Source organism: Bombina bombina, chromosome 4, assembly GCF_027579735.1.
Source record: "Bombina bombina isolate aBomBom1 chromosome 4, aBomBom1.pri, whole genome shotgun sequence".
Classification (NCBI taxonomy): domain Eukaryota; kingdom Metazoa; phylum Chordata; class Amphibia; order Anura; family Bombinatoridae; genus Bombina; species Bombina bombina.
This window is the reverse complement of record NC_069502.1, coordinates 634,222,448-634,366,626: the sequence shown is the minus strand read 5'-3', so window position 1 is coordinate 634,366,626 and position 144,179 is coordinate 634,222,448. Positions and strand designations below refer to the sequence as shown.

The 144,179-nt window shown below is 37.7% G+C and overlaps 1 protein-coding gene across 1 annotated transcript; it reads right to left on the bottom strand.

Moving 5' to 3' along the window:
• Nucleotides 1–67,740: 67,740 nt before the first annotated feature.
• Nucleotides 67,741–70,960, bottom strand: CITED2 (Cbp/p300 interacting transactivator with Glu/Asp rich carboxy-terminal domain 2). The gene is made up of 2 exons (XM_053710658.1): nt 70,695–70,960; nt 67,741–69,243 (listed from the first exon to the last, which is right to left on the bottom strand). Exon 2 carries the CDS (start codon nt 69,234–69,236, stop codon nt 68,544–68,546), a length of 693 nt encoding a protein of 230 aa, XP_053566633.1. The 5' UTR covers nt 69,237–69,243; nt 70,695–70,960; the 3' UTR covers nt 67,741–68,543.
• Between the last annotated feature and the right edge of the window lie 73,219 nt (nt 70,961–144,179).

Below are 144,179 nucleotides of genomic sequence, written 5' to 3'. Positions count from 1 at the left end.
TAGCATTTGTAGCATGCCCCATAGAAGTCTATAGGGAGAGGAACGCTAAAAAATATCCTTATTAGAAGCCACTGAAGAATTCTCCTCAGGGGCGGAACTATCATTGGTGCAGCAATGGCAGAATTTGTACAATCCTAATGCAGGGGAGCCTTTTATTAGTGTAGTTTGCAAGTTCATCATATCTGGCTATCTATCTATCCATCTGTCTGTCTGTCTATCCTCAACGTCATTATACAGAACAGTATATACTATTACTATTGCTTACCACTGAGTTACCATTAGCACCATTTTGCACCAGGGGAGCCCTCTGTTAAGTAGGTCTGCTTCTGATTCTTCTGGTTCTTGACACATATAGATGCTTAGAAAAGGACAGTTATATTTGGCAAATCTCAAGATCTTGTTATCAAGTACTTTTTTATTTGGGGAGCAAGATGTGCATTGCATTACAGACTTAAAAGGTTTCATATGTAGTAAGTTTCATTAACATTTTCTACTTCTAGCAGGATCATTTGCCATCAAAAATTTTGATTAAACTAACTTAATTTATTTTGGTGCTGCATTGGAACATAGGCTGTGCACATGGGCACCTGCAGAAATTATATATATATATATATATATATATATATATATATATATATATATATATATATATATATATATATATATATATTAGATCAGTGGTTGAAAATTATCACAAAATGCTATTTTTCCCAGGAAATGTTTACTAGTACACTATTTGCTAACCTTAAATACACATTTATACATTGGTATTTTTTTTTTGGGTGTAATAAAATGAAGGTCTTTATCCAGACTCCTTATAAATGAAAATAAAAGGAGTGTATAGTTGTATTAATTAATTTATTTTGTGTTTTGCTTATTAGATTTGTTGCATTTTGCAGTTATAAAAAATAATAACAAAATCAAAATTAAACAAAAAAGAGCTAACATAAGTTAACATATAAAGCCTAAAAATGCTAACAGTACATTATCTAAGATATGCAAAATGTACATTCTCTGTTTGTGCTATTGACAAAACTTTTAACAAACTATTCCAGTACGTGTGAGTAGGAAGACTCTGTACAAAAAGTGTGCCATTAAAGGGACCGTCTTATCGAAATTATTATTGTTTAAAAATATATATAATCGCTTTATTACCCATTCCCCAATTTTGCATAACCGACACTGTTATATTAATACACATATTACCTCTGTGATTACCTTGTATCTAAGCCTCTGCCCCTTTATTTCAGTTATTTTGACAGACTTGCATTTGTAGCCAATCAGTGCTGACTCATAAATAACTCCACCAGGAGTGCGCACAATGTTATCTATATGGCGCACATGAACTAGCACTGTCTAGCTGTAAAAAAAAGTTGAAATGCACTGAGATAAGATGTGGCATTCAAGGGCTTTTAAATTAGCATATGAGCCTGCCAAGAGAACAAAGCAAAAGTAAATTGGAAAGTTGCTTAAAATTGCATGCCCAATTTGAATCATGAAAGTTTAATTTTGACTAGACTGTCCTTTTAATGAGATATCTTATGCATTGCTGTAGTGGGAGTGAAATTATAAAAGGTAATGGGAGCGGAATTATACATATATGACTTGGAAGTAATCGTGAATAGTTTAAGATCCTGAGCACAGTGCACACCCACACTACCATTTGTGTAGCGGGTCTAACCATACAAATAAATATATAACCCTGTGTAAAGGGTCAGACTCCCAGCTGCCTTCCCCAGTGTCTGGGACACATACACACAAAGCATGGAGGAGGGGTGTGACCCCTTGAAAAACTTTCTGCCTTCCAGGAAGCTCACTCCCCACCACAATACTAAGGGGCAGGGTCGGCTCCAAGGGGGGGGGGGCATTGGGGGGCAATGCCCACCCAAATGGAATGCAGTGCGGTGCCCCCTCAAAAAATATTGATATGATCATACGCTTTAAAAATAATAAATAAAATAATACATTGTTATGTAAAGCTACATGCTGCGGGCAGAGTTAGCTGCCAAACTGTGAGGTCGCATCACGCATTTTCAAGGAGCTCCGTGTCTTAACCTCTTATTTGGAATTGGAAGTTAATTAGAGACTTTTTGGACTTGTCTTTAACCCTATTCATTTTACCTAACTATCGTGAGTTACTCATTTTTTTAAACAATAGACCACGATAAGAATATGATTGTATCATATAAATATGTCTATTAATAATGGCTACCGGCTTCTATCGACGCCTCCAAAGTTCACTGTGATCTCAAGCCCAGCCTAAGATCACAGTGCACTTTTAAGGCGTCGATAGAAGCCGGTAGCCATTTATAGACTTATATTTATATGATACAATCATATTCTTATAGGTTCACAGTACATAGGTTATATTAAGTAGCCTGATATCCGTTAGTTATTGCAAAACAGATATAGCTAAATCTAATTATTATTATTCTTTATTTATAAAGCGCCAACAGATTCCAACAGCAGTTAGTAGGTTATTACAGTAGTCAAGTCTGGAGATTACCAGGGAGTGGATTAGCTGTTTAGTAGTTTCAGCATTAAGAAACGGACGAATTTTGGAGATATTGCGTAGGTGGTTGCGACAGGAGGAAGAGAGCAATTGGATGTGGGGTATGAAGGACAGATTGAAGTCAAGTGTAACACCTAGGCAGCGGAATTGGGGTGATGGGGAGATAGTGGTGTCACCAACAGTGATTGAAAAGTTAGGAACCGGGGTAGAATTAGAGGGGGGGGGGATTAGAAGGAGCTCAGTCTTGGACATATTGATTTTTAGGTGGTGAGAGGCCATCCAAGAAGAAATGCCAGATAAGCAGACACTGATGTGAGAAAGGACAGAAGGAGAGAGTGAAGGGGGTGGATAGGTAGATCTAATCTACAAATTTACCAGTACCTGAAAACCTAGTATCCTCACTGCTATTGCAAACAAAGGGGTTAATTGCATTGGGAGGGGGGGTGCATGGATGTTTAGGGGATATGATTGAGAATGAGTTTAAGGGTTTTGGATCATGGTGATTAAGGGGTGAATTGTTTTTAAGGAGCTATTGCACTGGGGGTCTCAGGTTTAATGGCTCTGTTTTAGTGCACTGCATAGGCTTTAGACTTCATTCTTTTACCTAGTGATTTAGCACATATTCTCCAAATGTTAATAGTGGGGGATAAGCCAGCCAGAAGCTACACTTTCCTGCAGAATATGTAAGTCTGCTCTTATTTTGACTCTCATACATGCTTTGTAAATGTCCCCCCACTCCCCATTTTATTCGTTCTGCAGCCGACCCTGCTGAGGGGGAAGTAGTGAGCTATAAATTTCAGCATGCTATATAACTCCCAGAATACTGTGCTTCATGCTCTAAAATGGAGCAACATTCAGAGGGATTAAAAGAAACAAATGGACATTCAAATGTCTTTTTTCCCCTGCAATTTGCACTCCAGGTTGAGAGGAAAAACCAGAGGGGTGGAGGGGGGCAACTATCTCCCCTTGACCCCCTTGTGGACACCCATGGCTGTGCACCAAATCTAGACTGGGAGTGCAGTCCATTTCCAACATTTTGCATCCACAACTAGTTTGTGCAGCCACTGGTATAGTTTACAAGCAGTGTTGGAGATCTGAAAGAAAAGCTAAAATTAGGACTCAAATACTGAAGGTGCTGTGAATGAGCTTTTAAAGGGTTACTAAACCCAAATAAATGTATTTCATTAGTCAGAGCATGCAATTTAAAGCAACTTTCTAATTGACTCCTATTATAATTTTTTCTTCGTTCTCTTGCTATCTTTATTTGAAAAAACAGGAATCTAAGCAAAGGAGTTGGCAAATTTTTGCTTCAGCACCCTTAATAGCGCTTGCTTATTGGTGGCTACATTTAGCCACAAATCAGCAAGCGCAACCCAGGTGCTGAACCAAAAATGGGTGGGCTCCTAAGTTTACATTCTTGCTTTTCAAATAAAGATAGCAGAGTGTTGGGGGAGGTGCGCTGTGATGACAGCATGTAGCGCAACACAGCGGGAGCCCAAGCAGAAGCACGGACATGCTAGCGGTGGAGAGGAAACCGCGTTCAGTGCCGAGTTTGGGGTTTGGTGCGTCCTTGGAAAGTTTCTCTGCCAGGAGTGCTAGGAGGGGAGGTAGCTCAAATTGTGGGTTACACCTGGCCTGGCACTTCCACTGCAGGATACTGCAAGGGTACGGCTGCGATAAGCTACTACCCACAGTGACACAAGAAGGGTCTAGGGGCCCGGGATCTATTGGGCTACCGACTAACCCTGAGGTCTGTTCCGGGTGCAGAAGGTGTGAGGGGTGCACTTTGGAAGCCACAAAGCTGCCTTCACAGAGGAGGCCTTCGTCCCCCTGAAAGAAAGAAAGGAGCAAGGAGAGAGGCCCAGAAAGATTGTGGGTGAACAGAGTGGAGCAAAGGGAGGAGAAAGGGAGGAACAAGGGAAGGTAGGAACTTATTTCACTGACTGCTGCTGTTTATGTTCCTTTGTCTGTCCCTCATATGCAAGAGGGGTGCTGAACCAGAGAGTATAGGAGCTCAGTTTACTTTTTTCTTGGCTCTTGGTTTTCTTTTTTCTCTCCCCCTTTTTTTTTTTCTCCCTACCTTCCCTAAAAATCCTTTGCTTAAGAAGCTGAATATGACAAAGATTGGACTTTCTCAGGGACTGGTACAAGTTTTCCTTTTCCTCTCCTCTTTATTCTACAAAGCCCTCTTCTTTCAAAGAGATTTGGTGGCAAGGTGCATTCGATGTGAAAGAGACCTGTGAGATGACATCCTGCTGAGTGTTGATTATAACTGGGAGCTAGCAGGTCAGAGCCTGATTTAAGTCAGCAGATATATGGAGAAGTATATTAATCAGGGGAAGATGTCACCAAAAATGAAACAAACAGATAAAAAAGGTAATAAGACTGCCAATATAATTAACTCCCCGAATAAATCACTAAGGGAAGAGAAGATCTCTGATACTTCTTATGCGGGGGAAATTGCAACACTGGTTTTGGCCCTGATAGGGCCCAAATTGGAAGAGATTCATACCAGATTGAACACAATACTGGAGGAGTTAAAAAATCAGGCAGAGAGAATAAAAGAAATGGAACAACGGATTTCAAATTGTGAAGACACTCAGATTAAAGTACAACTTCAGATGGAGGCCTTATTGAAACAAACTTTATCTCTGTCTAACAAAATTGATGAGATGGAAAATAGATCCAGGCGGAGCAATCTACGCCTGATTGGCATCCCTGAATCACTAAGAACCCAGGACTTAAAAAAGTTTGTGGAATGGACTATTCCTGAGTTATTGGGCTTAAATCCAGAGCAGAATATCTTCACAATTGAAAGAGTGCACAGAATGGGAAGAGAGAGAGACCAATCAACAACAACTGATAGGAGACCAAGGCCAGTCATGGCGAAATTCTTGAACTTTCAAGGAAAAGTGAGATCCTGAGAGACTATAGGAAACAACAGAACCTATATCATCAAGGAGCAAAGATCCTGCTCTTCCAGGACTTTTCCTCTGAAGTTTCGCTGAAAAGGAAACAATTCTCACCTATCTGCTCCCGCCTAGTGGCAGAAAAGAGGTTTTTCTCCCTGCTGTATCCAGCCAGAATCAGGATAAAATCAGGCTTGGACTTCTTCTTTTTTGACTCCCCAGAAGCAGCCCTTTCATTCTTGGAGAATGAATCAAAGAAGGGGATGGTTTAATGAGAGTCTTCTTTACATTACATTGCTTTTGTAATTGTTTTTGTGCGTCTAACATGCTATTTAACAAAGATTTTTTTGTTTTTCTATCTAGCTTTTGCTCTTTTTTTCCCGGACGGAAAAGATTCTTTTTTCTTTTTCTTAAATATTTCTTCTCTCTGAGTTTGCTCAGGAGACCTTTTTTTTTTTTTTTATAAAAACTTTTTTTTATTTTTTTTACTTATCTATTTTTTCTTTTTTTTTTTTCTGAGTTTGTTTCAAGATATTTTGTTATCATTGGGTTACAAATAAATGCTTATAGAGCAATATAAAGAAATTATAGTTATGTATCAAGTAATATATGAGGTTGAACACATGTGGTTTATATATTTTTGTTTTGATGCTTGCAAAATGGTGTGTATCACTGTAATATTAGGACGAATAAGGAACAAGGCTACTCCTTTAAGTAGAGAAAGATTGTGTATATGCCTAAAGGGTTCCTATTTCTTTTTATAGACACTTTTAGTATCCGTATGGATAGAAAGAAAATATAGCTATGGGTAAAATAAGGTATGATGATTTTGATCACAAGAGGTTAAAGCACAATTTATCTTTAGTATTTTTTTTTTTTTTCAATGAAAAATAACATACAATTTTTGATCACAAAAGGCAATACACTTTTTGCCCCTTTTTTTTTTATATACACTTGGAATATGTTTTGTGTAGCTGAGTTAGTGAGATAGAAATGTCTTGCATAAGATTAAGAAGTTTATAAAGAAAATATAGTTATGTATCAAGTAATATATGATGTTGAACACATGTGGTTTATATATTTTTGGTTTGATGTTTGCGAAATGTTGTGTATCACTGTAATATTAGGACGAATGAGGAACAAGGCTACTCCTCTAAGTAGAGAAAGATTGTGCATATGCCTAAGAGTTCTTATTTCTTTTTATAGACACTATTAGTATCTGTATGGATAGAAAGAAAATATAGCTATGGGTAAAATAAGGTATGATTTTGATCACAAGAGGTTAAAACACAATTTATTTACTTTTTTTTTTCCTCCTCTTTCCCTCTCTTTCCTCTCCTCTCCCTCCCCCTCTCCTATCCTCCTCTCCGATGATTCCCTCATATGAGTTAGATGGTTAAAATACTGACCTGGAACATAGGGGGGATACACTCCCCTATAAAGAGGAAAGCAATCTTGAACTTACTAGGGAAAAAAGACTTTGATATAGTGTGTCTACAGGAAACCCACCTATCAGATAAAGAGCATAGAAAGATCAGAGCTCGCTGGCTGGGAGAATCTTTCTTTTCATCATATACGAAAGCGTCTAGAGGAGTGATGGTTCTTTTCCACACAAGGTTGGAATATAAAATTCTGAGTACTTCTAGAGATAGTGAGGGAAGATATTTGATCATTAGGTTTTCTATTGAGGGGGAAGAATACTTGTTGGTTAACATCTATGGTCCTAACGTCTCTAATGAAAAATTTTGGAACTTATTAGTGAAGAAGATGTTTAGATTTCCTAAAGCCAAGATAGTATTGGTTGGGGATTTTAATGTTACACCAAACTCATACTTGGATAGAAGGAAAGTGGGGGTTCGGAGTGGGGAGATCAAATTTAAATCTGCTCAATTGAATTTCGAGAAGAAAATATTTAATCTACTTCATAACTCACTAAAATTAGTTGATATATGGAGATTGTTAAATCCAAATAGTCTTGAATATACGTGTTGCTCTAAAACTCACAAAGGTTAGATCTTTTTCTGATTTCAGATGTATTAGTTTCTAAAGTTGAGAAATGTAGCATTGGAGATTTTAGTTTATCAGATCACGCTCCGGTTACTCTATCTATCGCAGAAAAAAGGAAGTTCTCATTTAATTCTTTTTTCTTTCCAGCTTACCTGCGAAATTCCATCAGCTTTAAAGATTTTTTAATTAAAGCGTGGGAAGACTATAGCTCGTTTAACAGCCATTGCAGAGGGGATGTCCAGCTCTTTTGGGAAGCTGCTAAAGCCTATCTGAAAGCGGAAATCTCTAATTATGTGGCAAAGTTAAAGAAAGAGAACATGAGGAAAGATCTAGATCTCTCAGATAAAGTAAGGGAGGCATATATCTTGTTTAGGGAAAGACCCTGTAAACTGAATACAGACAATTACTTCCAGGCAAAGAAAGAAAGAGAGACGTTCCTCCTGGGAGAGGCACATGTACTCTCCTATAAGAATAGTGCTAGATTTGCTAAATATGGAAATAAAGTTGGCAAATATATGGCCTCTCTGTTTAAAAGACAGTCTAGGAGGAAATCAATAGCAGCAATAAGAGAGAAGGACCAAGTATATACAGATCAAGGTCAAATATTGCAATTATTTTAGAGGTTTTATACCAACTTATATACATCGCAATGTCCGGACTCAGAGGACATTAAAAGTTTTTTGGAAGAGATCAATTTTCCAAAAATTACAGTAGAGGATAGTGAGGGTCTGAACCAACCAATAACAGAGAGGGAAATACAAAGAACCATTAATTCAATGGCTAGAGGAAAAGCTCCTGGCCCAGACTGCCTACCGGTCGAATTCTATCAAATCTTGCGAACAGAGATAGGCCCGGTACTGACCGATCTTTATAATACATACTATGGAACAGATAAACAAATTTTGGAGAATTTTAAGAGGGCTAATATAATCTTAATTCCAAAGATCAATAAAGATCCATTGGATATGACTTCATATAGACCCATTTCGCTTCTCGGCCTCGATTACAAGATACTGATGAAGCTTCTGGCAGAAAGATTAAAACCTTTGTTACCAGCGATTGTGCACCAGGATCAGGCAGGCTTCATTACTGGTAGAGCGTCTGAACTGAATGTAAGGAAAATTCTACAGGTCGTCACGCGGTATGGGGGAGATTGCACTGCCCTGCCGGAGGCCTTCCTGCTATCCTTGGATGCAGAGAAGGCCTTCGACAGGGTGGAGTGGCCCTTCTTGATCCAGGTACTAGAGAGATTTGGATTTAGGGGCCTTTTTAGGGATTTTGTCGTTAAGGTATATTCAGATATTAAGGCCTCTTTGTTGATTAATAACTCCATGTCAGACTCATTTATGCTAACTAGAGGCACCCGTCAGGGATGCCCGATGTCTCCGTTATTGTTTGATCTTATAATAGAACTTTTGGCTATTATATTAAGAAACATGTTGATCGGAATAAATATAGACCAGGTAAAATTTAAAACTGCTCTATTCGCAGATGACCTTCTGCTATTTGTTGCTGAGCCAAGAAAGCAGATTGGTGCAATTATTAATCTGCTCGAACAATACGGTAGAGCCTCAGGGTACAAAACAAATTTCTTGAAATCTAAAATCTTGTGGCTGAAGCACAATTCAGGGGAAGCACAACCTTTTCAGTTTATAGAAACTAACACATTGGAATATCTGGGGCTGAAGATCTCCGCTAATACAGCAGATTGGTATAAAGATAACTTTGTATCAGTACTGAAGGATAGCAGAGAAAAATTAAAATCATGGGTCTCACTCCCGGTTTCACTGACAGGCAAGATAGCTCTCTATAAGATGTTTATTGTCCCTAAGATTCTGTACACTTTGAGGATGTTTCCTCTTTTAATAAACAAGGCTGATCTACGTCTCTTTAATCAAGCTCTGGGAGTGTTTCTTTGGAGCGGGAGAAAGCCAAGACTGAAATTAGCCAAGTTATATCAATCTTATTTTAAAGGCGGGCTCGCTTTACCCGATCTAGAGAGATATAATCAGGCTGCCATCTTAAGATTCCCTATGGATTGGCTAACAAGATCTTTTGTATACTCGGATGAGATTCTCGAGAATCAAGTCTGTGCCCCGCTCTCCTTAAATTATATTTTGTTTGCTTCAAATAAAGAATTAGGAAAGAGATTACTGGAACACCCTCTGTATAGAGATATAATAATAGTCTGGAGAAGGTTAACTAAATCGGTTGGAATGAGGCAGAATATCTCAAAATGGTTGCCGATAACTGGCAATACACACTTCCCTCTAGGTAATATGGTGGACACTTTTAAAAAATGGTCACCAGGAAGACCACTTATAGTGAAGGACTTCTATGACTCTGAGTCAAATAAAGTTTACACATTCGATAGATTTCAAGAGATTTTCCCGGAAGCTCAGAAAAAACATATATTCTATTTTATTCAAGAAAAAAGCTATATTCTTAAACTAGTGAATTTGGATCCCCAGATGTGGGAACAACTCCCGTTGGTTTATCTGGTAAAGGTTAGGAAGGGATTATTATCCTTTATCTCTGGAAGAAACATCGGTTTTAGCAGATTTGACTTCCCAGTGGTCAACACTGGTTGATTCTCCTGATCTTGAGACAATACTCTTAAAGAGTTTGAAGACTGCACAGAGGTTGTTTTCCTCATCTTATTATAGGGAAATTCAATTTAGGGTGATACACAGAGATTATTTAACCCCCTCGGAGAGTGGCTAAGTGGAACAAAAATGTGTCTCATATCTATTCTAAATGCCACTTTCAAGACCCTGACTTGATTCATCTAGTCTGGGGATGCCCCAAGGTAAATCAATTTTGGATGAAGGTAGAATATTTTCTCTCTAATATAGTAAAGAAAAAGATTCAGCTAACACGAGACTCTATTCTTTTTTTAAGATCCCACGCCGCTTGGGATAAGTATGTTGACTTTATACTAGTAGCGTTAATAATTATTAGAACACTTCTCTTTAAATATTGGATTTCTTGTAAGACACCCACTATCTCAGAAGTGAGGAAAGCATTATTAGATTCATCAATTAAGGCAGCGTATGAATCAAAATTGGGGGGGGCCCTCAGGAGAAAAATTCTGTAGAAGGTGGAGGGTTTTCGTGGGCCTTCAGGGAAATGACTTCGTACAATATATAGAACAAATCATCAACACTAAACTAGATTAGGGGGGGGGGGGTTGGGGGACGCGGGGGGGGGGCGAGAGGAGAGAGGGAATATTTTTATTTTTCTCACTACTTTTTTTTTTTTTTGAGTTGTCCGGGAAAGGGTTTTGGCTATTTGGCTTTTCTCCCTTCTTATACATTTCTCTTTTATGTTGTAATCTCCATGTATGGAGAAATGTGTGTTATGTGTGTGTTGCTTGTATTTTTCTCTTTTTTTTTTTTTGTACAATAAAAATTTAAATAAAAAAAAAAAAAAAAAAGATAGCAAGAGAATGAAGAAATAATTAGAAAGTTGCTTAAAATCGCATGCTGTATCATGAAAGAAAAAATTGGGTTTAGTAACCCTTTTAAGCTTGTCTCTTGGTCAAGGGCTGTAATGAAATCCTAAAATGCTTATTACTTTTTGCTCATGAGAGAGTGCAAGCCAGTATCCTTTGCAGTGTGTGCTTACATACAGAATATAGATCTTGCCATCTAAATGTTTATGTTCTGCAATACACTTTTTTTAAAACAATGAAAAATTTCTTTCAAAATACTCACATATAAATATTTCAAAAACTACTTAGCCAATTCACTTACAGCTAGATTACGAGTTTTGCGGTATGAGTGACAAAACCAGCGTTAAGGCTCTTTTTCACTACCGCTGGTATTACGAGTCTCGCAGGTTTAGCTGCACCGCACACTTTTTTGGCCGTAACGCAACGTAACTACCGCAGCTTCCAAAAGTCCTTTTTCAATGGGACTTCCTTTGCACCGGTATTACGAGTTTGCCTGGGAAGCCAAAAAGTGAGCGGTACAGCCAATATAGTCAGGATCCATACCGTAAACTGAAAGTCAGTAGTTATGGGTTTTATGTTACAACACCGTAACATAAAACTCATAGCTAAAGTGCTAAAAAGTACACTAACACCCATAAACTACCTATTAACCCCTAAACCGGGGCCCTCCCGCATTGCAAACACTAAAATAAAATTATTAACCCCTAATCTGTCACTCCCGACATCGCCGCCACTATAATAAACATATTAACCCCTAAATCGCCGCACTCCCGGATCGTAAACACTAGTTAAATATTATTAACCCCTAATCTGCTGTCCCTAACATCGCCACAACCTACATTACTGTTATTAACCCCTAATCTGCTGTTCCTAACATAGCTGCCTCTATACTACAGTAATTAACCCCTAAACCTAACCCTAAGTCTAACCCTAACGCCCCTAAATTACTATCATTAACTAAATAATTCCTATTTAAAACTAAATACTTACCTGTAAAATAAAACCTAAGCTAGCTACAATATAACTAATAGTTACATTGTAGCTATCTTAGGTTTTATTTTTATTTCACAGGCAAGTTTGTATTTATTTTAACTAGGTAGATTAGTTAGTAAATAGTTATTAACTATTTACTAACTATCTAGTTAAAATAAATACAAATTTACCTGTAAAATAAAACCTAACCTGTCTTACACTAACAACTAACCTTACACTACAATTAAATAAATTACATTAATTAAATAAAATTAACTAAATTACGAAAACAAACACTAAATTACACAAAATAAAAAATAAATTATCAAATATTTAAACTAATTACACCTAATCTAATATACCTATCAAAATAAAAAAGCCCCTCCAAAATAAAAAAAACCCTAGCCTACAATAAACTACCAATGGTCCTTAAAAGGGCCTTTTGTGGGGCATTGCCCCAAAGAAATCAGCTCTTTTACTTGTAAAACAATAATACAAACAACCCCCCAACAGTAAAAACCCACCACCCACACAACCAACCCCCCAAATAAAATCCTATCTAAAAACACCTAAGCTCCCCATTGCCCTGAAAATGGCATTTGTATGGGCATTGCCCTTAAAAAGGCATTTAGTTCTAAGCTAAAAATAAAACCAACCCAATAAACCCTTAAAAAAAAACTAACACTAACCCCCGAAGATCCACTTACAGTTTTTGAAGACCCGACATCCATCCTCAACGAAGCGGCAGAAGTCCTCATCGAAGCCGGCAGAAGTCTTCATCCAAGCCGGCAGACGTCTTCATCCAAGCCGGCAGAAGTCTTCATCCAAGCCGACAGAAGTCTTCATCCAAGCCGGCAGAAGTCTTTATCCAGACGGCATCTTCTATCTTCATCCATCCAGCGTGGAGCGGCTCCATCTTCAAGACATCCGGAGCGGCTCCATCTTCAAGACATCCAGCGCGGAGCATCCTCTTCAATCGATGGCTCTTCCAGAATGAAGGTTCCTTTAAGGGAAGTCATCCAAGATGGCGTCCCTTGAATTCCGATTGGCTGATAGAATTCTATCAGCCAATCGGAATTAAAGGGTAAAAAATCCTATTGGCTGATGCAATCAGCCAATAGGATTGAGCTTCAATCCTATTGGCTGATCCAATCAGCCAATAGGATTGAGCTTGCATTCTATTGGCTGTTCCAATCAGCCAATAGAATGTGAGCTCAATGCTATTGGCTGTTTCAATCAGCCAATAGGATTTTTTACCCTTTAATTCCGATTGGCTGATAGAATTCTTTAGGGGTTTAGGGGTTTATAACTTTAGTATAGTGCCGGCGACGTTGTGGGTGGCAGATTAGGGGTTAATAAGTGTAGGTAGGTGGCGGTGACATTGGGGCGGCAGATTAGGGGTTAATAAGTATAATGTAGGTGTCGGTAATGTTGGAGGCAGCATATTAGGGGTGTTTAGACTCTGGGTTTATGTTAGGGTGTTAGGTTTAAACATAACTTTTGTTCCCCCATAGGATTCAATGGGGCTGCGTTACAGAGCTTTACTCTCCTTTATTGCAGTTGTTAGGCTTTTTTTTTAGCCGGCTTTCCGGATTGATGTCTATGGGGAAATCGTGCACGGGCACGTAAAACCAGCTCAAAGCAGAGCTGGTATTGGAGTGCAGTATGGAGCTCAATTTTGCTCTACGCTCACATATTTCCTGCTAACGCCGAGTTTATGAAAATCTGTAATAGCAGCGCTGTAGGGAGGTGAGCGGTGGAAATAACTTGCAAGTCAGCACAGAGCCGCTCATAACGCAAAACTCGTAATCTAACCTTTAGTTTTCTAGTTTCTTAGTAACTGCAAAACATCTAGGCAACGTTCATGAAATTTTGATATTCCAATCAAAATAAAACAACAATTAAAAACAGAAAAAGCTGATAATTTACTGGTATGGCGATGCTGGTTTTTACGTGGTTTTGGTATCACTTATATGGCGCTGCATATAAATGCGGCACATATATTTCCACCATTGCCCGCAATTTTTACTTCCATAAGCTAACAAATCACAAATCGGTATCACATATTCAGTGCAAGGACCTACGCGGCAAAAATGGAGAAATTCTACTCCATTTTCACCTCGCCAAACATAGTAGTATATGAGCACCGTAACTGTATGAAAATATTAACACCTCATGCATGCGCAATATCTACCTTTCAACCGCCAACCCCCACTGCAATAACTAATAACGTATATTAACCCCTAATCCACTATTGACCCATATCGCAATAAACCTAATAAATGTATTAACCCCTAATCCGCCATTCACCCACATCACAATCTACCTAATAAAACTATTAACCCCTAATCCGCCATTAACCCATATTGCAATAAACCTAATAAATGTATTAACCCCTAATCCGCCATTCACCCACATAACAATCTACCTAATAAAACTATTAACCCCTAATCCGTCATTCTCCCACATCGCAATAAGCCTAATAAATGTATTAACCCCTAATCCGCCATTCACCCAAATAGCAATCTAACTAATAAAACGTTTAACCCCTAATCCGCCATTTACCCACATCGCAATAAACCTAATTAATCTATTAACCCCTAAACCCCCAAACCCCCACATCGCAATAAACCTAATTTAATTACTAAGCAACCTAACACCCCCTAAATTAACTCCAAATTACATAAAATAATAAAATACTAAATTACAATTAAAATAAAAAATTCTAACAGTACTTATTATTTGGGGTTTAGAGTAAGGATTTTTTATTTTTTTATTTTGTAGATTAGGGATTTAATGGGCACTTGTAAAAGATCTGAATGCCCTTTTAAGGACAATGCCTATACAAATGCCCCTTTAGGGGCATTGGGTAGTGTTAGGTTTGGTGGGTGGGAGGTTTTACTGTTAGAGGGGGTTTAATTTAGGGCAATGCCCTACAAAAGGCCCCTTTAAAGGCTATTGATAGTTTAGTTTAGATTAGGTGGTGTTTTTATTTTGAGGGGGCTTTTTTATTTTCATGTAATTTTAGATTAATTTAAATTTAGTTTTTTTATTTTTAAAGTAGATTTTTTATTTTAATTGTAACTTAGTATTTTTTAATTTAGGTAATTGGGGTTAATTTAGGGGGTGTTAGGTTAGGGGGATTAATAATTTAAATAGGTTAATTGCATTGTGGGGGTTTGGCGGTTTAGGGGTTAATAGATTTATTAGGTTAATTGCGATGTAGGTTAATAGCGGTTTAGGGGTTAATAGATTTATTAGGTTAATTGTGGTGTGGGTTAATGGTGGTTTAGGGGTTAATACATTTATTAGGTAGTTTGCGATGTGGGTGAATGGCGGATTAGGGCTTAATACATATATTAGGTAGATCACAATGTGGGTGAATGGCGGATTAGAGGTTAATAGTTTAATTATGCATATTGCGTTGTGGGGGTTGTTGGTTTAGGGGTTAATACTTTTATTATTAGTTGCGATGTGGGTGGATTGTGGAAATAGGGGTTTTTACGTGTCTGGTTTATTTTTGGGAGGCGTGTTAGACTTTTACGGGAGATTTAACTTTTAAATTTTTCATAGGCGCCGGCAGATTACTTACTGGTGACTCCAGAAATCTGTATTTACGCACATTTCTGGACATTGTTTGGTTATCTGACTTATGGCACTTTATGAACTGTCAGCGGGGTTTATGTGATTCCCCGATGTGTGAGGGGAAATCAGGGGCGACGCGGGTTTAAGCAGTTACACTGAAGCCTGCGCCGCATATGTAATCTCGCCCTAGTTTGGGTCATACAATCTGTATAAAAAGCACAATGCAGGTAACGAGTATTACCTTCATGACCATTTAGATTTTTTCTGTACACAATTACAAATATTCTAATATTCTATTTATGTGATCCCCTTTTTTTCTAGTTATTCCCAATCCAAACACATACACTAAATTTCAGAAAAACATTTCTTAAGGATAGTGACCACTTCATTGTTTATTTTTATGTGCTGGGTCTTAAGGATACAGCTGGTCTAATGAACACTTGTTACAGTTTGTAATGTATTCAGCACACAATTGATTTCATCAACCTGGCCTATGAGATCTTGTGGAAATAAGATTCTCTGATAAATACATATGGTAAAAGTCCATCTAAATGAGTAAAAAAACTAACATGCTGATAGATACCTGGTCACTTAAAAGTCTTATCTCCATGTCTTTTCAAATATATATCTGTGAGATAAGCAGAGAGGATACAGCCATTTAAGGTAGGGACACATTTGTTGTACTGTTATCCAATGTCTTACTTCTTATGTTTTGTTAATTGCCATGTGATGCTCAATCCTTATCAATACTTGCTATTATTCTAAAATGTATAGCTATCTTATGCCACAGTTTTAACCCACTATAAATGTTATTGTCTGTTTACTTAACATCTCACCCTGACCAGACCAGAATCTAACTTTCAAATTGGCCTTTCCAATTGTCTTTGATTAGCAATCAACTAAATTTAGTGGACTCAGCTGACTGCCCTGCCTGCATATATTTCACACTAGTTTGGGCTGTGCATTGCTATAACAAAATATGTTCACATTTTCAAAGTGACCATTTTTATAAGCGAAGCATTAACAATAGAATTATACAAGAATTCAACAAGGATAGGGCAAGGGGGAAGACACAAGGCAAGTACTTTTGTAATATTATGTTTCATATACCTTTTTGTTTTCTTATGTAATTGCTACTGTATTTCTGTGTCTTATGTGCTTAACTGGTTCCCACTTTTGTAAAAATGCTCAATATATTCATATTCATTTTTGCTACCTCTTGTCTCTATAACAATCTACATTATTCAATTACTCCCTCTCCACCTGCACTGTTCATTAGCCCATCTCTCTTAAACTCACCTTATTTATGTACTCATGAACTTTACCTATTCCTAAACACTCTCTCTCCCCCTGCAGCTCGTCTCAAAAGCAGTCTCACTACTGCAAATCCGTATCTCATCTCATGTCACTCTCCCTCTTGCTTTTACTTACTGCTGGTGACATCTCCCCTAATCCTGGTCCCCAACCACTGCCTAGCCGTGCACATCCATGTGTACCGTCCCATAGACTCAGAAAACAAAACTCTGCAAACCTTACTCACATTCCTCTTGCATCAAAAGCCACTACCCCTTTCACTTGTGCACTCTGGAACTCTCGCTCTGTTTGCAACAAGCTCACTTCTATACATGACCTCTTCATCTCCTGCTCCCTCAACCTTCTGGCCCTAACAGAAACCTGGCTCTCTCCCCTAGACACAGCATCCACTGCTGCTCTGTCACATGGGGGTCTCCACTTCAGCCACACTCCTAGGTCTGGTAATAGATAAGGAGGTGGTGTAGGTACTTTACTTTCCTCTCGTTGCACCTTTCAACAAATAGATCCCATCTCTTCCCTCACATTTCCCTCATTCGAAACCCACATGATTTGCTTATTCTCTCCTCTCTCTGTACGTGTTGCAGTCATATACCGACCCCCTGGCTCCTCAACTCAATTTCTAGATAACTTGGCTGCCTGGCTACCTTATTTCCTTTCCTCAGACACCCCTGCCCTCATTCTTGGTGACTTCAACATCCCTCTTTACAATCCCACTGCCTCATCTGCAAAACAACTTCTGCAACTCACTTCGTCTTTCGGTCTGTCACAATGGACTGATTCTCCCACTCACAAAGATGGTCACTCTCTTGACCTGATCTTTAGCTATCGATGCACTCTCTCAAATTTCACAAACTCCCCCTTTCCTCTTTCTGACCACCATCTCCTTACTTGCAACATATCATCCCTCCCTACAACTCTCCCTCCTTCTACTCCTCACACCAAACTTCACAGAAGCATTATGTCTTTAGATCAGCAACAGCTTGTAATTCCCTCAAACCACTATTCTCATCCTTCTCCTTCTTTTCCTGCCCTCAACAATCTATCTGCCACTATAATTCCACCCTTATATCTGTCCTTGACAATATCGCCCCTCTTACCATAGCTCGGAAATCACACACTCATCCTCAGCCCTGGCATACTCCTCTGACACGGTACCTACACACATGTTCCCGTACTGCTGAACGGCACTGGAGAAAATCTCGGAGTTCAGCTGATTTTCTTCATTACAAATTTATCTTGAACTATTACTATTCTGTCCTTAATCTCCATAAGCAACACTACTTCTCTACTCTTATCTCTAATCTTTCTTCAAACCCAAAACATCTGTTCTCCACTTTCAATACTCTCCTCCACCCTCCCCCACCTCCTAATACAACTTCTCTGTCAGTTCAAGACTTTGCCAGCCACTTCAATAATAAAATTGACTCCATCAGAAATGAAATCAGCTATCAACATAATTCCATTCTCCACCCCCCTCAAATGCTCTCACTCAACCACAACCCACATAACCTTAAACTTAGCTCATTCTCCCCTGTTACTGAGGAATAAGTTTCGGCACTTATACTGCGCTCTCACCTCACTACCTGTCCCCTTGACCCTATCCCCTCACAGCTACTCCCCTCCCTCTTTGCTATCCTTGCCCCTATACTAACACACATTTTCAACCTCTCCCTTAGCACCGGTATATTTCCCTCATCGCTGAAACATGCACTGGTCACACCTATCCTCAAAAAACCTTCTCTTGATCCTACCTCCCCATCTAACTACCGCCCTATTTCCCTCCTCCCTCTTGTCTTTAAGCTTCTCGAAAAACTAGTATATGCACGCCTATCCCATTTCCTTATGTTAAACTCCCTTCTTAACCCACTGCAATCTGTATTTAGTCCCCATCACTCCACAGAGACAGCTATTGTTAAGATTACCAATGACCTACTTACAGCAAAATCAAAAGGCCACTTCTCTCTGCTTATTCTCCTTCATCTGTCCGCAGCTTTTGACACTGTTGACCACCCTCTTTGGCTCCAAACCCTCCAATCCTTCGGCATCTGTGACACAGCCCTTTCATGGCTCTCTTCCTACCTGTAAACCGTACCTTTAATGTAGCCTTCTCTGGGGTCTCCTCTGCCCCGTCACCACTTCCTGTTGGAGTACCACAAGGCTCTGTCCTCGGTCCCCTTCTATTCCCAATCTACACGTCATCAGTCACTAGGTTCCCTAATAAAGTCCCACGGTTTCCAATATCATTTGTATGCCGACGACACCCAAATCTATTTCTCTGAACCAGATCTATCTCCTTCCTTGCTAACCCGTGTCACTAACTGTCTTTCTCACATCTCTTCCTGGATGTCCTCTCACTACCTCAAGCTAAATCTCTCCAAAACTGAGCTCCTCATCTTCCCCCTTCTTCCAAAATCTCCACCCCCAATCTCTCTATAACTGTCAACAACTCCATCATTACCCCTACCCCGCATGCCCAATGTCTCGGGGTCACATTTGACTCAGATCTTTATTTCACTCCTCACATTCAGTCCTTGGCTAAAGCCTGCCGTTCCACCTTAAAAATATCTCTAAAATTAGACACTTCCTTACACAAGACACAACTAAGATTTGAATCCACTCTCTCATTCTTTCCCGCCTCGATTACTGCAACTATGTCCTCTCTGGTCTCCCCACCTGCCGCCTAGCTCCTTTACAATCCATAATGAATGCCTCTGCCAGACTAATCTTCCTTACATGTTGCTCCTCATCTGCTGCACCTCTCTGCCAATCCCTTCACTGGCTTCCTCTTGCCTCTAGGATCAAATACAAAATTCTCACTCTGACATACAAAGCCCTCAACTGCACTGCTCCCCCTATATCTCAGACCTTGTCTCCAAATACTCTCCCTCCCGTCCCCTTTGCTCTGCTCATGACCTACTCTCCTCCTCTCTGGTTACCTCATCGCACTCCTGTTTACAGGACTTCTACATACTGGATCCCATCTTGTGGAGCTCTCTGCCTTGCCCCACAAGACTCTCCCCTAGTTTTGAAAGCTTCAAGCGCTCCCTAAAGACTCTACTGTTCAGGGATGCATACAACCTATGCTAACCTTACTTTATACCAGTTCCACTCCTCCATTGCTATCCCCTGAACCCCCTTAGCATGTAAGCCTAAGAGTCCAGCTGTTTGTAGATCACCTTCTTAAGAGCTGACTACAACAGTGCAACTCTTGGCAGGGCCCTCTACCCATTTGATCCCTATAATTGTTTTGTTGTACTCCCCCTTTGTTAATAGTGCTGTGGAATCTGTTGGCGCTCTACAAATAACCAATAATAATAGGGACACCCTTCTATCTTATTGTACCTCTAAGAAACTTGTACAAGAGGAACAAGAGAAAACCATGGAGCTGAGTCTCAGTCATATGTTGGGTACTGAAGTACAAACTGAGTGTATAGTGATCTGTCTGATCATGAGCTTTTTCCTATTCCCTAAAAAGATTTGCCTGAACATGATGAAAATATCAAAGCTTAGGAGGCAGTGTGGGAATCTGTCTAATGCTTTTTCTTCCTTTATTGATCCTCCAATCAAGTTCCGTTTCTTGTACCTATGAATCTCAAATGAGAAAAACACATTTTCTGTGGATAAGCATTCATTATTTCTAGGATACAGTGCTCAGACTAAACTATTTCTAGCATCAATCTTAGCATTGATTCCAAGGTTATATTTTCACGATTCTACTATTGATTAGATCTACAAGTTAATATATTGGCTGCAGTCAATAATGCCATACATACTGTCTCTAGACTAAATCTAGTCCTTCAACAATACTGGGGTATTATGGAGGTTTTTTTTATTTCAAATAAAACATAAACTTCTGTCACACTGAGATTATGACAGCAGTATAGAAATATAGTGAAGAATATCTCCTCTTAAAAACATATATATCATACCTGAGACTAACTATGGAAGAGTATATTAAAAAACCTGGTCAAAGTGTTCATTCATTCATTCTCATCTCTTTATCAGCAGGTCTTATCTCTTTATTCATTGGCTATAGTGAAAAAAAATGTTTTCCAAATAGGCAAGTCAGTTTCAATCAATTCAACCTTTAGTCTACAATATATTAAGAATTATGGAGACAAACTGATGAAAGACTGATCAATTACAAGTATCTAGTTATGACCTTTGGGATATCCTGCTTTCATCAGCTATGCTATCTATTATATGCTTAACCAATTGGTCATGAATGATATATTTTTTACTGTATTAAAAACAGATATGGAACATTGACAGTGTTAGAACGTGCTGCAATGATTATTTGAAAAATGCTCATTGTCATTCCTCAAATAGATCATGTCTGGAGAAGGTTTGCAGATAGATTCAGGAAACTAAAGGTTAACTTTAAATGGAAGCATCCTACAGATTAAAAATTAAAATATCTGCAATTATATAAAAGTCATGGCCACAAAAAAATTGTATTAACCAAGAAAGGTCAAAGTCTTAGGAAGTGGCCTAAGAAAGTATTGTGGGCCTTTTAGAATATTAAGACTGACTTCCCTTCAAATATTATCCTTTGACTTTGACTGATCTGGCTCAAAAAAGGGACAGTCTAGTCAAAATTAAACTTTCATGATTCAGATAGGGCATGTAATTTTAAACAACTTTCCAATTGACTTTTATCATTACATTTGCTTTATTCCCTTGGTGGTATTTTTTAAAAGCTAAGCCTAGCTAGGCTCAAACTGATTTCTAAACCGTTAAAACCCGCCTCTTAGCTCAGAGCATTTTGAAAGTTTTTCACAGTTAGACAGTACTAGTTCATATGTGCCATATAGATAACATTGTGCTCACTCCTGTGGAGTTATTTAGGAGTCTGCACTGATAGGCTAAACTGCATGTCTGTCAAAAGCACTGAGATAAGGAGGCAGTCTGCAGAGGCTTAGATACAAGGTAATCACAGATGTAAAACATATATTAATATAACTTTGTTGGTTATGCAAAACTGGGGAATGAGTGATAAAGGGATTATCTATCTTTTAAAACAATAACAATTCTGGTGTAGACTGTCCCTTTAAGTTTATTGTTGATGTAGATTTGTTAGATAATGGCATTGGCTAAGTGCTATCACACTGAAAGATGCACCACGTTATGTTTTGCAAGTAGTTCTCACAATGGAAGAATTGTGTCATCTGCTTGAATGCAATGCACTGTTGAATGAATATATATATATATATATATATATATATATAAAAACACATAGAAACACCCAGCACTCACCAGCTAGCTCACAGCTAAGATAAAATCACACATCCTGTGACTCAGTAACATCCAGCCCTGGGTGCTAAATAGCACTCCAAAAAAGCTGTGATGTCACCAGAGCCACAGGCAGTTAACCCCAGTCCGGAATGGGTGCAAGAAACAAGGGAGATTACAAATAAAAAGTAATACAACACATAGAAACACCCAGCACTCACCAGCTAGCTCACAGCTAAGATAAAATCACAACTGGAAAGGTTAGTCACCGCATCTGGCCAAATGGGAAAGTTCAGGCACCACGTCAAGGTCCTTTCCATTGCCTGAGTCCCTAACACAGGCACACCATCATGCGAGCTCACAAAGCCAAACAAGCTGAGAACAAAGAAGGGGTGCACAGGTGGCTGTAATCACACATAGAAAATACAAAACATGGAAGGGAACTGCACTCCAAGACCGGATCAGGTACACATCCTGTGACTCAGTAACATCCAGCCCTGGGTGCTAAATAGCACTCCAAAAAAGCTGTGATGTCACCAGAGCCACAGGCAGTTAACCCCAGTCCGGAATGGGTGCAAGAAACAAGGGAGATTACAAATAAAAAGTAATACAACACATAGAAACACCCAGCACTCACCAGCTAGCTCACACCTAAGATAAAATCACAACTGGAAAGGCTAGTCACCGCATCTGGCCAAATGGGAAAGCTCAGGGACCACGTCAAGGTCCTTTCCATTGCCTGAGTCCCTAACACAGGCACACCATCATGCGAGCTCACAAAGCCAAACAAACTGAGAACAAAGAAGGGGTGCACAGGTGGCTGTAATCACCCATAGAAAATACAAAACATGGAAGGGAACTGCACTCCAAGACCGGATCAGGTACATATCCTGTGACTCAGTAACATCCAGCCCTGGGTGCTAAATAGCACTCCAAAAAAGCTGTGATGTCACCAGAGCCACAGGCAGTTAACCCCAGTCCGGAATGGGTGCAAGAAACAAGGGAGATTACAAATAAAAAGTAATACAACACATAGAAACACCCAGCACTCACCAGCTAGCTCACAGCTAAGATAAAATCACAACTGGAAAGGTTAGTCACCGCATCTGGCCAAATGGGAAAGCTCAGGCACCACGTCAAGGTCCTTTCCATTGCCTGAGTCCCTAACACAGGCACACCATCATGCGAGCTCACAAAGCCAAACAAACTGAGAACAAAGAAGGGGTGCACAGGTGGCTGTAATCACCCATTGAAAATACAAAACATGGAAGGGAACTGCACTCCAAGACCGGATCAGGTACACATCCTGTGACTCAGTAACATCCAGCCCTGGGTGCTAAATAGCACTAAAAAAAAAGCTGTGATGTCACCAGAGCCACAGGCAGTTAACCCCAGTCCGGAATGGGTGCAAGAAACAAGGGAGATTACAAATAAAAAGTAATACAACACATAGAAACACCCAGCTCTCACCAGCTAGCTCACACCTAAGATAAAATCACAACTGGAAAGGTTAGTCACCGCATCTGGCCAAATGGGAAAGCTCAGGCACCACGTCAAGGTCCTTTCCATTGCCTGAGTCCCTAACACAGGCACACCATCATGCGAGCTCACAAAGCCAAACAAACTGAGAACAAAGAAGGGGTGCACAGGTGGCTGTAATCACCCATAGAAAATACAAAACATGGAAGGGAACTGCACTCCAAGACCGGATCAGGTACACATCCTGTGACTCAGTAACATCCAGCCCTGGGTGCTAAATAGCACTCCAAAAAAGCTGTGATGTCACCAGAGCCACAGGCAGTTAACCCCAGTCCGGAATGGGTGCAAGAAACAAGGGAGATTACAAATAAAAAGTAATACAACACATAGAAACACCCAGCACTCACCAGCTAGCTCACAGCTAAGATAAAATCACAACTGGAAAGGTTAGTCACACAATATAGTCACACAATATTGTGTGCAATATTTTAAATATTTTTTAGCAGATGGTGTTATTATGCGTGCAACTGTACTTTGTAATGTATTTTTTATGTGTTTTGTGACCCTTTATTTGTTTCGCAAAACAGTTAACCAGAGCTCTGAGGATGCACTAACTGATGAGCGTTAACTTCAATTGTGCTCAAGCGATCATGTTTACTTTTAACATAAACCCCTTTCTGATGGCACTCAATTGTTAACGCTCCACTTGTAATCTGGCCCTCAGTATTTTATATAAGAATGATATCTGTGCTCAGTTCAAAATCCCTCATTAAGGTCCAAGTAGATTATTTTATCTTTTTGTGCCAGTAAATGGCTATTGTTTCACATTTCTATAGACTTTAGTGTAGAAATACCTACGACAGATGGAAAGTTGCTAGAACACCCACTGAAAGTGGGAAATAACAGACACTCCCCACTCCCCGGTCCTTTGCATATGAAAAGACCCTTTACACAAACTGGAGCAAGCTGGAGTAGGTATATGTCGGTATTCTCCTAAAACTTTGGGGCTTGGTTAGGAGTCTGAAAATAAGAGCAATATTATTTAAAAATAAGCAAAACTATACATATTTTTTTTTTTTTTTTTTTAAAAACCCTTTATGGGAATGGATCATCTACAAAACATTTATGCAAAGAAAAACCAAGTGTATAATGTCCCTTTAATTGTATAACATACCAACAACCAGAGGACTTGCTAAAATATTTTTAAATTAATATTTATATCCATACCTTGCATTAACAAAGTATTTCAGACTTATTTTGTTTCCAAATTTCAGAGGGCTTTACATTGCCTAGCATAACCCCACCTGCCACCACCATGGATGTTTCCACATTTTGTAGTGCTACAACCTGGAGTTAAAATGGATTTATATTAGGATTTGCACAAATTGATTTACTCAACAAAAGTTTGATGGTGCAAAATATTTTGTTTATAATACTAAAGTTATGTATTGAACCACCATTTTTTTAAGTCTCTGTTGCTACGAAACCTCAAAAAAAAACTTTCTAGGATGAGAGTAAACACTATTATTGTGCTTCGCAGATATTCCTCTTTTTACAAATTGAAGGTTTGTGGCAACCTTGTGTCGAGCAAGTCTATTGCTCCATTTTTCTAACATATATCTATACTATAATTGCGTTTGTAATGTCCGTTGCCGTCGGCAGTTGCGCATGCATCCTCAATGGAATGTTGGCAGCGCGAGGACAAAAGACAAAGCTGCATCCAGGTGAATTTGCATACCAGTGGATGAAGCGAAGGCAAACGGAGCATTACAAAAGCAACACATAATCGCCCACATTAAAGTATTTTTTTAAAAAAAACTAACCGCCCGCATCAAGTATTAAAAAATAACCGCCCGCATCAAGTATTAAAAAATAACCGCCCGCATCAAGTATTAAAAAAAAAACACCGCCCGCATCAAGTATTAAAAAAAAAAAACACCGCCCGCATGAAATATAACAAACAAAAAAATCTTACAAGAAGTATTATCTCCTAAACCGCAAGATCCCTACATCGTAATAAACCTATTTTCCCTCTTAACCCCTAAACCACAAAATCCCTACATCGCAATAAACCTATTTACCCTATTAACCCCTAAACTACAAAAACCCTACATCGCAATAAACCTATTTACCTTATTAACCCCTAAACCCTTACATTGCAATAAACCTATTTAACTTATTAACCCTTTAAACCGCGAAAACCCACAACGCAAATAACTATTCAAATAACTAAAGTACAGTACACTAACCTAACACCCCCTAACCTAACACCCCATGAAATAAACCTAAATTACCTAAACTAATACATTCTAAAGTTACAAAAAGTAAAAAAAACTAAGTTTACAAAAAATAAAAAAATCAAATTACCAATTTTAACAAAATTAAACCTAATCCCTATTAAAATAAAAAAGACCCCCCCCAAAATAATAACACCCCCATCTCTAATAATAAACTACCAGTAGTCCTTAAAAGGGCTTTTTGCAGGGCATTGTTCCAAGATAATCAGCTCTTTTACAAAAAATATACAAAGTCCCACCTAACATTAAACCCCCCACCCCCCAAAATAAAAGAACATAACACAAAAAAAACCTAAACTACCCATTGCCGTGAAAAGGTCATTTGTTTGGGCATTGCCCTTAAAACGGTATTTAGCTCTTTTTCTGCCCATTCCTAATCTAAGTAAAACAAATACTCCCAAAAAACCCTTAAAAAATCCTAAGTCTAACCCCAGGTTGGTACTCACGGTTCCTGAAGTCCAGCGGAGAAGGTCCTGTTCCAGGCGGTGAAGTCTTCTTCCAAGCCCAACCTCTTCTTCTTCCAGGAACATCCTGCGCAGAACGGAGCTGAAGACCGGCGACTCTGGAACTGAAGACCGGCGACCTCAGAGCCATGGAGCGTGGAGGATCCTCTTCGTACGATCTCCGTCGTATACTGAATAGTGAATTCAAGGTACGCGATTAAAGATGTGTCCCTTGAATTCCTATTGGCTGATTTAATTTTTCCAAATCAAATCAGCCAATAGGATGAAAGCTACTCAAATCCTATTGGCTGTTTAAATTAGCTAATAGGATGAGAGCAAGTGGAATTTTATTGGCTATTCAAATCAGCCAATAGAATTTCACTTGCTCAGATTGCTCTCATGCTATTGGCTAATTTAAATAGCCAATAGGATTTGAGTAGCTTTCATCCTATTGGCTGATTTGAATTGGAAGAATCAAATCAGCCAATAGGATTTCAAGGGACGTAATCTTTAATCGCGTACCTTGAATTTACTATTCAGTGTACGGCGGAGTCCGTACGAAGAGGATCCTCCACGCTCCATGGCTTCCCGGTCGCCGGTCTTCAGTTCCAAGGTCGCTGGTCTTCAGCTCCGCGGTCTTCAGCACCGCTCCGCGCAGGATGTTCCTGGAAGAAGAAGACGTTGCGCTTGGAAGAAGACATCACCGCCTGGAACAGGACCTTCTCCGCCAGACTTCAGGAACCGTGAGTACCAACCTGGGGTTAGATTTAGGATTTTTTAAGGGTTTTTTGGGGAGATTTGTTTTATTTAGATTAGGGATGGGCAGAAAAAGAGCTAAATGCCCCCTTTTAAGGGCAATGCCAAAACAAATGCCCTTTTCAGTGCAATGGGTAGTTTAGGTTTTTTTAGTGTTAGGTTCTTTTATTTTGGGGGTGGGGGGTTTAATGTTAGGTGGGACTTGGCAATGCCCTGGCAATTTATTATTAGAGTAGGGGGTGTTTTTATTTTTTTGGGGGGGTCTTTTTTATTTTAATAGGGATTAGGTTTAAATTTGTTAAATTTGGAAATTTTATTTTTTTTATTTTCTGTAATGTTAGCCATTTTTTATTTTTTGTAAACTTATTTTTTTTTTTTTTTTGTAACTTTAGAATGTATTAGTTTAGGTAATTTGGGTTTATTTGATGGGGTGTTAGGTTAGGGGTTGTTAGGTTAGGGGTTGTTAGGTTAGGGGGTATTAGGTTAGTGTACTGTACTTAGTTATTTAAATAGTTATTTGCATTGTGGGTTTTGGCGGTTTAAAGGGTTAATAAGTTAAATAGGTTTATTGCAATGTAGGGGTTTAAAAATGTTGTATATAAAGAAATATACTTAAAGTAGATGTAATTTAAAGAGAAGAATTTTTTTTATTTATTTAGGACAGTAGTTTGTTCAATTAGAGTGTGTCTATATCTGTAGTTTATTATATAGAAAATATTTTTGATATATTTAAGATAGTAGTCCATTAAAATTATAGTATTGCTACACCTGTAGCTTAAATATTTATATAAAAGAAGAGTTACAAAATACGTTGTTTCTTCATCTGTAGTTTAAAAAATAATTAGACTGCCCTCTTGGCAGGCTTATCGATTAGTACACATATAAACACATAAATACACATGTATATACATATATATACACCTATATATACACACCACTAGCAAAAACATTATGACTCACTGAAGGCTAAGATAATGGTTGGCATTTTTAGCAATAAAGTATTTTTTAATTAAAGGGACATTAAACCCAATTATTTTTTTTCTTCATGATTTAGAAAGAGCATGCAATTTTAAACAACTTTCTAATTTACTTCTATTATCTAATTTGCTTCATTCTCTTGATATCCTTAGCTGTAAAGCATATCTAGATAGGCTCATAAGCTGCTGATTGGTGGCTGCACATAGATGCCTTGTGTGATTGGCTCACCCATGTGCACTGCTATTTCTTAAACAAAAGATATCTAAAGAATGAAGCAAATTAGATAATTAAGAAGTAAATTGGAATGTTTAAAATTGTATTCTCTATTAGAATAATGAAAGAAAAAATTTGGGTTTAATGTCCCTTTAAGGTATGTACATAGATTGTTTTAGACATAATGCTATTGTACACTTAATAGTCTACAGTATAGTGTATACATAACTTTTAAATGCACTGGGGAAAAAAAAACTAATTTTGCTATATTCGCTTTATTGTGGTGGTGGTCTGGAACCAAACCCTTAGGGCTAGATTTATTAACACTGAGGCGTACAGGGGCACGTATACGCGCCCCTGTACGCCTCAGCTCACCTGTGGCGGGGCGAAATTACCCACAGGTATTCACCATTACACACGAGCGCAATATTGCGCTCGTGTGCCATCCCGCCCCCTGCCCGCGCACAGCCAATCACGCGCGGGCAAGAGCTGTCAATCTCCTCGTTCGGACTCGACAGAGGAGATTGAATTTCGCCACAATAGAGGTGGTGAAGATCATAGGGAAGCAGCGGTCTGGTGACCGCTGCTTGATAAATCACGGCGAGCAAGTTCTTGTGAGAACTTGCAGCCGTAGAGGCTTGATAAATTGAGCCCTTAATATCTCTGAGGTATGCCTGTATATGCCTAAAATGTTGTTATTGAGCATTGTAAAAAAAAAATCCTCTGCACTTGAAAAGTGAGCAATTACATTGCAAAAATGCCTTAAATGCAGTATGCATTGCAAGCTCAAATGAGAGAAGAGTCAGGGCAGAATGTCCATTGAGTGTGTAGAATATAGAGTGTATGATTGTAATCCTGCTGTTAAGTATAAATGTGAAAACGGATCTTGTTGTCAAACTGGCTAACTACTGCTGAGATCATCTTCAATGAGTATGAATATGCTCAGTAACTCCTAGGTGGCTGTCTTTAGACTTCCAGCAGGTTTGGATACTGAGGATGAATCATCAGTTAGGAAGTCTGGTGAGTAAAACATACTGTATACAAAGTACACAAGACTAAAATAATGTGTGTACATATATTATAGCTATAATTTATGTTCATATAAGGTCTGAATGCTAAAAAATGATAACTTGGCTGAAATATAGCAACAAAATTGTAGGCTAGTTCCATATTTATGTATTAATGGTTGGTTTTTATTTCTATTTTTTTTTCATTATTATTATTATTGTTTTTGTAAAATGGATAGTCATATTTTAATAAATCTATAGAAAAGCAAACATTTTATTTTAATGATATACAGCATGTTTGGAAGAGCATTCTATGTTTTGGTTTGGAAAAGTATTATTACTTTTAAAGATATTAAAGGAACAGGAAACCCCCAAATTTTATTTAATGATTTGGATAGAACATACAATTTTAAACAACTTAGCAAATTACTTCTATTATCAAATTTGCTTCATTATCTTGTTATCCTTTGTTGAAGGAACAGCATTGCACTACTGGCAGCTAGCTGAACACACGTAGTTAGCCAATCACAAGAGACAATTGTGTGCAGGAACCAATCAGCAGTTAGCTCCCACTGGTGTAGGATATGTGAGTATTCATTTTCAACAAGAGAACAAAGCACATTTAAAAATAGAAGTGAATGTAAAAGTCTCTTAAAATTACATGCTCTATCTGAATCATGCAAGTTTCATTTTGACTTTCCTATCCCTTTAAAGGGACATACAACAGGTTGAGATCTGTGCATATCCTAAAAGGGCTAATTAATTAAAAATAGTTTCCATAAAAAATGGTTTAAAAATTGCTGGCAAGTATTTTAAAATAATTTTCAAAAATAAACTAAATGAATTACATAGCTAAGCTGCATGGAACAGCTAACTCCACCCCTCTTATCAGTGTTTAGACACAGGCATTGTAGTTCACAGCTTCTAGGCCTGCTCCAGCAGATAATCCCTATGCACTTTTGTATTCTACCAAAGCAACAATAGATACAGCCATAAAAGGAATTATGTGGGGGAGTTAGAGCTTTACAATTTAGAAACTAAAAAGAAAGGGTTAATGGCGAGGCACTGCAGTATAAATTGGCAGGTAAAGTAATTAAAGTACATATTATATTTTGTCTCTATCCCAACTTGTTTTATTTCCCTTTAAGCTTTAAAATGTTAAAATGTTGTTTAAAAACAAAAATGCAGTATTATTTTTCTGTTTCTGATTTTCATTACTGGGTCATATGTCTATAATAATTTGCAGATAACATCACCATTAACAACCCAGAATTTCATAATCTCACATTATCTCACTAAACTATTTAATGCATGGGCTATATACAAATACATTTCTACTCAAGATAATTTATACAGATATTTTGTTTCTTAAAGGGACAGTAAACACCTTGAGTTTTTTTTATATAAAATGTTTATGTGTAATGAAAAAACTGGAATCTATTTTCATTATTTATTTTAACCACTTTTCATGTAATTTAGCAATGCAAATTAAGCAATCTTTCATTATCAGTACTTGGAATGCATCCTGTTGACTTATCAAGGCTAACTCTGTTACATATTTGTCTCTGATTGGTTTTAACAGATAACAACTGCAAAACCATTCACTTTATACTAACTTTATCTCGGCAGCGTTGTTGTCTGCAGACGAAAGCCAAGATTTGCTTCCCCAACTAAGGCAAATGGTGGGTGGAACTTGGCTGTTGAAAAATAACTGCAGTAAAAAGGATGTTAATTTGTTTTAAAAACATTGATTGGCTGGCATGTTATTGTATAGCAACACAACAGAAATGTCTTGTTATTAAAGGGACACTGAACCCAAATTTTGTCTTTCATGATTCAGATAGAGCATGCAAGTTTAAGCAACGTTCTAATTTACTCCTATTACCATTTTTTCTTTGTTCTCTTGCTATCTTTATTTGAAAATCATGAATGTAAATCTTAGCAGCGAGCCCATTTTAGGTTCAGCACCATGGATAGCGCTTGCTTATTGGATGCTGACATTTACCCACCAATAAGCAAGCATAACCCAGGTTCTCAACCAAACATGGGTCACAATGCATCACATTCCTGCTTTTTAAATAAATAAAATCAAACAAACGACAGCACCACCTTGATATGCAGCAATCTTCTTTATTCCTTATATAGGAGCAGGTACAGTACAGCAAATCAAGGTGGTGCTGTTGTTTGTTTGATTTTTGTATTACCCAAAGGTTTTAGCAGTGACCTATGTACGTACACACCTGTTTGCCTATTGTGCTGAATTGAATTGAACATTGCTTTTTTTTATTTTATTTTTTTAAATGAGCTTTATTCAAATATAAACAATCTTATATACTTGGCTCTGGTTACATTATGAGCCTTTAAAACATCCATAGAAAATCGTTATACAAATAATGCAATTGTGTACATGGGATTTGATATTCCAAGTCTTGGTCAAGTCACAGCTCTTTGGTACATTGTGAGGTTGCCCTCAGCCAGTTCCAGTGATATTTGTGCTAGCCACTTTTGGGCTATGAAAGTTCTGAATGTTCAAGTGGATGGCTGGTACAAATGTATAGGCTATGATAGAGTCACAATGTCCATCAGGTGTCTTTAATCTGCTGCAACAAAATATCAAACAAAACTATAATAGCTCTAAAAGGGAAGGAGGGGAAGGAAGGGTTAGAAGGGGAAGGAGAGAAAAGGGATGGTGTAAGGCATGGCCTTTGGTGATGATATGTTATCAGTGGTCTGCTTGAGCTGTTTATGTGTCTTGTGGGTTTCATTACGTCTTGTGTCGTATGTGTGTCTACGCGTGTCCAGTACTGTCCGAAAGTGCCTTAGTACAGGTCAGTCCCCTTTATGTGCATTCCATCGCATTGTCATATATTCATGTATCTCTAGTTTGCCCATTTTGAGAAAGTGATATCTCTCTAAAAGAAGCAGGTTGTCTACCTTTTGTTTCCATGTTATGATGCTTGGTACCTCCGTGGTTTTCCACTTTTGGGGTATAAGTGTTTTTGCACTGTTGAGCATGATAAACAACAAAGTTTGTTTTATGTCGTCTTTGAAGTTTGGTATATTATAGAAAAGCAACAGTCCCGGGTCTCTGGTCAAGTGTGTGTCAAGCGTTTTGTTAATATGTGTGATTACTTCTCCCCAAATGAAATTTGCTTTTTAAATAAAGATAGCAAGAGAACAAAGAAAAATTGATAATAGGAGTAAATTAGAAAGTTGCTTAAAATTGCATGCTCTATCTTAATCATTAAAGAAAAAATGTGCGTTTAGTGTCCCTTTAAAATGTGTACTGTCCCTTTAACACACTTCACCTGCATTTAATGGATAAATACTTCTCTACAGGATCTCATTATTAAATTGAGCATTGCTAGGGAATTTACTAACTAGCTAAATAGCAGTGGGGATTAAAGGGATATTAAACAGTATGAGATTATAATATAAAATGTTTAATTATGTGTAGTTAAAAAAATTCTTTGGAATATACTTTCATTATTTATTTTGTCCCTTTTTCCTGTTATTTAACTCTGAAAATTGTTGGTTTTCTACATCCCACTGAATCTCCATAAAGTTAAGGGGTGCCGCCATGTTTGCACTTAAAGGGATAGGAAAGTCAAAATGATATTTGCAAGAATCAGATAGAGCATGTCATTTAAAGACACTTTTAAAATCACTTCTATTTTTAAATGTGCTTTGTTCTTTTGGTATCCATTGTTGAAAAAGAATATGCACATATACACAAGTGGGAGCTAGCTGCTGATTGGTGCCTGCACACATTTGTCTCTTGTGATTGGCTAACTAGATGTGTTCATCTAGCTGCCAGTAGTGCAATGCTGTTCCTTCAGCAAATAATAACAAGAGAATGGAGCATATTTGATAATAAAAGTACATTTCAAAGGTGTTTAAAATTGTATGTTCTATCCAAATCATAAATGAAATTTTTGAGGTTTCCTATCCCTTTACCCATTATCTATCTTTCCTGCTGATGATAATTATGGACAGATATAAACATTTAATAAAAGAGACTGGCCAAACAATCCTGTGTGAAACATAGGATCACCTAAAAAGGTTCCCACACAGTCTTGTTTGCACAGAGACAAATAAAAAACTAGTTCAAACATTACTTTTCTATTTACTTTTACTTTTTTTATATAAACAAAGGTACTTTATATTATTATATTTTAAATATTTAAACTGATATAATACATTTACATATTATTCTAAGGCTAATCTATGCTTTAAAGGGACAGTAAACAGCAGATTTTTTGTTTTGTTTAAAAAGGTAGATAATCCCATTATTACCCATTCCCCAATTTTGCATAACCAACACAGTTAGAATAATATACTTTTTTACCTCTGTGATTACCTTGTATCTATGCCTCTGCAAACTGCCCCCTTATTTCAGTTCTTTTGACTGACTTGCATTTTTAGCCAATCAGTGCTGACTCCTAAGAGCTTCACGTGCTTGAGCTCAATGTTATCTATATGAAACACATGAACTAACGCCCACTAGTGGTGAAAAACTGTCAAAATGCTTTCAGATTAGAGGCAGTCTTCAAGGCCTAAGAAATTAGCATGTGAACCTCCTAGATTTAGCTTTCAACTAAGAATACCAAGAGAACAAAGCAAAATTGGTAATACAAGTAAATTGGGAAGTTGTTTAAAATTACATGCCCTATTAAAATCATGAAAGTTTTTTTTTTTTTTACTGTCCCTTTAAATACATCACTATGTCTAGTATGTATTTACTGTTTAACATCCCTTTAAGAATCTTGCTGCTGAACTAAACATTACATGCTCTATGTCCCTGCTTGACATTTTGTATATCAACGTTTAATTTTATCATGTATCAAAGCCCAGACATTGATGTGTTATATGTATAAAATAAGTTGCATCTCATTTTTGGGCATGATTTAAGCACACATCTCTGCTAAAGATAATTTGCATATAGCCTGAGTCTTAATACATCATTTACATTTAATAAATCAAGTCTCTTGTACATTTCTGCATGATGTCATTAATAAAGGAATTTGCTAAATGGTTAATAGGTGCAGGTGATGGAAAACTGTGATGCTGAACTAAAAATGACTGTACAAGTTGTAATGTTCTATATTTACAAAGAGATTCATTGCTCACTAATAACAACTGGAACCCGTTTAGCAATTTTACATTTACAATGACCACACAAACAAGCAGACAACGTGCAGTGGACTTTTTTGTGTAGAGTATTTACATGTAAACACTTTTTTTTGTGATGAATTGTACACTGTCTGTGTGATTTCATATGGAAATGTAAAATTGCTAAAGGGGTTATCAATGAAAAAGAAAACATTTTTAATTTGCATTATATCAAAGTCTTATAAGAAAAAAGTACTTAAAAAATCATATATATATACATTTACTTTAGAAATGGGCTGGTATCTAAGCATATGTCTGCTTTCAACAAAAGATACCAAGAGAACAAAGAAAAATTGATAACAGAAGTAAATTAGAACATTGTTTAAAATTGCATGCTCTATCTAAATCATGAAAGAAAAATGTTGGGTTTAAAGAATTCAAAAATAAAAAAAATCTGTAAATGACATGAGAATTGATTATAGCTTGAAGATATGAAAAAAAATTATATAAATAATTTAAATGCCTGACTTTTTGGTTCATTAATGTTCTAAGTATACAGCACCTTGTATGAGTTTCTCTTGCAACTTCTGCTTCCCCAGGATATTTTCTCCCCTACCTGGAAGTTCTGGCTTATCTTCGTAACCAGATGTATTCTTTGTTACTATAGACTAACAGCTGTCTGTTTAGTAGGAAGGAGTAAATAACTGGCTACTCAGTTGTAACAAATAAATAAGGAAATATAAAATAGGTCAGGGGTGAGCAGGTGTGTGGGCACATGTCACTCTGGGCCTATGGCAGCATAAAACAAATACAGCACTGACAAGAACGTTTTAAAGCAAACTGTTCTATTGCAATTCGGAGTGATTTGCTGTTTTTTTTTGGGTTGGCCAATGTAATCTAGGAGAAATCCATTGTCTATCCATGGCTTTATTGTGTGGTTGCTGAACAAATGCTTACTATTAAAGAGACATGTAGGGCAAAATTAAACTTTCATGGTTCAAATACAGTGTGCAATATTAAGAGACTTTTTAATTTACTTTGTTGACCTGGTATCCTTTATTTAAAAGCATACCTAGGTAGTCTCAAGAGCAGCAATTGGGAGCTAGCTGCTGATTGGTGGCTAGGCACGTATATCTCTTGTCATTGGCTCACTAGATGTGTTCAGCTAGAGTGCTGCCCTAACTTTAGGAAGGTATTGAAAGGGACAATAAAGTAAAAAAATAATTCAGATTCAAATAGAACATGCAATTTTAAATAACTTTGAAAATTTACTTGAAACTTTTTTTTACTATTATTTTGCATCGCTCTCTTGGTATCATTTGTTGAAAAGTAAAACTTGGTAGGCTGATAAGAGCTTTGCTGCATGCATGTGTCTTTAGCATTCTAATCAAGCAGTCTTCATAACTACAGGGAGTGCAGAATTATTAGGCAAGTTGTATTTTTGAGGATTAATTTTATTATTGAACAACAACCATGTTCTCAATGAACCCAATAAACTCAATAATATCAAAGCTGAATAGTTTTGGAAGTAGTTTTTAGTTTGTTTTTAGTTATAGCTATTTTAGGGGGATATCTGTGTGTGCAGGTGACTATTACTGTGCATAATTATTAGGCAACTTAACAAAAAACAAATATATACCCATTTCAATTATTTATTTTTACCAGTGAAACCAATATAACATCTCAACATTCACAAATATACATTTCTGACATTCAAAAACAAAACAAAAACAAATCAGTGACCAATATAGCCACCTTTCTTTGCAAGGACACTCAAAAGCCTGCCATCCATGGATTCTGTCAGTGTTTTGATCTGTTCACCATCAACATTGCGTGCAGCAGCAACCACAGCCTCCCAGACACTGTTCAGAGAGGTGTACTGTTTTCCCTCCTTGTAAATCTCACATTTGATGATGGACCACAGGTTCTCAATGGGGTTCAGATCAGGTGAACAAGGAGGCCATGTCATTAGATTTTCTTCTTTTATACCTTTTCTTGCCAGCCACGCTGTGGAGTACTTGGACGCGTGTGATGGAGCATTGTCCTGCATGAAAATCATGTTTTTCTTGAAGGATGCAGACTTCTTCCTGTACCACTGCTTGAAGAAGGTGTCTTCCAGAAACTGGCAGTAGGACTGGGAGTTGAGCTTGACTCCATCCTCAACCCGAAAATGCCCCACAAGCTCATCTTTGATGATACCAGCCCAAACCAGTACTCCCCCTCCACCTTGCTGACGTCTGAGTCGGACTGGAGCTCTCTGCCCTTTACCCATCCAGCCACGGGCCCATCCATCTGGCCCATCAAGACTCACTCTCATTTCATCAGTCCATAAAACCTTAGAAAAATCAGTCTTGAGATATTTCTTGGCCCAGTCTTGACGTTTCAGCTTGTGTGTCTTGTTCAGTGGTGGTCGTCTTTCAGCCTTTCTTACCTTGGCCATGTCTCTGAGTATTGCACACCTTGTGCTTTTGGGCACTCCAGTGATGTTGCAGCTCTGAAATATGGCCAAACTGGTGGCAAGTGGCATCTTGGCAGCTGCACGCTTGACTTTTCTCAGTTCATGGGCAGTTATTTTGCGCCTTGGTTTTTCCACACGCTTCTTGCGACCCTGTTGACTATTTTGAATGAAACGCTTGATTGTTCGATGATCACGCTTCAGAAGCTTTGCAATTTTAAGAGTGCTGCATCCCTCTGCAAGATATCTCACTATTTTTTACTTTTCTGAGCCTGTCAAGTCCTTCTTTTGACCCATTTTGCCAAAAAGAAAGGAAGTTGCCTAATAATTATGCACACCTGATATAGGGTGTTGATGTCATTAGACCACACCCCTTCTCATTACAGAGATGCACATCACCTAATATGCTTAATTGGTAGTAGGCTTTCGAGCCTATACAGCTTGGAGTAAGACAACATGCATAAAGAGGAGGATGTGGTCAAAATACTCATTTGCCTAATAATTCTGCACTCCCTGTATGTACAGCATTGTGATAAACATTGTTGTAAACACTGCTGACAGATGGCTAAAGATACATGCATGCTCCTGAGCTCATGTAGGATTAGTCTTTGACAAAGGATACCAAGAGAACTAAGCAAATATGATGGCAGAAGTAAAATGGAATTTGGTTTAAAATGTAATGCTTTATCAGAATAATTTTTACTCTACTGTCACTTTAACCCCTTGAAGGAGTTAACTAGTTCCCACTATTAGGACATTCCATGCGGTCCTAACTGCGCTGGGCTTTAGTGCCGTTAGGCCGGCAGCTTGATAAACGGTTTGCAGGCTGGAGGGGGTGCCTAGCACCATACCCACTCGCCCCTGAACTGATCCCATCAGTTAAATCACGCGATCGCATGAACGATTGTGCAGTTTTGATTTGTTTACATCGGAAATTTGTTCCAATGTAGACAAATTAGTCCCGGCGGGAAATGGTTAAACACACTTATATACCAGCAACTGCATAATAATAAAATGCTAAAACAAGTTATAGCATTTTCTATTTGCACCTTTATGTCCCTTTAATTAAAAACCCTTTCCTCCAAAAAAACTGCAAGTAGTACTAATAGGGATATCTTGTCAAACTTAAAGGATTACTTTCTGTTATAATTTTTAAGCTAAACAACTAACATATTAAAGTTAATAAACATTAATTAAAATCTACTGACCTATATTTTCTCCAAAACAAAGTTTCATAACTTTCTAAAAGTTATATATTTTATTCGCCGATGATGTCACGTTATCCTGCCCACTATTTTCAGCACTGCATGTTCAAAATACTTAAACCAATAACTTTGTGTTTAAAGCGCCATTTTGAAACCTAGGTATTGTAAACGGATTGGTACAGGGCAAAGGATACCCACGGAGTGGGTTTGGAAAACAATTAAATTTACAGACAAGATTTCTGATATACGGTAGAGATATGTTAGTGAAATGCTATTGATAAAAAGCGTATTTGGGGTAGTTAGTTAGTAACAGGCAGAGAAAATGTTAACTTACAGTGGCCCTTTAATTTGACAGGTACCATGCCCCTTTATATGCAAAATCACGCCCTTTTATATACAGCTCCCCACCCCTTTAAATGCAGATCCCCACCCACTCTTTTCCATATTTCACACCACCTTTTTGGCTTATTGCCTTCTTTTAAGAGCTTTTTAACATTTATTTTAATGTTACAATAATAAACAATAAAATTTTATTTTAGGGACTTCCGGTGGGCGGGCTCCGGGATAGGCAGCAAAGCAGTAGAGCTCTGCATCAACTTGCCTCCATTTGCCATATAATCTGCTTTTTTTCAAATTCTTTGGCGAGCAAATTACCCCTCACCTACCTAACTGCCTACCCGGAACCCCATGAGAAATTCCTTGGCAGGTCTCGCTGCCCGGAGCGGTGGGGTGACTAGAAGGTAACCTGCTACCGCACTTTCTCATAGGAGCGATCCCGGCTCCCCCACCGAAGACTCCCATCTTAACAAGAAGACCCTTGCACTAAGTGGCTTTACCTGATTACGCCCGCAGAGGCCATCCCGACCTACACCACTTGCTGCGGAGGACTTTCTGGGAGTGTGGCACTGCTGCGGAGTCCCGCGCCACTACCTTGGCTGACGCCATATTGGGCCCACGTGGCTCACCTTCTTCCAAAGCCGGAGCAGCGAGTTGCAGCCGGGAAGGCTGTATATTGCAGGGACAGGCTATTGCGACCCTCGACACCGGATACCCATGACCCCGGATACAAGCTCTTGATCAGTGGGGCCTAAAACTGCAGATTCCTCATCGCGGCCTGCCAGTGTATGCTTGAAGGAGCAGGGAGCCGGCCCGCTAACCTAAGAAAAGACCTTGGACGCCAGGAGAAATTGGTTCAGGGCTCCTTCCATCCAGCGCTGAAATCAGTGGCCGCACCAGGGAGACAAACCCACGCTTAAAGGACATTGTTGCGGCCCAGGGTAAGAGAACTGCATTTGCACTCCCATATAAACATACTCTGCTCTCCCATATAACTGACCACCGGCCTTAACTACATTCACAGCGCATACCACAAACAATAGCCTGGGCCTGCTTGTCACTGTCACGCCTCCCTTACAGCAAATGGACTTGATCTCTCTTGGCTACTCACAGAAATGACCACTTCAGTATCTGCTTAACCCTTTGTGGGGAACAAAAAGGGGAAAAACAAAAAAACCTTGTTGGCCACCACTGCTGACTCTATATCAGACCTTACCAGGCTATCTTACAACAGGCCCTGGTGGACCGGACAAACACAGATTTCATAGTTCCCCCCAACGCTTGTCCATATCACAGGGAAAGAGGAACGATCCTTGTGCCTCTCAAGACCCCTGGAGTGGGAAACCGCATCACAACACATCTGCACCCCTTGATGATTGGAGACACTATCCTTGAGCTACGGGGCCTAAACATTCCTGCTACTATTTTATTTGAAGCTGCCTTGTGCTGCATGGTGCATGCTTGCTGTTTATGTTTGCTTCTAATCTTCTCTTTTGCACTATGAAACAGTGTAGCCCCTAGCCTATACTGAGATCCCATTTCTCTGCAAGGAGGCCACAGGCTGGAGTAGCTGTGCAGGACTCTCACATCCCCACTTTTGGCAGGTCTTGACATTGTTTATTCTGTTGCACACCATTTTGTTTTCTGATGATTGATGTTCTTTGTACTGTAACTGTCTTACCATTTCTAGGTGTGTAGATATCTTTGTGCATTGCATTTGACATTTCATTCTGTTACAACAACGTAGTGCCTGCTTTCCAACACACCATACTCCCCCTTAAAGATCCCTGAGTTTATGGATAAATTTTTAACCAACAACCCAATGGCGAGTCGTAGCAAGGCCAATGACCGCCGCCATAGAGCTGCTAATGACCAACACTCACAGAGCCACAGTTCTGAAAACCCGATAGAGGGGGACCAGATTGAAACCCATCCCATTGTTAAACAAATTACCTTACTATTCATGCCTAAAATCGACAACCTGCAGAGGGGTGTAGACACCCTGGCGGGAGAGGTCAAACAGTTCTCCACTAGGCTAGGTGAGGCGGAGGGCAGGATATCAGATCTGGAAGACTCTAATCTCAATACATCGAGTAGAATAACACACTTAGAGAAACAAAACACATCTCTCCAGATGAAAATAGACGATCTAGAAAATAGATCGAGGCGCAATAATTTGCGTCTCCTTGGCCTCCCCGAATCTGTTAAACAACAGGAGCTAATTCACTTTATAGAAAACACCCTACCCGCACTACTGAACATACATCCCAAAGACCTTGCTGGAGGGGTGGAGAGAGCACACAGGGTTGGACCGGACAGACCGGGCCAGAACCTGGACCAACCCCGCTCCATAATGATTAAATTCTTGCATTTTCAAACCAAAGTGGCCATCTTGAGAGCCTACAGAAAAGTAGGCGAGCTGATGTTTGAGAACTCAAGACTACTTTTATTTCAAGACTTCTCTGCAGACCTCATGAAACGCCGCAGAGAATTCTCACCCCTTTGCTCACAACTTCATAAGGAGGGTAAGCAGGCCTTCCTTCTATACCCCGCTAGGCTCAAACTAATCACCCCTAGGGGCTCTAGATTCTTCGACACTCTGGCTGCTGCCCGGGATTTCTTAGATAACTACGAGCCCCCAGTGTACAGTCCCGCACGCAGCCCCCAGAGACAACTGAGAGGGGAGGAGGGCTGATTGGGGAAACCAGGTTTGTCTAACAAATGCTTAATTATATTCGATTGTACCAATCCTCAATTGCAAATATGGTTAATTGGATATGGTTAATGTCTCTATCTCAACTAATCGCACTACTACTTAGACCCCCCTTGAAAGGGGGACGAGAGTCTGGCCTGCTCCCAGACCAGGGGTTCATGATCAGGGCAGCCCTGGCGGATTGCCCCGGTTGTGACCCCACGAGATTTGGTTATAAAGGTTTTGAGTTTTTAGTTGGGGCAGTTCTTTTTTGGCTACTTCTTATTGTTGGCGCACAAGACGAAGGAAAAGATATCTGTCAAATCATGTTACTTTCAGCTGTTCTTATTATAAATACTGTATTAGATTTGGTTCTGATGACAAATTTGAATTTCATTACAGCGCCAAGTTTTGCAATGTTTGTTCAGTGGGGCCTGGCTGGATACCGGCAAGGAAAAGGGCTGAACCGGGAGCCTCTATCCCCGCCGCAAAGGTTTTTTTTTTTTTTTTTTTTTTTTTTCTTCTCTCCTTCTTCCCCTTCTCTCTATTCTTCTCTCTCTCCCCCTCCCTTTCGCCACCCACCCCCCCTCTTTTCACGACCCCGCAACCATTTGCCTCTTCCTCTTCCTGCCCACCCCCCCTGCATGTGCTTGCGTTACAACTTACTCCACACCACCCCTTAGTCATGAGCAGACCCATAGCATTCATATCCTCCCCAATAAATAAGATTTAACTTATATTCCTGGAATGTTGGGGGCATCCATTCCCCCATTAAGAGGAAATCGATTCTAACCCACCTACGGAAAAAAAGTGCAGAAATTGTATTCTTGCAGGAGACCCACCTCTCAGATTTAGAACATGGCAAACTACAGACGGGTTGGGTGGGGCGAGTTGAGTTTGTTTCCTATAAGTCAGCGAGTAGGGGATTGTCTATACTTTTCGGTAAACTACTGGAATATGAGATTTTAGATGTGCTAAAGGACCCAGAAAGTAGATACCTAGTAGTGCAGATTAGAATTCTAAACAACACCTACACCTTGTGTAACATCTATGCCCCGAATCAAAAAGACAAAAAATTTTGGGACTCCATTATTACCTTACTCACACCTTACCTGGATACTCACATCATCCTGGGTGGGGATTTCAACCTAGCCCCCAATCCCCATTGCGATAGACTAAGAGACCCTAATAGATGCGCACCGAAAAGCTTGCCTAAAGTGTCAGACAAATTAGAGAGATAAATCTTCGAGAATCTGGGAAACGCCCTGACATCTCTCTGACATCTGGCGTCAACTTAACCCCGATGGCAGGGATTATACCTGCGTCTCCAGGGCAACACCCTCTATGTCACGCATTGATCTATTTATGATCTCCAACTCGATGATTCCCCAGGTCATAGATACAAAGATAGGTGAAATTATCGTCTCTGATCACGCCCCCATAGCACTCTTTCTAGATACCACCCCCAGGGTACCCAACAGGCGTACCTTGCGCTTCCCAAAATATCTGGTAACTTCCCAAGAATTCCAGTCCTATCTGGTACACTGCTGGGATGATTATAAGGCAAACAACATCCAACATTCAAACACGCCGGAACTCTTCTGGCACACGGCTAAAGCTGTTCTCTCGGGCAACATCATTGCGTTCCTGGCCCGTAGAAAAAAGCAATGCATGGAGAAAATCTCAGGACGGAGAGATAAACTGGCGGAGGCTTACCGTGCATATTGCACTAACCCCTCTCAAACCACCTATCGCGCCTACACCGGCGTCAAACTGGAATGACTCACTCCTTGCGCACCAGGCCTCTCAGACACTTATGCGAACCCGGGGTAGATATTATCGATACGGAGACAAATCGGGGAAACTCTTGGCCACTTTAGTGAAACATAGTACCTCCTCCAAGCACATAGCGGCGATCAAGGCCGGGGGCAGAGTCCTAAGGGACCCAGAGGCCATTGCAGAAGCCTTTGCTTCCTACTACTCCTCTCTCTATGCAAGCGAACGCCCCTCGGGGAACGAGGTGAGGGATCGTTTTTGGGAGGAGATCAACCTCCCAAAGCTCTCGGAGGAACAAACAGATACACTGAATGCTCCCATAACAAAAGAGGAAGTAGAAAAAACTATTATGAGCCTGTCACTGGGTAAGGCACCTGGCCCTGACGGCTTGCCGATTGAACTCTACCGTCTACTCAAAACACAAGTGGCCCCCACTCTCGTGGACTTGTTCACAGCCTACTCTGAAGGGGAAAAAACCCCCTCTCCGGAATTCCTATCGGCCTCTATCACGTTAATCCATAAAACGGGAAAAGACTCTCTGCTTCCTGAGTCGTATAGGCCGATTTCTTTATTGAACTCGGACTACAAGATTCTCACCAAATTGTTCGCGGAGAGGCTGAAGTTTATTCTGCCCAATATCATTCATGAAGACCAGACGGGCTTCATGTACGCACGATCATCGACGGTTAATGTGCGAAGGGTCCTTCAGATTGTCCAACACTTCTGGACGGGTAACCGCGCGCATAAGGAAGACAGACCGGAGGCCTTTCTGCTGTCCCTGGACGCGGAAAAGGCCTTTGACCGTGTGGAATGGGACCATCTATTCCACACCATGGCTCAAGCCAACTTCACTGGTCCCTTCCTTACCCTTGTCAAAAATCTCTACCAGTCACCAAAGGCAAACGTGCTAGTGAATAATATATTCTCTCCCAGCCTTCTTCTACAAAGGGGTACTAGACAGGGGTGCCCTCTGTCGCCCCTCCTTTTCAACATGGCCCTGGAACCGTTGGCCATCAAACTCCGTCAAACCTTTCCGGGTATTGATGTCGCGGGTGCCCCACAGCACTTGGCTCTATATGCAGATGATATGCTCTTATTTGTACAGGACCCCCAAATACACCTACCTAATATTCTGCAAACCCTCTCCGAATTCGGCCTCTTCTCCGGCTATAAAGTCAACGTGCAGAAATCGGAGATCCTCTGGTTGAACCGCACTAGGGGCTCAAATATGCAATACCCCTTCTCGGTAGCCACACAAGATATCACATATCTGGGCATTAGGATCTCGGCCAACCCCAATAAATTATATGTTAATAATCTGGCCCCGGTCTGCGCGAAACTCAGGGCCCAGATGAACAGTTGGAGATCTCTCCCACTTTCGTTATCGGGAAGGGTGGCCCTACTTAAGATGGTGGTACTCCCTAGATTACTCTACCCGTTGCTCATGCTCCCCTTACTTGTGAGTAAATCTGATCTAAAACTCTTAAACGTAGCAGCGAGAGCCTTCATCTGGCAGGGGAAAAAGTCGAGGATCTCAAGAGATAAGCTTAGCCTACCCTTTAGCCATGGAGGTCTTGCGCTTCCAGATTTCCGGCTTTACAACTGGGCCGCACTGATCAGGTTGGTAATAGACTGGCAGGTCGGTTCGGGTCACTTTTGCCGTACAAACTTAGAACAGGCGGTGTTGGGTGATGTCTCATTAGCTTATCTCCCACATGTCTCGGACACTAAATCCCTAAGACTCCTGGGTCTCAACATGCTATACAAAGACCCCTTAAAAGCCTGGCTATTATCTCACAAATACCTGGGTAAAACCTGTCATGCCTCTCCCTACTTGCCAATTAGAAGAAACCCCGATTTCACGGCAGGCTCTGAGACCCTGCCTTTTCGTATATGGGAGACACGGGGGCTATCCTCCCTTAAACACCTGTTGGACCCCCTATCAAAAACAATTAAAACTTTCGGCACCCTGCAGAGAGATTATCTCATACCAAGGGCCCATTTTTATGCCTACTTACAGGTCCGACACTATATGGGGACACTGATCAGAGACGATACAGACTTTTGGGAGGGCTCTCCCTTCCGCCTCACTCAGACATTATACACCATGGGCAGGTTCTCGCTTTCGGAAATATATCAGACACTCCTACAACACCTTTTCACTTCTCACCAATCCTCGATACAGTTGGGCTGGATTAGAGAGGGTTTGAGAGAGGTCTCCTGGGAGGAGGTAAGGAACAGCCTGGACAAAACCAGGAAAGCTACTTTGTCAGCCTCATACAGAGAATCCCAAATACGTTTTCTCCACAGGGCCTACCTCACTCCAAGGACACTGGCAAAATGGGCTCCATCCTTCCCTAACACGTGCACTAAATGCAATTTAGCTATCCCCGGGCTCCTCCACTACATATGGGAATGCCCCCCAATCAGGCAATATTGGGGAAAGATACAATTCTGGCTCCGAAGGCAGCTGCAGATACAGATTGACTTACTCCCTGAAACTATAATTTTCCTGTTGTGGGATGAGAGGCTACGACAACAAAACTCAGTGTTATGCCTAATTATCTTAGTGGCCAGGAAACACATACTACAACATTGGATAGCAGACAGAGGCCCTTCCTTCAGGGGTTTCAAAAACCTGCTGAAATCACAAATTTTCATAGAACAGATGGACGTGAGATTTGACATCCAGAATAGATTGGGCCATTTCCTACGTAAATGGCGCAGACTTATACTCACTTTTGAACTAGAGGTCCAGAGGCTTATCCTTAGACCTTTTAGGGACTCGGTTGCCTTCCTGGAAGACACACTTAGAGGAGACTGGGACCACCTACTTAACTAAAAAACCTTTAAGAGATCTTGGACCAATCTCCATGCCTTACCTATACTCCCGCCCTTCTCTCCTTCCTCTACCATCACCACTACAATACTCCCCCTTCCTTCACCCCCCCCCTTTTTTTTTTTTTTTTTTTTTCCCAGCCAGGCCTCAGTACCCCAATGGCCTTGTTCCACAAGGTCCATGACAACCACCTCTAATAGAGGTTGTACTTTTTGTATTTGCTAGATAGTAATATATTGTTTAGTTAGGTTTGTAGTTATGTTTGTTATGCAGAAAAAGGAAAAACAAGTGGAGTTTGGACTAGGACTAATGCAACACTGCTCTGATCTCTACCTGATATAAATTGAGATCCAGTTTTCAACTGTTATTCTCCTTCAGTAGATAACATGCTAAAATTGAAATTGTTGCCCTAACTGAGATCTTTGTACTGTACAATCACTCTCTGTTGTAATGTATCAAATTCATGTTCTTCTGATTGTTATATGTGTGCATTTTGTCCTAACGAATAAAAATGATATTGTAAAAAAAAATTTTTTATTTTAAATTGTGTTGTGTTAATGTTTTATGTATTATATAAATGATAGGTGGCGCAGAAAACTTCTATTCCTAAATGTAACTAATAAAAATAAAAATAATGCCATATACGTAATCCAAATGGAGTGTATTCATATATCATATATCTAGGTATCCAGGTAGTATATATGGTGTTGCTTAGAACATTAAAAACACAAATGTGTATATAGGTGTTTATATCAAATCAATATTTATTGCTATACACTTGAGTAGATACCCATATGGTTCTTATATCAATGTAAATTAAAACAGATAAAATTTAAGTAGCATATTTAGATAATATAGAAAAACAATAAAAAACAGACACTGGTGTCTTACCTACACAGTACTAATGCTAAATATCTAAAAACTGATACAATTATATGGAGATACAAATAATTACTTTAGATACAATGTATCAATCTTATAGGTAATCAGGCTTTGTATATGAAGTAACCGCAAATTGTAATCCAATCTTATGGGCTGGTGGATATGTCTGATACCAGTCTTATAGTGGTGTTTGTCAATTGGGCTTAGGGAATATATGTTTGTAGCTGATTATCGCTATATTAGCGCGTCGATAAGTTCAAATAGTAGAAAAACATGTGCGACTTATGTGAATCTTCAGCCTATTTGGCCTAATAGTACCTTAAGCGGATAAGGAGTTATACCGCTCTTCTCGATGTCAGTTCACAATCGTTCAACAGTGCACTGTTGTCAGGATGTCCTCTTTTCCTGTTGTTTAACTGCTACTTTGTAAGATTCCAATGTGATTAAATTAAACACAGAATTTATTTTCTTTTTTTAAAACTATATATGAGTCAAGCAGCAAAAAAAAAAAAAAAAAGTTAAGTTTTATACAGAAAACAACAGTTGATAAAATTTACAAAGTCAACCACGTTGAAGGATTAAAAAGTGATTTAGGTCTTTTCTTTGGTGTCAGGTAATCTTGAGGTGTAGTTAGCCCCATGATAGGTGTTGATGGTGATGGTAAAATATCATGTTTCAGTAATGTCTCTGGTAAATGAGTAATACCCCTAATTTCCATTTTTAGATGTTCAGAATTATCCCTTTTTCTAGCATTACCAACAACCGACGATGGAATATTCAGTTCAGCCATAGCTTTCATAAAAGACTCCCAACCTTGCGGTGTTTTGCGCATCTTCACATTGTGACTTTGTGTAGCGCAAAGTACTAAGTCTAGTATGTTTGAACCAATAATTGTTTGGTTTTTGTAAACAAACTCCCCATTATCATTCCAACTAGTTATATGTTTGGATTGTGCCATTTTAGAAAGAAGTAATTCAGCATTTTTCTTAAACCGGTCATGCACATTGTTAACAACGTCATGAAATATTCTATCACCTTTTTCAATAGATACACCACTTGTGTTATTATCAGTGTGAATACGACCTCCTGGGGGTATTAAAAGTCTCTGTAGAATTTTGTTTAGCAAACAACAGATATTTTTGCAATGCAGCATTGTACTTTTTAATTTCTACATCTTCAGGTAAATTAGAATTATTTAAGATATCAGCAATTTCATCATCGAAGCGTGTTGTAACTGTGCGACGAATATCTGTATCACCCTGTTGAGTACGTTTCAAGCGGTCCACGTCCTGTTTTGGTACCAGGTACATTTTTTGAGTATGCTCCATTAACAGTTAGTTAAGAGACTTGTCAGTAAAGGTATAGCAAATCCTAAAAGTGGTGCTAAAAATCCACCAGATTGATTTACCAACATCTTTTTTTTTCTAATGGATATTGTCCTACTACTAAGACTTTTTATAATTTTGCTCCACTTTTTAAGACGTCCTTTCTGCTTTGCTGTCAAGGGCAGTCTAGCTTTTAGAATGTTGAGTGCTATTTCGCATATAGCAGATATTAAGACTGTAGAAGCACCACGTAAAATAGTCTCTCTGTGTTGTGAAGCACAACTTAAGTACTTAACATTTTTAAAGCTTCCCAATTGTGGAATAGCCTGCTAGACATGTTTACACAGTTAAGTATAATGATGGATAAACAAAAAAACTTTACTTTTAGTAAAATATATGCAACAGGTGTATCTGGTGGAAATAGGCATGTTCTTAACCTGAACTCATCAGGTGTGGTGGCTCTTAAATCTACTAACAAATAACCATAAGGGATACGTGTGGCATCTTCAAAAGCTTCTTAAAAGTCATTAGATTTTCCAGGGTACATCTGTCGTACTAAAGTAGTAATCTGTAACTTATCTCTTGGATTTTTAGTACCATATATTTTGTGTTTAAAGTGATAGTTCTGGTTCTTTTACCCTGACAAAAAACATTTTGTACAAGATACATGATACTCAGATTCCTGTGGTGTACATATTTTGTAAACGCCTTCTCAATTTCAGAGCTGCCACTGGCAGCTTCCATCAAATCATCAACAATTTTTAGATTAAAGGGACAGTCAACACTCGAGGTAACATTATGCGATATTGAAAAATAAAAAACGCTTGCAATTTCTGACCGAGGATTGGATTCTGATTGGCTGATCATTTGAAGAAGAAGGTAGCTACGTAACAGTGGGGGGAGTTAGGCTGCCATATTTACCTCGTATTAGAGAAGTTATCGATGGTGATTACTACAAGAAGCAAGTAGGCAAGGCAGAAGGGGTATGGTGCAGGCGGATCTTCGTTTTTATTTTTCAATATATAATAGATTTGGCATTTTGAAAATTATAAAAAAAATCTGTTTGAGAACTACATTAAACTACATCTCAGGGATAAACAGGAAGCTTCTGGCTACCCTGCATGGTGTACTGGTGATGACAAAAAGACACAGTACATCCAAGATTACAAAAAAAAAAAGAGGATGTAGAATTAAGACCAAATCATATAAAAGTAAACTCTACAAAAAGATACATTTCTAAATTGTTTCTAAATTCTCTGTGGGGTAAGTTTGGTTAAAGAAATAATTTACCCAACACATGCATTGTGATAGACCCTGATGAGCTTATCAGGTATGCTTTTTTACCATACTATGAGGTGTCTTCTTTGGATTTCATAGATGATGAAACAGCAATGCTTAGTTGGAAATATGCAAAAGAGAGGTACACAACCAGTAAAAATGTTAATATATTTATAGCTTGTTTTACTACAGCATATTCCAGACTTGAATTGTACAGAGTACTGGACAGTCTGCAAGAGAGGTGCCTCTATCATGACACAGGCTCTGTAATATTTGTGAGCAAGGACGGTGACTGGAATCCTTCTCTGGGTGATTATCTAGGGGAGTTAACTAGTAAACTACCGACCGGAGAACACATCACAGAGTTTGTTTCTGCAGGTCCCAAGACCTACGGGTACAAACTGAGCAATGGAACAACAAATCTTAAAGTAAAGGGCATAACCTTGAACACTGCTAACACAGATATAAGCAATTTTGAAAGCTTAAAAGACTTGGGGCTAGATTTATTAAAGCTGAGGCGGACAGGGGCGCGTATACGCACCCCTGTACGCCTCAGCTAGCCTGTGGCGGGACGAAATTACCCACAGGTATTCGTCATTGCACACAAGCGCAATTTTGTGCTCGCGTGCAATCCCGCCCCCTGCCCGTGCACAGCCAATCAAGCGCGGGCAGGAGCTGTCAATCTCCTTGGTCTGACTAGACCAAGGAGATTGAATTTCGCCACCTTAGAGGTGGCGAAGAGGTTAGGTAAGCGACGGTCTGGTGATCGCTGCTTGATAAATTATGGCGAGCAAGTTCTTGTGAGAACTTGCAGCCGTTGGGCTTTAAGCAACAGTGTATTACCAGAAACAAACACTACTGGCAGATTGAGACACGTCCATTAAGGAAAACACAAAAGTGTGTTTATACAAAAAGAAAGTTATCACACGATTTTACAACACTACCATTTGGCTACTAATATAGCACTAACAATGTAGACACCTTTGCAACACCCTTTTTCTTGTTTTTTAGCAGGTCCTACAAATTTTACAACATTCTGACACACTTCTGTCCCACAAACCTGATAATATTGTGTGGTTTTATGCATGCTGGCAAAAATTGTATGATGAATTATTATATACTTTCCCATATATTAAATTTATAGAAGGTCTTCCAAACACATTTGTCGATGATGATTTATTTCCACCTGATAAAATAAATCTAACAATTGTTGATGATTTGATGGAAGCTGCCAGTAGCAGCTCTGAAATTGAGAAGACAAATTACTACTTTAGCACGACAGATGTTCCCTGAAAAATCTAATAACTTTTTAGAAGCTTTTGAAGATGCCACACGTATCCCTTATGGTTATTTGTTAGAAGATTTAAGAGCCACCACACCTAATGAGTTCAGGTTAAGAACATGCCTATTTCCACCAGATACACCTGTTGAATATATTTTTAAAAAGTCACCCTATAAAAAGTAAAGTTTTTTTGGTTTATCCATCATTCAACTTAAAACATTAGGACTGTGTAAACATGTCTAGCAGGCTATTCCGCAATTGGGAAGCTTTAACATTGTTAAGTCGTGCTTCACCAACACAGAGAAAGACTATTTTACGTGGTGCTTCTACAGACTTAATATATGCTATATGTGAAATAGCACTCAACATTCTAAAAGGTAGATTGCCCTTGACAGCAAAGCAGAAAGGACGTCTTAAAAAGTGGAGCAAAATTATAAAAAGTCTTAGTAGTAGGACAATATCCATTAGCAAAAAAAAAGAAGTTGGTAAATCAATCTGGTGGATTTTTAGCACCGCTTTTAGGATTTGCTTTACCTCTACTGAAAAGTCTCTTAACTAACTGTTAATGGAGCATACTCAAAAAATGTACCTGGTACCAAAACAGGACGTGGACCGCTTGAAACGTACTCAACAGGGTGATACAGATATTCGTCGCATAGTTACAACACTCTTGGATGATGAAATTGCTGATATCTTAAATAATTCTAATTTACCTGAAGATGTAAAAATTAAAAAGTACAATGCTGCATTTCAAAAACATCTGTTGTTTGCTAAACAAAATTCTAGAGAGACTTTAAATGCCCCCAGGAGGTCCTATTCACACTGATAATAACACAAGTGGTGTATCTATTGAAAAAGGTGACAGAATATTTCATGACGTTGTTAACATTGTGCATGACTGGTTTAAGAAAAATGCTGAATTACTTCTTTCTAAAATGGCACAATCCAAACATATAACTAGTTGGAATGATAATGGGGAGTTTGTTTACAAAAACCAAACAATTATTGGTTCAAACATACTAGACTTAGTACTTTGCGCTACACAAAGTCACAATGTGACCATGCGCAAAACACCGCAAGGTTGGGAGTCTTTTCTGAAAGCTATGGCTGAACTGAATATTCCATCGTCAGTTGTTGGTAATGCTAGAAAAAGGGATAATTTTGAACATCTATAAATGGAAATTAGGGATTTTACTCATTTAACAGAGACATTACTGCAACATGATATTTTACCATCACCTTCAACACCTATCATGGGGCTAACTACACCTCAAGATTACCTGACTCCAAAGAAAAGACCTAAATCACTTTTTAATCCTTCAACGTGGTTGACTTTGTAAATTTGATCAACTGTTGTTTTCTGTATAAAACGTAACTTTTTTTTTTTGCTGCTTTATGACTCAAATAAAGTTTTAAAAAAAGAAAAAAAATTCTGCGTTTAATTTAATCGCATTGAATTCTTACAAAATAGCAGTTAAACAATACATAAAACATTAACACAACATAATTTAAAATAAAATTATATTGTTTATTATTATAACATTAAAATAAATGTTAAAAAGCTCTTAAAAGAAGGCAATAAGCCAAAAAGGGGGTGTGAAATATGGAAAAGAGTGGGCGTGGATCTGCATATAAAAAGTGTGGGGAGCTGCATATAAAGGGGCGTGGTACCTGTCAAATTAAGTTTGACAAGATATCCCTATTAGTACTACTACTGCAGTCAGATATAAAATTATTTATTATAAAATAAAACATTTTACTTAAACATTGGCTATGTATCTTGTTGTTGTTTTTTTTTGTAGACTTAGAAAACGTACTAAGTAATATACAAAATCATAAGAAAAGCCTTTTTTTTTCCACAAAATCATCATAGATGATGCAAAATCATCATAGAATGGCTTAGAAAAGAAAGCCAAAAACCACACTCCGATCAAATAAAAAAGGATTTATTTACTGAAATCGAATGGGTATGGAAATGAGAGCAACATTAGGAGAAGTGTTGAAGATACCGTGAATCTTCTGTCAACCAGCTGCATAGAGAAAACCCTCCAGTTTAGTAAATAACTACTCTGGTGAGCCAAAAAAATGACATCATCATAGCTTGTGACATCACTGCTCTGCATAACACAGGGAATTGCATCATGCTAATTACCCTGAAGTAGTGCATTGCTAAATGGGAACACACAGTTACTATTAAATATCAATGTTATTTATATTTAAGGTAAAGGTATAGTAAACATATTTAGTTTCTGTCCATGTAGAAAATACCCTTTAAGAAAAATAATTTAAGGATATTGGTTTTTAAATACATTTAATTTGTGCCTCACTGTAAAAAAAAAAAAAAACAGCACAAAGAAATAACATTCATTGTATTTACTAGTTTCTTTGTACAATACATTCAAGCTTCTTTACTTGTTATTAGATTTGCGATTCAAACAAAAAACACAGGTGACCTATGTCACTTTGTAAGCGTGATCTTCCAACTCCTTCTTACTATGTATTAAAATCCTACTGCTGTTATAGCTTTGGAATGTGCTTCAAAAGCTTTCCCACCATGATTTATTACAAACAATGAAATTGGTGAAGAAATGCTTGCTTAGTCAAACAGACACAAGGAAAAATAAATCTGTACTGAATGCTACATTTAACAATATTTGGCTGCTAGAAGTACAGTTTATACTAACAGCTGTGTAGGTTTTTGTCAACACTAATAGCATATTTGCAAGAAATGAACACTTTTTTTTTTTAACTTTAATTGATTTTCTCCTAATAAAACATCAGTTATTTAGCATTTGTTTTAACTGATGTATTACACATGCTTATTTTCCTTTTCAGTCATAGATCCTCTGATCATTTTATCCACTGCTATAATATAAATATTTATTGCAATGTTTTAACTATATCTTAAGCAATATGTTTTGTGCCCAGCCTTAAAGGGACACAAACCCCTTTTTTCTTTTTCTTTCATGATTCAGATAGAGCATGCAATTTTAAAGGGACAGAAAAGTCAAAATTAAACTTGAATTATTCAGATAGAGCATGCAATTTTAAGCAACTTTCCAATTTACTTCTGTTATCAAATTTTCTTCATTCTCTTGATATCTTTTATTGAAGAGTAAAACTCTACAAATATCTGATGATAATAATAGCTTGATAAATCGACCCCATAGTGTGATTCTGCTTTCAATATAATTCAGCACACTTACTTTGAGTTTCTACTCACATGATGCAGAGCTCTCATCAGCTCTGGTTATAGCTCTCTATTTAAAAACCATCCAGCCAAACTGGATACCAGATAAATTGTATTAAAATATGCACAGGTATATAAATCACTTAGGGAATTACAGAACAAACAGCTACTGAACACCTGCAATGTGCGAAAGTCTCTAGTGTATTACACATTTAATTCACACAGTGTCCAAGCTACTGTCATGTAGTGCAGACCCTTCCTTGTGATTCACCTGCTGACAACTCAGACGATCATTTCACTATTGGACTTCTTGATAAAGCAATAACAAATTGTGAAACAATAATCGGAGTTGTCAGCAGTTGAATCACAAGGAAGGGTCTGCACTACATGACATCAGCAACTTGGACACTGTGTGGATTAAAAGTGTATAGCTAGCTTTGAGTATGGCAATCTAGCCGAAATGCATAAGCTTATTTACCTGCAGCCTTTTTTAGATATCCTACCGTTTTAGCGTGTGGATTTTCCAATGTACTTTTAAATGTGCTTTTTAATAAATGGTAAGTTTTACTTAACCATCAATCTATGTCACTCTTACTTTGCACAGTTAAGCCTTCATTTTGCCAGCAATTGAGTGACTATCCCCCTTGCTGTTGTCAAGTATACTTTTTCTTCCCCTCAGATAAATTGTGGCCACTAATGTTAAAGGGACACTGAACCCACATTTTTTTCTTTCATGATTCAGATAGAGCATGACATTTTAAGAAACTTTCTAATTTATTCCTATTATCAATTTTTCTTCATTTTCTTGCTATCTTTATTTGAAAAGGCAGGAATGAAAGCTTTGGAGCAGGCCTATTTTTTGTTCAGTACCCTGGATAGGGCTTGCTGATTGGTGCCTGCATTCAGCCATCCAAACAGCAAGCGCAACCCAGGTTCTCAACCTAAAATGGACCGGCTCCCAAGCTTTTATTTTTGCCTTTTCAAATAAACATAGCAAGAGAACAAAGAAAAATTGATAAAAGAAGTAAATTAGAAAGCTGCTTAAAATTGTATGATCTATCCGAATCATGAAAGAATTTTTTTGGGGTATAGTATCCCTTTAAGAAAATTGCTTATGATCTGCAGTTTTTACAGCTGTTGTTATCCGGTATTGGACTACATGTTTATCGTATTAGACAGCACTAAGAGCAGTGAGTCTTACCGGAGGCATCCTGATTGGTCCTGACGTTTAAGACATACCTCCTGGAAGCCATTTCTTAGTGTGCTGGATTTGACTGCGGAACAGAGTTGTGGAGTTTTTGAAGAGCCCCGGTGATAGATGGTAATTATTATTATCGGTTATTTGTAGAGCGCCAACAGATTCCGCAGCGCTAACGGTTAGTGCATGGTAGATGGTGTGCCAATGGAGGTCGATACTGTGTTTTGGTAGATACCCAAGTTATCCGGTAACCTACCTATAACAGCCTAACACCCACTATGAAAGGCTGATACACTGTAACTCCACTTCTCACACGTCCATTAGTGGCTACACAAGGTTTTGTTTTTTTGCACCTAGAGATAATCAACTATATGTTTGCATATTACTTGGTATCTTTTAATTATTAACAAGAGTGACACATTTCTAATTTTCAGTCCCTACACCGGAACACTTTTTTACTTTTTGTAAATTTAAATCAAAACTAATACTGCAGTATTTGGTGTGTATTTCCAATTATTTCTAAAGGAGTGATAGGTACTTGCTTCTAAATGTAGATAAGTATTTCATGGTAATGTTCATTGGCTGATACTTTCTTCTAATGCTCAAGTTTTTCATCATCATCTATGAAACAACATTTTTGAGTACAATGGTTTTTATTCCAGCTATTGGTGTGCACAAACGTGCATTTCCTGTACATTTCAAAATCACTTTAAATATTTGAATGAAACTTTTTCATTTAAAAAAAAAAATATTGATATGCTGCTTTCACATGAACGAAAGAACATTTTGATATCACTCAATACTTTAATATTATTTAAATTATTAATTTGTCTGTGATGTGAATCTACCTTACAAAATAATATTCTTCTATACAGTATAACATAAATTTAACATAAATTATTTAATGAGGTTATTTTATGGGCCTAGTCTCTTCTAAAGCCCTGTTCTGAGATTGTTTCATGAAATAGGACTGATGTGATTGTCAGTTTACCTGAAGGTTTATGAAATTTGTTTAAGCAAATTCTCCCAGCAAAATCAGGACCGTAGGAAAATCTGATCTGACAGTGTTTAGTTAAAGGATGCCTTAATAGCGTGTGACTGATGAATCAGCCCCAGGGTACTTTGCAAAAAAAGGTATATGCAAATAATCTCCTTAAAAAAAAAAACTATGCACCCAACAATTGATGGCAATGTTTAGCTGAACAAGGGCTAGTCATTGACAAGATTCAACAGAGGAACATTCCAGGCTCAACCAGCTTTATCAAGTCAGTGTCAACAAAAGCAAATGCTTCTGTCTGCATTTCCTAACACTTGGGAAGAGGAGTTTAATTTACAAAGAAATTCACAGGCTACAATTGCAGCTTTCTGGGTTTACACAAATCATATTAGCTAAGAGCTAGGTTAACAATATGTCAATCAAAAACAAAATGTTACTGTTTTGTTCAGCAATAAACACGGAGAGTTTCTAACATAAAATGCTGCATATGTCATTTATAAGAAGTATATATAAACAAGTAGCAACCTGAGTTTTCTGCACATTTGCTAAAGAATTTTAACTGGTGGTGTTTGAGATGTGTCTATCACAACTATGCTCTGTTGATATTAAAATGGAAGTATGGTGGCTGGTTACCCTCCTTCACAATGCAAATGCAGTTTTAGCCTTAGGGGCAGGAAACTCACATCCTCTAGATTTGGAGAAATCTGGAATATATGCAGTTCTTAATACACTGTTACTAGACAAACCAGATATTTGCAGGGATCATATTGCCTTTGGGGGTTTTAAACATTTAGTTAAAGAGAACACTGCTTAACATATAAACTAGTTTATTTTGCTTATATTCCATCAAAAAGTGCCACAGAACTCTATATTTGGAGCTCATAGTGTGATATAAGTCTAATAGATTATTTGTTTGCAAAGTAGAAAACTTTGATTATATATGAATAGCAGATAATGACTTTAATCATTTAAATGGATATAATGATACAAAAATAAAATATTGTGATGTGTGAGAATTTTATTATTGCATAAATGCTAGTGAGAAACTGTGTTGAACTCCTACAAAGGAGATAAAGACATAGTTAAGTCCCCGCTGAACCAGCGCCGAGCCGGTAATAGAGATTGGTACACACACTGCACCTGATTGGCTCACTGGTTGTGCCCTGTTCAGAAGCAGAAATAAATGTTGCAGAAGGGGGGGTCAAACACATAGCTATATGCAAGCATGTCTGCAGTAATAAAACACTACTAAATAATCAGAACATATTCAATTATTATGTAATTTAACTGTCAATTAGACCTTTTTTTATTTACTACTATGGCATTAAAGGGACACTCAAGTCAAAATTAAACTTTCATTATTCAGATACAGCATGTAATTTTAAACAACTTTCCAATTTACTTCCATTAACAAAATGTGCAGTCTTTTTATATTTAAACTTTTTGAGTGACCAGCTCCTACTGAGCATGTGCAAGAATACACAGACTAAACGTGTATGCATTTGTGATTGGCTGATGGCTGAGTACTCATTTGAAGTTCAGACTAAGTGCTATTGCATTGTTTTTACCTTGCATTTGTTGATTACGCAAATCCACTGTGTTTACTGGTCCTTTAACGGGACACTAAACAGTAAATAAATGCTAGATGTAATGATTGATGTATTCATAGTAAAGCCGATCCTGAGAATATGAAGATGCATTTAAAAAAAAAAAAAATGTTAGCTGTTTAAATATCAAATGAATATGTTTTAGTTTCCCAAATGTACTTCATAAAAACCTTCTAATATGGTGATGCCCATTATCTAATCTATTCTGCAGAGGACACATGCAAACAAGGACTGTGTGAAATCTAGACATTCTAAAGAATTCCCTTTAACATTGGTGTATTCTGCAAAGTTAGGGATATACAGTTGGCAGTTGGCATCAGAATGCGGAAGAAGGTGGCCGCTTGCACCATTAGTCTCTTCAGTGCTGGATCTCTTTTTGTGAAAGTACAACACACTGAAATGTGTGCAATACCAGATCTTAGTGTGTTTCACTTTCACAAGAAGAAATATGGCTCATAAAAGACGAATGTTACGAGCGGCCGACATCTTCCGCATTCTGCAGTTAGCAAAACTGACAACTGTACGTCCCTACACAAAGCCATTATTTGCACGTGGTCTGTTCCTAATTTTCCTTAGCAGAAGAGATTAGATAAAAGAAACTTAGGTTTCAAAGCTATGACACCCATTACTTTATAGAAACTCGTGGAATTGAAAAGCCATAATTTTCCAAATTAAATAGTATGTTGCAATGTTTGTTTTTTACTACACATTATTAAACATTTTATATTACAATCTGAGTGTTTAATGTCCCTTTAAAAAACACATCTATAAATAGTGTGAATTTGCAACACATTTTTTTCAAAATGTCAGCTATTTAAAACTTTGATCTCACAGTTTAATATCACATTTTAACTACATTTTTTATTATTTAACTACCAAAAATCCACCACAATGTGTTTTAGTGTTTCCCTATTTTCAAACAGCAAGGGACTAACATCAATTTAAGCATCAATTGAATCTGCTACTGAGACAAAGAGATGGCCCATTACTTTAGAAAGCAGAACACTCCCAGAGGGCAAACACTGAAAATGACACACACCAAGTGACAAGGACCTTCAGCTCTACAAAGTAAACTTAATAATATCATCTCAAAACCTATCCATATTCCATTAATGGCTTCTAACATCCATTTCTGGCTCACAGAACTGTTATGGGGAAAATCTACTGTGCTTCATTTTTTAAAATCACATTGATTTCTTACGTAAGCCCAATTGATTTTTGTGTTTGTTTTTTGTCATCTCTTAGTTGTCAATGAAGGTTTTACATGGGCCTGCCGTTAGCTGGAGTGTGAGGGGGAGGGTGGCACGCAGGGTGTGTGGCACATTCTTTCCAGTTGCCTCTCAATCATATCATTATGTGGAGGCTCACAAATGAAACACATCATTGTTAACCTATATGTAGCCTCTTAAGGACCTTGTTTATGATGGCTAGAAAGAGCATCAGAATACCATCTGCTTGAGTTTGTCATATGCAAATTCCCTGTTTTGCTTAGTAAAACAAAATGCGGCAAAATCTTGCAATATTACTCTTAAAGGGACATTTAACTGATGCATCTAGGAGTGTGTGTGTGTGTGTGTGTGTGTGTGTGTATGTATGTATGTATATATATATATATATATACACACACACACACACACACATACATACACACGTTGTTATATAAAATATATATATTTTATATAATAATGTGTGCGTCTGTATGTGTGTGTGTGTATATATATATATATATATATATATATATATATATATATTGTGTGTGGTTTTTTATGCTTCTGAGGTGCATCACTCAACACCAATAAAGCAGCGGGAGTTTTGCATATCAACCAGTGAGCAATCAGTCCATATAATAATAATAACGTTATTCATAAACATGCACTTCCAGTTTAGACAGCATTAATATAAAATATATAGCCTGCAATATTAAACAACATTCCAATTTATGTCTATCATCTAATTTGCTTCGTATTCTTGGTATCATTTGCTGAAAAGCATACCTAGATATGCTCAGGAGCAGTAATGTACTACTGGGAGCTAGCTGCGGATTGGTGGCTACACATGCCACTTATTGTCTCACCCAATGTGTTCAGCTAGCTCCCAGTAATGCATTGTTACTTCTTCAACAAGGAAAACCATTGGGTTTCATTTCCCTTTAGTAATACAGATTTTCCCATTCCTATGCCCCATGTGAAATCAACCTAGATAGAAGTCAGTTTTGTGAATGAACATTATGGCATTACTTCTGTATAGGGAGATTAATAATAGATGTCCCCTACCCCATACAAATTACTGTATTATTACAATAACTACTGTATATCATTCAGCTACAAAACACCACTGAATTACCAATTTTGCATACCATTTACTGACACATCTGGCTGAGGCTATTTTTCTTTTGAATAATTTATTCCAAGATATTTATTTTTATTACAACTATAAAAATGTATTTTCTCAATTTTCTAACCCTAGCTTAAAAGGGACAGGAACCCCCAAAATATTCTCATGATACGGATAGAACTTACAATTTTAAACAACTTTCCAATGTATTTCTATTATCAAATTTGCTTATTTCTATTGTAATTATTTGCTGAAGAAACAGCATTGCACTACTGGCAGCTAGCTGAGCACATCTAGTTAGCCAATCACAAGAGACAAGTGTGTGCAGGCACCAATCAGCAGCTAGCTTCCAGTTAAGGATATGTGTGTATTCTTTCTCAACAAGGTATACCAAGAGAACGAAACACATTTGAAAATGGAAGTTAAAGGGATAGGAAAGTCAAAATTAAACTTGCATTATTCAAATAGAGGATGCAATTTTAAGACACTTTTACATTCACTTCTATTTTGAAATGTGCTTTGTTCTCTTGGTATCTGTTGTTGAAAAAGAATATGCACATATCCTACACTAGTGGGAGCTGCTGCTAATTGGTGCCTGCACACATTTGTCTTTTGTGATTGGTTAACTAGATGTGCTCAGCTAGCTGCCAGTAGTGCAGTGCTGTTCCTTCAGCAAAGGATAACAAGAGAATGAAGCACATTTCATAATATAAGTAAATGGGAAAGTTGTTTAAAATTGTATGTTCTATCTAAATAATTAAAGACAATATTGGGGTTTCCTATCCCTTTAATTTAAAAGCAACTTAAAACTACATGCCCTATCTGAATCTTGCAGGTTTAATTTTGACTTTCCTATCCCTTTAAGAGACATTAATCACTAAATACACTTTATAACTATAGTATAGGGGTTATCCTCCACCTTCTAGACATGGGTGCCATTGTGTTGAAATCAATCTTATTTCATTCCAGTGCTTACGTGCGTTTGCGTATGTGCAGGAAACCTTTTTATACCTGCAGAGAAGCCCAGATTACAGTAGGCTGCACCCATAATTAGAGGGAGATGAATTTTGTTTAGTTTCATGTCCTTTTAAATAGAAATGGAAGTCAAACTTTTAGTATTCAGAAAGAACATTCAATTTATAGTATGAAATGTAGCTCTTTTCTCTTTGTATCTTTTGTTGAAAAAAAAAACGTCTTTCTATAGATATTGAGGTAAGGAGTGTACATATGTCCTGAGCACTATATATTGACTTCCATGTCCATTAACAAATTGGCTTGTCAGCCGCAACATTCTTAGACCAAATATAATGGTAGGTAAGTTTCTGTAGACATCAGTATACATGTAAAAATGTGGGGCTTGGTCAGGAGTCTGAAAATCAGCACAACGTTATTTAAACATAAGCAAAAACTATAGATTGTAACAAAATCACCCCAGATGAGCTATATAAATGGATCTACAAAACATTTATGCAACGTAAAATCTGGTGTATAATGTCCCATTAAATACTAAAGTATTTTTCAAATCCGATTTAAACAAAGGAACATTTCTCCATCACATCCACCCATATTATAACCTTTCATTAGATTGTGGTGGTCATCAAGTTTTTTGTCTCAGCATTTTACAAAAATAGCCCAAATCCTTACAGAAACCATTTTTATTTCCCTTCATAATATAGATAGAGCATGAATTATAAACAACTTTTCCATGTAATGCTATTAACTAGTTTGCTTCATCCTAGGTAAGTTCTACTGGGAAATAGCAAATTGGTGTGCACACGTATATGCCTCTTGTCTTTGGCTCACCCAACATGTTCAATTAGTGTACATATATATACATACATATACATACATACCTAGCTAAAGAACGAGCTACCTTTTTGGAATTTATTCTTGTTAAATAAGAAATGGGAAACTACAAAAAAAAATATATCATTTACATATTGACTGATTCCACTTTTTTGTAAACCACCTGTTTTCTGAAAACCTGTCTTTACTATGAATTGTAAATTAATAGCGGTATTATATGCAGAGAATATGAAGTAAGGATCTATAGTGTATATCTGTTGTGATACAGAATGATTCCTGCTAGAAGGAACATCTGTTAAATAAAAAATAAACCTCAGTCAAGCATAGCACTACTGAAAAACAATTATGTATGGTTAAATTAGCACCTCTACAGCCAATGAAAGATAATGATTGACATTTTCTTTTATGGATATTAGCAAAAGGTTTGGAGGATATTTATTGACAAGATGGTATTTCAGTATCAATATTAACTATGGGAATTTAATGTCTAGCTTCCCCTCAATGGTTATATTTTTAGGATTATTTATCAATCTTTTATATAAAGCCACCAAAAGTCTAATAAATCCTAAGCATTTAAACTGTAAGCTCTCATTTATTTTTACTTTTTTGCTGCATGCTATCTTCCAGTTTGCGTGTATCGATAGATAGACACATACACACATCTCACACCATTCAGGAAAATATAACTAAAATGTTATCTGATTAGGTTTTCTAGTTCTCTATGACAGTGTTCTAATGCTCTAGATTTAAAGAGCAAAAAATAAATAAAAATTAACTTTTCTCCTGTTTTGTTATGGAGTTTGCACTATTTGCTTTAATCTTACGAACATTTCCTACCGTGCTTATTCAAGTGGATTTACCCCTCTAGTACTGCTGGGGTTAATCTTAAAAAAAATTTAAAAAAAAATTGAACAGGATCTGTATATTATTGCTAGGCATTATGGGTATTTGAAAGAGAAGAGAGTAATTGTTTTTGAAAGAACAATGGGATCATACAATAAATCCACAAAGTCTATTTCCTGCAAAGCTATGTGGTTTTGCAAACAGATATTTTTTTGGTATTCATCAGATTTACAGTTGTGCAATATAGATTTAAAAACAAAACACAAACAGATTGCACTGTTACCTGACCAACAAAAGCGTTGACATCTGCAATATATCAACATGGCTAGGATTACACATTTGCATGATAAAAGGTACTGTTAGGAGTGAAATAGGTGATACACACCCTAGTGATGTGACTGCAGTCGTGTGTGTCTGTGGGGGGGGGGCACATTTTCTTTACTTTGCATGAGAATATGAAGTCAGAGTAATTTAGAATATCATTGTTCACGTGTTCTAGGAAACACTGTTTATCAAACAGACAGATAAGCCTGAAACTCACCCATATAAGTTTATTTTAGCCTGATATTTTATACATAGGTAAAACAGGATAAGGTATTACTGACCTAACAATACTGCAAATGGAAAAAAACACAACCTTTTATAAAATATTCCTGGAATAAGTTTGTTGCATCTAAGAATTTTTTTTAAAAAATTTGACAGCTCATACCATAAAAAACCCACAACTTTCCAATTTACTTCTATTATCAAATTTGCTTCATTCTCATGATATTCTGTGTTGAAGAGCTACCTAGGTAGGCATCTGCAGCACTACATGGCAGGAAAGTGTGCTGCCGTCTAGTGCTTTTGCAAAACTGCTGCCATATAGTGGTCTAGAAATGGGCCAGCTCCTAAGCATACGTCTTAGATTTCAACAAAAGAAACCCAGGAGAACAAAGAAAATTGAATAGAGGTACATTTAATATATATATATAAAAATAAAAAGCATATGCTCTATATGAATGATGGAAGAAAAATGTTGGGTTGCATATCCCTAAAAAGAAAAAATCTAAAATGATGTGTATGTGGCATTTTATTATCCACTAATAAAGTCAGCCAATGAAAAAATAGTAGACTGGCAGCTTTTGGCCCAGTGGCAAGCATTGCAGTAGCACAGGTATATCAACCCACTGCTTCTAAAATGCTATTGTTGATTTAAAATGTGATCCCCCTCTACAGCATGCATATAGAACAGTCTACAGCTAAACCAACCAGGTCTGCTGGGAACACAGCAGCTCACTGCTAAAGTGCATAGTAAATTGGGCACTGAGCAGGACAAGCACAACTGTCAACAAGCAGGGCAGTTTAGCGATAGACCGCATGGTGTGCATATACAGTCAAACCCTACATACCCATATTTATATGGTTAGGAACGCATGCACATTTAAAGGCAATGGTTTCTGCTCTAGCTGCAATGCTATCACCGAGAGCAGCCTGGGGGGCAACTACCACTTGGCCCAGTCCACCCCTAAATAATAGCAGTCAATGAATCATTGATTATATGCATATCTAAGAGAAAATGTCATGATAGACAGTGTATTGTACTTAAGTGACAGTACACTGTAAAATTGTTTTTATATGAATGTATTTTCAATGACTTGTTATACCAGCTGCAGAGTATAGAATGTAGGTGAAATTGCATTTTCAGGTTTATTTGTATATATGAAGTAGCTGGTTTTGTGCTTTTAAACCACAGCCTATTACAATGGGTTGAGCTTCAGGTTATATCAGATCTCATTATGTTATCACTTTGTGTACACACACTTGCTTCTGTATCTTATTATATTTGTCTGGAAAGCTAAAGCTCAATACTTAGAGAGAACAATGGAAAATTATTTTATTGCTTAACTATCCTGCACCCACTAAATGTCATTTTTTGTTGCAGTGTTTACTTAGGGTATTCAATAGCTGAGACTCCAGTATAGGTTGGGAAACCACAAGATAAATCAGCTATTTCAAAGACCAAAATAAGGGTAAAGGAGCTAATTGTAAACAATTTAATACACTCCAGCAGGTAAAATAGATCATTGGGAACAATTTAAAATGGCAAAAAAAAAATTTGGGGTGAACTGTCCCTTTAATGTGCCAAAAAAAAAAAAAAAAAAAAAAAAAAAAAAAAAAAGGCAATATTAAAAACATGAATAATTCAGATAGAGCGTGAAATTTTAAAACAACTTTCCAATTAACTTCCATTAACAAAGTGTGTACAGACTGTCTTTACACTTTAGTTACCAGCTTCTAGTGGGCATGTGCAAGAATTCACAGAATATAAGTATATGGGTTTGTGATTGGCTGATGTATGATACAGGAGAGGAAATATTTATAACTTTGAAATGTATCAGACCCCCCGTAAAATATATATATATATATATTTTTTTTATTTTTTTTTGCACAAATCCAAAGAGGAGGGGTTTAATTTTGACTTCCATATCCTTTAGAGACGTGCTTGCCTCTGGTGCTTGTCTTGCTTTTCCCTTCCTCTCCTTTGGGGCAAAACTCTGTATATGCCAGTATTAAAAATATCAATTGTAGATTGTATGGTTTAGAGTTCTGAATAATTAAATATTTCTATAGGGTTAGGAAAATAACCATGAAATGCTACAAATTTACATTTTGCTGCATTGTAACGTTTTATGTAAAGTGGAGGATTCTAGTTATTTTAGAGAAGATTCAGTTTGTCATTCATTTTTACATCGTAAAGTTTCCAGTGTTTATTTTATCCCTTTACCTTCAGTTTATTTGCCCCTCCAAAGAAAAAGTTGAAGTGCATACTCTTGAATTCAGAAGCTTGAATGTTTAAATAATCACTGTGTGAACTGTGGTAGAGTAGTGGATCATTTAAATCTGATCTATTTTTAAACCGCAACATCAGAAAAGGTACAACAAAAGTCAATGGGTTAGACAAAGGGCATATTGTTAAATCAATTCAAATTGTGTTGACAAATGACAGTTCAAATGCTTTTTTTTTTTAATAAACAAATATTAATTTTGTTAGCAATTTAGGATTTATTGATGACACTTTATTGCTATCCCTTTAAATATAAACATATATTTGTTATAATCTCACAAACCACAAATTCTGATTCCACTAAATACCATCTGTATTCGCTTTATATGGGTTTAACTTGGACCATGGCACTGGGAGGCCCACCAGAAGCTGGGGAAAATATAGCTTTAACTTAGCAGATCTCATTGACAAATTTAGATTATCATTTAAAAAACAAAAAGGAGCACCCGCAGAAGAATACTATTTTTTCAATACTGTGAAGTTTCCACCTCTTGTCCAATAGCTGTGCGGCCCAGCTGGCATTATGCCAGATAGCTATCATGCTATTGGCTAAGATTACAAAAATTACAGACAAAGAAACATTCAGCATGAAATATTTTATACTTCATGACTGAAAGTCCTTTGTTGGGCTGGTAAATCCTATCGTTTTAAAATCGATAAGATTTACCATCACTTTAACAATTGTTAAAGTACAGCTCTTAACAAAACTAGCGTGCAACTGTTCACGTGTCTGGAGTGCTACATGGCAGCAAATGATTATGCCATCTAGAAGTCTTGCAAATGTATAACATTAGTTTTCTTTCAAAACTGCTGCCATATAGTGCTCTAGACAGTGTGCACATTTAGGATACCTGCTTTTCAACATAGAATACTAAGAGAACAAAGTACCTTTGATAATAGAAGCACATTAACAACTGCATGCCCTACCTGAATCATGAAAGAACTTGACTAACTATCCCTTTAACACAAATATTCTGTACACACTGAAACTGCAAATACTGCCCACTAGGCTATATGTTTGGTTGGGAACTTCAGATAAAATTTGTATAAGGTCAACAGGTCTGACAAACCTAACTGCAACCACACTTAGTTGATAAAATATTGCAAAACTCACATTTGAAGAAAAACACACGTACGTATGGTAACCCAGCATTCCAAAATGGCTATAAAAGCAAGCACAAATATGGAACCCTTAAGAGCAGTGGTCAGCAACCTTGGAGCCCCAGATGTTTTGGAACTACATTTCCCATGATGCTCAGGCAGCCTAAAGGAGTGTCTCAGCATCATGGAAATGTAGTTCCAAAACATCTGAGGGCACAAAGTTGCTGACCCCTGCTTTAGAGTGTTGGTGTGGTCAGCCAACTAGAGGACTTGAAACCAAAGTTACAGTTCCTGGTAGTTGTAATCATTTAAAACCAGTATTTAATGAAGAGGGAGGGGAGGAGGGGTGGTGAGAACCACACACCCCTTTGTACTCAGATTATGTAATGTCTCTTTATTTAACAAGGAAAAGTAAGTAGAAACCTTACATTCTCAATCATTAGAGCAAAAGGATATTGTAAAAATGCTGCTTCAGTTCAATGTGGATACAAGTTAAAAACAGACATACCCATACTATTGTGCAAGTTAATAATGTTGCACACTGTGCTACAGAACACAATTTAAAATGTATTTGTACTACAGTTTTGACAGATCAAACAGCACAACAACGTCATACTTTGATATTACAGCTGGAATTATAGTTAAGCAACTTTTTCCACCTCTATCAGTGTTCTCCCAGGACTTAATGGGCACACCACCTAGCTGATTTTACCGACTACCTGGCTAAAATGTAAACCAAAGTAAAACTAAAAAATTACTGATTACATTTCAATGCTTTGCACAAAATTATCATTAAATCAATTATGCTGCTGTTACCCGGCTAAAAAATTTCAGCAGAGAACACCATCATGTATATATTTTTTGATATACAGATACAAAGTGCATTCAAATTGACACCAGTTGTTGAGTTGCAATGAATCTCAACACTGGTACAGAGACAGTATACAACAATTTTCATATAACTGCATGTAATAGATATTGCTATAAAGTATGTATAGATAAAAATCTTTAACAAAAAGAAGTTTAAGGGGCTGGGAAAGCAGGAACAGCAAATACTCCTTTCCCCTCCCTCCTCCACTGCATATGAAAAAGACCCTTTACCAGGCATGGGGAACCTTGGCTTTCCTGATGTTTCAGAACTACATTACCCATGATGCTTAGGCACTCTGAAGTCCAGTTAAGCATTGTGGGAAATTTAGTTCTGAAACATCTGGAGGGCCAAGGTTCCCCATCACTGCTTTACACAGAGGGGCAAGCAGGAATTTTAATTTGTTTGTTAAAGTAATGGAAAGGCTGTATTAGAGTTGGGGGATCTCCTACTACAAACTTGGTCCTTGCTAAGGTTTAATCAATGCAACTGTAATGTCAGTACTGTACAGGCAGAAAAGATTAAGTAAAGCAATAAAATCATTCATGGTGGGTAAAATGCTGTAAAAGTTTTAAGAACTTGTTATTATGTTAACTGTTCCATCACACAATATAAAACTTAGACCAAACTGGAATAGTGCACTTTGCAGCTCTTTATTGACATTGGCAAATTAAAAGAGAATAAATTAACAAGTATTTTCTCAAAAAAAGGTTTTATACAAAAATACTGTCAAAATTTCCTAAAAAGCTTTCAACACAGTAGTATTCTCTCATGGACTAAATTAACTATATTAGCACAGTGTCAAACATAAAAAAAAAATATATATATATATATATATAATAAATTTGTGAAATGTTTTCCACTGATTACATTCCACCCATATTTTCTGTACATTAAAGGGTGAAATATGAAGAAAAAAAATTAAATAAAAACAGTAGGACATTTCCTGATCCAGCAAGGCTTCGCCCACATTTGATAAACTTCCAGTTTAGCATACACAGGAGAAAAAGAAAAAAAAAAAAAAAAAAAGAAAAAAATTATAACGACGCACAACAATGCATAGATTAAATGAAGCAACATGGCAGCATTAGTGCAGTAATAATTGCTTGTAAGGTCCATGCAATCAACAGTTTCTCGTTATGTTGATGCAGTCCAGCAAATCAAAAACCCATGAAATTTGACAGGTCAAAAAACACCTTAAAAACAGGAGATTTGAGACTGTTTGCTAAAAGGAGATATATATAGCTATATATAAAAAATATATATGCTGAAATAACCTACAACAGGAAGAAAAGTGGCTCAATTACCAAGGAGTTAGGATAATGAAGGGAGAGAAACAATTCTGTACAGATTAATAGTGGACTCTGGAAGCAAGATTCTTGTCCATAAAGGAATGTTTTAAGTCTTTTGTGGTCTCTTCCTCGAGGCAGGTTTAACAGCTTACTCTGTTTGGCTGCTGTTTGCATACAAAGTCTGTCATAAAATCAAACTCATTCTGTCCCAGCCAGAGCTCTGGTAGTTCTTTGATACGATCCAAACCCATTTCTATCACCAAGGACATTAGGACTTCCTCGTCTATGAAGTCAGTATCTATGACACTAGGAGGCAGCATCGCTGCAGGGACATGGCTGACTGAAGGAGACATGCCAGTGCTGTGCTTTGGATTGCAGTCTCTGAAATGCTGGTTTGTACCATTTATCTGATGATTTGCAGGATGCAAGTCCGGCATGTAGTGGTTATGTGGGTATGGATGATGTGTAAAATACTGATTGTTCAGCTTCTGTAACTGCATGCTAGCCGTCAACTGAGCTCCTTGGTTTGTTACAGGGGGTCCCATAAATTGTGAATTGGTAAATCGTGCAGCCTGTGTCATGCTGCTATTAGGATGCCCACCGTTTACATTTCCAGCCACCATAGTGTGTCGGATCCCATTGTTAGAGTTCATATTCCCTGCTCCATAGTGCATATGCTCTCCCATTAGATTGTTAAAATTGTGCGGTTGTTGCTGCTGATGGTGGTGAGGACCAGGAAACTGACCCATTCCCATACGATGAGCAGGGTGGTGAAGTCCATTTGTTCCATCTGGGAATCTGCCATGATTCATTGCCATCATGTGGTCTGCCATTACACACCTGAACAGAAAATAAAATGTTAAAAAAAGCGCCCACACAACCTTGTTGCAGTTTTACAGAGATAAAAAAAAATAATATAAACAGGTTACACTGAAGTGTGACATGGCTTTAATTATGGCAGCTGAAAATAACTAGTTGCATTGGTGCCAGTGCAGCAGCTTTATCTTACAGTGGGCATTACAGATAATTTCCCTATACAGGTCAGCTATAAAAATTAAAAGGTTCAATAGTCCTATTATAGCACTGCCAATAACTACTTTCTGCTCAGCTACATGCATGTGAATTCCCCTCAAGGTACTATATGCTCTACAATAAACAGTACATAGATCCTACCTACATCTTTCACTCACCAAAAACCTATTTCCTGCATTGTTTGAAGACAGTGCATTGATCTTGTTTATCTTTATACTGAGCTCTGATCTAATGCTTTGCAGATTATAAAGCAACTCGAATAATAGGCACACATTATATGTAACAGCAAACAGTACAATGCACAAGCCTAACCCTTTGCATTCCCCTTCAATTGGATTAAAAAGTTTTCCTATTACAAAATGAGTAACTATTGCAATACTAAATCATTATATAAATGCTTTTCAATGAAACAAATTCAGCACTGCCTTTCAACTTGTGTTAGCTTGAACACTTCACATTCTTTCCACGCCTTTAACATAAATAGGTTAGCTCAGAAAAAAAAAAACACAAGTCACAATTAAATGAACAAATAAAATAAAAAAAAATAAAACATGAGGAACCATAGCAAAACATCAATGTCATAGTTTATATAGCAATGAATGAGCAGGAAATAAAGCAGTCTGCTGTAACAATGAAAACAAAGCTAATATATGATTTGCAAGTCTTCTCCATATGTCATGAGCTGCAGATTGTATGTGTTTATTGAAGTATCTCTCATGCAACACTTTCAACAACCCATTACAGCAAGTATGTCAAATATGTCTGCCACTATTGAAGGGATCACAAACCCATTAACAAATGCAGTCAAAAGGGGGTGTTGATACAGACACCAATTACCCAGCACTATACTGCACATAAACTGCTTACTTTGATAACTTACTGATCCAACATAATGCAATCCCTTAAAGCTACTTTTCACAGAAGGATCAAGCAATGACAATATCTACCCAACTTTCCAGATCATAAATAAATAAAACAAATTAAAAAAAAAATACATTTTTTTTTTTTTTTTTAACAACTCTGCAAACTGTACTGCAACAAATTAATAATATATAAAAAAAATATCCGTCTCTTTACCCATAAAAGGAAATTGAACCAACTTTTAGAATAAGCTAAATGATTTATTCACAGCAGCCAGTGCCATCTGTCTTGTATCTCACAGCCTCCATTAAAGAAAAAAAAAATGTACAGAGAAATAAAAGACAATAAACAGAAGATAAGTAAAAAAAAAAATCATCACCATAAAAAAAATCCCTCACCCTTGCGATTGATCCCAAAACGCTGAGTGAAGAGGATCAGGGAGTAGATCCCAGCATATAGCTGATTTCCCCTTTGTACTCTTGCGGGTGACCCTGTAATGTGAGCTTGCTGCAGAGCTGTAGATTTCCTAACTCTTCAGCTAGAGGCATCGGTACTTGCCAACAATGAACTGTGTTTCTTCTTCCCAGCTTGTTAATATAGGATTGCAGAAGAAGGGAGGAGCAAATGAAAAAAAAAGCCTAGCAGGCAAACCAGAAGTAAAACCTGGATTAAGGATAAACACAGCCGGAGCTGGAAGGAATCCAGCAATCCTGATGCTGCTGCTTCTCTCTCCCTATGACACGTGTGTTTGATCATTTGCAGTGTCCTCAGAGAAACTGAGCTAGAAACTGCCACTAGGTGTCTTTATTTGCTTTTCATTGCTTTCTTAGTGGAAAAAAAACGTACACCACTATAAATTGATATTGCTATTAGGCAGTGGAGGATGAAAGACAAAGGTTTTATTTTGTCACAGTGGTAAAATCAATCTAATAAATGAAAGATTTAGATATGGTCCAAACTTTATATGCTGCTTGAGCAATTATGAAGTTTTAATCACTACACATAGATATATATTTAGATACATCATAAATGGTGGATACAGATAGATGATCATATAGATAATAGATATAAATGTTATCCAGTTTTTAACTTGCAACAATAGAATTACTGATATATGTTTGCCGAGCTTGACTGCAGCATTGTTACATGAACACATTGCAGATGAATGATCACCATATTAATAGCAGTCATGCTGAGATGGCTATTTCCCAATATGTTGACATGTGGATATCAGAAGGATTATGCTGATCAGAGCTAGTCATATGCTTTCAGCACACAACAGTGCAGGGGTCAGTTTATGTGAGTGTTTATTTAATTTAATAGCTGCATTTTTAAGCAAAGCTAGCGAAGGTTAAAACAGTTCCATTTTTTTTAAATGTAACATTCTAGGAATTGTTAATATTTAACTGCAGGGGGGGGGGGGGAATTAACTGTATGAATGCACTGTATGCGTAAAGTCTGTAGAAATAAGTGTTTACATAGTCCCTCATTTTGTGAACTAGAAATATGATATCATTGTTATAGTGGCATGTTGTTTCCTGTAATAATGACGGTTTGTTTTAATTGTTAAATGTTACAAGCTGCAGGTTTTGCCTACATTTAGCTCAGGTATATAGTGTACGATGCAGCAGTTAAATGTATATGAAGATACAGATATACACAAATGACTGCTTGTATATGTATGTTTTTTTATATATACATATACAGAGTTCTGCGGTTATGTGCTTTTTTTCTCAGCGTGTTTGCCTATTGCTAAGTTTAAGCTTGGCTTCTCTGCAGTGTTTCTGGCATGAGGCGTCTGTGCTCTGTAAACAAAATCAGAGTCACAAGTCACCAGGATCCACCTCTTACATACACATTTACTGCCCTTCATCCGGGAGGTGGGGGTTTGCAAACCTGCCCATCCTCCACAGCCCCAAACATTGCCTGACATATGGAGACTGATTTATGTCTGATGATCAAGTTGACTAACAGACTCTATATATAAGATACATAAACAGTATGCTGTTACAGTATGATATATATATATATATATATATATATATATATATATATATATATATATATATATATATGTATATATAAAATAAAAAATGCTACACTATTTTATTTATATATATATATATATATATATATATATATGCTACAATAAACATATATATATATATATACATACACACACACATATATATATATATACTTTTATAATAATTTCTTCACTGCAATTTCTGACATTTATCTTAAAATGGGTTATGAGATTCCTTATTTAATTAAGTCAGAGAACAGTTCTACTAAAACAGTTTTCACAAGACTGATAATGTTTCTTCATTAATGGGACATGATTTTTCTTTGCATAAATGTTTTGTAGATGATCCATTTATATAGCCATCTGGGTGCGTTTTTGTAAAAAATTATAGTTTTGCTTATTTTTTTTATAACATTGTGCTGATTTTAAGACTCCTAACCAAGCCCCACAGTGTCAGATGTATACATGCGTATATAGACTCCTATTGGCTCCTGTTTATGTTATCTGTCTTTTCATATGCCAGGGGGGGAGTCTGCTCTTCTTGTGTTCCCAGCCCCTTTCACTGGGTGTCCCAACCAATCCTCATCAACAGTGCTAAACTGAGAGCTTCTAAGTAAGTTTATAAAAGGTTTTATACTGAATTTTTAGATCAGCATCTGTGCATATTCTTCTTAATAGTTGTGTTTATTACATGCAGTTATATGATATTGGTGTATACTGTCCCTTTAAGAAAAAAAGTGCCTTTTTTCTCTCTCAAATTTTAATCCAAAATGATTGCAAGAACACAGTAATGAGCCGGTTCCAGCCATATCATTCCACTAGATCTTGGATTAGCACACTGTCCTAGGCCACACTTTGAACACATTAATTACCTGGCTTCAGAAACTATGACACTGCTGCGGTTGAAATTTGCACTCATAGGTTACTAAACTCATGTGCAGAAAACAAGTTATTCATCCCAGGTGTTTGATCGAGTTCAAAGGGCAGAGACTGCTATAGCATAACAGGCGAAATAGCCAAATAATGCCAAAGAAATTTCAGGCAGAGATACACATATACAGGCCCATTATAACCATATACAGAATTTATCATTTATATACCTTTATTTGAAACAAAACTTTATTTGAAATAACTTATGTGAAGCTGGTAACAATAATAACTAAACTTGGTTCCCAGATCCAAAGTTTTCTACCAGTGTCCAATACATGTTGGGACATGTTGGTCCCTATTCTTATATAATAAACACACCAGTTAATCAAGAAGAAATTAAGTAAATTTTAATTAATTCTGTACGTGAAAGTGGAATTTTAAATGAAACGTTTACAGTTCCACAAGTGTGAGAAATAGGAAGCCATGAAGGGACTGGGGTCCTTTAAAATAACATCACAGTGTCAATTAAAATGCTTAATTGTCTTAGAACATTTTTTTAAATACCATTAATCTTTTACTCTATGTTCAGCCTTTGTAAATGATTTAAAGCCACAGTTAGAGATACACTAACACAACACCTATATGCTGCTGCAGATAAGGGTGCAGTTGATGATGGGAGGAGCATACATACATATGCCAATTTCTAGAGTGAGTGTAAACTGGGGACGTGATTTTGACAATGTATTTAACATTTTCATGTATGGGATTTTCTTTAAAAACAAAATGCTCAAGCAAAATTGAGTGGTATATGGTCTGTTACTATAATGTAAAGCATAGCAAATAAATGCAGATGAAACTGAAAAAGTTTATCACTTTAAAAAAAAAAAAAAAAGCACTATCATTTTAAAATGTGCTCTGGCCCTGCCTGAAGAAGCTTTAGAATGTCTGACTTAATGAGGTGCAAGTATTTTATTTTTTTATGCAAATTACAACCTCATTCTTCTGGGACTCTGAATAACAAAAGGTTTCGTCAGACAAGCAAGGTTGCTAGATTTGATTTACCCTCCCTTTGTTATGACATAAGGAAATAATGCTCTGCAATGTGAAAAAGTTACTTGCAGATTCCTTTATTTTGGTTGAGTTGTAACAACTCAACCAAAATAAAGGAAACTGCAAGCTAGTAACCATACAAAGATAAATAAAGGAAACTGCAAGCTAGTAACCATACAAAGATAAATAAAGGAAACTGCAAGCTAGTAACCATACAAAGATAAATAAAGGAAACTGCAAGCTAGTAACCATACAAAGATAAATAAAGGAAACTGCAAGCTAGTAACCATACAAAGATAAATAAAGGAAACTGCAAGCTAGTAACCATACAAAGATAAATAAAGGAAACTGCAAGCTAGTAACCATACAAAGATAAATAAAGGAAACTGCAAGCTAGTAACCATACAAAGATAAATAAAGGAAACTGCAAGCTAGTAACCATACAAAGATAAATAAAGGAAACTGCAAGCTAGTAACCATACAAAGATAAATAAAGGAAACTGCAAGCTAGTAACCATACAAAGATAAATAAAGGAAACTGCAAGCTAGTAACCATACAAAGATAAATAAAGGAAACTGCAAGCTAGTAACCATACAAAGATAAATAAAGGAAACTGCAAGCTAGTAACCATACAAAGATAAATAAAGGAAACTGCAAGCTAGTAACCATACAAAGATAAATAAAGGAATCTGCAAGCTAGTAACCATACAAAGATAAATAAAGGAAACTGCAAGCTAGTAACCATACAAAGATAAATAAAGGAAACTGCAAGCTAGTAACCATACAAAGATAAATAAAGGAATCTGCAAGCTAGTAACCATACAACGATCAATAAAGGAACAGAAAACTTTCAGTATCTTTTTAAATTTACTAATTAAAAAGAAGACATTTGTAAAATCTTATACTCATTTAAAGGGACATGAAACCCCAAAATTTACTTTCATGATTCATATAAAGAATGCAATTTTAAACAACTTTCCAATTTACTGTTATCTTATTTGTTTTTGTTTTCTTGGTATCCTTTGTTTACAAGCATAACTGGATAGGTTCAGGAGTGGCAATGCAGGCTACTTATTGGTGGATACTCATCTATTCCTTTAGTTATTGGTGCACCCAATGAGGCCAAATTATCAAGTGTCTGTCAGACCTGATCCGACAGTGCGGATCAGGTCCAACAGATATCACTGAATGCGGAGAGCAATATGCTCTCCGTATTCAGCATTGCACCAGCAGCTCACAAGAGCAGCCGGACAGGGTTATGGAGCACCGGTCTTTAGACCACTGCTCCATAACTTGTGTTAATGGCGAGTCTGAAGACTCGCCAGAAACATAGGCCCTCAAGCTCCGTACGGAGCTTGATAAATGGACCTCTATGTGTTCAGCTAGCTCCCAGTAGTGCATTGCTGCTCCGTCAACAAAGGATGCCAAAAGAATAAAGCAAACATTTTTTCATTATGATTTTCTTGAATCTTAGTCTGTAATATACATTTTTCATAGTGCAATATATAATTAACAAAAAATGCAGAAACAGCCTGCCTGTAAAAGTACAAACAGTACTTTCATTCTATTGCTGCATTTGATGGTTTTACCCAGACTTTATTCTACATTATATTAATAAAAGTCAAGTTATTAAGAGGAACATTCAAATGTAAAAATAAAATGCTTTATTTTGATTAATAATTCTATTTTTAATCAAATTCCTGTATTTTTCTATATGTTTAGCTATTTCAAAAGGATTAAAGTTTTACTGCAAAACTGCTCCAGATGAGGTTCCAGCCAGTGATTGTAGCATATGCATGTATGTCTGCATCTCATTTGCTCACCAGCTATATCCACATCCAAAGAGCCATAGGAGCACACAATTTAAGCTTCTGTGGGGGTTACACAGGAGATAATGAAAGGAATTTGTGTAAAAATATTATGCAGAAACAACATTCTTACACTAGAATTTTACTTTCATACAGTTAAAGGGTCAGTCTACTGCAGACTTTTTTTTGTTTAAACAATAGATAATCCCTTTATTACCCTTACCCCAGTTTTGTATAACCAACACTGTTATATTAATATACTTTTTACCTCTGTGATTACATTGTATCTAAGCCTCTACAGACTGCCCACTTATTTCAGTTTTTTGACAGACTTGCATTTTAGCCAATCATAGACTCATAAATAACTCCACCGGAGTAAGCACAATGTTATCTAAATGACCCACATGGACTAGTGCTGTTTAGTTGTGACAAACTGTCAAAACTCAGAGGCGGTCTTCAAGACCTTAGAATTTAGCATATGAGCCTGCCTATGTTTAGCTTTCAACAAAGAATACCAAAAGAACAAAGACAATTTGATGATAAAAGTAAATTGGAAAGCTGTTTAAAATGACATGCCCTATCTGAATCATGAAATAAAGAAAAAAATTCAATTCAATTAAGATTCAAATTAATATAAGCAGACCACAAACTAATTTTTTATAAAAATAAATGTATGGTGTATTAGCAAAATCAGGTTTTCATGATATTATAAAATATATGCTATTATTAATGTTAGCTGCAGACTTACCTAACCGGCCTGGCTTCTCCATAGATGTTAGGTATAAATATTTAGGGAGGAGGTGCAGGAAATGTTTACATTTAGCATCACCTAATCCTTCTTACATTTATCACATATGAAGGAAGAGCACATTGTTCAGCTACCAGAATTTTATAGAAATCAAAGCCATCCAGAGTGTACTATAACTGTGTAGCTTTTAACACATATTTAACAAGGCGTACACTTAAAGGGACAGTATACACCAATTTTCATATAACTGCATGTAATAGACACTACTATAAATAATAATAATATGCACAGATACTGATAGAAAAATCTAGTATAAAACCTTTTAAAAACTTACTTAGAAGCTCCCAGCTTATAGCTCTGTTGAAAAGGTAGCGAGAACACCCACTGCAAGTGGGAATTAACAGCCCCCCCCTCCCCCTTCCTCTGCATATGAAAAGACTCTTTACACAAACAGGAGCAAGCTGGAGGAGGAATACATCAGTATTTTTCTAAAGCTTTGGGGCTTGGCTAGGAGTCTGAAAATAAAAGCAATGCTATTTACAAATAAGCAAAACTATACATTTTATAAAAACAAAAAGAAAACTGTATGGGCTATATAAATAGATCATCTACTAAACCTTTATGCAAAGAGAAAACAAATGTATAATGTCGCTTTGAATTCATGTAACAAAGCACTAACAACACAGCTGATGATTCAAACTTTAGTAAATACGGTTTTGGAATCATAATATCATCATTATAGCCATATTTGAAATGATGTTACCAGGAATTATGTTTACAGATGTTTAACTAATCTGTCTTGAAATCCACAAGACAACAAAGCAAATTATATACAAATTTCTTGACCTGCTTCTGGCAGGAAGCATATTGTTTACTTTAGTTGTCAAGGTGTGGAACCACTTTTATTTGATTGAAAGGAGGTAAAACTACTCATTTAAATGCATTTGGGAAGCAAATTAGAGTTTCTGGATTTCTTGCTTTTAAAAATATTATATCATGGACAGAATAAGACCCCCCCCAGAACACAATGGGGGTATACATTTGGCTAGATCATATTGCAGTAATAAACTTAACAGCTGGTAGTGACAACCTAAACTAGGAAGATGTTTCTTGGAATGTGATCTAACCCACTGTCTTTTAGGAAAATTCTAAAAGAGATAACATAGAAGGAATTTTTAGAATAATATTTTAGGGCACAGATGACAGAGAATTAGCAATTTAACTGTCTGTGGGAAGCATGGTTAGACAGCTAGAATTAAACAATCAAAACAAACTTTATTTTATAATTCCCCACTGTAAAAATATCTCATCTTTTCTAATGGAAATTGTGTGTGTTTAGGTTTTCCACCTTACTCCTTCCCCACAGTCATTAATATTTCATTACCATATATTTTATCCACACAATTGAATAATAAATTAAATACTCTAGACAGAGTTTCCCAAAAAAAGTCATTCTGAGACTCTGAAAGTACTCACATGTCTGAAAAAACCCAAAGCAGCACTTTGTTAAAGTCTCATCTGGAATGAAAACTCAATTTCCAGGGCCAAAAATTTAAACACACAAAAACATGCAAAATAAGCCCTCTATTTAACACATTGTATGTATGTGTGTATGTATATATACAGTTGGTAATGTGCAAAATTGAGTTCTTGCTGAAACTGAAATAGGTGCTGTGCCTACCTTCATTTTACACACACACACACACACACACACACACACACACACACACACACACATATACATATATACTGTATATATGTATATATATATATACGTATTGGCAACTTTATTAGGTACAGCCCTGCTGTGCACACAAGTGGTTCTTTCCACTACGCTACACATAACATGGCCACAGTTTTGTTATAAATACAGCAGAACAACCTTCCTACTATCAGGTAAGCATACAAACTTCAGCGAGAATGGTCTAATAGAGTTTGAACGTGGCATGATAGTAGGTGCAAGGCGTGCTGGACAAAGCGTATTTGAAATGGCAGTACTCCTGAACTTTTCACATACCACAGTTTCAAGGGTGTATTGAGAATGGTGCAATGAACAAAAAACATCCAATCAGCAGCAGTCCTGTGGAAGAAAAACACTTGTTGATGAGAGAGATCAGAGAAGGATGGCTAGACTTCTGCATGCAAACAGAAAGGCCACAATATTGCGAATCACATCAGAATTCAACCTTGGTGTAGACAAAAACATACTGCAACGCACCACTTGGCGCACCTTGTTGTGGATAGGCTACAAAATCCAGCAGCCACGTCGGGGGACTGTTGTTATCAGAGAAGAACAAGAGAGCACACCTTCTGTGAGCACAATAACAACATCACTGGACCATCAAAGACTAGAAAAAGGTTGCTTGGTTTGATGAGTCAACGTTCCTAGTGCGTTATGTTGATGGCATTTCTGAATTTGGTAAAAACAGCATGAATCCATGAACCTGTCATGTCTGATGAAAACTGTGCAAGGTGGTGGTGGGGGGTGTTATGGTGTGGGGAATGTTTTCCTGGCACACGTTGGGTTGATTGATACCCCTAGATTCACGTACGTAAACATTGTTGCTGACCAAGTGCATCCATTCATGCTGACAGTTTATCCCCAGGTTACTTCCAGCAGGAAAATATGCCGGTGCACAAAGCCCGCATCACTATGGGATGGTTCCTGGGACTTGACAATTACTTTTCTTTGCTGCAGTGGTCCACTAAGTCCCCAGATCTCAATCCTATTGAACATCTTTGGGGTGAGCTGAAAAGGGCTATTCGCTGCAGGCCTACACCTTTGTGTGCATGGTACACAATAACCTCATAACATTTTCAGCATCTTGTTGAATCCATGCCTAGACAAATTCAGGCTGTTTTGAAAGCTAAAGGAGGCTCAAAACGCTACTAGGTAGCTGTACCTAATAAAGTGGCCGCACAATGTATGTGTGTGTGTGCCTGTCTGTTTGTGTATTCAAATCTTTGCATTTTTTAATAAATCAAAGCGCAATTTGTGAATACCCAGTCAGTTCAATTTATAAATGAATTTACTGACAAAATAGATTACTATAAGAGCACATTAGCTTTGTATAATCTCCTGTGTAATGTGACAAAAACGCAATTGAATGTGGTTATATTATGAACAAATATTTATAGGCCTTAATATTTTTGAGAATTTACAAGCTTACCTATGTTCCTACTAAACTGTATAATAAAATTCTAACATTATCGTTGCCCCATAGCCTGATCTGTATTCATTTTTTTCCTGCAAAATAATGAAAATTAACTTCTCCTTTTGGGCAGTCTCTTCTTAAAAATCTAATTAATTCACAAATTAAATCACAGCTATAGAGAAGAATTACTACAGGTTATTTAATAAATTGATAAACTTATAATAAAACCTTGGACTGCTTGGAATTTTTGTCAAGCATGTTCTATAAACAGTATGCTATGTCAAGGGTATAATACAACATTTTTGACATTCCAAGTGACCAACTAATTGTGTCAATTTCTAATACATATTTTGCCTATATTATCAGTCTGCAAAGCATATATGTAACAAGGAGTATGCTGGCCTCTTTATTGAAATACAGTATATTTTTTAATAGATGCATTCTATTTTTATTTGTGGAAAACATGATAAAATGGACTGTATGATTTGTAATATTTGTTTTGATGACAGAAACACAATTAGCCTCATCAATTCTGCTGATATGTCTATTTATTTGCCCCCTGCCCCCAACTCAATATACATTCTGAAGAATCACTAAATGATACAGCAGAGTAGGCCAAGAATGCCGTTTCGGGTACCTCCCCCTTCATTACCTCTAACATGGGGGATGCCTTGGGCCAATCACAGCCTCATCTGACAAAACTAAGAGATTAACAGAAGGGAAGAGATCTCTAGCATAATAGCGACAGGTTTGAAAGAATGTGAAAAAACTCATAGTAACAGTGGGGGCCCTTTCCAATTACTCATTTGTCCAGCACTAGTGATGCTAAAACCACATTGCAGTGCTGTATTTTCCACTAGAACAACAATAGCATTTATGTCTGCTCAATTACTTAAACCAGTCAGTTTAAAATACAAACCAGTCAACTTTGAAAAACAGTATCATAGTGTGCTCTATTTTGCATATTTAATGACACAACAAAGTGCTGTCACACAAAGAGATCTATTGCAGTAGACAAATCTCTTACACCCTGTTATGTAATACAGATGATGTCTTAGCAGAACATTCTAAGTATTTAACAATACATTTATTATGATTTTACAAATTTCATCCCATAGATATATATATATATATATATATTAGAAAAACATAATACAACATTAAAATATGAAGAATGCCTCTGCTGCTTGACTATTCTATTGTATACATTCTGCACATGCCTATGTATAGACTGGCTGCTATGGGACACCCAGTACTTGGGTCTTGATGCTACTGCACCTGCTGCATTAATGGCAGTTCCGCCCCTGCCATACTGTAATTCTGAAGAGGACAACTAAAATATTGTGTATTTTACGTTGTGACTTGACAGCTCTGCAACAACTTTTTTTTTATCCTCTAATGACTTTTGTGCAAACTATCATTGCTTGTATTCTAGTTTCCCCTGTACATCTTTATAATGCAGGCTATAGGATACCAGTTCCTATGTATTTTAAAGAATTATAAAACTGTTGTATGCCTTTTAACAATTATTGCAGTAATGAATGAATGCAGCTAATATTTGTTCATGCATCTATTTTTCTTGTTTAAGGGTCGGAGGTTAGAAGACTGCTAAATTGAAGATACTGTGTTAGCTGCTGACCTTTCTCTGTATCTAACAGTCAGTAGACAATCGGTTGCCATGGATCACAACATACACTTATAATGTAGCTAAAAGAATGTTTTAGGGGATTTGCAATTATACTAAGCTAATTATAGTGATGTTCTATGTCATAACATCCATTTCTGAAATTGCCATTTTATCTAACAGTGGTTCCTGGTCTTTGTTGCATCTAGAAAACAACAGTGAAGCACAGTTCACTGATATCTGCTTCTTCTGTCTTGGTACTGAACGCAATAATTGAACAAGCGATAATGCCACACTTGCTCAACAATATAATGATGTACATCTTTTCTGACATCGATTGAAGATGACCTTCTAATAAATTGTATTGTAGTAGAAAATACGCTGTCATAATTCACTTTTACTTTACATTTCACTGCTTATAACAGCCATACAACTATTATCTTCTAAGCTGGATTGTGCAAACTTTTTTCAGCATTAATAATAATAAATACTTTGTCATATAAACTGTTTCAAAGAATCATTGTTCACAGTTTTTTATTTGCTCCATCTGAAAGAGAGTATTTAAAAAAATATTGCAGTTCTCTAATGGTTCCTGCCAATTCCTACAACTGTTAAAGGGATACTGAACCCAATTTTTTTCTTTCACGATTTAGATAGAACATGCAATTTAAGCAACTTTCTAATTTACTCCTATTATCAATTTTCTTCGTTCTCTTGGTATCTTTATTTGAAAAAGCAGGAATGTTTAGTTCAGCACCTGGGTAGCGCTTGCTGATTGGGGCTAAATGCATCCACTAATCAGCAAGTGCTTTCCAGGGTGCTGAACCACAAATGGGCTGGCTAGTAAGCTTACATTACTGCTTTTTCAAATAAAGATATCAAGAGAATGAAGAAAAATTGAGAATAGGAGTAAATTAGAAAGTTGCTTAAAATTGCTCTATATGAATCATGAAAGAAAGAAATGTGGGCTGTGCATCCCTTTAATTAACAATTTAAGGGCCATTATAGTAAAAAAATAACCTTAGCTAGTTCCACATCTGAGTAGTGTGACTAGCACTGCTCATTGGATCAGCAGCTTTTTCCGCTCTGGACCAGCAGTGCTCTGAGAGTCCAAAGCGGTATTTCTACTGTGTGTTTAACCCGGTTTTGGGGTTTAAACATACAGTAGTCTAGGGTCGATAGTCTTTTTTATTTTTATTTTAATTTTACTAAATAAAAAAAAAAAATGTACAGAGCATAAATCAGAATTGCAAAGTAATCCCCACCAGGACCAACAAAGTACAATTGTTGAGTTTGTAATATAATAAACACAGCGCCACCCTAGTGGGGCAAACCAATAGTCAGATACCTAAATGAGCAAGGGTTATTTATTCCAGTATTAATAGTACAACATCCCCTTTGTTTCTATAATCAGGTCTTGAAATAAATTACGGTGAGAGAAAAAAATAATAATAAAAAAGTGGAAATCCCTCTCTCTCCCCAATGAGGTTTTCCTCCAGCCGTTCCAAACATAAATATCAATTAGCCCATATCCCTGGAAAGCTACCATTTAATATATTTTGTTGAAAATAAATAGATTTACAGAAAGGAAAGACCACCTGAACCTGCATCCTAATTGGCGTGGCTTGGATAACCAGATTCCATTTAGCAAAAAATGTTTTAATTGTTTATCATTGAAATTTTTCAGATTAAATTGTTCCAATGTTAATTGAGTATAAATCTGTTTTACAAATTCTGAAATGTTTGGTGCATAATTAGCTTTCCAATTTTTTTTATATAAGGTTACGGCCTAACAATATTGCTGTATTAAAGAATCTATTATTCTTAGTTTCCTTCCATTATAAATGGGGAAAAAAATATGTTGAGTCCTGAGACTGTAATTGTGATTTAAAATCAAAGAATTTATTAAGCCAAAAATGAATTTTGTACCAAAATTGTAGTGTCTTCGGTCAAAGCCAAACCAATAAATAATATCTGCCTGTTCTGATCTACATCTGGTGCATACACTTCCATTTCTATTCCTTTTCAGAACTGTTGTATTTCTCTTTTGCACAAGACAAATGATGGCAGTGAATGCTTACTTTCAGCTTCCAACACCAAACATCAATAATCTGTGAAGAGTTTACACTGCACCCATTAATGATTTTCAAATTGTTGTATGATGTCATTAATGGACTCAAGTGTTTGGCTTCCTTTGCTCGGTGTAAAAGGTAAAAAATTACCCTTTACAACTAGTGTTGCCAAATGTGAAAACATTTTAAACATGAAAAAAAACAAATATATTCAATGAATCATATGAATATTTGAGAATTATAATGACATATATAAAATCTATCTATAAATATCAATATTACATTTATTAAATCCTAAAATATTATAAATTAAAGTAATGACTTCCGGTGGGCGGGGCCACGGAGCGGCAGCACTAGTGAAGAGCTCCGGCACTACACGGCCTAAAAAACCTGTCTAAGCGTGCTGCTTCGCTTCTCCCCACGCACATTTCTTGTTGGGTGTTCATACCCAATCTAGCCCCAACTGAAAACTCAGCGTGAAGGGCATTTTCGATCAGCCCTTGCCCCCGGAGGCGCGAAACAGTAAGGAGAGATAGGGAGACAGGCGCCATCTTGGAAAACGGCGCGAGAGCTGCAACAGAGACCTATCGGCCGCCAGAGGACCTGTGGACCAACAAACGGAGCCACATTCTGCTACCTGTAGGAGTAAATACCCGGCGGAATTGGGTGAGATCAGTGAGACACGGGTGGGAGCGGGAGGACGGCTATCTTGCATAATACCACACAAGGCCCTGCAGACACGCTCATAACTGCCCGCCTCACCTAAATACCCGCTCCTGCACACCTCCCATCAAGATATCTGTGGTGCAGTGGGGAGAGAAATATCACATCTGATTTCTTGGATGGAGGGGGGAGTAAGGGGGAGTAGTGACTGGAAGTGAGAGACATTGTTAACTGCGCAGCTACAGCAGCACTCCTAACCGGCCTCTCCTGGCAGGGAAGACCGCTCATAAGGGACATTAAATCAAATTGTACGCCATTGCATGAGACAGCAATACAATACTGCCCAAGCCTGTCTTTACAAGTGGCCCTGACACATGCTGGCTGCCCCACTCGCTCTTTCCCTAGTAGTCTCTCAGTTTGCTGCAGCTGAGCTCCCACCAGAAACGGCAGTAATACAGTAACACAGCGTGAACTTGGCTGCCCTGCTGTGAACTGACAGGGACGCTCTGTCTCTTTCTTCTACATATCGCCAATATAACTCCTGTCTGCAAGTCACTTACACCAAGAGAAGAATTACCATACTTTTTGCTTCACTGACCCACATGAAAGTGGACAAATATTTCAAGGTCTCTGCTACACAAGCTACACCCATCATGTCAAGCAGACACAAACCCACAGAAAGAAGGCAAAAACTGACACCAGAACCCCAGCTGGAGCCACCGGGCCCCCCTGACAGGGAAACACCTCAGGACACTTCTCATATAATACTGCAGGACTTAAAAGCCTTTTTTCTTCCGAAAATGGAATCCCTGCAGGCGGGCATGGATACTCTCACCTCAGAAATACGACACTACTCCACACGTCTGCAGCAAGCGGAGCAACGGATTTCAGATGTGGAAGACAATCAGCACTCCTCCTCCGTCATTGTTCAAAGACTGGAGCGTCAAAACTTCACACTACAAGAAAAACTTGATGACCTTGAGAATCGGTCTCGCCGCAACAACTTGAGACTGATCGGGGTCCCTGAATCAATAAAGAACAAAGAGCTACTTGAATTCACAGCCCTGACACTACCTAAACTACTACAACTCGACCCAGACACACTACCCCTAGATGTGGAAAGGGCGCACAGAATAGGGCCAGAATCTTTACCCACCAGAGCTAACCAACGCCCCAGACAAGTCATCTTCAAGCTTCTTCGCTACCAAGAGAAACTGGCGCTACTTAAGGCATATAGAGCTAAACCAGACCTCTGCTTTGAGGGACACAAGCTTCTCATTTTCCAAGACTTTTCAGCAGAGGTCGCAAGAAAAAGGAAGGAGTTTGCCCCCCTATGCTCTAAACTGCATTCACAGGGCCGCCAGGCCTCACTCCTATATCCGGCCAAACTAAGACTTTCCACTCCTGGAGGCCCAAAATTCTTTCTCACACCCCAACAGTTACAAGACTATCTTGAGGCCGAAGAAAAGGATGGTCAGAGCTGATCGATAGTACCCATCTTTTCTAACGGTCTTTGCCCCTCTGCAACTCCATCTTATGATGGCTTTCAATGACTGTGACCTGGCCCAATGGGCTGGGCCTGAACTCCCACCCTTTAGAGCACAAACTCCTCTGGTGCCTGGAGCCTCTAGTTCTGGGTTCCAGGTGACCAGGTTGTTATGGGTTACTTTGTTTCCTATTCACGAATCCCTGATAACATGTATATGTAATATTATCAGTTACCTTATTGTTCTTTACATGCATGTCTCTCCATGTGTTGCATTTTTCCAAATGTGGTTGTCTCACTCTACTTTACCTTCCTTACTAGGTCCTGGGGGGGGTCCATGGAGGGACTGGCAGCTGACTTCTCATTTCTCAAGACCAGGACCAGCTCTTTCCCCGGACGGTAGTAACCGTAAGTCACCCAACACTCACACCTACACTAACAAACGGACAGTTTTACCTGACGAATATTACGGAGAGCTGGCATGTCCTGGCCCCACTCCTGACTATAACGATACATTATTTCCCTCACTCTACACACCATGTCTCAAAGCTTAAAGATCGTGTCCTGGAATGTCGGGGGTATAACATCCCCGGCCAAAAGGAGTATCATACTACAGCACCTTAAACGCCTACATGCAGACGTGGCCCTGTTACAAGAGACACGTCTGACAGATGTCGAACATGAAAAACTAAAGGTTAGGTGGGTGGGACAGGTTCACTATACTCCGACTGAGGGTCGTAAGCGTGGGGTGGCTATACTGGTTAAAAAGGGCCTACCGATCCAGATCTCCACACTTAGTACAGACCCTAAAGGCAGGTTTCTAATAGTAAATCTCAATTTTGCAGGAAACTCTTACACTTTATGTAACGTCTATGGCCCTAACCGCCCTCTTCCCCAATTCTGGCATACCCTTCAGGCGGCCCTGCTACCACACGCAGATAAGCCTTTGTTAGTGGGTGGTGACTTTAATCTAATCCAGACTACACCGCTTGACCGCAAGGTTGAGAACACCGACTTAGAGCACACTAGAGAACACAGTAGGCGACACAAATTAGAAACAGTTACCATCGCATCATTTAAAACTGCACTAGATCTGGTAGACCTGTGGAGACTCCGCCACCCAACCCATAGAGATTTCACATGCCTCTCTAAGACACACAGCTCTCTGTCCCGGATAGATTATTTCCTATGCTCCCCACAATTAAACAGACAGATCAAACATACACATATCACTGACATTTTAATCTCAGATCATGCCCCTGTATGGTTGGAGTTACAGCATAATCCACGCCCCCCCTCTTATCGAAGGGCTTGGCATTTCCCTACATACCTATACAATAATTTAGACTTCAAAAAGCACTTGAGGACAGGCTGGACGGACTACATTCGGTTCAATGCTCAACACCAAGACACCCCGGCCCTTTTCTGGAGTGCCTCAAAAGCAGTAATGAGGGGACACATAACTAGCTACACGGCCTTTCATAACGCCAGGCGCAAACAAGCTGACACAGTCACAGAAGCAGCGGTCACCACCGCATACAACGAATACCTGGCGCGCCCATCCACCCAGACTAGATTAAAGTACTATGAGTGTAAGAAAATAAGGGAGGATGCGTTATACCGCCAAGACTTAAATTTTCAGCATCATAGACAAGGACGATTTTACCGCTTTGGGAATAGGACGGGGAAACTACTGGCCAACGCTGTGAAACTAATTACACCCAGATCAGTAATAACTGCCATACGAGCGAATGGGACTATTCAGACTGACAACAAAAGCATAATGGACGAATTCGTTCGTTTTTACACAGACTTGTACACCAAACAAACCGCTGCACCTAATGACAAAGACGCTTTCTGGAAACAAATACAGACTCCCACCATCACACAAGACCAATTAGCCTGCCTAAACGCACGCATATCACCCTTGGAAGTCCAGAAAGCCATTAAGAGGGCCAAACTAGGGAAAGCCCCGGGCCCAGACAGAATCCCCATAGAATATTACAAAATACTGCAAGACGACATTAGCATACCACTATCCCAAACATTCACGGCATACTTGGGCGGTACTGCCCAGCCGCCGACGGACTTTGCAGACGCACACATATGCCTGATACCGAAACCAGACAGGGACCCCACACTGGCCGCCTCTTACAGACCAATATCGTTACTGAATAACGATTACAAGCTCTTCACGGCCATACTGGCTGACAGGCTGGCTAAGGTGGTGGGAAATGTTATTCACAAAGACCAAACAGGGTTCATGAAACACCGCTCATCGGTTACGAACATTCGCAAGACACTAGCAGTTATCTCCCACTACTGGCAAGCCAGAGGAGGAGACTACCCTGACCCGCTCCCGGACGCCTGTCTCCTCGCGATCGACGCGGAGAAGGCGTTCGACAGGGTGGAGTGGGACCACCTGCTGACAACCCTAGACAAATTCGGAATTACGGGGGATTTCCATAATCTCATCCGGACACTCTACCAAAGCCCACACACATCAGTCATAGTTAACGGGGAAACGTCACAAACCTTCACGCTGGAGAGGGGCACTCGCCAGGGGTGCCCACTCTCGCCCCTCCTTTTCAACCTAGCCATAGAGCCACTGGCCATCCACATTAGAGAGACCCTGAGAGGGGTGGAGGTTGGTCAGCACCCCACGCACTTATCCCTTTATGCAGACGACTTGCTACTCTACATTCAAAACCCAAATACTGAAATCCCCAAACTCCTCGACATGCTACATCATTTTGGACAGATTTCAGGATACAGGGTTAATTTAGACAAATCGGAGCTTCTGTACCTGAGAAACACTGCAGGCCCTGATACACCTCAGTTCCCACTTAAAGTCACAACAGGGGCGTTTAAATATCTGGGTATATACTTACACACAAACCCCAACCTAATTTATAAGCTCAACATCCCCCCTGTACTCACACAAGTGCGGACCCTCTTGACCGGTTGGTCCAGGCTTCCACTCCCACTCTCAGGAAGGTCTAACCTAATAAAGATGATAGTAATGCCAAAATTGCTATACCCCCTCCAACTTTTGCCACTTCTCCTTACGCGAAAGGATACACAAACTGTAAACACAATGTTTTCCAGATTTATATGGAATGGCAAAAAACAGAGGATTAGTCGCCTCAAGCTGGCTATGCCGGTGACTCGAGGCGGGCTTAGGCTGCCTAACGTGGAGTGGTACAACTGGTCTACTCTGACTAAGTTAGTCTTAGAGTGGCTGGAGGGTACATCAATGTTCGGTGATAAGCAACTAGAGACACACCTCACATACCCGCTAGCCCGAGCTTTCCTGCCACACACGGAACTCCGTTCACTGCCGCCCCACGTTAGGGATAACATCTTATTCCGGGATCCCTTGAGGGCATGGAAGAAATTGTGCAAGTGGTGGAATCTGTCTCATACTATCACCAGATACCTCCCATTGCAAGGGAATCCGACCTTCCTCCCAGGCATGACCACACAGGCATTCAGAACCTGGGGAGAGAAAGGTTTAACCTCAGTATCGCAACTCGTAGACCCCCTCTTCAACAAAGTGTATCCGCTAGCTACGCTCCAGCAAAAGTTTAATCTCCCTCCTCATAGTACCTTCCCATACCTGCAATGCACCCACTATGTACATAAGCTTCAAACTGACGGACTAGACATTACGAAACGCACACATATAGACAGTCTGTGTTCCTTAGCAAAACAGGGAATTCACTCCATCTCTCACATTTATAACTTAATCACGCAGCAGATGTCTACAGAAGTTACACAACACCTGAGTGTCAGATGGACCGCCACTATGCACAAGGACATAGATGCAGACACGCTGTCGGACAGTTTTGAACGGGTAACACGAGCCACCTTGGCTTCGGAAGCTAGAGAATCACACCTCAAACTCTTGCACAACAGTTACATAACACCAGCCTTACGAGCCAAATGGGTACCCAACGCAAACAACGCCTGCTTAAAATGCTCCCTCCCGGACCCAGACATAATGCATTTGTTCTGGGAATGCCCCAAAATCCTACAATTCTGGGCAAAAGTACAATTCTGGCTCTCAAAAGTTAGCGGCAAACACATCAAACTTACACAATACGAGGTCTTTTTCCTAAGAGGGCACGCTCACTCATCCCCAGCAGACCGCTTCATAAATGCCATTATATTGCTGTCCAGGAAACTAATTCTTAAGCATTGGATCCTACCTGGCCCCCCACACATAACCGAACTCATACGCTTGACACACACCCAACTCCTAGTTGAACAAGCAGATGTTAAGGGGGATGTGGAGAAGAGAGTAAAACATTTCATGTCCAAGTGGGAACCCTACTTAATGTATCTTGCCCCGACCATCAGACGACACCTCTTGACTCCCTTCCTTAACAGCACTTACCTTATGACCGAACAACTGAGGGGCCGATGGACCCTGACTGAAGGAAACCTCTGACCCTCAATACAACACAGCAACCGTCACTTCCTCCCCCGATGACAGATCCCGGACTGAGACCAAGACATAGAGACTGTTCACTCGTAGGTTGACTGGTGGACCCCTGGGACCCCCCCCCCCTCCCCTCCCCCCTTCCTTCCCCCCCTCCCCCCCCCCCATCAGCATCATCATCACCACCACTACCACCAGCTGCATTTATCCATCCCCCCCACCTTCTCCTCCTCTCTTCATCAATGGTAGGGGCTTGGGGATGGGCCGCAGGATTAACTATAGCTGCTCACTGAGCTGCACAAGGCATGGAACTTGTAGTCTATAGCCTGTGGCTTATTCGTACCAAGACTATTATCTGTTATCTGTACATTAATACCTTGACATGATTGTTCACGGTTCCGTTTGAAATGAATAGTTGTAAGACATCTAGTTTAATTGAATGTAATGTTTGCTTGACATTAGCTTCTACGCAAGGTTCCTAAGGATGACACCCCAGTAATAAACGACTAAATGGATTAAAACAAAGAATCTGACAAAAGTAACGGGTGCCATCTAATGTAAAACCAGGTTTAAATAGTTGTTTGTTCTCCCCTGTTTCCCATGTTGGTTCCCCTGTTTTTTCTTTTTTCCTCCCTCCCTCCCTTCCCCCCCCCCTCCTTTTCTACCCCTTAACCCCCCCCCCCCTATTCCCGCTCTACCCCTCCACTACCTAATTTCCATCCCATACCCAATTCTTCTTCTTCACCCTCCCTTCTTCTCTTCTTCTTTCCCCAGACCCTCACCCCCCCCCCCCCCCAAGTTATTTAGAAAATGTGAACAGACCCAGGAGGAAGAGAGCTGAGTACTACCAGCAGAAACTTTTCATCACTACTTGCTGCAAAATCAGTTTTGTAAAAACATCTCTGTACCATGTTTACTACGGTGATTTATATTGTCTCTCTCTACTTGGATCTGTGAAAATAAAGTTATTTAAATAAATTAAAGTAATAAAAAAAAATCATATAACTTCACACCATGAAGAAAAATATATGAACTAAACATAAAAGTCTGAAATAGATGTAAATAAAATTGTTTATTATTATAATTTTCTTTTTAAATATGTGTCTATTGCAGCTGAGTTAAAGGGACACTAAACCCATTTTTTTCTTTCCCGATTCAGACAGAGCATGACATTATAAGCAACTTTCTAATTTACTCCTATTATCAAATTTTCTTCATTCTCTTGGTATCTTTATTTGAAATGCAAGAATGTAAGTTTATATGCCGGCCCATTTTTAGTGAACAACCTGGGTTGTTCTTGCTGATTGGTGGATACATTTATCCACAAATAAAAAAGTGCTGTTCTGAGTCTGAACTAATAAAAAAGCTTAGATGCCTTCTTTTTCAAATAAAGATAGCAAGAGAACGAAGAAAAATTGATAATAGGAGTAAATTAGAAAGTTGCTTAAAATTGCATGCTCTATCTGAATCACAAAAGGAAAAAAAAATTGGGTTCAGTGTCCCTTTAATCACAGGTGAGGGAGGAATACAAAAGATAAGTCAACATTTACAACATTGGGCTAGCTTGCAGAAATAACCAAGTAGGGGAAAATGCCACCATTTGAAATGCATACAAAAAAAACAATAAAAAAACCCAGCATGGGAGTAAATGAAAATCAGTTAAATCAAGTCATTACTTGTTTACTTCTTGCAATGTATGTAGAAAATTATTACAAATGAAACATCTAAATATTATATTAAAAAAAAAGTTTTGATTTCACTGACGTGTAGCGACCAATTACGCATACATGCTCCTCCCTTGGTGTAACTAAACATATACACCTGCAACACTGGCAATTAAAAGGTGTCCCCCATGTAACATTATCAAGCATAGACAAATACTAAACATTCTGCAGGAGGATGGCTCATTGTAATCCTTTGCAAAGGGAAGTTAATGTGAAAGATTACAATGTGTTGTCATTCACATTCTAGGGGTCATATTAATAATTGTTTCCAATGTCTGTAACACAGTGTTTCCAAAACCCCGTCCTCAGGACCATTACTTAGGCCAGATATTCATTATATTTTAACTAGAACACAGGTGAAACAATCAGCTCACCCATCAGCTGATTATTTCACTTGTGTTCTAGTTCAGCCCTTCTTAAACTGTGGGTCGCGGAACCCTAATGTGGTGGTCGCGGGAGCTGTGGGGGGCATGGGAGCAGTGGAGAGCACTTTTTTTTTTAAATGTCGTGCAAACTCAAAGCAGTTTGCACGGGAGGAAGATCTTTCCTTTTTCCTGCGCCTGTACCACACACTGTATTGTGAGAGTGTAGTGACATGGCAGTTCCATTTGGCGCATGGAGAGGCAGGCAGCAGAGGGAAGAGCAGAGATCCTGACTGGCGATGACCAGGTTAGTGCATGGGAAGAGGGAGGGGGGTTGTTGGTGTCAGTTCTGGATAGCACTAGCAGGTTAGCCGTTCTGGATTAGCTGCTTTAAGGACAACACAGATCTCTTCCCCCTCAGGGAACCCCCTGGAACTTGGGGCTACTCAACAGTTGGCATCTCACGGCTCACCATGCGGTATTAAAACCTACTTGCTGCAGCTCAAATTAGCCAATAGAATGAGAGATGCTTAATTCCTATTGGCTGATTTGAACAGCCAATAGGATTTTAGCAACCCTAATTCCTATTGGCTGATTCAAATTTTTCAGTCAATAGGAATGGAAGGGCCGCCATTTTAAATGGCGTCCCTTGCATTGAAGATTCAGTGTATGGCAGCGACCATATGAAGAGGATGCTCTTGCCGGATGTCTTCAGGATGGACCCACTCCGCGCCTCCGTGATCAAGATAGAAGATGCCACCTGGATGAAGATTGAAGAGCCTGTCTAGATGAAGACTTCTCACTGCTTGGATTAGGACTTTGCCGCCAAGATGAAGATTGAAGAGGCCGCATGGATGAAGACCTTTTCAGGGCAATGGGTAGCTTAGTTTTTTTTTAGAATTAGGTTTATTATTTTGGGAGGTTGGTTGGGTGGTGGGTTTTATTGTTGGGGGGTCTTTGTGTTTTTTTTACAGGTAAAAGAGCTGATATCTTTGAGGGAAATCCCCCACAAAAGGCCTTTAAGGGCCATTGGTAGTTTATTGTAGGCTAGTTTTTTTTTATTTTGGGTGGGCTTTTTTATTTTGATAGGGCTATTAGATTAGGTGTAATTCTTTTATATTTTGGATAATTTTGTTTGTTATTTTCTGTAATTTAGTGTTTGTTAGTTTTTGTAACTTAGTATTTTTTTGTTTTTGCATTTAGATACTTTGTAATTTTTAGAGTAGTTTTAGGATTTTTTTTAATGTGTAGTTTAGTTTAATTTAAATGGTAGTTAGTTTAATTTTAGTTTAATTATTATATTAATTTAATTGGTAGTTTAAACTTAGTTTTTTTTTAATTTTACAGGTACATTTTAATTTCATTTAAAGGGACAGTCAACATCAGAATTGTTGTTGTTTAAAAACATAGATAATCCCTTTATTACCCATTCCCTAGTTTTGCAAAACCAACACTGTTATATTAATACACTTTTTACTTCTGTGACTAACTTGTATCTAAGCATCTTCTGACCGCCCCTAATCACATGACTTTTAGTTATTATCTATTGACTTGCATTTTAGCCAATTAGTGCAGTGTCTGCCACTAGCCACGGGCGTGATCACAATGCTATCTATATGGCCTATAAGAGCTTGCTCTCCCCTGCTGTGAAAAGTAAATAAAATAGAGGCGGCCTTCAAGGGCTTAGAAATTATCATATGTGCCTTCCTAGGTTTGCTTTCAACTAGAATACCAAGAGAACAAAGCACAATTGTTGATAAAAGTAAATTGGAAAGTTGTTTAACCCCTTAATGACAACTGACATACCAGGTACGTCATGCAAAAACTAACTGTTAATGACAATAGACGTACCTGGTACGTCAGTTGTCTAACAGAGTGCTGGAAGTGATCACAACCACTTCCAGCAGCTCTGAGGGTATTGCAGTGATGCCTCGATATGGAGGCATCCTGCAATACCCCTTTACAAGCGTCCGATGCAGAGAGAGCCACTCTGTGGCCCTCTCTGCACTGGTAGCGATGGTGCCTATGGTGCCGTTGTCCGGGTGGGAGGAGAGAGCGCGTGCATGCACGATGCACGCGCGTGTGCACGGGGGCACAAGTGCACGTGAGGGCGCGTGCACGTGGACGCGCGTGCACGTCCACGTGCGCGCATTAGCCACACTGACACCAATGAAGGAAGGTAGGGGGAAAAAAAGTTAAATTTTTTTTTTTTACATATAAAAGGATCTGGGAGGGGGAGGGGGTGGGGGTATTGTGGGGGGGCTGCTACACTACAGAAATAATTAAAAATAAAAATAAAAGTTAAAAATAAAATTAAAATACTTTGTTTTCTGGGGCCAAACTGGGTACTGGCAGACAGCTGCCAGTACCCAAGATGGCGGTAATTAGGTAGGGGAGAGGGTTAGAGAGCTGGAGGGGGGGATCAGGGAGGTTGGTGCTAAGGCAGGGGTTCATCACAACTAAAATATTTTATTATTTTTATTTAAAAAAAAAAAAAAAACTCTTTTATTTAGTACTGGCAGACTTTCTGCAAGTACTTAAGATGGCGAGTCTGCTATTTCTGAACAAAGGGGATCCCAGAGAAGCTTTTCCAACAATTTCTGCCATAATAGCACAAGCTGTTTGTAAATAATTTCAGTGAGAAACCTAAAATTGTGAAAAATGTAAAGTTTTTTTTTTATTTGCTCGCATTTGGCGGTGAAATGGTGGCATTAAATATACCAAAATGGGCCTAGATCAATACTTGGGGTTGTCTACTACACTACACTAAAGCTAAAATTAACACTACAAGCTCCCTACAAGTTCCCTAATTAACCCCTTCACTCCTTGACATAAAAAACGTGTGGTGCGCAGCGGCATTTAGCGGCCTTCTAATTACCAAAACGCAACCACAAAGCAATATAAGTCTGTTATTTCTGAAAAAGGAGATCCCAGAGAAGCATTTACAACCATTTGTGCCATAATTGCAGAAGCTGTTTGTAAATAATTTCAGTGGGAAACCTAAAGTTTGTGACAAAATTTGTGAAAAAGTGAACTTTTTTTTTTTTTTATCGCATTTGGCGGTGAAATGGTGACATGAAATATACCAAAATGGGCCTAGATCAATACTTTGGGATGTCTTCTAAAACAAAATATATACATGTCAAGGGATATTCAGGTATTCCTGACAGATATCAGGGTTCCAAAGTAACTAGCGCTAATTTTGAAAAAAAGTGGTTTGGAAATAGTAAAGTGCTACTTGTATTTATTGCCCCATAAATTGCAAAAAAAGCAAAGAACGTGCAAACATTGGGTATTTCTAAACTCAGGACAAAATTTATAAACTATTTAGCATCAGTGTTTTTTGGTGATTGTAGATGTGTAACAGATTTTGGGGGTCCATTTTTTCCTCATATTTTATCATTTTTTTTTAGTAAATTATAACATATGATGAAAATAATGGTATCTTTAGAAAGTCCATTTAATGACGAGAAAAACGGTATATAATATGTGTGGGTACAGTAAACGAGTAAGAGGAAAATTACAGCTAAACGCAAACACTGCAGAAATGTAAAAATAGCCATTGTCATTAAGGGTAAGAAAATTGAAAAATGGTCCGGTCATTAAGGGGTTAAAATTACATGCCCTATTTAAAAAATGAAAACATAATTTATGTAAGAACTTAACTGATAAATTCATTTCTTTCATATTAGCAAGAGTCCATGAGCTAGTGACGTATGGGATATACATTCCTACCAGGAGGGGCAAAGTTTCCCAAACCTCAAAATGCCTATAAATACACCCCTCACCACACCCACAATTCAGTTTAACGAATAGCCAAGAAGTGGGGTGATAAGAAAAAAAGTGCGAAAGCATATAAAATAAGGAATTGGAATAATTGTGCTTTATACAAAATCATAACCACCACAAAAAAAGGGCGGGCCTCATGGACTCTTGCTAATATGAAAGAAATGAATTTATCAGGTAAGTTCTTACATAAATTATGTTTTCTTTCATGTAATTAGCAAGAGTCCATGAGCTAGTGACGTATGGGATAATGACTACCCAAGAAGTGGATCTTTCCACACAAGAGTCACTAGAGAGGGAGGGATAAAATAAAGTCCCAAATCTCTGAAACAGATAAGCGCAAACAGACTCAAGTGTAGGTAGATTACCTACACTTGAGTCTGTTTGCGCTTATCTGTTTCAGAGATTTGGGATTCTACTTCACTCCAGGAGGCACGCAGGACACCTTCGGTCATTTTTGCAGCAACAGGTCTCGTATATAATAATTATTACATAGTTGTACTCATTTGCACCTTTTGTGTGTTTCTTTACTCCTTGTCTTATCTGTAGGAATCTGTTTAATAATTAGTGATTCCTAATCAACACAAGTTTAACCTATTCTGTTTATATTCATTTACTGTTTTTTTTTTTTTTTTTGGTTTATTAATCTTTATTCTTATTTTTTATTGTTATATCCTTTTGTGTTTATCTTGGTATATCATAGCAATTTTGAATCACCCCTGGCAGCTAGCGCTGTTTAATTATTGTGTTTTGTAGTTTTGGATAAAATAAAGACAGCCAATTCCTGCTGAAAAATCCACACCCAAAATAAAGTTTAACGAAAAACATAAGCAGAAGATTCAAACTGAAACCGCTGCCTGAAGTACTTTTCTACCAAAGACTGCTTCAGAAGAAGAAAATACATCAAAATGGTAGAATTTAGTAAAAGTATGCAAAGAGGACCAAGTAGCTGCTTTGCAGATCTGGTCAACCGAAGCTTCATTCCTAAACGCCCAGGAAGTAGAAACTGACCTAGTAGAATGAGCTGTAATTCTCTGAGGCGGAGTCTTACCCGACTCAACATAGGCAAGATGAATTAAAGATTTCAACCAAGATGCCAAAGAAATGGCAGAAGCTTTCTGGCCTTTTCTAGAACCGGAAAAGATAACAAATAGACTAGAAGTCTTACGAAAAGATTTCGTAGCTTCAACATAATATTTCAAAGCTCTAACAACATCTAAAGAATGCAACGATTTCTCCTTAGAATTCTTAGGATTAGGACATAATGAAGGAACCACAATTTCTCTACTAATGTTGTTGGAATTCACAACTTTAGGTAAAAATTCAAAAGAAGTTCGCAACACCGCCTTATCCTGATGAAAAATCAGAAAAGGAGACTCACAAGAAAGAGCAGATAATTCAGAAACTCTTCTGGCAAAAGAGATGGCCAAAAGGAACAAAACTTTCCAAGAAAGTAATTTAATGTCCAATGAATGCATAGGTTCAAACGGAGGAGCTTGAAGAGCTCCCAGAACCAAATTCAAACTCCAAGGAGGAGAAATTGACTTAATGACAGGTTTTATACGAACCAAAGCTTGTACAAAACAATGAATATCAGGAAGAATAGCAATCTTTCTGTGAAAAAGAACAGAAAGAGCAGAGATTTGTCCTTTCAAAGAACTTGCGGACAAACCCTTATCTAAACCATCCTGAAGGAACTGTAAAATTCTCGGTATTCTAAAAGAATGCCAGGAAAAATGATGAGAAAGACACCAAGAAATATAAGTCTTCCAGACTCTATAATATATCTCTCGAGATACAGATTTACGAGCCTGTAACATAGTATTAATCACAGAGTCAGAGAAACCTCTTTGACCAAGAATCAAGCGTTCAATCTCCATACCTTTAAATTTAAGGATTTCAGATCCTGATGGAAAAAAGGACCTTGTGACAGAAGGTCTGGTCTTAACGGAAGAGTCCACGGTTGGCAAGAGGCCATCCGGACAAGATCCGCATACCAAAACCTGTGAGGCCATGCCGGAGCTACCAGGAGAACAAACGAGCATTCCTTCAGAATCTTGGAGATTACTCTTGGAAGAAGAACTAGAGGCGGAAAGATATAGGCAGGATGATACTTCCAGGGAAGTGATAATGCATCCACTGCCTCCGCCTGAGGATCCCGGGATCTGGACAGATACCTGGGAAGTTTCTTGTTTAGATGGGACGCCATCAGATCTATTTCTGGAAGTTCCCACATTTGAACAATCTGAAGAAATACCTCTGGGTGAAGAGACCATTCGCCCGGATGCAACGTTTGGCGACTGAGATAATCCGCTTCCCAATTGTCTACACCTGGAATATGAACCGCAGAGATTAGACAGGAGCTGGATTCCGCCCAAACCAAAATTCGAGATACTTCTTTCATAGCCAGAGGACTGTGAGTCCCTCCTTGATGATTGATGTATGCCACAGTTGTGACATTGTCTGTCTGAAAACAAATGAACGATTCTCTCTTCAGAAGAGGCCAAAACTGAAGAGCTCTGAAAATTGCACGGAGTTCCAAAATATTGATCGGTAATCTCACCTCCTGAGATTCCCAAACTCCTTGTGCCGTCAGAGATCCCCACACAGCTCCCCAACCTGTGAGACTTGCATCTGTTGAAATTACAGTCCAGGTCGGAAGCACAAAAGAAGCCCCCTGAATTAAACGATGGTGATCTGTCCACCATGTTAGAGAGTGTCGAACAATCGGTTTTAAAGATATTAATTGAGATATCTTCGTGTAATCCTTGCACCATTGCTTCAGCATACAGAGCTGAAGAGGTCGCATGTGAAAATGAGCAAAGGGGATCGCGTCCGATGCAGCAGTCATAAGACCTAGAATTTCCATGCATAAGGCTACCGAAGGGAATGATTGTGACTGAAGGTTTCGACAAGCTGTAATCAATTTTAAACGTCTCTTGTCTGTTAAAGAGTCATGGACACTGAATCCATCTGGAAACCCAGAAAGGTTACCTTTGTCTGAGGAATCAAAGAACTTTTTGGTAAATTGATCCTCCAACCATGATCTTGAAGAAACAACACAAGTCGATTCGTATGAGATTCTGCTAAATGTAAAGACTGAGCAAGTACCAAGATATCGTCCAAATAAGGAAATACCACAATACCCTGTTCTCTGATTACAGACAGCAGGGCACCGAGAACCTTTGTAAAAATTCTTGGAGCTGTAGCTAGGCCAAACGGCAGAGCCACAAACTGGTAATGCTTGTCTAGGAAAGAGAATCTCAGAAACTGATAGTGATCTGGATGAATCGGAATATGCAGATATGCATCCTGTAAATCTATTGTGGACATATAATTCCCTTGCTGAACAAAAGGTAAGATAGTCCTTACAGTTACCATCTTGAATGTTGGTATCCTTACATAACGATTCAATATTTTTAGATCCAGAACTGGTCTGAAGGAATTCTCCTTCTTTGGTACAATGAAGAGATTTGAATAAAACCCCATCCCCTGTTCCGAAACTGGAACTGGCATAATTACTCCAGTCAACTCTAGATCTGAAACACATTTCAGAAATGCTTGAGCTTTTACTGGATTTACTGGGACACGGGAAAGAAAAAATCTCTTTGCAGGAGGTCTCAACTTGAAACAAATTCTGTACCCTTCTGAAACAATGCTCTGAATCCAAAGATTGTGAACAGAATTGACCCAAATTTCTTTGAAAAAACGTAACCTGCCCCCTACCAGCTGAGCTGGAATGAGGGCCGCACCTTCATGTGGACTTAGAAGCAGGCTTTGCCTTTCTAGCTGGCTTGGATTTATTCCAGACTGGAGATGGTCTCCAAACTGAAACTGCTCCTGAGGATGAAGGATCAGGCTTTTGTTCTTTGTTGAAACGAAAGGAACGAAAACGATTATTAGCCCTGTTTTTACCTTTAGATTTTTTATCCTGTGGTAAAAAAGTTCCTTTCCCACCAGTAACAGTTGAAATAATGGAATCCAACTGAGAACCAAATAATTTGTTACCCTGGAAAGAAATGGAAAGTAAAGTTGATTTAGAAGCCATATCAGCATTCCAAGTTTTAAGCCATAAAGCTCTTCTAGCTAAAATAGCTAGAGACATAAACCTGACATCAACTCTGATAATATCAAAAATGGCATCACAGATAAAATTATTAGCATGTTGAAGAAGAATAATAATATCATGAGAATCACGATGTGTTACTTGTTGCGCTAAAGTTTCCAACCAAAAAGTTGAAGCTGCAGCAACATCAGCCAAAGATATAGCAGGTCTAAGAAGATTACCTGAACACAGATAAGCTTTTCTTAGAAAGGACTCCATTTTCCTATCTAGAGGATCCTTAAACGAAGTACCATCTGACGTAGGAATAGTAGTACGTTTAGCAAGGGTAGAAATAGCCCCATCAACTTTAGGGATCTTGTCCCAAAATTCTAATCTGTCAGGCGGCACAGGATATAATTGCTTAAAACGTTTAGAAGGAGTAAATGAATTACCCAAATTATCCCATTCTTTGGAAATTACTGCAGAAATAGCATCAGGGACAGGAAAAACTTCTGGAATAACTACAGGAGTTTTAAAAACCTTATTTAAACGTTTAGATTTAGTATCAAGAGGACCAGAATCCTCTATTTCTAAAGCAATTAGGACTTCTTTAAGTAAAGAACGAATAAATTCCATTTTAAATAAATATGAAGATTTATCAGCATCAACCTCTGAGACAGAATCCTCTGAACCAGAGGAATCATCAGAATCAGAATGATGATGTTCAGTTAAAAATTCATCTGTAGGGAGAGAAGTTTTAAAAGATTTTTTATGTTTACTAGAAGGATAAATAACAGACATAGCCTTCTTTATGGATTCAGAAACAAAATCTCTTATATTATCAGGAACATTCTGCACCTTAGATGTTGAAGGAACTGCAACAGGCAATGGTACTTTACTAAAGGAAATATTATCTGCTTTAACAAGTTTGTCATGACAATCAATACAAACAACAGCTGGAGGAATAGCTACCAAAAGTTTACAGCAGATACACTTAGCTTTGGTAGATTCAGCACTTGACAGCGATTTTCCTGTAGTATCTTCTGACTCAGATGCAACGTGAGACATCTTGCAATATGTAAGAGAAAAAACAACATATATATAAAGCAAAATTGATCAAATTCCTTAAATGACAGTTTCAGGAATGGGAAAAAATGCCAAAGAACAAGCTTCTAGCAACCAGAAGCAATAAAAAATGAGACTTAAATAATGTGGAGACAAGAGTGACGCCCATATTTTTTCGCGCCAAATAAGACGCCCACATTATTTGGCGCCTAAATGCTTTTTGGCGCCAAAAATGACGCCACATCCGGAACGCCGACATTTTTGGGCCAAAAAAGTCCGCGCCAAGAATGACGCAATAAAATGAAGCATTTTCAGCCCCCGCGAGCCTAACAGCCCACAGGGAAAAAGTCAAATTTTAAGGTAAGAAAAAATGTTAAATTAAAATGCATTATCCCAAATATGAAACTGACTGTCTGAAAAATAAGGAAAGTTGAACATTCTGAGTCAAGGCAAATAAATGTTTGAATACATATATTTAGAACTTTATAAACAAAGTGCCCAACCATAGCTAGGAGTGTCACAAAAAATAAGACTTACTTACCCCAGGACACTCATCTACATATAGTAGATAGCCAAACCAGTACTGAAACGAGAATCAGTAGAGGTAATGGTATATATAAGAGTATATCGTCGATCTGAAAAGGGAAGTAAGAGATGAATCTCTACGACCGATAACAGAGAACCTATGAAATAGACCCCTTAGAAGGAGATCACTGCATTCAAATAGGCAATACTCCTCACATCCCTCTGACATTCACTGCACGCTGAGAGGAAAACCGGGCCCCAACTTGCTGCGGAGCGCATATCAACGTAGAATCTAGCACAAACTTACTTCACCACCTCCATCGGAGGCAAAGTTTGTAAAACTGAATTGTGGGTGTGGTGAGGGGTGTATTTATAGGCATTTTGAGGTTTGGGAAACTTTGCCCCTCCTGGTAGGAATGTATATCCCATACGTCACTAGCTCATGGACTCTTGCTAATTACATGAAAGAAAGTTTTTTTTGGACTTGACTGTCCCTTTAAACTAGGGAAATTGTAATTTTAATATAAAGTTAGGGGGTTGTTAGGTTTAGGGGTAAATAGTTTCATTTAGTTTATTTCGATGTGGGGGGCTTTCGGTTTAGGGGTTAATAGTTTAGTATATTTCATTGTGGGGGGGCTTGCGGTTTAGGGGTTAAAAGGTTTACTATAGTGGCGGCGGTGTAGGGCTTAATAACTTTAGTATAGTGGGGGCGATGTGGGTGGACGGCAGATTAGGGGTTAATTATATTTAAATAGTGTTTGCGATGCAGGAGGGTGGCGGTTTAGGGGTTAATAACTTTAGTATAGCGGTGAGGATGTCAGGGAGCAGCAGAATAGGGTTTAATATTTTTTTAAAGTGGCAGCGATATCGGGAGTGGCAGATTAGGAGCTAATAAATTTAATATAGTGTTTGCGATGCGGGAGGGCCTCGGCTTAGGGGTTAATAGGTAGTTTATGGGTATTTAGTGCAATTTGTAGCAGTTTAGTTATGAGTTTTATGTTACAGCATTGTAGCGTAAAACTCATAACTACTGATTTTAGATGGCGGTACAGATCTTGTCGTTTTAGAGTGTAATGCTCGCTTTTTAGCAAGAACGCAAAACTCGTAATACCGGCGCCATGGGAATCCCATTAAAAAAACTAATTTTTAGGAGTGCGGTACTGACGTTGCGTTACAGGCTAAAAGGCTTGCGGTACACCTATACCGACACGACGTAATGGCTGTGTTACAGGCCACAATGCTGCTATTTGACTCATAACTCAAAACTCGTAATCTAAGTGATAGTTAGTGAAGAATGACCATGAGCTTTAATAAATTGGGATTACTGTTAATGTTAGTATATTTGCTTTTATTCATTTTTGATGTCTGTATTGTAGAGATTTAACCCCTAAGCTGCCAAAGAAGGCTACAATGCATAATGTAATACAATTAGCTATTTCTGTGTTTACTTGCTGGCACATAATACAGGTTAAAAATTAACATGTCCAAGACTGAGCTTCTTCTAATCCCCCCCATCTAATTCTACTTTAGTTTCTAACTTTACTATCACTGTTGGTGACACCACTATCTCCCCATCATCCCAAGTCCGCTGCCTAGGAGTTACACTTGACTCCAATCTGTCCTTCATACCCCACATCCAATCGCTCTCTTCATCCTGTCGCAACCACCTACGCAATATCTCTAAAATTTGTCCTTTTCTCAGTGCTAAAACTACTAAACAGCTAATCCATTCCCTAGTAATTTCCCGGCTTGACTACTGTAACAACCTACTAACCGGCCTTCCTCTCTTCCGCCTCTCACCCCTTCAATCCATCCTAAATGCCTCTGCTAGGCTAATCCACCTCTCCCGACACTCAGTATCCGCTGCACCCCTCTGTGAGTGTTCCTTCACTGGCTCCCCATTCACAGCAGAATTAAATTAAACATTTTCACTCTGACCTACAAAGCCCTTACCAATACATTCCCCCCTACCTGTCCTCACTCATCAACAAATATACTCCAGCCCATCCCCTAAAATCCAACAACGATCTACTCCTTGTCTCTTCTACCATCACCTCCTCCCATGCTAGATTACAGGACTTCTCTCGTGCGGCACCAACCATCTGGAACGCACTTCCTCGAGCTGTCAGACTTTCACCCAACCTCTCCTCCTTTAATCGCTCCCTAAAGACCTTCTTGTTCAGGGAAGCCTATCACCAAATCAGTAACTAATGAATTCCACTTGCCTAATAGTTGCCCTCATCTAACTCCACACTAACATCATTCCCACCTTTACAGTTCCCACCTCCTGTTTCTCACCCTCCTACCCATTTAGATTGTAAGTTCCCATGGGAACAGGGCTCCTAATTCCCCATGTATTTGTTTGTTAAATTTTGTCTGGTGTCTTATATTGTACTTTCCTTTTATCTTTATTACCCATGGACAGTGCTGTGGAATCTGTTGGTGCTTTATAAATAAAGAATGATAATAATAAATGTATATTGAAATAATTTTATTTGGTTCTGCTTTGGGTATGACAAATTACATATGTTTGTATTTCAGCTACATGTAATGCTGTGTTGGCATAATATGACTAGAGAAACACAGTTACATTATGGGAAATACATTTGACATAAAGTTTAAGGACCTAATTCTCCAAAGCTCGCTGGTTTTGGGAGATGATCTATTTTTAATACTAGAAAGAACCCTCAAAGATTTTTAGAAATTTTAGCTTGAAATTTGTTTATCTTCCTACACATACATTTAAAAAAAAAAAAAAAAAGAAAAGATCCCAAAAATGATGAGTGATTTCTCCCTATACTGGCTAGTTTTTGATCATTGAAACCTAAGTGTCAAGGAAAAATTAAAATCACGTGAATGATTAATTAAAAAAAAAATAATTAAATAAATACATTCCAAAAACAAAAATACTTATGTGTGTAAGTTTTACATTATTCTATAGCTATTAAAAGAAACATAGAAACATACGGCTAGATTTAGAGTTTTGCGGCCAAAGGGGTGCGTTAGCTACGTGTGTTTTTTCCCCCCGCACCTTTTAAATAACGCTGTAATAACGTATTTAGAGTTCTCTGAAGGGCTGCGTTAGGCTCCAAAAAGGGAGCGTAGAGCATAATTTACCGCCACTTCAACTCTAAATACCAGCGTTGCTTACTGTAGCGGCCAGCTTGAAAAACGTGCTCGTGCACGATTTCCCCATAGGAAACAATGGGGAAGTTTGAGCTGAAAAAAAAACTAACACCTGCAGAAAAGCAGCGTTCAGCTCCTAACGCAGCCCCATTGTTTCCTATGGGGAAACAGTTTCTAAGTCTGCACCTAACACCCTAACATGTACCCCGAGTCTAAACACCCCTAACCTTACACTTATTAACCCCTAATCTGCCACCCCCGCTATCGCTGACCCCTGCATTTTATTATTAACCCCTAATCTGCTGCTCCGGACACCTCCGCAACCTACATTATCCCTATGAACCCCTAATCTGCTGCCCTTAACATCGCCGACACCTACATAATATTTATTAACCCCTAATCTGCCCCCCCAATGTCGCCGCTACCTTACCGACACTTATTAACCCCTAATCTGCCGACCGGACCTCGCCGCCACTATAATAAATGTATTAACCCCTAAACCGCCTCACTCCCGCCTCGCAAACCCTATAATAAATTTTATTAACCCCTAATCTGCCCTCCCTAACATCGCCGCCACCTAACTTCAAGTATTAACCCCTAATCTGCCGACCGGACCTCACCGCTACTCTAATAAATGTATTAACCCCTAAAGCTAAGTCTAACCCTAACACCCCCCTAAGTTAAATATAATTTAAATCTAACTAAATAAATTATTTCTTGTTAAATAAATTAATCCTATTTAAAGCTAAATACTTACCTGTAAAATAAACCCTAATATAGCTACAATATAATGAATAATTATATTGTAGCTATTTTAGCATTTATATTTATTTTACAGGCAACTTTGTATTTATTTTAACTAGGTACAATAGCTATTAAATAGTTATTAACTATTTAATAGCTACCTAGTTAAAATAATTACAAAATTACCTGTAGAATAAATCCTAATCTAAGTTACAATTAAACCTAACACTACACTATCAATAAATTAAGTAGCTAAACTACCTACAATTACCTACAATTAAATCAACTAAACTAAATTACAAAAAAACAAACAAACACTAAATTACAAAAAAAAACAAACACTAAATTACAAAAAATAAAAAAGATTACAAGAATTTTAAACTAATTACACCTACTCTAAGCCCCCTAAAAAAATAACAAAGCCCCCCAAAATAAAAAAAATGCCCTACCCTATTCTAAAATAAAAAGTTAACAGCTCTATTACCTTACCAGCCCTTAAAAGGGCTTGTTGCGGGGCATGCACCAAAGAAATCAGCTGTTTTGCCTGTAAAAAAAAAACATACAATACCCCCCCAACATTACAACCCACCACCCACATACCCCTAATCTAACCCACCCAAACCCCCCTTAAAAAACCTAACACTAAACCCCTGAAGATCTCCCTACCTTGTATTCACCCAGCCGGGTATCACCGATTCGTCCAGAAGAGGGTCCGAAGTCTTCATCCTATCCGGCAAGAAGAGGTCCTCCAGAGGGTCTAAAGTCTTCATCCTATCTGGCAAGAAGAGGTCCTCCAGGGGGTCCAAAGTTTTCATCCAGGCGGCATCTTCTATCTTCTTCCATCCGGAGCGGGTCCATCTTGAAGCAGCCGACGCGGAGCCATCCTTCCTCACCGACAGACTAACGACAAATGAAGGTTCCTTTAAATGACGTCATCCAAGATGGCGTCCCTCGAATTCCGATTGGCTGATAGGAATTAAGGTGGGAAAAATCTGATTGGCTGATTGAATTGCCAGTCGGCCACAGAACAGCAGAACACCCGCTACCTTTAACCCTTGTTGCTCCAGCGGCCCTTTGTCCCTGAGCTCTGCTCTTTTGGGGATTGGTAGCTTCTAGGGAGGACAAGAGGTGGTGGAATTGCCAGAGGGCAGGTACTTGGGGAACTGGGGGTTTCGGACACCCCTACCACCCAATTTTTACTGGACTGTAACTCTGGTCTCTAGTAACGAATCATTCTGTTTTTTGAACTGTGGCATCTGGGGACCGAGAGCTTTCAAATGACACCCTGTTGCTCCCCTGGGATTACCCCAAAACCGACACACCCCTGGGTCCTGGGATTCTGTGGGACTATGGCTGCTATGGAGGCGCTTGTCTGTCTAGAGGGGCGGGAATGGCGGGAAAGTTGTGGGATTGTCCAGTGTCTAATCAAGATGAGCTTTGTGTATAAAAGAGTGTGTGTTTTCCAATAAAATCAGTACCTGTTTCACCTGAATGCTAGTATGTCTGGGTAGCTGTAGTCTGCCACAGGGACCCTGAATACTGGTGCTGTCGGGCATCAGGGGTGGCTACATGCTGTGGTCACTTGCCAGCTACATAGCTGCAGTCAGCAGGGAGGAAGCAGGACCCGTTTGGCAGAGCTACCCAGTCGGGGAAGCCGGGGTATCCGTCACACCAAGCACTTTTAAAATGTTCAAATAAAGACAAAAAATCTTTTGAGACATTTGTTACTGTCAACAAAAAGTATTTACTTGCATGTTATGAAATTTCTTAATTAATTGCAAAAACTAAAAAGCCCTACACGATAGGAGAAGATCTCGTGTTACCTGCTGCTATTAAAATGTCAGAAATAGTTCATGGGAAAAAGTATGGGGATGAAATTCGTAAAATTCCTTTATCAAATGATACTGTTTCCAAAAGAATTTCTGATATTACTAATGACCAATTCCTCCAGCTTATTACCAGGCTTAAGGACAGCCCAAAGTTTGCAATTCAGTTAGATGAAACAACTGATATTTCTAACATGGCACATTCATTACCTTATGTAAGATATGTTTATGAAGGAAGCATACATGAGGAATTATTGTTTTGTTGCACACAAGAGGGGAAGATATATATCTTAAAGTTGATTCATTTTTCCAAAAAGAAGGTTTACAGTGGGAAAACTGTGTTGGAGTCTGTACAGACGGCGCTGGAGCAATGATGGGCAGAAATGTTGGATTTTTATCAAAAGTTAAAGCTGGTGGCAATGAACATAACACTTTTACTCACTGCATGATCCATCGGGAGGCACTCATAGCCAAAAAAAATCACCGGAGTTAGATGTTGTGCTTCACGATAGTATCAAAATCATTAACTTCATTAAAAGCTATGCCCTTAAAAGTCGTTTCACAGTTTTACAGTTTTCAAGTTGTTATATTTTTTACTGAGCAGAAATCCGATTTTGTTATTTTTTTCATAATGACTTATGGCTTTTAAAACTGTGTTATTGGTCGGATAGTTTCGAAAAACTCAATGATTTAAACATGTCGCTTCAAGGAAAAAATTGTAACATATTTGTGTTAAAAGATAAAGTTGAAAATTTTACTAAAAAAGTTAACATATGGAAGAATAGGGTGGAAAATTGATTTTTAGAAATGTTTAAAGCTACAGGTGATTTTATAATTGAAAATAACTTTCCCAAAGATTTAATTGTAAGAGTTATAATTGATCATCTGAAGTGCCTGGAGACACAGTTTCAGAAATACTTCTCTTCAAATTTTAATTCACAAAAACAAAGTTGGGTTCAAAAACTATACTCAATGGAAAACGTCAGTCATCTGCCATTAATGGTTCAAGAAGAATTTGCCGAGTTATCAAGTGACACAGGTTTCAAACTTGAGTTTCAGAAAAAAACGTTAAATGAATTTGGGCTTGAGATTAGGACAGAATTTCCAACAATTTCTGAAATGACCCTTAACATACTTCTGCCATTTTGTGCAACGTATTTATGCGAATCGGCGTTCTCAGCATTGACGATTATAAAAACTAAATATCGATCAACTCTGAAAAACGTTGAAGATGCTCTATGTCCTGCAGTATCAAATATTCAGCCAAGATTTAATTCTTGATGTAAAAATAAACAAGCACATCCATCTCATTAGTATGCAAATTTGCTTTCGGTCTTTAATAAATGGTAAAATTATATATATACCAAAGAATTGTTTTAAAATAAATTTCTTTATGATTTATTATCAGTAAATGTTTGATTTGTATACCTATTTTATGTACCCGGGGTCACTTAAAGGGACACTCAATCAAAATTTAACTTTAATTATTCAGAAAGAGCATGCCATTTTAAACAACTTTCCAATTTACTTCCATTAACTAAATGTGCACAGTCTTTTTATATTTAAACTTTTTGAGTCACCAGCTCCTACTGAGCATGTGCAAGAATAAGTGTGTATGCATTTCTGAATGGCTGATGGCTGTCACATGGTACGTGTATGCATGTGTGATTGGCTGATGGCTGTCACATGGTACAGGGGGAGTGTAAAAAGACATAACATTTAAAATTGTCAGAAGAAAAAATCTACTACTCATTTGAAGTTCAGTATAAGTGCTATTGCATTGTCTTGCTATCTTGCATTTGTTGATTAGGCAAATCTACTGTGTTGACTGGTCCTTTAAAATGTATTGCTTGAAATTGGGTCACGAGTGGAAAAAGTTTAAGAAGGGCTGCTCCAGTTAAGATATAATGAATATCTGGCCTGAGTAAGGGTCCTGAGGACTGGGTTTGGGAAACACTGAATAGTTTATGTTATATACACAATGATTAGAGAGCTCACAATATATAGCTAGTAGTTATTGTAAGTAAATGAAAATACTCTGTCTTGAGTCTTAAGATTTGTATACTGTGTCACTATAATATCAAACAGAGTGAACAATAAGATTGTATTAAGACAAAAATCAAGAGAGCTTTGCATATAAAAAAAATCACAAAACGACGACATTGGTAATGAGTAGATCTGCCTCAGACTATAGCACTGCAATATTTACTTTGTATATAGAAATAATGTTTGTCAATAATCTGTTTAGAAGTGGGTTGTCAGATCACACAGTCATTTTAAGAACACATTTTTTAATTCACCTCCTATGTCACAGAATTTTCCCTATTCAAAAACTGACACAAACCAGAAACATAAATAGTGTTCACCCACTCATTTCCCCTGAGTTCATAAATATTCCCACCCCCACTTGTACTTTCCATCACAACGTATACCCTCTACCTACATATGGTTTTCAGCTCTAAACATACATATTAAAGGGACATTATACACATATGCTGAAAAATAATAGCCAATAAGCATCAGCAGTGCTGAGGTCATCCTTTGCTTTGCTGTAATTTCATAAGATTTCATAATAAACTTCCTTAAACTAAATAGGGAAATAAAACGACAGATGCCAGATGCATGCTCCCTTGCACATCCTGGGACTAGCATCCTTATTGGCTGCTTAAAGTCTCTTTACAGTTGGGTATGAATACTTAGGCAATACCTTTTTTTCATAGAGATGTAAAGGTGATATTTTCACGTCAGCTTTTTACAGCTATGCTGCATCATTTTCAAGTGCTTTAACATTTGAATACAATGCCCCTTTAACTCCTCCCTTTAAATTAATATAATATTTATTTCTGTATAAGCCAGTGAGCAATTAATGTACAAATGTAATTATTTTCTCTACTTTATGATCTACTCAGACGATGCACTAAATATTGGGGAATTAAGTGAACTTTTATAAATGAATAAGATATTAACAGGTAAAGCTGGTAAGGCCAGTGAAACTAGAGATGTTGGACACTTTTGCTGACTTTTTCATTTAACTCTTTACCCAAAAGTTTATTCCTATCAAAAATTATGATTATAATATATAAGAAATGTATAAGGTTAATAGTTATCAAACATTATAATATAATATGATTGAGATGCAACAAGAAACCTATTACTTTTCATTCTGCCCTGAATAAAAAGAAAGAAAAGAATAAAAAATGTACCTACTTCCCTCCCCCGTCTATACGGAGACAGAGATGAATCAGCCTATTAGCATCTCACAGCATGATCACTGATACACTGTATGGCTGAGGGGGCATCTTTACCTGTGTATTGTCAGGAGGGAGGATACTAGGTACGTTTATTTGTTGTTTTTGTTTTTTTACTTCACCAAAACACTATATTGTACATATTTTGTATGCTATTTTCTCTTTAATAATTCCAGGCCTTTAAGAAACAGTTTGTTAGAAACAGTTTTGTATGCTCTTTTTTTTTTTTTTAAACACTGAGCATTCAATAATATTTTGACGTGTGATTAAATCAGACTTAATTGGAATTGGCTGATGTACAATGTATTTGGCTTAATATTGTAAAATGAAGTACATATGGGCTTAATATGCAGTAAATACAGTATATTCTATAAGCATATTACAGTGCTTCAATTAGAAAGAACACTTGATAATGGGTTAGGTAAAAAAAAAATTGTAACAGGCCCCAGAGCAGTACATAAATACAAGTTAAACAATTTATAGAGTTCATAAATACATAAAGTGAAATGCATTAGAAAGAAAGGAAAATAATGTCAAATGCACATGAGTGGTCATGAAATACTATAACATTTAATGTAATGTTTTACATGAAAATAACAATAATAATAATAATGTTCCCCTATATATATATATATATATATATATATATATATATATATATATATATATATATATATAGTTAAAGGGACACTGAACCCAATTTTTTTCTTTCGTGATTCAGATAGAGCATGCAATTGTAAGCAACTTTATAATTTTCTCCTATTATCAATTTTCTTCGTCCTCTTGCTATCCTTATATGAAAAAGAAGGCATCTAAGCTTTTTTCTACGTTCAGAACTCTGGGCAGCACTTTTCATTGGTGGATGAATTTATCCACCAATCAGCAAGGACAATCCAGGTTGTTCACGAAAAATGGGCCGGCATCTAAACTTACATTCTTGCATTTCAAAAAAAGATACCAAGAGAATAAAGACAATTTGATAATAGGAGTAAATTAGAAAGTTGCTTAAAATGCCATGCTCTATCTGAATCGCAAAAGAAAAAAATTGGGTTCAGTGTCCCTTTAATACTACAGAGAAACAAGGTGCTAGTGATTAATTAATCTATAACTAGCTTGAGCAAATGCACTGTTGCATCAATGTGTAGGAGGCAATAAAAATCTCGTTCAGCTGTCAGGGATCGTCAAACCTTACCCAAACATGCACAATGAAAAGAAAATGTGTACTCAATAGTGATAAATATTTGCAGTTTAAAGGGACAATGTGCCTAGACAAGCAGCTGTTAAGATTTTACTGCATTCAAAGCTGCTGAACTCTATTTCCTATAGATTGGCCTCTCCCTCTCACTTCTGCCCTCCCCCAGCTGGGAGATTAATTTCTGTTGCTACCTCTTTATTACGTAGCTTTTTTTTGTTACTCGATACTCCAGTATTGGAATTTTCAGTATAGGTCTTCACATCAATCACATAATACAAGATCAATGTAATAGCCCTTACTCAGAATTTAAAAGGACCGGAAGATTTTTTCAAAATGTACTTTAATTTGCCAGCCCCATGTATCATGTAACAACCATCAGCCAATCACAGACTCATATATATATATGTATAAATTGTGAACTCTTGCACATGCTCAAGAGTTGGTGCCTCAGAAAGTGTGCAAAGATTAAGCACAATTTGATTCTGATATGTTCAGACTTTTTCCTAGCTAGATAACAATTTAAATAACTCCTTTGAGGACACATTAGTTAAAGCACATGAACTAACTTAAAAAAGAAACAACATTCCATAATTGTATAAATTAGTATATTTCAATACTTTAGAAGTATGGAGAAGAATGTGTTCCTTTGGAAATGACACCTGAGATTGTGGGAAGGAAACAAAAACAAACATTATTAATATTAAAGGGACATTATACACTAGATTTTTCTTTGCATACATGTTTTGTAGATGATCCATTTATATAGCCCATATTTTTTTTTTTTTTAAATGGATAGTTTTGCTTATTTTTAAATAACATTGCTCTGATTTTCAGACTCCTAACCAAGCCCCAAAGTTTTAGGAGAATACTGACGTATACCTACTCCAGCTTGCTTCTGTTTGTGTAAAGGGTCTTTTCATATGCAAAGGAAGGGGGAGGGGGAGTGCCTCTATTTCCCACTCGCAGTGGGTGTTCCAGTAACCTTTTAAACAGAGGTAAACTGGAAGCTTCTAAGTAAGTTTTTAAACAGTTTTATACTGGATTTTTATATCAGTATCTGTGCATATTATTCTTTAAAGGAGTGTCTATTATGTGCAGTTATATGAAAATTGGTGTATACTGTCCCTTTAAGAAATATGTTGCCAGCTCAGGTATATTAAAGAGAGATACACACAGATACAAATCAAATAGAAATAACAGCAGTATTATGACACTTTTTGCTACTATGGTTTTGTAGACAACTATAAGTGTCCTATGATTAAAGATATATATATATATATATATATATATATATATATATATATATATATCACTGTACTGTAGATAAGCATAACTATAAAGTGGTGCTCAATGATTGCTAAATTTGCCCCTTCTTGTTAACTGAAATATGCACAATTATGCCTGTCATCACGTATCCTTTCTGCCTGTATTTATTGTTTTATATATTTGCACATATATCTATCTATTTATCTATTTGTCTATCTATATCAAGCATAGTAAGCATTACATTTAGCAGTGCATATATACATTAGTGGTTGTTAACAAAGCACAATGTAAACATATAAAAACATGCACTGTAGACCACCCCTGGTCTATTTTTCCTGTCACACAAAATCTGCTGAAGCAGAGATGCCAGTAGCATTCTTTCCTTTCTGTCTATGGAGTGGACAGTAAAGCCTTGTAATTGGCCCAGCAGGTTACTATGAGAGAAAAAAAGAAAAAAGGTGTGGCCCTAGGGGTAACCATCAGTGTGTGTAAAACAAAAAACTCATGGAGGTCTAAAATACATATTTATATTGCATTTTGTGCTACTAACATATATTTGCGATACTTAATGCATTGCTTCTTTTGCTTTGATTTTATTTTGTATGTGTACTGTCTTGCTAAATGGTGTTGCAAAATAATAACGATTCGGTGACATGATATTTACTATGGAACACTCCTAATATAACCCTTGCATTATTCAGTGTTTTGACCGCTACAATAAAAATAAGTAAATCTTATTCTATATATAAAAAAAAAATCTTTATTATAATGTATTATACTTATTGTTACTTATTTTTAATCCATATTTGAATAAATTATGTTGTAATCACTGAGCTATAACAGACCTAATACCCTTAGTAAACAGAAAAAAATATTGAACCAGTTTTGTTTTGTCTAGATTAAAGTTAATTATTTATTTGTCATCTATAGACAATGATAAAAAAATATTTCAACCTTTGTAAATTAAGCAAATAAAGAGTAAACCAATAATGAATTAATATATCATTAGAGAATTGCTAAATGGCCATGGCATATATGTTTGTGAATGTTTTACATAATATTCTGAATACTGTAATTAAATTAAGACAAGTTTTATATTTAAGTGTTTACACAGAGAGAAACCATTTGTCATGTTTTTATAGCTAATTATATTGGTCTTAATGAATGTATGCTATCATGTCATGCTTGAAATTACATTTGTATACTTGGTGGTGGTATAGTGGAATTCTAGGGGTTTTCCTTTATATAAGTGTGTGCGTGTGGGGGGTTTAGAAGTGTATCAGTGACATTGCCAACATCCTTAATTTTACATTTGTGACCAACATGAGACGTTTATGGCTGTTTGAAAAAAGTATTTATTGGAGGTTATGTTACACAGAATTTAAAGGGAACGTCTACTCCACAATTTTTATTGTTTAAAAAAATAGATCAGTGCTGACTTCTAGGTTACTCCATGGTGTGAGAAAGTAATACCACCGGAGTTACGTGGGTCCAAAGGAGAGCGCTGTAAAGGAGGCGAACTGCCGGAGGGGAACACAGTAAGTCTGTGCTTGACACATTGCGTGTCTGAAGATTCCGGTAAGCCCACACACCATCCCACGTATACAACTACACATATGGTTCATTGGTTTAATCCTTTTAAAAAAACGTAAAGACGCTAAGGTGAAAAACTGTGAACTAATTACCATCTTATTGTTTTGGTATCATCTCAGCAAGATATAACTCTGCCGCAATTAAGATATACTGTATATCCTGAAAAATATAAGGAGTCTATTTGAACTTCTCCTGGTTGTATTGGATATAAGGTGGAATCCATATGGTCTTATATATTTTTTATATGTATCATAGTCACTGTCTATCGTAGCTGTTTTTACTATATCAAATCCCGTTTCAATTATATGACTAGTCATTTTGTTGTGATTTTTATGTCATATTTGAGAGTCTAGCAGATATTTTTTAAAGAGAGACGTCCCTAACCAAGCCTCATATATTATTTGTATTCTTGATAATAAATATTATCTGTTTTAAGTAGAGATTTACTTATTTTCATTGTCCTCCAGGACCCCTTAGCTTTTGTTAGCGCCCCTTTACTTGTTTATATATTCCACAGGAGTGAGCACAACCTTATCTTTATGGCACACATGAACTAGCACTGTCTATCTGTAAAAAACTGTCAGAATGCACTGATATAAGAGGTGTCCGTCAAGGGCTTAGACATTAGCATATGAGCCTACATAGGTTTAGCTTTCAACAAAGAATAACAAGAGAACAAAGCAATTTTGATGATATAAGTAAATTGGAATGTTGTTTACAATTGCATGACCTATCTGAACCATGAAAGTTTAATTTTGACTAGCCTGTCCCTTTTCAGGGGTTTTCCATTAATTGGCAGTCAAAACCAAAGAGCAATAATTTGCACCCCAATTATAACACATTTATTTATAGAAAATCAATCAAGATAATAAAGTCCACATAGTGTTAATAGAAAACATATAAGAATTTCTGTATACAGGGAGTGCAGAATTATTAGGCCAATTAGTATTTTGACCACATCATCTTCTTTATGCATGTTGTCTTACTCCAAGCTGTATAGGCTCGAAAGCCTACTACCAATTAAGCATATTAGGTGATGTGCATCTCTGTAATGAGAAGGGGTGTGGTCTAATGACATCAACACCCTATATCAGGTGTGCATAATTATTAGGCAACTTCCTTTCCTTTGGCAAAATGGGTCAAAAGAAGGACTTGACAGGCTCAGAAAAGTAAAAAATAGTGAGATATCTTGCAGAGGGATGCAGCACTCTTAAAATTGCAAAGCTTCTGAAGCGTGATCATCGAACAATCAAGCGTTTCATTCAAAATAGTCAACAGGGTCGCAAGAAGCGTGTGGAAAAACCATGGCGCAAAATAATTGCCCATGAACTGAGAAAAGTCAAGCGTGCAGCTGCCAAGATGCCATTTGCCACCAGTTTGGCCATATTTCAGAGCTGCAACATCACTGGAGTGCCCAAAAACACAAGGTGTGCAATACTCAGAGACATGGCCAAGGTAAGAAAGGCTGAAAGATGACCACCACTGAACAAGACACACAAGCTGAAACGTCAAGACTGGGCCAAGAAATATCTCAAGACTGATTTTTCTAAGGTTTTATGGACTGATGAAATGAGAGTGAGTCTTGATGGGCCAGATGGATGGGCCCGTGGCTGGATTGGTAAAGGGCAGAGAGCTCCAGTCCGACTCAGACGCCAGCAAGGTTGAGGTGGAGTACTGGTTTGGGCTGGTATCATCAAAGATGAGCTTGTGGGGCCTTTTCGGGGTGAGGATGGAGTCAAGCTCAACTCCCAGTCTTACTGCCAGTTTCTGGAAGACACCTTCTTCAAGCAGTGGTACAGGAAGAAGTCTGCATCCTTCAAGAAAAACATGATTTTCATGCAGGACAATGCTCCATCACACGCGTCCAAGTACTCCACAGCGTGGCTGGCAAGAAAGGGTATAAAAGAAGAAAATCTAATGACATGGCCTCCTTGTTCACCTGATCTGAACCCCATTGAGAACCTGTGGTCCATCATCAAATGTGAGATTTACAAGGAGGGAAAACAGTACACCTCTCTGAACAGTGTCTGGGAGGCTGTGGTTGCTGCTGCACGCAATGTTGATGGTGAACAGATCAAAACACTGACAGAATCCATGGATGGCAGGCTTTTGAGTGTCCTTGCAAAGAAAGGTGGCTATATTGGTCACTGATTTGTTTTTGTTTTGTTTTTGAATGTCAGAAATGTATATTTGTGAATGTTGAGATGTTATATTGGTTTCACTGGTAAAAATAAATAATTGAAATGGGTATATATTTGTTTTTTTGTTAAGTTGCCTAATAATTATGCATAGTAATAGTCACCTGCACACACAGATATCCCCCTAAAATAGCTATAACTAAAAACAAACTAAAAACTACTTCCAAAACTATTCAGCTTTGATATTAATGAGTTTTTTGGGTTCATTGAGAACATGGTTGTTGTTCAATAATAAAATTAATCCTCAAAAATACAACTTGATTAATAATTCTGCACTCCCTGTATATTAGTGATATAATTCCCTTGCCATTGGGGAACTATTTTACCCTTTACCAGTTTAACTCAGTGACAACTTATGTATTGAATTAGTTAGACGAGGTTAGCTGCACAATAGGGCATAGAGTGTCTCCCACTCATGTCCCTGTTTATGCAGAATACATTAACAAATAAAACAAGTTATAAAAAGGTACAGTTTTAGTAAGTAGCATCAAGAACATATCCCCTTGGTTGTTTTGTCTAAAATGTCCAAACACAATTTTGAGAACCAAGATATAATGTAATAAGAGAATTTTATTTAAATGATTTATTTGTATTATATACATTTTTTTTTTAAATGGATGTTCCTGTGCTAAAAAACAAAGAAACCAACAACACCAACCCCAGGGCAAAGACTATTCAAAGTGCTCTTTCTGGCTTTTTGCTATCTGCAGATGTTTAGCTAGCAGCCACATAGGAGAAAGAAGGAGCTGCTTCTATATGAATGCAAGTCATTCCTTTCCCAGGTTAGTCTGTGCCAGAGGATATGTGCAGCCTTCCTGTAGAAATAAGGTAACAGTTTTTTTCGCTACAGCAACACTGTGGAGACCATCTTGGAAACTCTGCCACCATCTTGTAATGGTAATTCTATACATTTTCCTTAAACTGTAAGCCTGGTTTCCATGTGGTACACAGAGAGGCCAGACATGATGCAGGTGGAATAATGCCACTACTTATTACAAGGCCCCTTAGAGCTTTGGGCCTGTAGTTACAACCTTGCTTGTGGGATTCATCGCAGTTCACCGATAGAACTGAAGGAGTCTTCCTTATTACTCATTGACCTTCAATTCCACTTTTAACAAGAGTACAGTAGTGCACTTCCTGTTAAAATTCAACTTTCATGATTTAGACTGAGCATGTAGTTTAAAGATATTTTCCAGTTTACTTTCATTATTAAATTGTGCAGAGTATTTTTATATGCACGTGTTCTAAGGCACATGTTCTTGGCTGATGCTGTCACATGATACAGGGGACTGGCAAATGGAAGGAAATATTGAAATTTGTTAAAAAATCTATTGCTCCTTTAAAACTTAGAGTAAATGTTATTGTTTTGTCTTTTTTATTATGTACTTGTTGCTTAAGCAATTGTACAATATTCAATTGTCCTTTAAGGTGAGAGCATTATGATAAAACCATTATCCATGCCCCCCTCTTGCTATTATGCTAACCTTTAAGACAGGTTCATAGAAACTTAATCAATGTCTCCTTCAGCAGAAACATGATGAAAAGTAGGATTTTATCACCTTTTCTCTGTCCTCCATTTGCATATTCCTGACCCTCCCCCTATTGCTTCTGATTGGCTCCATTCCACATTGTCTTGTGATGTTGCTGTAGGAGTCACCAGCTCTGAGTGAGTGCATGATTGTTTATTTGTGATACAATTGTCAGGTATGTTTCATCCAAATACAGTGACCTCACTGTAGACATTTTAAGGACAGCCATGTAAGTGGTGCTCATGCAGTCATATGATATCTTTAAAATGCTATATCAAAGCAATATAAAAAAAGATTTGTTTTTCTTTGTTGTATCTAAAATAATCTATTTAACATGCATTACATATTTGTATAAAAAATGTTAATTTTCTTTCAAAACCAAATTTTATATGCTCATATACTCATGGAGGCCCATTTATCAAGCTCCGAATGGAGCTTGAAGGGCCGTGTTTTTGGCGAGTTTTCAGACTCACCAGAAACAGCAGTTATTAAGCAGCGGTCTAAAGACCGCTGCTTCATAACCCTGTCTGCCTGCTCTAAGGAGGCGGACAGACATCACCGCAATTCAACCCGATCGAGTACGATCGGGTTGATTGACACCTCCCTGCTAACGGCCCATTGGCCGTGAGTCTGCAGGCGGCGTTGCACCAGCAGCTCTTGTGAGCTGCTGGTGCAATGCTGAATACGGAGAGCGCATTGCTCTCCGCATTCAGCGAGGTCTTGCGGACCTGATCCGCACTGTCGGATCAGGTCTGCAAGACCTTTGATAAATTGGCCTCATGGTCTTATTCCAGGACTACTGTAGTTACAGAAAAATGTATACGTAACTAATATGCAATATTCATTAAATTATAAGTTCCATACAGTTTTTTTAAAGAGAAAATAAGGACTGGATCACATTGGCTGCCACATCATTCATAAGTGCTTTGTCCTTCCTATGTGTGTAAGTCAAAGCATCCTTCTCACCCAGCCATCTGTCAATATAACAAAGAAGATTAAGTGATGGGTACAGTCTAGATTAGAGGTTTCTAACTAACCTCTTTAAAGGGATATAAAACAGTCTGTTTCATTGGTGTCATAAGAAAGCACTAACAATGGGTTATACTTAATATAAATAATTGCAATATGTATTATTCAGAATTTTAAAAGGATTTAAATTATTTTTTTAACGTTATTTGCGCAGGGTCTATTACTTCCTGCCACAGCCCTACAAGGGGACGGAAAGACAAATTAATATGTTTTTCCTTGAAGTATTGCTAAGAGATGCCTAAATGATAGCTGTATTCAGTTTATTGCACATGATCACAAGTAGAGGGCTTTTACTGCAAAAAACATGTGACCATAGAACCTAATTTCTGCAATGTTTGCTTGCTTATCTATTTGTAGGCAACGACTGCACTGAGAATTTCTAAGGCCAAAATTTATCAAAATGTGTTTATGCTAAAAAATGGGCATGAATTACATTTGATATTTATGAAAAGTTTCTGCCCCAATAAAGGGCAGAAAGGATGTTTGTTCGCACAGTGTAGTGTTTGGCGCATATATTGGGGTCTATTTATATATGTGCGGACAGACATGATCTGCTATAGCGAACCATGTCTGCCGCATATCGATAATTGCCGACAGCATACGCTGTTGGCATTTATCATTGCACCAGCAGTTCTTGTGAACTGCTGGTGCAATACCGCCCCTGCAGATTCGCGGCCAATCGGCCACTAGCAGGGGGTGTCAATCAGCCCCATCATACATGATCGGGCAGATTGCTATACGCTGCCTCAGAGGCGGTGGTGGCGTATGAGTTTAGGAGCAGCGGTCTTAAGACTGCTGCTTCTTAACTCCTGTTTCCGGCGAGCCTGAAGGCTCGGGCGGAAACAAGGGGAACAGGGGCCATTCGGCCTTGTTAAATAGACCCCACAGAATGGAAATGCTTAATGTCTGTATTAAATTCAATGGAGAGTGTAATCTGTGCAACTAACAAATCACACATTGCAAGTATTTATCAATGTGTGATTTGTATTTTGCAAAACAAAAGTAATACTTCAAGCTCGCCTTTGGTTGGGTGGCGAGACTGATTTAAGGCAGATGATTTGGGCGAGCTTTAACTTTTTGAGTATTTCATTCTGGTACTCCACAGCTTGTATCATGGGAAATGTTCTGATATTGGCTATGTTGTATGCTGATGCTGCCTGCAGAAGTGGGCAAAATTGTATTTAAAACACAAATTACAGATTCTGTGGGAATTTGTGTCCATTCAGCCAACAGAGCTTTTGTGAGGTCAGACACTGGTTTTGTGAGGTCAGACACTGGCTTCATGTACTGTATCCTTCATGGTAAAAAAATTATGTGTCCTTATAAAAGGGCATTTAATGCAAAATGAATACTCAAAGAACTTTAACATTTAGCAACCAATCAGCAAGTGCTACCCAGGTTCTGAAGCGGCTCTAAAGCATACATTCCTGCTTTTTAAATAAAGATACCAAGAGGATGAAGAAAAATTGATAATAGGAGTAAATTAGAAAGCTGCTAAAACTTCATGCTCTATATGAATCACAAAAAAAAATTGGGCTTCATATCCCTTTAAAGGCCAGCATATACATTTTTATCAAATAAAAATAAAACAAAAACAAAACATTTTATATAAATAAAAATCAACTTGTGTTTATAAATATATTTGATCATTTAGTAAGTGCCATGGACCCACATTTAAACATAGACCCATAAATAAAGACAGTGAATTTATACAGATTATTGCCAAGGAATTAAATAAATTATATAGTTATAATAATAAAACAGAAATGAACAAAGTAATGGAGCAGTGAAGCATGAGGATTTGTTTCACATGTTGTGGACATTGGTCCTACACCAATAAAGATGCAGTGGTGGTCACCTCTCAGCCATTAGACCCTAATACAGCAGTACACAAAGTAAATCATACATGTCATTCTAGTATAAAGGAACACAGAAACAGTTTTTATACTTAAAGGGACATGAAACACAATTTTTTTCTTTCATGATTTAGAAAGAGCATGCACTTTTAAACAACTTTTGAAGTTAAAATTTTAAGTTACTTCTATTATTTAATTTGCTTCATTCCCTTGATATCCTTTGCTGAACAGCATATCTAGACAGGCTCATTAGCTGCTGATTGGTTACTGCACATAGATACCTTGTGTGATTGGCTCACCCATGTGCATTGCTATTTCTTCAACAAAGGATATCTAAAGAATGAAGCAAATTAGATAATAGAAGTAAATTGGAATGTTGTTTCAAATTGTATTCTCTATCTGAATCAGGAAAGAAAAAATTTGGGTTTAAAAGGACATTCCCGCCAAACCTGGAATCCACATGGATACATTTCAATTTTGAATTGAAGAATTCTTGTAATATACATGTATTAGCAAAAATGCTTCGAACAACAGCTATAGCTGTTTCAAATGTGTATTTAGGTATGCCTAAGGTGCTTGTACCATCTGGTAGGTAATTACTCAATTTGTTAATTGTTGACATGATAAAAGCCCCACTGGCACTCTGAACAGCTGCAGCATTTAAAATGCTGGTGCACTGAGAATATACAGCTATCCTTCAGGTGCACTTGCAGAGAAACATTTTAACACAAAAACAGTGATAACTTTTACAAGAAGCATGTTTGACAATACATGTATATTGCACATATGTTTCTATTCAATTATGTAATTCATCTATGTGCATTTAAATTTTGAACGGAATATCCCTTTAATGTCCTTTAATCTCTTTTCATATGTATATTAGAAATTATTTGTTTACAATTCTCCTTTTGTAAGGCTTCTGAAGTTTTAGCCAAAACATACTAGAAAGTATTTTGCCCTGAGTTCCCAAAACTAGATTGTTCTATGGATCACTACATGTGAAAATGTGTTCTCTAAACAAGGCCAGATCTTTTATAGTAAATATTTGTGTCATTGTTTAAATACCATTCTAGGGTTGAGTTTATAGTATATATAGTTCCTTTATACTAAATAAAGCAGGTACACTCATAAATGGGGCATCGTCATGTAATGCACACTGATGCAATCTAGTCAGGTGTAAGATATATATATATATATATATATATATATATATACACAGTACATTTGGAATTTAAAACAGACAAATGTACATTTTAATTCCATAGATGTTGTGGTAGTATTTTGTGTGTCATAATTATTTTTGCAAAACTACTTATTCAGAACATCTTTTGTAATATCTTTTGTAGCTACCAATCAGCAAGTGCTAGCCAGGGTTCTGAACCAAAAATGTGCGGGCTCCTAAGCTTACATGACTGCTTTTTCAAATAAAGATACCAAGAGAACGAATAATAATAATAATAATAGTAAATTAGAACGTTGCACAAAATTGCATGCTCTATCTGAATCATGAAAAAAAAAATTGTGTTTAGTAACTCTTTAAGTATAGACACTTTAAGTATAAGTAGGGATAACACAGGCTAAATCACTCCAGTAGGTAAAATGAATCACTAAAGGGGAGACAACATTGGGTAAACTGTGTCAAGGGACACTGTATACTAGATTTTCTTTGCATAAATATTTTGTAGATGATCCCTTTATAAAGCTAACTGGGAGTGTTTTTGTAAGACTGTATAGTTTTGCTTATATTTTAATAACATTGTGCTGATTTTCAGATTCCTAACCAAGCCCCAAAGTGTCAGATGTAGACCCAGGTATACAGACTCCAGCTGCTTCTATTTATCTAATGGGTCTTTTCATGTGCAGAGAAAGGGGAGGGGGGGAGTGTCTGCTCTTCGTGATTTCCCAGCCCCTTTCGCTAAGTGTCCCAGCCTAACCTCAACAACAGTGCTAAACTAGGGGCTTCTAAAAAAGTTTTTTAAAGGTCTTTTTATATATATTTATTGACCAACAAAGGCACGTTTATACAGTAGTACATTGTAAAGAAAACATAGGAGAAGTTGTCAAAATCTTTAAACATTGTTACAAGAGTTACAAAGCAAAATATAATACAAAGCAAAATGTCACAAAGTAAAGTCAATAAGACAGACATCTTTTATATAAGTGTGCTTTAACCTCTTAACGACACACGTCGTACAGGGTACGTCATACAAAAACTGGTCTTTAAAGACCAACAACGTACCCTGTACGTCGTCAGGGGTTTCAAGCAATCCTAATCGCTTTCAGCCTCTTTCAAGGTATTGCCGTGATGCCTCGATATTGAGGCATCACTGCAATACCTTTTTTTGCACACTGATGCAGAGAGTGCCACTCTGTGGCCCTCTCTGCATCGGCCAGCGATGATGCCGATCGTTGGTGGGTGGTAGCCATTGCAGGGAGGAAGTGGGGAAATGGTTGTCGGGTGCGCGCTGGAGCACGCACGGGAGGGGGGTTTGCATGCATGTGTGTACGTGCGTGCCTGCGATCTATTATGAAACTAAATCTGATTCCCAAAATGTTAAGTGGTAGGAGAGGGTGGAGGGGGAAAAAAAATTCAAAAGGGATCTGGGAGGGGGAGGGGGTAGGGTATGGAGGGGGGGCAGCTACACTACATAAAAAGTAGGTTTTATTTTACAAAAAGCCAGATTTGTTTGCAAAGTGGGTACTGGCAGACAGCTGCCAGTACCCAAAATGGTGGCAAATAGTTAGTGGGGGGAGGGTTAGAGAGCTCTTTGGGGGGGGGATCAGGGAGTTTGGGGGCTAAGGGGGGATCCTTCACAGCAGAATATATATATATTTTTTTTAAATTAAAAAAAGTATTTTATTTTAGTACTGGCAGACTTTCTGCCTGTGCTTAAGATGGCAGGGACAATTGTGGGGTGGGGGAGGGAAGATTGCTGTTTGGGAGGGATCAGGGGGTGGGATGTGTCAGGTGGGAGGCTGATCTCTATACTAAAGTTAAAAATTAACCCTACAAGCTACCTCATTAACCCCGTCACTGCTGGGCATAATACAAGTGTGGTGCACAGCATCATTTAGCGGCCTTCTAATTACCAAAAAGCAATGCCAAAGCCATATATGTCTACTTGTTCTGAACAAAGGGGATCCCAGAGAAGCATTTACAACAATTTGTGCCATAATTGCACAAGTTGTTTGTAAATAATTTCAGTGAGAAACCTAAAGTTTGTGAAAAGTGAACAATAATGATGAAAATAATGGTATATTTAGAAAGTCCATTTAATGGCGAGAACAATGGTATATAATATGTGTGGGTACAGTAAATGAATAAGAGGAAAATTACAGCTAAACACAAACACAGAAGAAATGTAAAAATAGCCCTGGTCCTTAAGGGTAAGACATTTAAAAATGGCCTTGTCCTTAAGGGGTTAAGATTCTGTTGTTGTGGGTTAAGGATTTGACACCCACAATAGTTATAACCAATATCCCGTACATACCTATTGTTAAAGTTTTTTACTATTATAGAAAAAACAAAACAAAACAGAACTGAAAGAATTTTTTTTAAAAATAAATAATTTTTGGACACACAGCTCCGCATTAATACAAAACTTAAACCATAATCAGAAGGGGCGCAGCTCCTCTGATGCACGTGATAAGCTTTAGGTGTACCTCAAGTAAGGGGCCTGACTTGATACACTATTCAAGGGAGGTTATCCCATGATGAAATAAACATATATATATATATATATATATATATTTTTTTTTTTTTTTTTTATATATTTTTTATTGAGGAAAAAGAAATATATACAAATCATATAAAGAAAACAATACAGTAATCTTCTGTTGCACAGAAATAGTGATAGTCCTCATTTTTCTACCCCTAAAATACAAGTACAGGTCACTTTTGTACCTTATCTGACATCTTAAGAAAAGTCCAGGGGATCATACTAAGAATAACAAAATAAAAAGGTATAACATACACACAGAGAATTACATATTCAAGAAGAGATGGTATGGACTGTACCTTCCAGCCCGCAATCTGAAAAAAAAGATATTATGAGCATACTCTATGGCTTGCATTTTTACAGAGTGATAGCGTAGCCCCAAATATATTAAACAAATTATCGCCCCCATATATTCCATTTCTGATAATTAAAAATTGCTGAGAATACATAGAAACTTAATAACAACAACCTGATTTGCATAACATTTAAATCATATGTGGTTCACAAGTAGAATGTGTGAGTGTATTTTCAGACTTCATACTTATACATTTTATCCAGTGTGATTTACATTGTGACCCACAACTCTTTATGGTTTGCAAAATTTAACCTACTTAGCCCGGTGCCCCGGCCGCTGGCAACCAAGCCTGTTTATACTATGACAAGCTGTGGTTATATTCAGTGCTATCCTGGAGTGCAGTTATATTACTTAATATGTTCCCCCAGGGACCCCCCTCGTATCCCCGACAGAAACAGACCAACAGACAAGGTGTTGTTAGGACATCAATCTGAAATCAACCACACATTAACACAAATAGTAATCCAATGCACTGAAGTCTCACTACGATCTTGTGAAACCATGTGGTGCGTCGAAGTTGCCAAGTAAAACATGCGGGAAACATAAACCTTTAAATAATGAACTGATGGCTTAAATACAAATAACATTATAATTAAATTGGGTATTGTCATTTTACCAACTGGAGTTCTATGTTATAATTTGCCTCAAGATTTTATTCACCCATTTGGGATTGTTCCAGCAAGGTTATATGAGGCTCTAGACAGGACACCAGGAGAGCGGCTCCACAAAAGCAGAGAAGTACTATATGCGGTCTCCGGATCATATAGTAAATGGAGAATGTCCAACCTTGTTTGGGCTGTCTCTGAGGGTACCTGGTGTGGAACAATGATGCCCAATATGGCTGCCAACGTGGACAGTGATTTCTGCTCAGCCGCGTTCTCCTGGGGGCCCCCCCCGGTACCCCCTCCATACACCGCGAGTAGATTAAGCGCCTTCTTCCACTGGAGCCAAGCAGACTCACTGGGTGGGTTCAGAGTCTAATATCTAGTTGGGCTCTTCTGTTCCGGAGCTGCTGCGTGTGAGCCGTATGCCATCTAGCTGCCGACATGGTCTGCTGAGACTCGCGGGGTAAGACATTCACTAAGGACTCCTCTTGTTTGCTGTTCATGTCGAGAGGAACTGCTTCAGCATTATCAGCAGTTGCAGGGGGAAAGAGCTTCAGTAGATTATCATACGGAGCCTTAGCAATTAAATGCTGACACAGTAGTTCTAACTTGCGCCATCGTGCTTGAAAGCTGTCGTGTGCTTCTGCCTCTCTTGAGGTGGCCATCTTGTCTAAGCAGTAGCAAGTGCCGGAGGTCTTTTTAACTTGGATTTCTAAAGAAGGGGTTGCACAAGTCCAATAATAAATAGCTTCTTGTAACTCAATGCGTTACTGCAAAAATAAAGTCAGTAGGGCAGAAACCTGCTGCCTGCACTGTTTACCCGGAGGAGCCGGGGGAGGTCGTTACCTAATAGTAGGCCGCCGCCTTAGGTCTTGATCGCCCAAACTATAGCTCCAATATCATGTAAACAACAAACAAGTGATATATTATAATCACCGCAGCTTCAGTGACTCTTATATGGTAAAATATATTGATGTTTTAGTTGTTAGGTGCTCTTACATCGGCGGTTTGTAATGAGTTCCTTTAGAGCTAATAGTAGATGCGTCCAGTTAGGTACGCTGCTTGGACACGCCCCCCCAAAACATATATATTTTTAACAGTACATTCATCTTTAATAAGTTAAAGAAGTGATACCCAAGGCTTCTTCTTTTCCCTATCCTTCTCCATTCTTCCCCATTAATTCTTTTAGATAATTAATCCCCTATTCAAGAAAGAAAAATAAAAAAATAAAAAAAATAAACGGAGAGAACCCCCTCAGTTCTCCGTTCCCCCCCCCAGTCTCGCACTATTACAAAATATTTTTCCACTCCGCAGGATACCAATCAGTTGCTTGTATCGCTAAGATAAATTCTATCAAATGTCTCATGGGATAGAGAATTTGTAGTTGGAATGTTATCTGGAAATATATAAGAACCTTATTCCATTTATCATCATATTGCTCCACCGCTATTTGAAATCTAATTTCCTTTAAGAAAGATCTGAAACTGGGACTATACTTATCCTTCCAAGATTTAAGGATGAGATGTCTATCAATGAGAATAGCTGTATTAATTAGGTCTCTGTTCTGAATGCTCAAATTGTTGCAGAGGAGGATAATATGATATTTATTCAGGTTAATTTTAGTGTCTAAAAATTTGTTCAACCAAAATCCAATTCAGGACCACATTTTTTTGAATCTTGGGACATTGCCAAAAGCGATGAAGAAGGTCCGCTTCCCATGAATGGCATCTAGAGCATGGAGTTCTATTAGTGGGATTCCATTTTGACCTCATAAGAGGGGTAATATATGCTCTATTTAATAATTTCATATGAGCCTCCTTCCTAATTATTGATGGTGTTTATTTATTAATTCTAATGAAGGCATCTTTGAAATCATCAAATTGCAGGGTCAATAGCCCATTTAGAATATAGCGTCCTTACATCCTTATTACCCTGGTTTACTATAAAGGTTTTATAAAGGTGAGCAGTGGAGTGTAAACCTGAATGATATAGTTTAATTATCATATCGAGCACTCCCAAAAAAGAAGTTTATTTTCTACAGATCTTTTTGGCTGAGAGAAAATGTCTGACTTGAAGATACGCAAAAAAGTCTTTATTTCTCAAGCCAAAATCTTGGGCTAATTGTTCAAATAGCTTGATCAAATTAGTTTCTTCAATCAGGAGTTGAATCACAAACCTAAGACCCTTCTGTGCCCACTTGTGAAAAAGTTTGGAGTCTAATACAGGCTCAAATTCCGGGTTCCCTTGAAGGATAGAAAATGAGTTATCTATATTTAACCCTATACAAATTTTATTCCAAGCCTTAACTATATCAAGAAAAGTGAAGTTAGGGATATTAAATTTTAACCTTTTAATTCTGGGAATATGCAAAAGTGCTTTAAGAGAATACGGAAAGATTATATTCTCTTTCACTTGAGAGCTTGTAATGTAGTCCGACCCTGTTAACCAATCTAACGCAATTTTGGCCATACTTGAACAATTGTATATTTTAATATCAGGCAATGCCATACCTCCACCCTCTTTAGCACAAGAATGCCTATTGATAAAGATATGCGGTTTTCTTTTGCCCCAGAAAAATGTTGAGCAGCATGAGTATTTTTTTTTTTTTTATATATCTTTACTATAAATGAACACTGGTATATTCTGTATAAGAATTTTGTTTTTGGGGAATAGTATTATTTTGATTTAAATTTTGGCAGAAAGAGACAGGGGGAGTCTAGACCAGTCACTTAATGAAGTTAAAAGTTTTGCCCATAGGTGGGGGTAGCTCAATTCATACCACCGTTTAGGGTCTTTAGAAAGCACTATTCTGAGATACTTTATCTTCAGTGTTGCTAGAGAAAAAGGATTTTCTGTTAAACTATTCTTATGTTTAATAATCCATAATATTTCTGATTTATTGGCATTCATTTTATGTTCTGTAAAATAGCTATACATTTTCAAAATCTTTAATAATTTTGGTATGGAGTCCTTTGTATTTCTCATGTATAATAAGATGTCATCCGCATATAAAGATAGTACATGGTCTCTGGCCCAATCGAAACCCCCGCTAGTTTATTTCTGCAAAATACTGCAAGATATTCTAAAGAGATGTTAAATAAAAGTGGGGAAAGTGGGCATCCCTGTCTAGTCCCTTTATGAAGATAGATATTTGGTGAATTGCTACCATTGATAGTAAGGAAGGATGCAGGATTTTTATATATAATTTTAATAAAGGTTAAGAAGTGTCCAGATTTTTCTAGGACGGTAAACAGGTGATCCCATGAAATTGAATCGAACACCTGTTCGGCGTCTAAAGTGATCAGTGCGAAATCCCCTATTTCCTGTTTTTTACCTTCCTGTATATGATATTTATTCCAAAAATACTCTATAAGCATCAGGAAAGTTCTTATATTTATCATTGATGTTCTCTCATGCATGAAACCCGTCTGGTCGGGGTGTATAAGAGGCTCAAGGACTTTTTTGAGGCGATTCGCTATAATAGAAGCAAGAAATGTAATCACAGTTAAGGAGCGAGATAGGACGATAGGAGTCCATTGACTCAGGATCCTTCTCCTTTTTTAAGATTAAGACTATGTTCGATGATGTAAAAAGTTAGATAACATCTCATTTTGTATATAGTATTTATTATACAGAGAAGAAAGAGCTGATGTAATATGATCTGCTAGGATCTTATAGAACTCTGTTGGGATCTGGTCTGGACCTGGGGCTTTTAAGTTAGCAAAACTCTTAATCGCTTGTAATATTTCTTTCTGCTGAATTTCTCTATTTAGCTCTAAGAGAGAGTCTGTAGAGATTTTAGGGAGGTTTAATGAACGCCAAAAAGAATCCTTATTGGTTAGAGATATTTGGTCCTGAGCGTATATCTTTTGGAAATACTGAAAGAAATAATCCTGAATCTCTTTGGTATTAATCAGCCACTGGTCACCTACTCTAATTGCTTCAATAAAATTCTTTTTTTTTCCTACTTTTCACTATGTTCACCATAAATTTGGAGGATTTGGGTCCATATTTATTAAAAATGGCTTTATTTTAAATCTCTGCTTTAACCATCTGTTGATTAAGGAAGGTTTCGCTTTACAATTTTGCTTTTTGATATTCCTTGCAATTATCCTTGTTCTGATGTTGTATATACGTTATATATTTGTTCCTAAGTTGATTCACCAATTGGTGAGTTCTCTTGCCTTCCAATATCTTTTTTTTTTTTAACCATGTAAGCCTTGATTTCTCTTCTGAGCACTTCTTTGGCAGTCTCCTAGAATATCTCTGGTTTAGATTCATACTCCTGGTTGAACTGTTTAAACTCCAGGCATTTTCCAATCAGCCAATTCCTAAACCCTGTATCGTTTAACAAAAATATATGGAAAAAAACATTTCTGAAGCCTTTTTCACGGGCTTTCTTACTTTTGATTGACAATGTAATAATTGCATGGTCCAAAATCAATACCTCCTTGATATCAGCCTTAGTCTCATAGCGAGCATATAGTCCCTAATTAAAAACATATATATCCTAGAGAATGTATGATGGGATTTGGATTCACAGGTATACTCTTTGGAGTCTGTGTTCTGTATTTGCCAGATGTCTTTAAATTTTAATTTCTTTCTTAAGATATGGTGAGTCCACGGCTTGAGTAATTACTGTGGGAATATCACTCCTGGCCAGTATGAGGAGGCAAAGAGCACCACAGTTAAACTGCTAAGTATGACTCCCTTACCCACAACCCCCAGTCATTCTCTTTGCATTCGGTGCATGGAGGAGGTGAAGTTCAGATGTCTGAAGAAAATTTTTGATTTAATCTACAAGCAAGTTTTGGGATATAGCCGTATTCCTCGTCATTCCTTGCAGTCGGGTAGTGGTGGCTTTAAAGCAGTTAGGAACTTGTAAAGAGGTACTTACTGCATTTTCCTAACAATTGCTGCCCTAGTTTAGAAAGCCAGAGTTGGCTACTCTGTTCTTTCTTTTTCACTTAACAAATTAAAATCACTGCTTTTTTATTGGGACATATATAATCCTGTTGTATAAGTTGCACTGGGGCATGAAGCAGGCACTGTAGCATGTGTAAAACTAAAATTTATTTTTTTTTAAAAAGAAAGGGTAAAATGTTTTTATTAGGCTTTATTTTCTGACACATATTTACTTGATAAAACAATACAAGTTTAAACTGAAAGTAAGGCTGAATTTTCTATTTCAGCAGCTTATTCATTTCCCCTTTGCTTTAAAATAAAACAATGCAACATTTTAAACTGTCAGGTTTGAAAAAACGGTTATTTAAGTTTTAATTTCTTAGTAATGTTTTGAAAATGTTTAGCTTCTCTATTATACCTATTAAGGTTTTCCTAAGCCTATCCAACATTGGGTGGGCAGATAAATTAAAATCTCCAGCCAATATCAAATTATCATCTACATATTGTAGAAGTTTCATGTATATTGTGTCCCAGAAATCCATTTGAAAGGTATTTGGTATTTGGGGCATAGATGTTACATAGAACCAGGCGTGCGTATTGTATTGAGATTTCTAAGATTAGAAATCTCTCATTGCTATCCATCTCTTTTGAAAGTATTTGATAATCTATTTTTTTTATTAACGAGACAAGCTACTCCATTTTTCCTTTTGTATGTGGGGGAGGCAATCACCTGTACAATCCAGCCAAATTTAAATGTATTCATCTCTTTTAGGTTAAGGTGAGTCTCCTGTATCCTAGCCATGTCTGGAGAGAGATGCTTCAAATGATTAACATTTTTTTTTTGATTGGAGAGGAGATCCCCCTCCACATTCCAAGAAATTAAGTCTATTGTATCTTTCATAGCTTAAACCGGAGAGGCAAGGGAGGGAGAGCTATTAATAAGGGGGGGGGGGGGAAGTAAAAAGAAAAAAACTCTAAAACTAACCAGTCCAGGCCTTCTATCTCTATCTGTGTGGACTGATGTGAGCGAAAAAAAATCCTATCTTTCTGTGATTTTTATTTGCTTTTCGTATAGCTTTTAGTCTGCTATTGCTGCTCTATTAATTGTCTTTACTATGAAGTCTCTAGCTTCCTGTGATTTTTGTAGGACCAAGACCTTAGAGTCGTACCATATTTTTAATTTTGCCGGGTAGATAAGAGATACTTGGATCCCCTGTTTTATGAGATGGGTACAGTACGGGGCCATCTCTTTTCTTATTTAAAGTGTCTGCTGAATAGTCTTGGCAAATGAGAATATGATTACCATTAATTGTCAGTGTATTTGTTTTTTGATACATGCTTAGGATTTGGGCTTTAACTTGAAAATTCAGACATCTAAAAATGATTGGTCTTTTAAAGTTTGTTGTGTCATCCTGTGCTCTGATAGAACCCAATCTATACACTCTTTCAATTGGAATAGGTATTCTATCGATAGGTAAACCTAAGGCCTTTGGGAGTATGTATGAGGCAAAGTGTAATAAATCATTATATTTTACAGTTTCTGGAAGGCCAATAATTGTTAAATTATTCGTACGCGATCTGTCTTCCAGATCATCTAATCGTTTTTGGATATATTGAAGTTTATTTTCGTGTTATTTAATGATCTCCTGTTGAATATTATTAGTGTCTTCAAGATCTGACACTCTACCTTCTACTTCAGAAATTCTAATTGTGAATTGTTTAAGCTCAGTAGAAAGACCATTTATTTCTTTTTTGATACCGTCAAATTGAGGCAAGACAATTTCTGATGTTTGTTTCACAAGGTTATTTGTATCTATCTGTAATGTAGACTAAGGGTTATGTTCAGTGCCCTTCTATAGCTAGTTCTAGACTGTTACAAGCTTTTCTGTCTTTATATTTGGGAGGCATTATTGGTGATTTAAGTTTATTTGAGTGTAAATATTTATCCATATACTTAAAAAGAGACAAATCCGGAAATAAACAATGTGAATGTGTGTATATAACAAAAGAGTGTCAGGAAATCAATATCTGTGAGTACAGATATCCAAGAAAAGAAAAATGTATGAGTGAGTATATCTTGTAGCTTTACATTAAGAAAACTTTAGTGATTCAGTAACAAATATGGATTTATTTTTTGTGTGTGAATCAGAGAGTGTTATGAATATTGTGTATTTGTGAGTGAAGGCCTCCCAGCTAACACAGAAGATATATCTATAGACACGCAACTAGACCTAGAATAGAGTGTATATATATATATATATATATATATATATATATATATATATATAGGGTTTAAGTATTGCACCACTTCGTCTCATTAGGCTTCAACCTTCAATCTCAGATTTACATTTCAGTTAAACAGCCACAGTTACCATGCAAAACTCTTGTTTAAAGATAGGGAGAAGAGCAGTAGGGCAGTGACAAATGGTTTCAATGTTACAGAGACCTGCTCAAATATATCTTTACATTTTCTGACTTTTCTTATGTAATAAATTTACAGAGAGGAAACAGCCCTTATCATTTTAAAAATTAACCTGGGGATAAGAATCTGGATTATAAACAACACCAGTTACCCTGTTAAATGCACAGTAACAAATAGCTGGTCAGAGGGGCCCAACAAAATCACAGTAAAATATAGGATGCCTTAACCTTAGACATTGATCTTTTCAGATCTTATTCACTTTAGTAATTGAGAGTCCCACTTATATAGGTTGTTATAGAGATGAAAAAAGGGGACTCAAGGCAAGGCCAACCAGGAAGCATCCAACATACTTTGCAATTAATCAGAGTGTGGTTAGTAGGGGACGAGCAAAGACTTCTGCACACTTCTGTAGCTTAAATAGGGCATGTGATACTATATCAGTGATTAGTAAAGACAGATTTATATAATAATTGGTAATCCCATAGGAACTTTCTAGGTGGAATTGCTTCCAAAGTCCCAAACAGTTATTGATGTAGTAGATAAAATAACTGATATTGGCGTAAAAAGTTTGCTGCAGCTATAACAGAAACAGCAGGCCTCTATGTATGGGATTATAGTACCAGGACAGGATTTTCTTCTGGTAGCAAGGGATAAATTAAAGAGAAGCAAGCTTCCACATTCTTTCTTTGCTTAGTCTCTATATGGTTACATCCAGTAGCCTGGCCATTAAGCACAGCAAATAAGCAGTACTAAAAGAGAAACCAGTCTACGTATCTGTACTGTTATACCAGGCGAACTTCAAAGCATCACACAGAGATAACTACGGCCTCTTCCAGGCTGCCCAGTTTAAGCTGTTCGGTCCCACCTCATGCAAATCTGTATTATTTTATTTTGTTGATATCTCCTACCCCAGAGGGCGAGTGATGAGAAGTGTGGTTTGCAGCCGCACGCCTATCACTTAAGCCCACCACAGGGTCTTGGGAGTATAGAGGGCAGCTTATGATGGGTATGTCCAGCAACCAGCAGCTTGAAATGCACCTCCTTACTCCGGAGCAGAGTATTTTCCGGCAAGCGTGTCCAGAGCCGGGTGTGGCTAGGAATCATATGGGCTAGGTGCACAAGAAAAGTAATCTTAGAGAACCTTAAGGTTTGGAATTGGTGGACCAAAGGATTTAATCAAGACAACAGGGGTCCACTTTTTTTTTAGATAAGGAGGAGGGGCCATTACACAAAATAACCTCAGACATTGCTGAAATCAGTAGAGACCTACATCAAGATGATGACCCCACAGGTAGGGCTCTTGGTGGTCATGTGGCTAGTGGGGGCTACTTTAAAATGGAGGTACCTTACAGTAGGCTGAGCCATTTATAATAAATGTGAATGGCTACCATGCATGACTATTACAGGTAAAGTCTGGAACCTATAAATATACATATTTTGTTGAATTTTAGTATATCAATGATGGTTTTAAGAGTTTATTGAATATTATCATTTATATTTTGAAAAATACCAAAATAAAATATAGTACAAAACCAAAGAATTGCAGCTGCTACATTTCACAAATATGTTTAAAAATACAGTTTAGCTAATCTATCTATCTATCTATCTATCTATCTATCTATCTATCTATCTATATTTCAATCTATCTATCTATCCATCCATCTCTCTCTCTCTCTCTCTCTCTCTCTCTCTCTCTCTATCTATCTATATCCATCCATCCATCTATCTATCTATCTATCTATCTATCTATCTATCTATCTATCTCTATCTATCTATTTCTATCTATCTATCTATTTCTATCTATATTTCTACTTTCCTGTCTATAATGTTTACTATAAGCAAATGACAAAACATTACATTGGTAGTTGCACTGTTATTTTCTTCATATCTTGAGTCTATGAGGTCTCTGCAGCTTAGAAAGAGAAAGCAATAAAAGCTCCAGGCTACATTTGAACCTCTTGAAACAAATCCATAAAAGCAATAAAAGATTTAAGTTTTGAAGCACTCTTTAAGAATGTTATTTTTTAAAATATACATTACCATTCTCTTGTATGATGACACAAGGGTAATGGAAGAGGTACAGCATACATTCCATTTCACATGGGAACACTTAGATTTGTACAGCACTTAACATTACTAATAACTATTATGCTTTACACAAAGTCAATGTGACTGTTAGCAATAACCAAATTATTAATAGAACTTACAGTCTATTCTCACCAATGTAATTAACACGTTCAGATTTTCGCTTTTGGTTTTGATCTCTCAATAAGAAAATGGAATTGATTTAATTTATGTAATAAATAATATTTTATGGAAATTGTTACTACATAAAAAATGTCAAATAATAGAGTGAAATATACAAGAATGTACATCAAATTGAAATAAAAGTATATAATAGTACTGTAGTACAGTACCTTGTTGTTGTGGATATTTTTCTTTAAAGGGACAGTCTACACCAGAATGTTTATTGTTTAAAAAGATAGATAATCTCTTTATTACCCATTCCCCAGTTTTACATAACCAACACCTTGGGGCATATTTATCATGGTCTGTCGGACCTGATCCGACAGTGCGGATCAGCTCGCCGTATTCAGCATTGCACCAGCAGCTCACAAGAGCTGCTGGTGCAACGCTGCCCCCTGCAGACTCGCGGCCAATAGGCCGCCAGCAGCGGGGTGTCAATCAACCCCATCGTACTCGATCGGGTTGATTTCCGGCGATTTCTGTCCGCCTGCTAAGAGCAGGCGGACAGGTTATGGAGCAGCGGTCTTTGTGACCGCTGCTTCATAACTGCTGTTTCCATACGGAGCTTGATACATATGCCCCCTTGTATCAAAGCCTCTGCAGACTACCCCCTCGTTTCAGTTCTTTTGACAGACTTGCATTTTAGCCAATCAGTGCTGACTCCTAGGTAATTTCACGGGTGTGAGCACGATGTTATCTATATGGCACACATGAACTAAAGCCCTCTGGTTGTGAAAAACTGTCAAAATGCATTCAGATACGAGGTGGCCTTCAAGGGCTAAGAAATTAGCATATGAGCCTACCTAGGTTTAGCTTTCAACTAAGAATACTAAGACAACAATGCAAAATTGATTATAAAAGCAAATTGGAAAGTTGTTTAAAATTGCATGCCCTATCTGAATCAAGAAAGTTTATTTTTAAATAGACTGTCTCATAATTATTTTGTAACCTTGATTAAGGCACATTAAAGTAATTTTTCTATACATGCAAAACAAAGAGATTTGCATTCAAAATACATGTTTTGAAAGTCATTTTGTTAGCAAAATTTGCATTATTTTTTGTAGCCTAGGGACACACCCATTTAAAAGCTTATTACTGTTGTTTACCTTGGAATGCTCTCCAGCCTCTCTGGAGGCAGTGGAAAAACTAAGTTACAGGAAAACCAGGCAAAATAAATAATGAATGTGCATTGCAAATTTGTTTGTCCCTCTAAGGTCTAAGAACAATTGAATTTATATTGACATAACATTGTAACGGATCGCACCTTTTCCCCCATTATAATGCCTTAGAGGTAGGTGATACTGAAATTTAAATTCCAGACACCTACCTCTAATATTAAATTAGTAGTATTGGTCTCATATCTTATGAAATATTTTAAGTACAACATGTAGAAAAAGGCCTGAGAATGAAGAATAGAAAAATATGTATTTTATTGTGCAAATACGCAGTATAATATTACAAGAATACAAATGTATTTTGCTAAATAAATGTAATTATTTTTTTTAATGAATCCAATGTCACAAAGTTACAATAGTTTTTTCATTCTTGCATAAAATAAATATTATACCAGACAGTCGTGACAGTATTTTTGTTCAGATAACTTTTCCAGCCCCCTTCCCTACTTGCTGGGGAAGCGGTATTTATACCCTTTTAAACAGTTTATTGACATCATTATGATTAGAGTAGATAAAAACATTTTTATAGCAATTAGCTAAAACATGCGTAAAATATTGGCATTATTAACCCCTTAACGACCAGCGTCATACCATGTACAGCGCTGCTGTCCTGGGCTTCTTTCTGCCGCAATCTCGCTAACAGTGGGGAGATTGCGCTATTTCTGCATGATCCACTAGGACTCAAAATTATGAGGTCTCAGGGGTTAGAAAAAAAAAGGACTGCAAAGGGCTTTAACATAGAATACTGGTGCACGGGCCCTCACAGCATATGTGCGTATGCCACAGAAAAACAGTAATAACTTTTACATTTTTGCTATTGGAAATATATTGCAAAAATACTTCTATTTCAAATTAAAATGCATCCGTGCATATTTAAATTTTTACCTTTCTATCCCTTTTATGTAGGATCCAGGATTTTATGTAGGATCTTTTAGCTGGTCACTTAGCTGTGATGCTTGGTAACAGTTTACTGTTTTTATCTTTTCAAAGAAAAGTTCATTTTTTTACTGCTTCTGCAGGTGCATTATACTCTGAGACATTTCTGCTTTATTGTTGAAATTTACAGCGGAGTGTTTTGGCTACTCCGGACCCGCGGTTACGTCATCACTTGTAGCCAATTGCCATCTATTCAGTTGGAGGGCGGTGAGTACCTCGCTAGTGCGGTTGTTCTCTTTACCGGGAGCCCCTGCACCACAAGCACAGTTTGTGCGGCGGCAAGAAATTGTCAACTTTGACGCTACAAGGGACCGTTCCTTCTATATACAATATCAGTGAGTAGACAAAACAGTTTATGCTATTTACTGCCTTAAGTGATACACGCGCAGTGGGACAAATAAATGCAGTACTTAATGGATATGTGATGCATTTGCCTATTTACTATGGAGTGAGAAATTATCACTCTGCCTTTACTCAGCAAGCAATTATTTAGTGCTCTGTCATTTCTTTATATGTTTTACATTACAATGAACTTTTAAAGGGACACTGAACCCAAATATTTTCTTTTGTGATTCAGATAGAGCATGACATTTTAAGCAACTTTCTAATTTACTCCTATTATCAAATTTTCTTTATTCTCTTGGTATCTTTATTTGAAATGCAAGAATGTAAGTTTAGATGCCGGCCCATTTTGGTGAACAACCTGGGTTGTCCTTGCTGATTGGTGGATAAATTCATCCACCAATAAAAAAGTGCTATCCAGAGTTCTGAACAAAAAAAATAGCTTAGATGCCTTCTTTTTCAAATAAAGATAGCAATAGAACAAAGAAAAATTGATAATAGGAGTAAATTAGAAAGTTGCTTAAAATTGCATGCTCTTTCTGAATCACAGACGAAAAAAATTGGTTTCAGTGACCCTTTAAGTACTTCTAGTACAGATCACTTTAAAAATAATAATACGCCTGCATAGTGACAAAGAGCTACACAGTTAAATATCAGCTACCTCTGACAACTTTGACACTGTCAGAGTTTCTTATATCGGATCAAGTTTGTTCTTACAATGATATATAGTTAGGGGACAATAAGTTTAATAAAGTACCTAAACATGGTCAGTCTTCAATGCAAAATCTAGCCCTCTATTATGTCTTTGTATATTTGGTTTGAATCAAACATAAAAACTTTCTATGGAATCTACTGGGTACCTAAATACACCGATCATTAAAATATTACTTTAAAATGTCTTACTCGATAAGAATGATTAGGTTGGCTTGCGATGCTTGTGAGAGCAATCTGGATGACTAATAGATACAAAGTAATGCTTCTTGACATATATTGAATAAAAGCATGGAAAATATAACATAGCTTCTATTGACTTCCTTAACATACCACTAAATAAACATGTCCTTCAAGATATGACTTTGATGTTAGCTTCCTTATAGCTGGTTATGCTATGGATCTTTTGAAACAAAAACATTAGAGAACAAGAGATAGTATAATACTTAGGCACAGAGAACTTATTAAAAGAAGTTCCTGAAACCTTACACCAAAGGTAGAAAGGGGTTTCATGAACTACTATCTTCCCCTGATGTAAAAAGCAAATAATAAAGCCTGTGATAATGGGGCTGTCTTTAGGGACTTAGAAACAGACAGAAATGTAGAAGTTTAAAGGTTATAAAGTATGTTAATATAACCATGTTGGTTGTGCAAAGCTGGGGAAGTAATGGTAAAGGCATTATCTATCTTTTTAAACAATAAACATTTTTGTGTTGACTGTCACTTTAAGTATATTATAATAAAAAGTAAAAACATTTAAAATGCTGGAAATAATCTGACATATAGTACATATCATTCATGAAAAACATGTTTTAAATATCATAAAAAGCTGCTTATATGAAAAAGTATTAACGAACACAGAAAGCAAATTTAAAGACACGATTCGCTGTAGTGAGTAATGTCCACTGGACATCGCTGCAGATCGAAAGCATATGCTGTCCGCATTTATCATTGCACAACATTTTACCATAAATGCTTGAGCAATGCTGCCCCCGGCTTACTAGTTACCAATCGGCCACTAGCAGGGGCTGTCAATCATCCTGATCGGATTGGGATGATTTCCATCCACCACCTTTTAGGAGGTGTACAGGTTACGACCATTGCTTCTTAGCTTTCTTTTCAAGGGAGCCTGAAATAATGGGCCTCCTAAGCAGCAATCGCTGCTTGATAAATAGAGCTAGCACACAAAATAATGGTAGATATAATGATGTGTGTAAGCCAAAGAATAGCCTGAGAATAATGTGAAGATGTTTTATAGTTATATTAGCTGTTTAAATAAAGAAGAACTAAGTGTAACTTTTCATTTTCTGTAAGTAATAGGTGCCTATGTTGTTCCCATGTAGACAAATTAGACCCCACATGAAAGGGTTAAATAGTCTATAAAGTTTGCAAACAATGGGTGTGCAGAATAGAGCAATTTTAAAGGGACTTTAATAAACACTTTAAGATAATTTATCAGCTCATTTATAACTTTTCTTATTGGCCTCAATAGGGATATGGAGGAGGGGGATAAGGATTTTAAATCTAGGTTAACTAAGTTACAATTTGATGGTGGCCATTGCGTTATAGGACAGTCCACAATATTACAGAGTTAAAGAGACACGTGAGTCAAAATCATACGGTCATGATTCAGATAGCCTATACAATTTTGAAAAAATATATTATTTATTATGGGGGGACAAAGGAATACAATATAGAAGAATAAACGCACAACAGATACATTCTTATTTCTGTCCAAATCAAGAACTGTCAGGTAGGAGTATATGACAAATTACATCTATTGCAAAAAAACTGTAAATAATTAGTTGCATTAAGCAGAAAATATTAAGATATACAGAATATAATGGGCAATCAATTCTCAAAGTGGATCAGTAAACAAACATAGATATTGTTTGATCCTATTTAAAGACATTTTACAGCAATAATATGTAAAGAAAAATAAATTTGGGACATGTTATACTTGAAATAAAAGGTAGCAGAGTTTCATCAGTATTCCTCCCTTTAGAGACACCTGACATCCTTAATAACCAAACCAATTCTAAAAATAATCTGATAATGAACCAATAATGAATGATGCACATAACCAATACCCAAGTCACGCTTAAAGGGAAATTAAACCCCAAATTTTTATTTCATGGTTCAGACAGAATATGTGATTTTAAACACCTTTCCAATTTTCTTTGATTATCTAATTTGCTTAATTCTTTTGATATACTTAGTTCAAAATAATACCTAGGTAGGTTCAGAAGCAGCAATGCATTACTGAGAGCTAGCTGCTGATTGGTGGCTGCACACACATATCTCTTGTCATTGGTTCACCAGATGCGTTCAGCTAGCTCACAGTAGTGAATAGCTGCAGCATTCAGAGAATGAAGAAAATTAGATAACAGAAGTAAATTGGAACATTATTTAAAATCACATGCTCCCTCTGAATCATGAAATAAACATTTTGAGTTTCATGTCCCATTAAACAGTTGCTGAGAATCCCAATAAAAAGAAAAGAGCATACTCAAAAGCAGATATGTACATACAGTACATATTTATTTTAATGCAGATATATTAAAAGTGAAAAATTCACAATAATAGATGTATGTGTCCTTAAAAGGACATGAAACCCCAAAATTTTCTTTTGTGATAGAGAATTCAATTATAAACCACTTTCCAATGTATTTCTATGATCAATTTTGCATCATTCTTGTGATATCATTTATTGAAGGAGCAACAATGCACTACTAGCTAGCTGAACACATTGGTAAGCCAGTAACAGGTGGCATAAATGTGTAGCCACCAATCAGAAACTAGCTCCCAGCTCCTGAACCTACCTAAGTATGCTTTTCAACAAAGTATGCCAAGAGTACAAAGCAAATTAGACATAAGAAGTAAATTGGAAATTTGTTTAAAATTACATGCTCTATCTGCATCATGAAAGACAAATTTTAGGTTTCATGTTCCTTTAAGCCTGCTATGATGGCTAACCAGCCATTAGCCTAAAGTTGTATGTTATTTTAACGTATGACCATGCAACAATGTTGTGAGATGTAAACAAGTCAATAACGTTGGTCATATGCTTATAACTCTGTCCAAAAAGGTATTAGGCAGCATGGCAGGCAAATGTCTGCCAATGAGCCAGGCATAAACAGAAGGGTACACAATGTGGTACAGAGTGCAAAACCGTCTCCCTGTTCTCCATGCACCGTTAGATGGCTGGCTCACAAGTAACTCCTGCAAAAGCGTACTAGTACTCCAGCTTGCACCTTTTTTCACAAGTTGTTCATTCTTGCTCTGAGTTAAATTCTCCAAGTGTTGTGGCTGAAGAAACAATAGCGGTATTATACCAACTGATAATCCTAGTCAGGTCTCCCACACATCCTGATGGCGCACATCTGTGGTTAATCTCCTACCTGTTGGATTTATTCATGAGGAAGCAGACTGCCACAGCAAGAGCCTGGACTGTATGGGTATCTAACATGGAACAGCAGCCGTAAGATAACCAGACGTGGACTCCTTCGGGTCTGTCAAATTGGGTTCCTCCACACGTGTTCCAGGCAGACCAGACACACTCAGGTAGCTGAGTTTTAAAGAGTCACCAAGGCAGCTTCTAGTTGAGAAAAAGGTAGGTATTGTCAAGTTCCATTTTGGCAGCTCTCACCAGGAAAAACACATAAAGATTAATACTACCGGTTTTCTAGATCAACCCATATATGTTCATAAAGGCCTGAGCTAATTAACAACCCATATATGTTCAAAAGGTAAGAACAAAGATCACTGAAGTTAATTTATTAGTAATAAGATCAGTACAGTCTGTCATACTGAGATTTAAACTAAAACAAGTAAAGCACCCAGAAAAAAATACAAATAAATGATTGACAACAATATCTGCAATTTCATTAAGATAATTCTCTTTTAGAAAATATGCCGTCTTGGGTAGAGAAGATTCTCTGCCCGCTGTAGTTCCCAGGTGCTTAAGCCGCCAAGGGAGATGTGGATATCCAAAGGTATTGGATGCAAACAAAAGTTGTGTAACAGGTTCTCTACGGAGTTCTAACAACATCAATCTTGTCTCTGGAAATCCTTGAGCATGCAGTTTTAAAAAACAACAACTTTCCAATTCACTTCTATTCTTAAATTGTGCAAAGTCATTTTATATGCACATTTTTTGACACATGAGCTCCTACTGCGCATGTGCAAGAGTTCACATTTTATACATGTATGAGTCTGTAATTCACTGATGGCTGTCAGAATATCCAGGGGCAAGGAAATGGAAGGAAATTTGGAAATTTGACAGAAAAAAAACTATTGCTCATTTTAAATTAAGTGTGAGGGGTCGATTTATGAAGCAGCAGATGCTGATTCCGACCCATTCCTAAGACCGCTGCTCCTTAACTCGTCCACCCCTTCTGAGGTGGTGAACAGCAATCAGCCTGATCGGATACGATCGGTTGGTTGACACCCCCTGCTAGCGGCCAATTGGCTGCGAATCTGCAGGGGGCAGCATTGCACCAGCAGTTCACCAGAACTGCTGGTGCAATGATAAATGCTGACAGCGTATGCTGTCGGCATTTATTGATGTGCGCCGGACATGATACGATACAACGTATCATGTCCGTCCGCACCTTAATAAATTGACCCCTAAGTGCTACTGCATTGACTTTTATTATGCATTTGTTGATTATTCAGTTGTACTATATTTTATGGTCCTTTAAATAACAGGAAAATGAACAAAATAAATAATTAAAGTATACTACAAAGTGTTGTTTATTACACATAAATAAATATTTTATATTTTAATCTCAACATGTTTAACGTGTCTATAATGGTCCACTTTGGCAGAGTGAGTTTCGGAAATCTATAAAGGTAAGAGTATAAATAGTTCACTAAGGGGTCTTTCTATCCTTCCCAACAAATCAAATGTCATCACTTTCTATATTATTCATCAGAAAATCTGCTGCATGGAACAATATAGGAACTGTTGAGCCCGGAAAGAACAGTGTTCCTGGATAGTAGTAGTGCTGTCTACTCTCCAATATAAAGCAGCAAGATTACATCATTCTACAGGGAGTGCAGAATTATTAGGCAAATGAGTATTTTGACCACATCATCCTCTTTATGCATGTTGTCTTACTCCAAGCTGTATAGGCTCGAAAGCCTACTACCAATTAAGTATATTAGGTGATGTGCATCTCTGTAATGAGAAGGGGTGTGGTCTAATGACATCAACACCCTATATCAGGTGTGCATAATTATTAGGCAACTTCCTTTCCTTTGGCAAAATGGGTCAAAAGAAGGACTTGACAGGCTCAGAAAAGTAAAAAATAGTGAGATATCTTGCAGAGGGATGCAGCACTCTTAAAATTGCAAAGCTTCTGAAGCGTGATCATCGAACAATCAAGCGTTTCATTCAA

Excerpts from the sequence above, each read along its gene's own strand:
- CITED2 (XM_053710658.1), bottom strand. The coding sequence starts at position 69,236 with ATGGCAGACCACATGATGGCAATGAATCATGGCAGATTCCCAGATGGA.